The 121,850-nt window shown below is 44.7% G+C and overlaps 1 protein-coding gene and 2 pseudogenes across 3 annotated transcripts; 1 reads left to right on the plus strand and 2 right to left on the minus strand.

Annotated features, from left to right (window-relative positions):
• The first annotated feature begins 1,348 nt into the window (after positions 1 to 1,348).
• On the plus strand, positions 1,349 to 113,806 carry LOC142599188 (secretory carrier-associated membrane protein 1-like). 3 transcript variants are annotated; one of them, XM_075739074.1, is made up of 9 exons: positions 1,349 to 1,575; positions 44,630 to 44,707; positions 60,580 to 60,678; positions 60,950 to 61,061; positions 66,172 to 66,300; positions 90,662 to 90,821; positions 95,148 to 95,249; positions 105,194 to 105,311; positions 110,860 to 113,806. In XM_075739074.1, exons 1-9 carry the CDS (start codon positions 1,519 to 1,521, stop codon positions 111,022 to 111,024), a joined length of 1,020 nt encoding a protein of 339 aa, XP_075595189.1. In that variant the 5' UTR covers positions 1,349 to 1,518; the 3' UTR covers positions 111,025 to 113,806. The 3 variants fall into 3 exon arrangements, with proteins under 3 accessions (XP_075595189.1, XP_075595190.1, XP_075595191.1); XM_075739075.1 differs by lacking the exon at positions 95,148 to 95,249 and having other exon boundaries at positions 1,356 to 1,575; XM_075739076.1 differs by lacking the exon at positions 66,172 to 66,300 and having other exon boundaries at positions 1,356 to 1,575.
• A 1,796-nt stretch (positions 113,807 to 115,602) lies between these two features.
• On the minus strand, positions 115,603 to 116,924 carry LOC142599299 (uncharacterized; annotated as a pseudogene).
• A 258-nt stretch (positions 116,925 to 117,182) lies between these two features.
• LOC142599300 (uncharacterized) lies at positions 117,183 to 119,701 on the minus strand (annotated as a pseudogene).
• Between the last annotated feature and the right edge of the window lie 2,149 nt (positions 119,702 to 121,850).

A 121,850-nucleotide genomic window follows, 5' to 3' on the forward strand; every position in this document is an offset into this window, starting at 1 on the left:
TCAACACACCAGAAGGCTGTGCTGCCATTCAGCGAGACCTGGACAGGCTAGAGAGTTGGGCAGAGAGGAACCTAATGAAATTCAACAAAGGCAAGTGTAGGGTCCTCCACCTCGGGAGGAATAACCCCATGCACCGGTACAGGTTAGGGGTTGACCTGCTGGGAAGGTTATCCTCCCCGTCTACTCTGCCCTGGTGAGGCCAGAACTAGAGTACTGTGTCCAGTTCTGGGCTCCCCAGTTCAAGACAGACAGGGAACTACTGGAGAGAGTCCAGCAGAGGGCTACCAAGATGAATAGGGGACTGGAGCATCTCTCCTATGAGGAAAGGCTGAGAGAGCTGGGTTTGTTTAGCCTGGAGAAGACAAGACTGAGAGGGGATCTAATTAATGCTTATAAATATCTAAAGGGTGGATGTCTAGAAGAAGGGGCTAGACTCTTCTCAATGGTGCCCAGTGACAGGACAAGGGGCAACAGGCACAAACTGGGGAAGTTCCACCTGAATATGAGGAAAAACTTCTTTACTCTGAGGGTGACAGAGCACTGGAACAGGTTGCCCAGAGAGGTTGTGGAGTCCCCTTCTCTGGAGATATTAAAAACCTGCCTGGACGTGATCTTGTGCAACCTGCTCTAGGTGATCCTGCTTTAGCATGGGAGTTGGACTCAATTTCCTGAGGTCCCTTCCCATCCCTACTATTCTGTGATTCTGTGAGTGAATTAGTGTTTTACCAAATAAGCCTCAAGTATGAAGGCTTTCTCATTACCTTCGCATGTGCATTTCACTTTCCAGACAAGACAGGTTTTCCCGACCCATTCTGAGGGGTATGCATGGAGGAAAAGAGAGGCCACACACCTCCTCCCTTTGGGTACCATCCGCACAGTACCAAGTAGCCCACAGAGAGGGCTACGAAATGGGGCTACCCTGGCCAAGCCAGTGGCTAGGAGCCATCTGGCCAGGTGCCACTCTCTGAGGGGAGGCACCCCGCTCCCACCATGGCCCTTGGCATGATGCACACACTTCCCCAGCTGCTGTGCTGGGCCTGCCATAGGCAGGATGCCCCGTGTTTCCTTTCCCCCCAGCTTCGGGCTGGTGCTGACAAGCAAAGGTGGTGGGACAGAATCCCCCATTGCCCCCCATCCACTCAGGCGGTGCGATGAAGGCGACGGGAGCTCAACAGCCCTCACTACAACAGGTCTCCAACCGTTACGGCCCACTCCCCCGGGAATGAGCTCTTCCAGCTCTCCTCTCTCCCCGCCCCGGGAATAGGCTCTTCCAAGCCCTGCGTGCGTACGCTCGCCTTGAGAGTGGGTGTTTTCTCTTCCTTCCAGAGCTGTTCTGCCCCGCAACTTCACTTCCGGGGCAACCATTTTGGGAGATCGGTGCTCCGTGGCTGGTCGGGTTTGAGCTGCAGTGGCTGGTGATAACGACGGGGGGGGGGGGGGTGGGTAGCCTGCGAGTGTGTGGGGTGCTACAGGGGAAGAGTCGCCGCCCAGTGATCGTACTGTTTACCTGTCTTTGTCATGTCGGACTTCGACAGCAACCCCTTTGCCGACCCGGACCTCAACAACCCTTTCAAGGTGAAGGCTGCGGCTGGCAGGGGGCCGCGCGCGTTCCTCGGTGCTGCGGCAAGGGCAGAGCGGGCTGCGCGGAGCCGCGCGCGTCCCGGGGGAGGGAGGGGTACTGGTCCGGCTGCGTGTCGGGGGGCCGCCCCTAGCTGCAGGGTAGTGCTCGCCTCGGGGGAAGCTGAGGGGCGTCGATTGGCAGCGATAGAAGTGTCTGCCTTCCGCGGAGCTTGGAGCACGACGGCTCTAGCTTGTAAGATAAGCAGCGCTTTTGGAAGCTCTAAAAACGGACCCAGCCGTTTCACAAGTTAAGGTTTCTGTGTTTTGTCTTGCCTTTTATTGCTAAAATAACACAAATTGCGTTTCAAGTGTATTATTTTGAAGGAAAGAAAAAAAATTTCTTGATTTTGGCGGTAACTTAGTGTGTGTGTGTGTGCATAATGCTACCACATTTTTTCTTCCATTTGACCTAAATAATTAGGTTAATTTACCCCCTTTTTCCTCTCTTGCCTCCTCCCAGCTCCCATCAGGCTTGCCTGTTTCTTCACCTTATTTCTGAAACGTGCAGAGTACTGATGGCTAGGCTTAAGTTCTGCCCTGCATCTCAAAATGCTGTTTTGTAATGTATTTTAAAGCGTTTAGTTTTTGCGCTACTGACCTGTCCTACAGCTGAGAGTCGTTTCTTTACCCCTGGTGGTGGGTTGACCTTGGCTGGATACCACCAGGTGGTGCCCACCAAGCTGCTCTATCACTCCCCTCCTCAGCAGGATAGGGAGGGGAGAAAAATAAGATGGAAAAAAACCTTGTGGGCTAAGATAAAGATAGTTTAATAAATCAAGTCACACATGGAAGCAAAGGAAAAACCAGAAGATTTATTCTCTACTTCCCAGCAGGCAATATCTGGCCACTTCCTGGGAAGCAGGGCTTCAGTATGTATAGTGGTTGCTCTGGAAGGCAAACATCATAAATAATTAATGCTCCCACTTCCTCCTCCTTTTTCTCAGCTTTTGATTGCTGAGTAGAAGTCATATGGTATGGAATATCCCTTTGGTCAATTTGGGTCAGCTGTCCTGGCTGTGTCCCCTCCCAAGATCTTGTGCACCCCCAGCCTACTGGTGAGGGGGGGAAATGATGGAGACACAGCCTTGATGCTGTGCCAGCACTTTTCAGTCAGTAGCAGCCAAAACACTGGTGCGTTATCAACACCTTGCTAGCTACCAATACAAAGCATAGCACTATGAGGGCTACTATGGGGAAAATTAACTCCATCCCAGCCAGACTCAATACAATCTCAAACCCCTTATTCTATACCATTTGTGTCATGCTCAGGTCCCACATAATTTAATATATATTATCCTCTAGCCATCCCGTTGTATTTAATTCTCATTACTGAAATCCCTTCTTACTAGCACATAGCACTTAAACTACATACTTAGACAATCTTTATACCTAACTTCGAGATTTATATATTCTCATGAATTACTGTCTCCTGTCTGTTAACAGGTAGATATTGCTCTCCCATTCCATGGGCTTCCTCTGCTCTTCCAGATGTTTGTAAGAACAGGCTTTGATGTGGGCCCCATCTGTCAAGATGAGTGCTCAGGACAGGAACAGTATGAACAGTATGTTTAATTGTTGGGCACCGATACCTGCTTGGTTTGGGTCGTCATTGCACTCATCTGGTTCTTAGTGAAACTCACTCTTCGTTGGTTCAGGTCATTCCTGCTAAATTACTTCCTACAACATACAACTCTCATCACAGATAATTTTTCCCCCAAGGATAAATCTCCTTGAGGCACACACTGGTATAGTGGTTTAGCCCCAGCTGTCAGCTAGAGCACCACACAGCTGCTGGCTTACCCCTTCCCCCACCCCAGGTGGGATGGGGAAGAGAATCATGGGGAGGAAAAAAAAACAAAACAGAACTTGTGGGTTGGAATAAGCACAGTTAACTAAGCAAAGGAAGAGGAAAATAATAACAACAATACTTATTAAAGAATATACAAAGGAAGTGATGCATGATGCAATTTGCTCACCACTGGAGCCAGATGCCCAGCCCATCCTCGAGCAGCAACTCCTCCTCCTGGCTAGCCCCCTTTACATATTGAACACTATGTCATATGATAGCCCCTTTGGCTAGTTTGGGTCAGCTGTTCTGGCTGTGTCCCCTCACAGCTTCTTGTGAAAATTAACTCTTTCCTAGTTGAAAACCAAGACAATTGGGTCTCCCTTTTGTTCCGCGTTACCCACCAAGAGCACTCAGGTTCTTGAGCAAAGACAGTCCCACCAATGGGTTTGCCTTTTCCCAATCCATACCGCCTTCCCCAGCTACTTTGTCATGTGTACTACAGGGACCTTATCTCCTCCCACAGTATGTAGAGATTTTGTTTGGGCAGGACCAGGATGGTTAGCAGATCCTCTGGTGTTAACTAGCCAAGTGGCTTCTGCTAAATTCATATCCCAGTGCTTCCATGCCCTAATGCCCTCAACATAGTCTTTAAGAGTCTATTATATCTCTCACGCTTTCCAGAGGCTTGTGGGTGATAGGGGATGTGAGACACCCACTCAATGCCATGTTTCTTTGCCCAGGAGCTTATGAGGTTATTTCAGAAATGAGTCCTGTTTGATTCAATTCTTTCTGGGGTACCATATCACCATAAAATTTGCCTTTCAAGGCCTAGGATGGTGTTTCAGGCAGTGGCATGGTGTACAGGGTATGTTTCTAGCCAACCAGTAGTTGCTTCCACCATGGTGAGCATGTAGTGTTTGCCTTGGCATGTTCATGGCAGTGGTCCAATATAGTCAATTTGCCAGGCCTCGCCATATTGAAAACCCAGCCACCGCCCTCTGTTCCAGGGAGATTTTACTTGTGTCGCTCGCTTGATTGCAGCACATATTTCACATTCATGAGTGACTTGTGTGATGGCCTCCATGGTCAGGTCCACCCCTCGATCGTGAGCCCATCTGTATGTTGCATCTCTCCCTAGATGTCCTGATGTTTCATGGGCCCATCGAGCTACAAGTAGCTCACCCTTACGCTCCCAGTCCAGGTCCACTTGAGCTACTTCAATTTTGGCAACCTTGTCTACCTGTTCCTTGTTTTGATGTTCTTCAGTGGCGTGGCATTTGGGCATGTGAGCATCTACATGATTGTGGTGGGTTGACCCTGGCTGAGGGCCAGGTGCCCACCAGAGCCGCTCTATCACTCCCCTACTTCATTAGACAGGGGAGAAAAAGTACAACAAAAAAACCCTTATGGGTCGAGATAAGGACAGGGAGAGATCATTCACTAATTATCGTCACGAGCAAAGCAGACCGAACTTAGAGAGGGAATTCATCTAATTTATTACTAAGCAAAACAGAGTAGAGCAATGAGAAATAAAACCAAATCTTAAAACACCTCCCCCCACCCCTCCCATCTTCCCGGACTCAACTTCACTCCCGGCTTCAACCTCCACCCCCCTCAGTGGCACAGGGGGATGGGGAATGGGGGTTACGGTCAGCTCATCATGCGGTGTTTCTGCTGCTTCTTCATCCTCAGGGGGAGGACTCCTCTCATGGTTCCCCTGCTCCAGCATGGAGTCCCTCTCACGGGAGACAGTCCTTCACGAACTTCTCCAACGTGAGTCCTTCCCACGGGGCTACAGTCCTTCATGAACTGCTCCAGCGTGGGTCTCTCCCATGGGGTGCAGACCTTCAGGAGCAAACTGCTCCAGCATGGGTCCCCCACAGGGTCACAAGTCCTGCCAGCAAACCTGCTCCAGCGTGGGCTTCTCTCTCCATGGGTCCACAGGTCCTGCCAGGAGCTTGCTCCAGCGCGGGCTTCCCACAGGCCCACAGCCTCCTTCAGGTGTCTCCACCTGCTCCAGAGTGGGGTCCTCCACAGGCTGCAGGTGGAATCGCTACACCCCCTCATCCTCCCTCCATGGGCTGCAGGGGGACAGCCTGCTTCACCATGGTCTTCACCACAGGCTGCAGGGGGGTCTTGCTCCGGCGCCTGGAGCATCTCCTCCCCCTCCTTCTGCACTGACCTTGGTGTCTGCCGATGTTCTTACATCTTCTCACTCCTCTCTCTGGCTGCAAAAGTGCTCTCTAACTGTTTTTCTCATTCTTAAATATGTTATCACAGAGGCGCTGATTGGCTCGGCCTTGGCCAGCGGCGGGTCCGTCTTGGAGCCGGCTGGCATTGGCTCTATCAGACACAGGGGTAGCTTCTAGCAGCTTCTCACAGAAGCCACCCCTGTAGCCTCCCCGCTACCAAAACCTTGCCACGCAAAACCAACACAATGATGTACATTCAAAGCCATGTTTTCTACCCGGGCAGCAATTTCCTGCCACAATGCAGCAGCCCAGATGGGTTTACCCCTGCGCTGCCAATTGGTCTTCTTCCACTGCTGTAGCCACCCCCATAGGGCATTAGCCACCATCCAGGACTCAGTACAGAGATAGAGTACTGGCCACTTTTCTCATTCAGCAATCTTTAGGGCTAGCTGAATGGCTTTCACTTCTGCGAACTGACTTGACTCACCTTCTCCTTCAGTGGCCTCAACGACTTGTTGTGTGGGACTCCACACAGCAGCTTTCCACTTCCGATGGTTTCCTACAACACGACAGGATCCATCAGTAAAGAAAGCATAATGCCTTTCATCTTCTGGTAACTCATTATATGGTGGTGCCTCTTGGGCACAAACCACCTCCTTCAGGCAGTGCGCCAAAATCTCTGCCTTCTGGCCAGTCCGTGATCTCTTCCAGGATTCCTGGGTGGTTAGGTTTCCCTAATCGTGCTTGTTGCATGATCAACCCTACCTACTTACTCCATGTAGTGCTGGTTGCGTGATGTGTAGAGGGGATGTTTCCTTTGAACATCCAGTGTAGCACAGGCAATCGCGGTGCCAAGAGGAGAGATGCTTCTGTACCACCAACTTCTGAAGTGGCTCGAATCCCCTCATTGTCTGCTAGGATCTCTTTTTCTGTTGGGGTGTAGTGGGCTTCTGATCCTCGATACCCCCGGCTCCAAAACCCTAATGGTCGACATGGGGTTTCTCCTGCTGTTTTCTGCCAGAGGCTCCAGGTGAGACCATGCTCCCCAGCTGCAGTGTAGAGTACATTTTGCATAGCTGGTCCTGTCTGGACAGGCCCAAGAGCTACTGCATGAGCTATTTCCTGTTTGATATGCTCAAAGGCTTGTTGTTGCTCAAGGCCGTACTCAAAATAGTTCTTTTTCTGGGTTACTCGATAGAGAGGGCTCACAAGCTGACTATAACCTGGAATATGCATTCTCCAGAACCCCACAAGGCCCAGGAAGGCTTGTGTCTCCTTCTTGTTAGCTGGTGGAGACATAGCTGCTGTCTTGTTGACCACATCCATAGGCACATGACGGCGTCCATCCTGCCATTTTATTCCCAAAAACTGGATCTCCTGTGCAGGTCCCTTGACCTTGCTTTTCTTTATGGCGAAACCAGCTTTCAGAAGAATCTGAATTACTCTTTTTCCCTTCTCGAATACTTCTTCTGCCTTATTGCCCCACACAATGATGTCATCGATGTATTGCAGGTGTTCAAGGGCATCATCCTTTTCCAGTGCAGTTTGGATTAGTCCATGACAAATGGTGGGGCTGTGCTTCCACCCCTGGGGCAGTCAATTCCAAGTGTATTGGACACCCCTCCAAGTGAAAGCAAACTGTGGCCTGCATTCTGCTGCCAAAGGAATTGAGAAGAACGCATTAGTGATGTCCATTGTAGCATACCACTTGTCTGCTTTTGACTCCAATTCATATTGGAGCTCTAACATGTCTGGTACAGCGGCACTCAGTGGTGGTGTCACTTCATTCAGGCCACAATAGTCCACCGTTAACCTCCACCCTCCATCAGACTTTTGTACTGGCCATATGGGACTATGAAAAGGTGAATGAGTCTTGCTGATGACTCCCTGGTTCTCCAGTTGATGAATCAGCTCATGGATGGGGGCCAGGGAGTCTCGATTTGTGTGATATTGCTGCCGGTGCACTGTCCTGGTAGCAATTGGCACCTGTTGTTCTTCAACTCACAGCAATCCCACAACAAAGGGATCTTCTGAGAGACCAGGCAGGGTAGATAACTGTTTGATCTTCTCTGTGTTCACAGTGGCTACACCAAAAGCCTGTCGGTATCCCTTTGGGTCCTTGAAGTATCCTCTCCTGAGGTAATCTATGCCAAGGATACAAGGGGCCTCTGGGCTGGTCACAATGGGGTGCTTTCCACAGTTGGTGTGTCATATCCAGGCAATACATCGCTGCCAAGCTGTTAGAATATGATGCTGGGGCACTTTGAATCACCTTCCTCCACGTGGCCCGTGTGCAGAGGACATCCTCTGGATCTTTGGAAACCTCATCATCTTCTGGATCACTATAGATGACTTCCAACACCGCTAGTTCTCTCAGGTACTGGATGCCTTCATCTGCCGTGGTCCACTTCCCTCTGGGGAGTTAACAAGATCTTCCTTGAATGGATATCTTGCCCTCACACTTGAGAGGAGCCATCTCCAGAGACTGCAAATTGCTGCCTCTTTTCCAATTCCTCTCTCAATTCCTCGGTTACTAGTAAGGGATCCCAGCTGTTGGGCTTCCCTTCCTTCATATTGCTGACTGTTGGCCCATCATCCCAGCATCAGAGCAGCCAGGCAGCAATCTGCTCACCAGGCTGGCGGCTGTAATCTTTCCGCATATCTCGAAGTTCGGATAAGGTCAGAGACCGGGTAGTTTCTGCTTCTTGTCTGATTTCTCTCACTCCTTCCTCCCACTTCTTTGCTGAAGGACCGGCTTCCTGATCAAACCTCTCCTCCTCTTCTTCCTCTTCCCTTACTAATCAATGATATGGACCCATTTTTCTCCTTGTCCACTGATTCTTTTTCGCTACTGGGGCAATTACTGTAGTTGTTGTTGTTTGGGTCCCTATCTCAACCATGGTGTCCTCAGATGTAGTTTGGGTCCCTTCCTCAACCACAGTCCTCAGAGTTCTGCACTGTGGCTCGATAGGCACATGCCAGGCCCCAGTACAGTGCTAGAAGCTGTTGGTTTTCACTGTGGTAGGTGAGGCACCCTTCTATCAGGTGGTATTTCAGTTTCCCAGGGTTGCTTGCCTGTTCAGGTATAAAGTCTCAGGCTAGAGGAGGTGATAATCGCCCTAGGAACCTGCCCAAATCCTTCCACACACCCTGCCACCCGGGGACTGGCTGCCTCAGGACACATTTCAGTATCGTCTCACCCAAAAGTTGTCTTCTCTTACACCAGGACGAGAACAGATTCCACAGAACCCATAATATGCCCACAGTATTAATTAGTAGTATTAAACAGTTCACATAAGGGTGAACAAGGACCTTGGAAGCCTGCATAATAAAACCATCCACATCAATCCCAGGTAGGCAGAGGGACATGTATTCCCTCATCATCTCCACAAAATAGTTCCCTCAGCAAATTAAGGCCATCAATGTCAGGGCAAAGCACATAGCCGTTATTTATACTAGCATGTTCCCAAGCTCAGCAAAAAAAAGAGATAAGCATTGCAGCTAACAAACTCCATGACACGCACAGGACCCTTGCCCCTTAATAACTACTACTATAGCTATAGCATGTTTAATACAAAACTGCTGTTGTTTTGTGCCCCATGTTGGGTGCCAAAAAAGACTGTGGTGGGTTGACCTTGGCTGGATGCCAGGTGCCCATCAAGCCACTCTATCACTCCCTTCCTCAGCAGGAGAGCAGGGGGAGAAAATAAGATGGAAAAAACCCTTGTGGGTCAAGACAACCTACCAGGAGCAATTGCAGCCAGAGAGAGGAGTGAGAATATGTGAAGGGAACAACTCTGCAGACACCAAAGTCAGTGAAGAAGGAGGGGGAGGAGGTGCTCCAGGTGCCAGAGAAGAGATTCCCCTGCAGCCCATGGAGAAGATCATGGTGAGGCAGGCTGTCCCTCTGCAGCCCATGGAGGTTGATGGTGGAGCAGATATTCACCTGCAGCCCATGGAGGACCCCATGCTGGAGCAGGTGGAGGCACCTGAAGGAGGCTGTAACCCTGTGGGAAGCCCATGCTGGAGCAGGATCCTGGCAGGACCTGTGGACCCATGGAGAGAGGAGCCCATGCCAGAGCAGGTTTGCTGGCAGGACTTGTCACCCCATGGGGGACCCACTCGGGAGCACTCTGTTCCTGAAGGTCTGCACCTCGTGGAGGAGACCAATGTTGGAACAGTTTATTAAGAACTGCAGCCCATGGGAAGGACTCACGTTGGAGAAGTTTGTGGAGGACTGTCTCCCGTGAGAAGGACCCCATGCTGGAGCAGGGGAAGAGTGTGAGGAGTCCTCCTCTTGAGGAGGAAGGAGCAGCAGAGACAATGTGTGGTCAACTGACCACAACCCACATTCCCCATCACCCTGTGCTCCTGGGGGGTACTAGGTAGAGAATTTGGGAGTGAAGTTAAGCCTGGGAAGAAAGGAGGGGTGAGGGGGAGGTATTTTAAGATTTGATTTTATTTCTCATTCCTCTACTGTGTTTTGCTTGGTAATAACTTAGATGAATTTTTTTTTCTAAGTTCAGTCTGTTTTGCCTGTGACGGTAATTGGTGAATGATCTCTCCCTGTCCTTATGTCAACGCACGAGCCTTTCATCATATTTTCTCTCCCCTGTCCAGCTGAGGAGGGGGAGTGATAGAGCAGCTTTGGTGGGCACCTGGGTTCCAGCCAGGATCAATCCACCACAGTAAAATCACAAACTAGTATGGCAGAGAGAGGTTGTCATCACATGGAAGAGTTATTGCCAATGTCTAAAGATAGATCCTGCTTTTTCTTTAATATTTTGGTTTTACTAATTGTAAAGCACCACTTCCTCTGAGCTCAAGATCAGTGCATCCCTATGAGTAGGAAATCAAGCAAAGGAGGCAGGAGACCTGCATGGATGAGCAAGGAGCTCCTGGAAAAACTCAAAGGGAAGAAGGAAGTTCATAGAATGTGGAAAAAGGGACTGGCCACTTGGGAGGAATATAGGAATGTAGTCAGAGGATGCAGGGACGCAACAAGGAAGGCTAAGGCCCACTTGCATATAAATCTGGCAAGGGATGTCAAGGACAACAAGGAGGGCTTTTTCAAATACATCAGCAGCAAAAGGATGACTAGGGAAAATGTGGGCCCACTGCTGAATGAGATGGGTGCCCTGGTGATGGAGGATACAGAGAAGGCGGAGTTACTGAATGCCGCCTTTGTTTCAGTCTTGACTGCTAAGGCTGACCCTCAGGAAACCCAAATCCTGGAGGTAGGAGAGAAAGGAAGACCTTCCCTTGGTTGAGGAGGATCAGGTTAGAGAACATCTAGGCAAACTCGACATCCACAAATCCATGGGCCCTGATGGGATATACCCATGAGTGCTGAGGGAGCTGGCAGATGTTATTGCGAGGCCACTTTCCATCATCTTTGAAAGGTCATGGAGAACAGGAGAGGTGCCTGAGGACTGGAGGAAAGCCAATGTCACTCTGGTCTTCAAAAAGGTCAAGAAGGAGGACCCGGGAAACTACAGGCCAGTCAGCCTCAGCTCCATCCCTGGAAAGGTGATCAGTCAACTTATTCTGGGGGTCATCAATAAGCATGTGGAGGAGAAGAAGGTTATTGGTATTGGTCAGCATGGATTCACCAAGGGGAAATGATGCCTGACCAATCTGATAGCCTTCTATGATGGCATGATTGGCTGGGTGGATGAAGGGAGAGCAGTGGATGTTGTCTACCTTGACTTCAGCAAGGCTTTTGACACTAGCTCCCATAACATCCTTGTTAGCAAGCTTAGGAAGTGTGGGTTGGATGAGTGGACAGTGAGGTGGGTTGAGAACTGGCTGAATGGCAGGGCCCAGAGGGTTTTGATAAGTGGTGCGGAGCCTAGTTAGAGGCCTGTAGCTAGTGGTGTGCCCCAGGGGTCAGTACTGGGTCCAGTCTTCTTCAACACATTCATCAATGACCTGGACGAGGGGACAGAGTGTATCCTCAGCAAGTTTGCTGATGATACAAAACTGGGAGGAGTGGTCAACACACCAGAAGGCTGTGCTGCCATTCAGCGAGACCTGGACAGGCTAGAGAGTTGGGCAGAGAGGAACCTAATGAAATTCAACAAAGGCAAGTGTAGGGTCCTCCACCTCGGGAGGAATAACCCCATGCACTGGTACAGGTTAGGGGTTGACCTGCTGGGAAGCAGCTCTGCAGAGAAGGACCTGGGAGTCCTGATCAACAACAAGTTAACTGTGAGCCAGCAGTGTGCCCTTGTGGCCAAGGCGGCCAATGTTATCCTGGGGTGCATTGAGTGTGGCCAGCAGGTTGAGGGAGGTTATCCTCCCCGTCTACTCTGCCCTGGTGAGGCCAGAACTAGAGTACTGTGTCCAGTTCTGGGCTCCCCAGTTCAAGACAGACAGGGAACTACTGGAGAGAGTCCAGCAGAGGGCTACCAAGATGAATAGGGGACTGGAGCATCTCTCCTATGAGGAAAGGCTGAGAGAGCTGGGTTTGTTTAGCCTGGAGAAGACAAGACTGAGAGGGGATCTAATTAATGCTTATAAATATCTAAAGGGTGGATGTCTAGAAGAAGGGGCTAGACTCTTCTCAATGGTGCCCAGTGACAGGACAAGGGGCAACAGGCACAAACTGGGGAAGTTCCACCTGAATATGAGGAAAAACTTCTTTACTCTGAGGGTGACAGAGCACTGGAACAGGTTGCCCAGAGAGGTTGTGGAGTCCCCTTCTCTGGAGATATTAAAAACCTGCCTGGACGTGATCTTGTGCAACCTGCTCTAGGTGAACCTGCTCTAGCAGGGATGTTGGACTAGATGATCTCCAGAGGTCCCTTTCAACCCCTACCAATCTGTGAATTTGTAATCTTGCGAGGTTTTCTGTGACTCTTCTCATGCCTTTTAATAAAAAGATTACAGCAGAGATTCTTGATGTTGAATCAAAAAAAAAAGTTCTGTGGGAACATAAAGGTAAAGCAGAAACATCCAGTTTGCTCAGTATTTTGTGTAGTATGATTTTGAGACAGTGGCTACTTAACCTCTGCTTCTTTTAATGTGATAGTCTTTTTAAAACAAAAACAACAACGACACCCCCTCCCAAAAAAACCCCACCCAACCATGAACTGAACCCAAAGGCTTATATGCTTTTTAAGTCATAGTATTCCTCTCTAAATAGTTGTCCTCTGGATGGTGTACCAACCAAACCAAGATGTGTTTTGGTTTTAAAGACAAGAGGTAATGAAACAAATGGAGAAGTAACAGTCTAAAGTTAAAAAGCTTTTGATCACATTAAATTTGTGCATAAGTGTGGTGGGTTGACCCTGGCTGAGGGCCAGGTGCCCACCAGAGCCCCTCTGTCACTCCCCTCCTTCATTAGACAGGGGAGAAAAGGTACAATGAAAGAAAACTTACGGGTCGAGATAAGGACAGGGAGAGATCATTCTCTAATTATCATCACGAGCAAAACAGACCGAACTTAGAGAGGGAATTCATCTTATTTATTACTAAGCAAAACAGAGTAGAGGAATGAGAAATAAAACCAAATCTTAAAAACACCTCCCCCCACCCCTCCCATCTTCCCGGGCTCAACTTCACTCCCGGCTTCAACCTCCGCCCCCTCCTCAGCGGCACAGGGGGATGGGGAATGGGGGTTACGGTCAGTTCATCATGCGGTGTTTCTGCCGCTTCTTCATCCTCAGGGGGAGGACTCATCGTTCCCCCACTCCAGCGTGGGGTCCCTCTCACGGGAGACAGTCCTTCACGACCTTCTCCAACGTGAGTCTCCTCCACGGGGTGCAGACCTTCAGGAGCAGACTGCTCCAGCGTGGGTCCCCCACAGGGTCACAAGTCCTGCCAGCAAACCTGCTCTGGCCTGGGCTCCTCTCTCCACGGATCCACAGGTCCTGCCAGGAGCTTGCTCCAGCGCGGGCTTCCCACGGGGCCACAGCCTCCTTCAGGTGCCTCCACCTGCTCTGGCATGGGGTCCTCCACGGGCTGCAGGTGGAATCTCTACACCCCCTCATCCTCCCTCCATGGGCTGCAGGGTGCAGCCTGTTTCTCCATGGTCTTCACCACGGGCTGCAGGGGAATCTTGCTCCGGCGCCTGGAGCACCTCCTCCCCCTCCTTCTGCACTGACCTTGGTGTCTGCAGATGTTCTTACATCTTCTCACTCCTCTCTCTGGCTGCAAAAGCGCTCTCTAACTGTTTTTTCTCTTTCTTAAATATGTTATCACAGAGGCGCTGATTGGCTTGGCCTTGGCCAGCGGCGGGTCCATCTTGGAGCCGGCTGGCATTGGCTCTGTCAGACACAGGGGAAGCTTCTAGCAGCTTCTCGCAGAAGCCACCCCTGTAGCTCCCCCCGCTACCAAAACCTTGCCATGCAAAACCAACACAATAAGAAAATGCATCCATGTACTATTCAAATGAAGATGTGATAATCCTGCTATAATTTGATGTAGTAGCATTATGAAGAAATACACATTTGGTGTAACCTCAAGTATCATAGATGGAAGCAGATTAATAATGAAAGCCTTTTTTTTTTATTCCTTTCCCTGAGAAACACTTGTCATAGCTTGTGAGCATGAATTCACATTTGGTAAAGTTCTCACTGACAAATGGTGCAGTCCCGCAGCACCCAAGCATGGTTAGCAGAGCAGGTCCAGTGATGGTAACTGCATTTATCCAATAGTCCAGAGTGTTAGACAAGTCCGTAGTGAGGAGGCAGATCCAAGCCCAAGTTAGAAAGTCAAGCCAGGGTCAGGATCAGGTCCAGCAAAAGTAACCAGGGTCAGCCAATAGTCCCATGATTACCAGGCAAGTCCTTAGTGAAGAGGCAGGTCTGACCACCTAGGAGGGGTTTGAGTGTCCTTAAGGCCCTGAAAGTTTCTTCTTGAATAGACTAAAGCGGTATGAAATACATTTACAAAGCTGAATTTCTAAAATCAACTTAAACCTTTTCCTATGTAGCTGTCTCCTTGGCGTACTGTGGGGGTTTTTTTGGGGGGGAAATGTTTGGGTTTTTTTTAAAGTCATAGGACAGGGGATATTTGTAGTCTTCCATCTTGGGAGATGATACAAAGGTTCTGAAACTGCAGTCTCTTGAAATCCAATGTAAGTTTCACTTACTCTGAAACAATTCAGCAATTCATCTACTCTAAAAATGTGTTGTGTTTTTTTTCTAAGTGAATGATACTACTACTAAAAGGAGAAATTATTCTTCAATTACTTCTGAGTGACTGTGGAATCAGGACTTTAAGAAGTGGGTTCTGTGATGAATTCTGTTGGGTTGGTTCCTCTGATGTGATTGGAGCTCTGAGCAGATGCAGATATTTTTGATACTTCAGAAATTATGGTATGACTGAAAATTAAATAGATTTGTGTTTAAATATGAATGGTGACCTTCAGCTAAACAACCAAACTGCTAAGTGATATAGGTGAAGATTTGAACGGAATGCCCTATGCCTGCCTTGTTCAGTTGCAAGTGTAGAAGGACACCATCATGGAAACCCTCAAATATATGTAATGTTAATTATATGAGTAGTTTCTTTGGGTGGGATTAGGTATCCAAACAGTGGTTAGCTTTGAGTTGTTGCTCAAAAAAAGGCATGGGTCTTTTGTAGGTCTGTCAAGACTTCCATTCTTGTGTGGATGTCTGAGATGCTCTAAGATATCTAAAAATGGCATTAGGCACCTGAATTGCTCCCACTGAGGTCACAGAATTACTTGAGTCACGAGAGCTAAGTATATGTTAGAGCTTAAATTTACTGCAGATGTAGTTCCAGTTATAATTTGGATATTACACTTAATCTGACTCACATGAGCACAAATTAATCTTCTATCTGGTTTGGCAGGAAGTACAAGCTGGAGATCTGATGCTGAAGCAAACAGTGCATTGACAACTCTGCTACCTTGTGTGGCAGCAAAATCTATACAGTTTACACCTTGACTGCTATTATTCAAGTGAAGCTAAAGTGATCGAAACTTATAGCAATGAAGAGAAGTCTTAAGTATTTTTGAAGGATCAGGACCCTAATTACATGACGTGTTTCTGCAGTATTTGTGCTTTAGAATTAAAGAGTTTTGTTTTGTGCCTGTATGCATAACTTAGTTTTAAATTTTATAAAAATACCCAATTAAGTTGTCTGTCTTTAAATTAGTAAAGGACAAAAAATACAAATATTTTTCTGACTTGATTATCTGTTTTCCCTTAATGACTTAAAAATTTAAAAATTCCCCAAATCTTGCATAATTTAATGCTGAACATAACGATTGTGACCAGCAGGTTGAGGGAGGTGATCCTGCCCCTCTACTCCGCTCTTGTGAGACCCCACCTGGAGTACTGCATCCAGCTCTGGGGGCCCCAGTATACGAAAGACAAGGAGCTGTTGGAGCGAGTCCAGAGAAGGGCCACAAAGCTGATCAGAGGGCTGGAGCACCTCTCCCATGAGGACAGGCTGAGAGAGTTGGGCTTGTTCAGCCTGGAGAAAAGAAGGCTCCGGGGAGATCTAGTTGCAGCCTTCCAGTACCTGAAGGGGGCCTCCAGGAAAGATGGTGAGGGACTGTTTATCAGGGAGTGTAGTGACAGGACAAGGGGTAATGGGTTTAAGCTGAAGGAGGGTCGATTTAGATTAGATGTGAGGAAGAAATTCTTCACTGTGAGGGTGGTGAGGCACTGGAACAGGTTGCCCAGAGAGGTTGTGCAGGCCCCATCCCTGGAAGTGTTTAAGGCCAGGTTGGATGAGGCTTTGGGCAACGTGGTCTAATGGAGGGTGTCCCTGCCTGCAGCAGGGGGGTTGGAACTGGATGATCTTTGAGGTCCCTTCTAACCCAAACCATTCTATGATTCTGTGATATTGGAAATGTCCTTTAGCCATCCTACGTGGTAGTTAGCTTTTGAGGGTACACTTCATCAGTGCTGTAACGACACTATAATCTATTAAAACTGTGAAGTGTTGTCGTGGTTGAACCCAGCAGGCAGCTAAAACAACCACAAATCCGTTTGTTCACTCCCCGCACTCAGTGGGATGGGGGAAAGAATTGAAAATGGAAAAGAAAAAAACACCAAACTTGTGGGTTGAGATAAAGACAGTTTAATAGGACAGAAAAGGAAGATAATAATAATAATAGAATACACAAAACAAGTGATGAACAGCACAATTTCTCACTACCTGAAGTCGATGTTCCACAAAACCCCGAGGTGGCCCGTCTCCCAGCCTACCCCCAGTTATATATGGAACATGATGTCATATGGTATGGAATATCCCTTTGGTCAGTTTGGGTCAGCTGTCATGGCTATGTATGTCCCCTCCCAGCTTCTTGGGTGCCCCCTACCTTCTTGTTGGCAGGACAGTATGAGAAGCTGAAAAGTCCTTTACTACTGGGCAACAACTAAAAACACCAGTGTGTTATCAACATTATTCTCATCCTAAATCCAAAACACAGCACTACACCATCTGCCAGAAAGAAAATTAACTCTGTCCCTGCTGAAACAAGGACAGTATCCACCCCTTATTCTATATCATCTACATCATGTCCAGGTCCCACATTTTCCTAGACATTGGAATTAATCACCACTGTTTTTTCTGTCTTTTGATATATACACAGAGGTATCATTCTCTTACTCAATGGACCACTACTGTGAAATGTCTGTAAAATATTCTTAAATGTCCACTGAGTTTCTTTATTCCATGACTTCGGGCTCCATCTGTCATAACAGTTTTTCAGGGTAGGAGAGATAGTGTGTGATGGTAGATTGTTGCATGCTGCATCCAGAGCTCGTACCTGATGCATCTGGCGCAGTCCATGCTCCCAGTCTGCGGATTGAAAACATCAATCTCAAGGAAGTTGCTGGGTGCTCGTTGCTGAAGCTGGTTCTGCTTTCATCACCTCTGTACCTTATTCAGTTTCATCAAAGTTCATTCTTCATTAGTCTGGGTGATTCTTACTGGAATACTGTTGTTATGGTATATAGCAATCATCATAGTGATGACATGCATTACCATATAGCAGTTAACATCATACAATTTAAATTATTGCCTATTCTCACCCAAAATCAAATCCCCTTGAGGTACACATTGGACTGTCCCATCCTTCTGTATTAACCACCAAGTGCACCTAGGTCCTTGAGCAAAAGCAGTCCCACAGATGGGCTTGCTTTTGCCCAAGGCAGGAGTAACTCAGACTGTCTTCCTCAACATATTCTTCATATACACTATGGGGACTTTATCTCCTTCTACAGTATGTAAAACTTTTGATTGGGCAGGGCCAGCTTGATTGGTAGATCCCCTCATGTTAACTAACCAGGTGTCGATTTTGTTAAATGTGTATCCCAATGCTTGAAGGTCCCAACACCCATTGCTCTCAGTGTAGTCTTTAGCAGTCCATTGTACCTTTCGATTTTCCCAGAGGCTGGTGCATGATAGGGGATGTGATACACCCACTCAATGCCATGCTCTTTGGCCCAGGTGTCTATGAGGTTGTTCCAAAAATGAGTCCTGTTGTCTGACTCCTTTCTGGGGTGCCATGTCACCACAGGACTTGCTTTTCAAGGCCCAGAATAGTGTTCTGGGCAGTGGCATGGGGCACAGGATATGTTTCCAGCCATCCGGTGGTTGCTTTGACCATTCTGAGTACATAGCGCTTACCTTTCCAGGTTTGTGGGAGTGTGATGTAATGAATCTGCCAGGCCTCCCCATATTTATATTTCAACCATCGTCCTCCATACCACAGAGGCTTTAACCGTGTGGCTTGATTGATTGAAGTGCATGTTTCACATGCATGGATGACCTGTGAGATAGCATCCATGCTCAAGTCCACCTCTCGATCACGGGCCCATCTATATGTCGCATCTCTTCCTTGATGGCCTGAGGTGTCATGGGCCCAATGAGCTATAAATAATTCACCCTTATGTTGCCAGTCCAGATCCACCTGAGCCACTTCAATCTTAGCAGCCTGATCCACCTTCTGGTTGTTTTGATGTTCCTCAGTGGCCCGACTCTTGCTACGTGGGCATCAGGGCATTTGTCACCATCCATGAGTCAGTATAGAGATAGAGCATTGGCCACTTTTCTCATTCAGCAATATCTAAAGCTAGTTGCTTAGCTTTCACCTCTGCAAACTGGCTTGATTCATCTTCTCCTTCAGTAGCTTCTACAACTTGTCATGCAGGACTCTATACAGCAGTCTTTCACCTTTGATGTTTTCCCACGGTGTGACAGGACCCATCAGTGAACAGGGCATACTGCTTCTCATTTTCCAGTAGTTTTTTATACGGTGGGACCTCTTCAGCACACATCACCTCCTCTTCTGGCGATATTCTGAATTCCTTGCCTTCTGGCTAATCCACGATCGCTTCCAAGATTCCTGGGTGACTGGTGTTTCCTATTTGAGCCCACTGTGTGATCAGTCTGAGCAACTTAGTCCATGTACCATCAATTGCACGATGAGTAGAGGAGGCCCGCTCTTTGAACGTCCAGCCCAGCACCAGCAGTCAGGGTGCTAGGAGGACCTGTGCTTCAGTATCAATCACTTCTGAAGCAGATCGAACTCCTTCATATACTGCAATATCTCTTTTTCAGTTGGAGTGTAGCGGGCCTCGTATCCTCTGTATCCCTGACTCCAAAACCCCAGGGGTCGACCTCGAGTCTCCCCTGGTGCTTTCTGCCAGAGATTCCAGGTAGGGCTGCGGTGTAGAGCACATTCTTTACATCTGGTCCTGCCTGGACTGGCTCAACGGCCACCACATCAACTATTTCTTGTTTCATTTGTTCAAAGGCTTGTCGTTTCTCAGGGCCTCATTTGAAATCGTTCTTCTTCTGGGTCATCTGATAGAGAGGACTTACAATCAGACTGTAATTTGGAATATACATTCTTCAGAAACCCAGAAGGCCTAACACGATTGTGTTTCCTTCTTGTTGGTTGGTGGAGACATGGCTGCTATTTTCTTGATCACATCCATTGGGATCTGATGATGCCCATCATGCCATCTTATTCCTAAAAACTGGATCTCCTGTTCAGGTCCCTTGACCTTACTTTGTTTTATGGCAAAACCAGCTTTCAGAAGGATTTAGACTATTTTCTTCCCTTTCTCAGAAACTTCCTCTGCTGAGTTGCCCCATACAATGATGTCATCAATGTATTGCAGGTGCTCTGGGGCTTCACCCTTTTCCAGTGCAGTCTGGATCAGTCCATGGCAAATGGTGGGGCTGTGTTTCCACCCCAGGGCAGTCGATTCCAGGTGTACTGGATGCCCCTCCAAGTGAAAGCAAACTGTGGCCTGCACTCTGCCTGCAAAAGGATTGAGAAAAACGCATTTGTGATATCATTTGTGGCATATGGCTTGCCTGCCTTCGACTCCAGTTCATATTGAAGTTCTAGCATGTCCAATACATCAGCAGCAGTGTGATTTCATTCAGGCCACGGTAGCGTGCTGTCAGCCTCAACTCTCCATTGGACTTCCACACTGGCCATATGGGACTGTTAAAGGGTGAGCGGGTTCTGCTGATCACTCCTTGACTCTCCAGTTCACGAATCAGCTTATGAATGGGAATCAGGGAGGCTCAGTTGGTGTGGTGTTGCCGCCGGTGCACCGTTGTGGTAGCGATTTGCACCTGTTATTCGACCCTCAGCAACCCTAGAATAGAAGGGTTCTCAGAGAGACCAGGCAAGGTAAACAGCTATTCAGTTTCCTCCGTCTCCAAGGCAGCTATGCTAAAAGCTCATCGGCACTATTGTGGGTCCTTGAAATTCCCTCTCCTGAGGTAGTCTATGCCAAGGATGAACAGAGCCTCTGGACCAGTCACAATGGGGTACTTCTGCTACTCATTCCCAGTTAGACTCATTTCAGCCTCCAGTACAGTCAATTCTTGGGATCTCCCTGTCACTCCAGAAATACAGATGGGTTCTGCCCCTTTATAGCTTGATGGCATTAGGGTACACTGTGCACTAGTGTTGACTAGAGACTTATACTCTTTTGGATGTGACGTGCCAGGCCATCAGATCCACACAGTCCAATATACCTGGTTTTCCCTCTCCTCCACCTGGCTGGAGCAAGGCCCCTCTAATCCTGCTCATCATATGCGCTACTCACTTCTTGCAAAAAGGACTTTGAGGTCCCTTCAAGAGGATCATACCTACGATCAGGCCTTCCACTCAGTCTGGGAGACTGCTTATTGGAAACTGGAGCAGCATTTTTCCTGGAAGAATCCCCTTTTGTGATTGTTTTGCCTTTCAACTCATGCACTCGTGCCCGTAGGATCGAAGTAGGTTTTCCATCCCACTTCCTCATGTCCTCTCAGTGATCACACGGGAAAAACCACAGGGTGCCTCGTGGTGTATACCCACTATATCCTCTCTCTTGAGCGGAGGAACGCTTACTCCTAACAGCTGAGATACTGGTCCGTACAGGTGGGGAATAGGACATATCCTCTCTGAATTGCTGGAACACAGCCAAGACGAGGGAGGAAGAGAGACTTTCTTTGTATTGCCAGAGTCATCTAGCCATTTTATCCACTGTTGGCGGATCATCTTTCCAGTCCATTACTGCCCATGAGTTGGCGTATGACCATGGTGCGTTCCATACAAACTTCTGCCACATGGGTTGGGTACATTGGACTTCATCAGGATCTGTGGGTAACTGTGCGTTGTCCCAGTCATAATAAACCATCTCCTGCACAGCTAATTCCCTCAGGTACTCGATACTCCTCTCCATGGTGGTCCACTTGCCTGGCTGACATACAACATCTTCACTGGATACCTTTCCCTCACACTTGAAAGAATTCACCTCCAGAGGCTGAGGGCTTGTGTTTTTTTCCCAATCGCCTTGTCAATGCCCCCTTCCCTAGACAGGGATCCCAGCTGCTTGGCTTCTCTTTCCTGTGGTTCCACGCTATTGGCCCCGTTATCCCAGCATCGGAACAGCCAGGTGACAATGTGCTCGCCAGGATTACGGCTGAAATCTTTTCTCATATCTCGCAGCTCACTGAGGGACAGGGATCAGGTGATTACCTCTGGTTCTGCCTCTTCCTCTTGTTCTCTTGATGGTACTGGTTCTTCATCATCCCTTACTAAGCAAACTGATTTTTTGGTGTCTGTCTTCTTGTGTATAGGGGCGACTGATAGCAGCACAGATTGGCTTTTTGGCTCAGCTACAGTGCCTACTGCTGGGATTGGAGTGGCTGCAGTGCCTGCCACCAGGGTTGGAGTGACCCCAGTCCCTGTCGCAGGGGGTGGAGTTGTTGTGGTGCCTTTTGACGGGGGTGGAGTTGCTGCGACAACTATCGCTGTGGTTAGAGTAGCCACAGTGCTTGTCCTGGGCGTTGGAGTAGCCACAGTGCCTGTTGTTTGGTCGTCAGATCCAGAGATCTTCTCTTCCCTTTGAGGGTACTGAATAGTGTTTAACAGAGCTTGGTAGGCATGGGCCAGGCCCCAGCACATTGAAGTGATTTGTGTGTCTCTGTAATTGCCAGGGTGACAACATACTTTTTCCAAATATTCTACTAGCTTTTCACGATTCTGCATTTGTTCAGGGGTGAAAACACCGCCCACTGCCTTAGGCATTTGCCCATGCTACCCCACACACCCTGCTACTCATAACTATCCAACCTCAGGGCAGATCTCTGGGTGATATTTTTAAATAGTTTTTTAACCCTGAACAAGACCTGTAACACATTCAGGAGATCTAGCAATAGGAACATGCTGGTTCCCATAGATTGGTTCTCCACGGAAAAAAAGTAGAATGTGTGATTTCTAATAATTCCTGGGAGATAGTGCCTGACGTACAGAAGTGGCAGCAATGCTGAATACATAGACCAAATCATTCTCATGGCCAATAATGCTATCTTATCAGAAGGGAGTAGTACCCAGTGCGACAACAGGAACATTCTCATCCAGCTCCCAGACCTGATAAACAGCACTGTAGGGAATACATAACATAAGCAAGGTCTTACATGACACAGCCATGCTAACAAATAATGCAAAGTTGTGTCCAGCAACTATTAAACTAATATAATGAATGCTTACAACTAATTTGTTTTAACAAGCTGTTGTGGTTTAGCCCCAGCCGGCAGCTGTGCACCATGCTCACCCCTCCCCCTGCAGTGGGATGGGGAGGAGAATGGGAAGACAAAGGCAATAGCCTCGTGGGTTGGTATAAGAACAGTTTGCTGGGACAGCAAAGGGAGAGGGAAATAACAACAACAGTACTTAACAGAATATACACAACTGGTGATACACAATGCAGTTTCTCACCCAACAACTGTACAACTCAGATCGCATGCTCAGACCCATCCCGAAGCCGGACCGTTCCCGACCCATTCTATACCATCTGTGTTATGCCCTGATCCTACAGTTCACAATTAATCATGACCATTTTCCCTGTCTTTGATATATATATATACACACACACACACACAGAGAGATATCATTCCCTTACTCTATAGGCCATCCTTCTATGATGTCAAATGAGTTCATTTAGTCTGTGACTTTGGGCTCCATCTGTCATAACAGTTTCTCAGGGCAAGAGTGATGATGTGTGCTGTTGGATTGCTGCATGCTGCATCTGGAACTTGTGGCTGGTGTATCTGGCGTGGTACATGCTCATGGTCTGCAGGCTGAAGATGCTGATTTTCAAGGAAGTTGCTGGGTGCTGGTTGCTAAGGACAGTTCTAGTTCCATCATTATGGCATTCATCCTTCATTAATTTGGGTGTTTCTTACTGTAATACTGTTGATACAGCTGTGGTGGGTTGACCCTGGCTGGAGGCCAGGTGCCCACCAGAGCTACTCTATCACTCCCCTCCTTCTCTAGACAGGGGAGAAAAAGTATAACGAAACGCTTGTGGGTTGAGATAAGGACAGGGAGAGATCACTCACTAATTATCGTCACGAGCAAAACAGACTGAACTGAGAGAGGAAATTAATATTTATTACGAAGCAAAACAGAGTAGAGGAATGAGAAATAAAATCAAATCTTAAAACACCTCCCCCCACCCCTCCCATCTTCCCGGGCTCAACTTCACTCCCGGCTTCAACCTCCACCCCCCTCAGTGGCACAGGGGGATGGGGAGTGGGGGTTGCGGTCAGTTCATCACAGGGTGTTTCTGCCGCTTCTTCTTCCTCAGGGGGAGGACTCCTCTTAATCGTTCCCCTGTTCCAGCATGGAGTCCCTCTCATGGGAGACAGTCCTTCATGAACTTCTCCAACGTGAGTCTCTCCCATGGGGTGCAGACCTTCAGGAGCAGACTGCTCCAGTGTGGGTCCCCCATGGGGTCACAAGTCCTGCCAGCAAACCTGCTCTGGTGTGGGCTCCTCTCTCCACGGGTCCACAGGTCCTGCCAGGATCCTGCTCCATCGTGGGCTTCCCACAGGGTCACAGCCTCCTTCAGGTGTCTCCACCTGCTCCAGCGTGGGGTCCTCCACGGGCTGCAGGTGGAATCTCTACACCCCCTCATCCTTCCTCCATGGGCTGCAGGGAGACAGCCTGCCTCACCATGATCTTCACCACAGGCTGCAGGGGGATCTCTGCTCTGGCGCCTGGAGCCCCTCCTCCCCCTCCTTCTGCACTGACCTTGGTGTCTGCAGGGTTGTTTCTCTCACACATTCTCCCCCTGTCACTCCAGAAATACAGATGGGTTCTGCCCCTTCATGGCTCGATGGCATTAGGGTACACTGTGCACCGGTGTCCACTAGAGCCTTATACTGTTGTGGATCTGACATGCCAGGCCATCGGATCTGCACAGTCCAATAAACCTAGTTGTCCCTCTTCTCCACCTGGCTGGAGGCAGGGCCCCTCTAATCCTGCTCATCATATTCGCTACTCACTTCTTGCAAAAAGGACTTAGAGGTCCCTTCAAGAGGATCATACGTACGAGTAGGCCTTCCACTCGGTCTGGGAGACTGCCCACTGGAAACAGAAGCGGCATTTTTCCTGGAAGAATCCCCTTTTCTGACTGTTTTGCCTTGCAAATCATGTACTCGTCCCTGTAGAATCGAGGTAGGTTTTCCATCCCACTTCCTCATGTCCTCTCTGTGGTCATGCAGGTAAAACCACAGTGTGCCTCATCGTGTGTACTCTCTATATCCTCTGTCCTGAGCAGAGAAACGCTTACTCCTCATAGCCGAGATACTGGTCTGTACAGGTGGGTTGTAGGACAAGTTCTCCTCAAGTTGCTGGAGCTTCTGGGACAGTTTCTCCATAGCTGAGACGAGGGAGGAAGAGAAACTGTCCTCATATTGCCAGAGTTGGCCAGCCACTTCATCCACTGCTGGTGTCTCTTCGCTTTTCCAGTCCATCAATGCCAGTGAGTTGGCATATGATGATGGTGTGCTGCGTACAAACTTCCAACATGTGGGTCGTGTGCACTGGACTTCGTCAGGGTCTGTGGGTAACTGTGCGTTGTCCGGGTCATAATAAACCATCTCCTGCACGGCTAATTCCCTCAGATATTGGATACCTCATTCCATGGTGGTCCACCCTCCTGGCCGACATAAAACATCTTCACTGAAGGAATACCTTTCCTTCATGCTTGACAGGAGTCGCCTCCAGAGGCTGAGGGCTTGTGCCTTCTTCCCAATTGCCTTGTCAATGCCCCCTTCCCTAGACAGGGATCCCAGCTGCTTGGCCTCCCTGCCCTCCAGTTCCAGGCTACTGGCCCCGTTATCCCAGCATCGGAGCAGCCAGGTAATGATGTGCTCCCCTGGAAGGCAGCTGAAATCTTTCTGCATATCTCGCAGCTCACTCAGGGACAGGGATCAGGCAATCGCTTCTGGTTCTGGCTCTTCTTCCTGTTCTCATGATGGTCCTGGTTCATCATCATCCTTCACGAGGCGAACTGATTTCTTTGTGTATTTCTTCTTGTGTATAGGGGCAACTGATACCGGTACGGGTTGGTTTTTTGGTTCACCTGCAGTGTCTGTCACGGGGGTTTGAGTAGCCACGGTACCTGTTGCAGGGGTTTGAGTAACCATAGTACCTGTTGTGGGGTTGGGCTAACCATTGCAATTGGGGTAGCTGCTGTGCCTGTTGTGGGGGTTGGGGTGGCTGCAGTGCCAGTGTGTCTGTTTTCCCTCTCTTCCTCCTGATGGCGCTGCGTATTGTCAAACAGTGTAGATAGTGGCCAAGGCCCAGCACAGTGCAGTAAGTTGTGTCTCCTTGGAATAGCCACAGCATTTTCCTTTCAAATATTATATCACTTTATCAGGGTCCTGCAGTTGTTCGGGAGTGAAGCTCCAAACTATTGGGGGTTGTGTTGGTTTTGCGTGGCAAGGTTTTGGCAGCGGGGGGGCTACAGGGGTGGCTTCTGTGAGAAGCTGCTAGAAGCTTCCCCTGTGTCTGATAGAGCCAATGCCAGCCGGCTCCAAGACAGACCCGCCGCTGGCCAAGGCCAAGCCAATCAGCACCTCTGTGATAACATATTTAAGAAAGAGAAGAAAACAGTTAGAGAGCACTTTTGCAGCCAGAGAGAGGAGTGAGAAGATGTAAGAACATCTGCAGACACCAAGGTCAGTGAAGAAGGAGGGGGAGGAGGTGCTCCAGGCGCCGGAGCAAGATCCCCCTGCAGCCCGTGGTGAAGACCATGGTGAAGCAGGCTGTCCCCCTGCAGCCCATGGAGGAAGGATGAGGGGGTGTAGAGATTCCACCTGCAGCCCGTGGAGGACCCCACGCCGGAGCAGGTGGAGGCACCTGAAGGAGGCTGTGACCCCGTGGGAAGCCCGCGCTGGAGCAAGCTCCTGGCAGGACCTGTGGATCCGTGGAGAGAGGAGCCCACGCCAGAGCAGGTTTGCTGACAGGACTTGTGACCCCGTGGGGGACCCACGCTGGAGCAGTTTGCTCCTGAAGGTCTGCACCCCGTGGAGGAGACTCACGTTGGAGAAGGCCGTGAAGGACTGTCTCCCGTGAGAGGGACTCCATGCTGGAGCAGGGGAACGATTAAGAGGAGTCCTCCCCCTGAGGATGAAGAAGCGGCAGAAACACCGCGTGAGGAACTGACCGTAACCCCCACTCCCCGTCCCCCTGTGCCGCTGAGGAGGGGGCGGAGGTTGAAGCCGGGAGTGAAGTTGAGCCCGGGAAGATGGGAGGGGTGGGGGGAGGTGTTTTAAGATTTGGTTTTATTTCTCATTCCTCTACTCTGTTTTGCTTAGTAATAAATAAGATGAATTCCCTCTCTAAGTTCGGTCTGGTTTGCTCGTGATGATAATTAGAGAATGATCTCTCCCTGTCCTTATCTCGACCCGTAAGTTTTGTTTTTTTTTTTCATTGTACCTTTTCTCCCCTGTCTAATGAAAGAGGGGAGTGATAGAGCGGCTCTGGTGGGCACCTGGCCCTCAGCCAGGGTCAACCCACCACAGGGGTGAAAAGGTCTCTAGATACCTGCCCATACTCTCCCACATGCCATGCCAGCCCTGACTATTCAGCCTCAGGGAAGATCCCTGGGTGGTATTCTTAAAACACTATTTTCATAGAATCATAGAATCTTAAGGTTGGAAAAGACTTCTAAGATCATCAAGTCCAACTGTCAACCCAACACCAGCATGCCTACTAAATCATGTCCGAAAGTGCCACATCTGCACATTTTTTGAACTCCAGGGATGGTGACTCCACCACCTCTCTGTGCAAGCTGTTCCAATGCCTGACCACTCTTGCGGTGAAGACGTTTTTCCTAATATCTAATCTAAACCTTCCCTGACACAACTTGAGACCATTTCCTCTTCTCCTTTCGCTAGTTACTTGGGAGAAGAGACCAACACCCACCTCACTACAACCTCCTTTCAGATAGATGTAGAGAGCAATAAGGTCTCCCCTCAGCCTCCTCTTCTCCAGGCTAAACAACCCCAGTTCCCTCAGCTGCTCCTCATAAGACTTGTGCTCCAGTCCCTTGACCAGCTTCGTTGCCCTTCTCTTGACAGGCTCCAGCACCTCAATGTCCTTCTTGTAGTGAGGGGCCCAAACCTGAACACAGTACTCGAGGTGCGGCCTCACGAGTGTCGAGTACAGGGGCACAATTACTCCCCTACTCCTGCTGGCCACACTATTCCTGATAGAAGCCAGGATGCTGTTGGCCGCCTTGGCCACCTGGGCACACTGCTGGCTCATGTTCAGCCAGCTGTCAACCAGCACCCCCAGGTCCTTTTCCAGCAGGCAGCTTTCCAGCCACTCTTCCCCAAGCCTGTAGCGTTGCATGGTGGTGTTGTGACCCAAGTGCAGGACCCAGCACTGAGCCTTGTTGAATCTCATACAATTGGCCTCGGCCCATCAATCCAGCCTATCCAGATCCCTCTGTAGAGCCTTCCTACCCTCAAGCAGATTGACACTCCTGCCCAATTTGGTGTCATCTGCAAACTTACTGAGGGCACACTCGATCCCCTCATCCAGATCATTGATAAAGATATTAAAAAAGACTGGCCCCAAGACTGAGCCCTGGGGAACACCGCTTGTGACTGGCTGCCAACTGGATTTAAGTCTGTTCACCACTACTCTCTGGGCTCAGCCTTCCAGCCAGTTTTTTACCCAGCAAAGAGTGCACCTGTCTAAGCCATGAACTGCCAGCTTCTCCAGGAGAATGCTGTGGGAGACAGTATCGAAGGCTTTACTGAAGTCCAGGTACATAACATCCACAGCCTTTCCCTCATCCACTAGGTGGGTCACCTGGTCATGGAAGGAGATCAGGTTGGTCAAGCAGGACCTGCCTTTCATGAACCCATGCTGGCTGGGCCTGATCCCCTGGTTGTCCTGCACATGGCTAATGAGCGCACTCAAGATGAACCGCTCCATAATCTTCCCCGGTACCGAGGTCAGGCTGACAGACCTGTAGTTCCCCGGATCCTCCTTCTGGCCCTTCTTGTAGATGAGCATCATATTGGCAAGCCTCCAGTCATCTGGGACCTCCCCTGTTAACCAGGACTGTTGATAAATGATGGGGAGTGGCTTGGCAAGCTCCTCCAGCAGCTCCCTCAGTACTCTCGGGTGGATCCCATCCGGCCCCATAGACTTGTGAGTGTCCAGGTGGCATAGCAGGTCATTAACTGCTTCCTCCTGGATTATGGGAGGTTTATTCTGCTCTCAGGTTTTGTAACCCTGAACAAGATTTGAAACACATTCAGGAGACATAGCAATAGGAACATGCTGGCTTGAACATCTCTAGGGTATTCAAAATTCTCAAAAGCTGTTGTAACCAGACAAAAGGGAAAAGTGGAGGTGAAAGAGCAGGAGAAAGTATCTCCCCCTGTCTTCCCCATAGATTGAATGTGATTATTAATCAATTCAAAGAGATGTCGTCCAAGGTACGGGCATGACAGCAATGCCACATACAAATACCAACTTAAGCTCATGACCATTGATGTTATCATAACATAAGTTGATATCGCACAGTACAGCAAAATGAGAATCCTGACCCCTCTCCCAGAGTTGATAAACAGCATCGCAAGGAATACTTCCAGGAAGTAGGGGTTTACATACCACAGCCACGTGAGCAAACAAAACACCATTGTGACCAGTGGCTGTTTAAAATAATACAGTAAATACTCATAACAACTTTTTTTTTAACACACTTGGGGCTGATCTATTGTTATCTCAACCCTTCATGCCCCATGTTGGACATCAAAAAGGACTGTTGTGGTTTAGTCCCAGCTGGCAGCTGAGCACCACGCAGCCACTCGCTCACCTCCCCTCCCCTCCCCCAGCGGGATGGGGAGGAGAATGGAAAAAACCAAAGGCAAAGCCTCATGGGTTGGGATAAGGACAGCTTACTGGGACAGCAAAGGGAGAGGGAAATAACAACAACAGTGCTTAACAGAATATACACAACTGGTGATACACAATGCAGTTTCTCACCCAACAACTGTACAACTCAGACCGCACGCTCAGACCCATCCTGAAGCCAGACCGTCCCCAAGCCACATGCCCTGGAGCCACGCTGCCCCTCCCAAACTAGCCCTCCTTTTATACTGTGCATGATGTCATATGTTATGGAATACTCCCTTTGGCTAGTTTGGGTCACCTGTCCTGGCTGTGTCCCATCCCACCTTCTGGTGAAAATTAACTCTATCCTATCCGAACCCAGGACACATACTCTGCCCAGATCTGTCATCATCTCAACCCTTTGTGCCCCATGTTGGGCAGAAAAAGGACTGTTGTGGTTTAACCCAGCAGGCAGTTAAAACAACCACACAACTGTTTGCTCACTCCCCCCCCATTGGGATGGGGGAGAGAGTTGAAAATGGAAAAGAAAAAAACCCCAAACTTGTCGGTTGAGATAAAGACAGTTTAATAGGACAGAAAAAGAAAGATAATAATAATAATGATAATAATGATAATAGAATGCAATAATAATAATAATAGAATGCACAAGTGATGAACAGCACAATTTCTCACTCCCTGAAGTCGATGCTCTGCAAGACCCTGAGCTGCCCTGCCTCTCAGTCCACCCCCAAGTTATATACGGAGCATGATGTCATATGGCATGGAATATCCCTTTGGTCAGTTTGGGGTCAGCTGTCCTGGCTGTGTCCCCTCCTAGCTTCTTGGGCGCCTCCCCTCTTCTCATTGGCAGGCCAGTATGAGAAGCTGAAAAGTCCTTGACTGTTTGGCAATAACTAAAAGCATCAGTGTGTTATCAATATTATTCTCATCCTAAATAATGATTTTGAGAATACTGATGAGAGAGATGATGCTTTGTTAAGCATCCAATACTCTGCAAGATGGGACTGGTGTGGGCTTTAGGACAAATTTGGCCTTGTGAGCTTATGAAGTTTTTTTGGTTTTAAAGATGGGGAATTTGCCTTGCTCAGTAGCTCTGAACCCTTCGTAGCTCTGTGGCTGTCAGATAAAGTGGCCTATAATGGCCACTGCTTGAGACCCATGTATAAGAAACCCCAACTGGCTACTTTTGCACTATCCTATTTAATAATTGTGTCCTGGCAGTACTAGAGTCAAAATATTTTTAATATCATTTTGTGAGGGGGGTGGGAAATGGCTGATCAGTGAATATGTTACATTTGAAATTGTGAAAGAACCGTTCTAGTGGTTACTCATTAATTAAAGTACGAAAATAGTCTTTGTTTTGCCTTTAAGTCATTAATTCCTCTGGGTGTTACATGTGTAACCTTTGAGGACAGTTCTTTCTTGTAGTAAGGGTTTTTTAATCATAGGTTAAAATATACTATTGTAGGTGCAAGACATTAAGGCTTCCTTTATACTGTTAAATGTAAACTGTTTATACTGCTAATATGCTATTAGGACAGTGAAACATGAAATCTCAATTAAGTTGCTGTTTGTGAAGTTTCTGTAACTTTACTCCTTCTGGGCCTAGGATGATATAAATAAAGCATGAAGAACCAGCAGTGTTTGACACTGCATCAAAACATGAGTAGCTTCTTGAAACTTTTCATTTCCATGTGCAGCTTGTTGTGGCATGAACAGGGAGGAAGTCTTTGTGGAGTTTAGCTGTTTGATTTATATCACATGTTTACTGAACATGTGTAAATTGCAATCACAGACGCTTTATCTGACTGAATACAGACAGTGTTATGGGACTGAAAAACACATCCTTCATCTGCAGGCTATCTTCTAAGTGTCAGGTCCTAATTTAAAAGCTGAGACCAAACAGTTAAAACAGGATGAAAAAAAAGCTTTGATGTCCATTGCTGGCTAAATACATTTTTTCTTTTCCTTCTTCCAATTTTGTTCGCAAAAGCTAAATTTTGTCAGAAATCTCTCGCCAAAAATGCTCATGTGGACATATTGAAAGCAAAGTATATCATATGGAGAGTTTCAACTGAAACAGTAATAGCTTTGATTGGTCTCCAGAACTCATTCCTTTATGAAGAGTGGGATGAATAGTGTTCTCATTCAAGAAATCAAAAAACTCAGGCCAACAAACAGTTTCAGGCATTTTTTGTTGCATTTTTGCTTCATTTTCTGAGCAGTGTGATCTTAGGAAGTACTCAACAGAGAGTGGGAAGTACAACTGTTACTATCAAATAACACTCGGGATGAATTCTTACCAGAAAGTGTAAAATTAGTATTATTCACATTTAGAAAAGGGCAATATGAAGTGTGTATAGGGAATAATTTATGATAATCGGTGGGGAGCTTATCCTGAAATGAAAAGAGTTTATCCTTTTCATGCAGCAAAACAAAGGCTCTTGGATATTTGATTGGGAATGCATACCTGGGAGAGATAAATGAAGGCTTATGTTGTGCTTGAAGATGGGTATAATTGATCAGTAGTAAATTTAGACTAAAAACCAGAAGTGTCCTAATCTTTGAGATTGAAAAACTGAAACAGCCTTTCAGTAGGAGTGATAGGGATAAGAAATCCTAGTTGGTCAAGATTGATTTGACTAGATTTGTGAATCTAATCTCATGATTTCCCCAGGGTGGATTCACCAGTCTGGATTCAGTCCTGGCAGACCTCTGGCTTCTGCTTCTAATCTGTATACAGTTGGGTTTTTTGAAGGTGTAACATCTTTGCTGAGCATGTTGAGTAGTTTGGAGGATAAGATTGGGGATGTACCTATCTTGCTCTCTGAGAACTTCCAAGCACAGAAAGCAACAGGGAAAACACATAGCTAGGTGAAGGTGGTTATGGAATGGTAAATGCTGAAGAAGTTGACAGAGTCAAGGCTGGTTGGTGTCAGCAGCTGATAAGTAGTTAGATAGGAAAAAGTCATTTGTGGGGGTCTTGAATTAAAAGACAAAAATTGTATGGTGGTAGAGCTGAAGGGTAGTCAATGACTGATGACTAATATAATGAATTATTGGCAATAATTTTTTTATAAAGGGACTTCATCTTCTAAGAGTTTTTGTGATGAGGAGAACTGTTTTCTTGACTTGGACTGCAACTACTCCAGTCATTAAGAGATCATTATTATCCCTTGAACTTAACCTAAACTAAGGTAAAAAAATTAAGATTTCTACAATTGCCTAGAGTGGCATATTCTTCCCTCAGCTCTACTTAAGGAATTACATAACTGATAAGTTGTCTTCCATGTTTTCACTTTCTGACTTCATTCACTGAAAATAATTGATTATTTTGTTTTAAATCCATTTTTTTGTTTGTTTATAGTGTGTTGTTTCTCCTTAGTCTTTTTTTCCTAAGACTAACCAGGTGTACTTCTGTCAGTTTACTCAGATATTTAATTGGTGCTGTCCTATGATTCCCATGTAAATTAAAACAAAAAAAACCCACAAAAAACCACCATCACTTCTAAATGCAACATTCCATATGCTTTTGATGTACAATACTCCTGGTAACATGTTCCAAGTCTTTGAGGATATTTAGTTGTCTTGGTGCTTTTCCTTGCCATCCAGTGTTAAAAATGTACTTTATTGTCCAATTTTCTTATTACATTTGTTCCCCTGTTCTTTTCCTCATAAAAGTATCTTATGTGTTCTTTCCTGCAATTTTTTATCCTACTTAGATTATGCATTTTTTATTTCAAATTCTTGTTTTCAATTACTGATCTGTTGTAAAACCATTATAATTCCTATCCAAATCAGTGTTTAGAATGAGTATTTATAAACCCTGTTTCATGACCTCTGCAATAAGATGTTGCATTTACTTCCTTGCTAGTCCTTGGAAGCAGACCATACTGAACTAAATTAAACATTCTGTGCAGAGCACTGTTTCTTAACATCATTGATGTCAGTTATTTAGTTCCATTTAGGAAAAAAAGGCAACAAAAGTATATATTATCATTGTTATATTTTTAGCCTTTTTTTTTTCTCCTCTTTCATTCCATGTTAAATTATTTGTGTTTATATTCTTCAGGCTTTTTGGTAGAAGAATGTGTGTACCTCAAAAGTGAAAACTTTTTTTAACAACCTGAAGGACGGTTTGGAGGGGAGGATACATATTTTTGCATTATGTATGCTATCAAAGCATCTTACTCATGGTGGAACAATGCTGGAACCATAGTTTGAAGAGTAATACAACGAATCAGATGTATCTACTTCAGTCTTTAATTTGCTAGTCAGTTTTGTATTAATGAAACATGGTAGCTGATGACTAGTTTTCATCTCCTAGACAACAGAGGTCTCTGTGCCCTTTAATTTGACTTTTTAAAAGCTGTAAAAATTGCACAGAATGGATTATTCTACTCCATTTTAAACATTATCACTTGTAATTAGTTGAGTTTGTACACACTGTGTGTTAACTGGGTACTCAGTTAATTTTAAATGACTGATGTGAACATAATTTGTTAACCTAGCTGTGGTGGGTTGACCCTGGCTGGACGCCAGGTGCCCACCAAGTCGTTCTATCACTCCTCCTCCTCAGCAGGACAGGGGAGAGAAAATATAATGAAAGATTTGTGGGTTGAGATAAGGACAGACAGAGATCACTCACCAATTACTGTCGCAGGCAAAACAGACTCAATTCAGGGAAATTAGTTTAATTTATTACCAATCAAATCAGACTAGGATTATGAAAATTAAAACCAAATCTTAAACCAACTTCCCCTCGCCCCTCCTTTCTTCCCAGGCTCAACTTCACTCTCAATTTTCTCTACCTCCTCCCCCTTAGCGGCGCAGGGGGATGAGGAATGGGGGTTATGGTCAGTTCATCACACCTTGTTTCTGCTGCTCCTTCCTCCTCACGCTCTTCCCCTGCTCCAACATGGGGTCCCTCCCATGGAAGACAGTCCTCCATGAACTTCTCCAACATGAGTCCTTCCCACAGGCTACAGTTCTTCACGAACTGCTCCAGCGTGGGTCCTTTCCACAGGGTGTAGTCCTTCAGGACCAGACTGTTCCAGCATGGGTCCCCCAGAGTCAAAAGTCCTGCCAGCAAACTTGCTCCAGCAAGGGCTCCTCTCTCTCCATGGGGTCACAGCTCCTTCAGGGACATCTACCTGCTCCAGCCTGGGGTCCTCTATGGGCTGCAGATGGATATCTGCTCCACCATTAACCTCCAGGGGCTGCAGGGGGACAGCCTGCTTCAGCATGGTATTTGTGACAGTCTGCAGGGGAATCTCTGCTCTGGCGCCTGGAGCACCTCCTCCTCCTCCTTCTTCACTGACCTTGGTGTCTGCAGGGTTGTTCCTCTCACATATTCTCACTCCTCTCTCTGGCTGCAATTGCTCCTGGTGGCTTGTTTTCCCTTCTTAAATATGTTATCACAGAGCTATTACCATCGCTGATTGGGTTGGCCTTGGCCAGCAGCGTGTCCGTCTTGGAGCCAGCTGGCATTGGCTCTATTGGACATAGGGGAAGCTTCCAGCAACTTCTCACACAAGCCACCCCTGTAGCCCCCCTGCTACCAAAATCTTACCATGCAAACCCAATATTCTTTTAATATTCTACATATTCTATATTGCTATATATATATATGTTCTATATTGCTCTTGCCAATGTGAGATATAGATGTGTTGTGGTTTTGTTTTTACAGAATCACATAATGGTAGGGGTTGAAAGGGACCTCTAGAGATCATCTACTCCAGTTCCCCTGCTAAAGGAGGTTCACCTAGAGCAGGTTGCACAGGATGGCATCCAGGCGAGTTTTGAATATCTCCAGAGAAGGAGACTCCACAACCTCTCTGGGCAGCCTGTTCCAGTGCTCTGTCACCCTCAAAATGAAGAATTTTTTCCTCATATTCAGATGGAACTTCCTGTGTTCCAGTTTGTGCCTGTTGCCCCTTGTCCTGTCACTGGGCACCATTGAGAAGAGTCTAGCCCCTTCTTCTAGACATCCACCCTTTAGATATTTATAAGCATTGATGAGATCCCCTCTCAGTCTTCTCTTCTCCAGGCTAAACAGACCCAGCTCTCTCAGCCTTTCCTCATAGGAGAGATGCTCCAGTCCCCTATTCATCTTCGTAGCCCTCTGCTGGACTCTCTCCTGTAGTTCCCTATCTTTCTTGAACTGGGGAGCCCAGAGCTGGATGCAGTACTCCAGGTGGGGTCTCACCAGAGCAGAGTAGAGGGGCAGGATCACCTCCCTCAACTTGCTGGTCACACTTCTTCTGATGCAGCCCAGGACACGGTTGGCTTTCTGGGCTGCAAGCGCACACTGCCGGCTCATGTTGAGCTTCTCATCAATCAACACCCCCGAGTCCTTCTCCTCAGGGCTGCTTTCAATCCATTCCTCGCCCAGCCTGTAGTTGTGCTTAGGATTGCCCCAACCCACGTGCAGGACCTTGCACTTGGCCTTGCTGAACTTCATGCAGCTCGCAGGGGCCCACCTCTCCAGCCTGTCAAGGTCCCTCTGGATGACATCCCTTCCCTCCAGGGTGTCGACCACACCACACAGCTTGGTGTTGTTGGCAAACCTGCTGAGGGTGCACTCGATCCCACTGTCCATGTTGCCAACAAAGATGTTGAACAGTGCCAGTCCCAGTACCGACCCCTGAGGAATGCCACTCATCACTGGTCTCCACTTGGACATTGAGCTGTTGACCACAACTCTTTGAGTGTGACCATCCAGCCAATTCCTTATCCACTGAGTGGTCCATCCATCAAATCCATGTCTCTCCAGTTTAGAGACAAGGACGTCATGCGGGACAGTGTCAAATGCCTTCCCCTTGGTTAATTCATGTTGACCAGTCCTGATAACCTTCTTCTCCTCCACATGCTTATTGATAACCCCCAGAATAAGTTGATTGATCACCTTTCCAGGGATGGAGCTGAGGCTAACTAGCCTGTAGTTTCCTGGGTCCTCCTTCTTGACCTTTTTGAAGACCAGAGTGACATTGGCTTTCCTCCAGTCCTCAGGCACCTCTCCTGTTCTCCATGACCTTTCAAAGATGATGGAGAGTGGCCTCGCAATAACATCTGCCAGCTCCCTCAGCACTCGTGTGTGCATCCCATCAGGGCCCATGGATTTGTGGATGTCGAGTTTGCCTAGATGTTCTCTAACCTGATCCTCCTCAACCAAGGGAAGGTCTTCCTTTCGCAAGACTTTCTCTCCTACCTCCAGGGTCTGGGATTCCTGAGGGCCAGCATTAGCAGTCAAGACTGAAACAAAGAAGGCATTCAGTAACTCCACCTTCTCTGTATCCTCCATCACCAGGGCACCCATCTCATTCAGCAGTGGGCCCACATTTTCCCTAGTCATCCTTTTGCTGCTGATGTATTTGAAAAAGACCTTCTTGTTGTCCCTGACATCCCTTGCCAGATTTATATGCAAGTGGGCCTTAGCCTTCCTTGTTGCGTCCCTGCATCCTCTGACTACATTCCTATATTCCTCCCAAGTGGCCAGTCCCTTTTTCCACATTCTATAAACTTCCTTCTTCCCTTTGAGTTTTTCCAGGAGCTCCTTGCTCATCCATGCAGGTCTCCTGCCTCCTTTGCTTGATTTCCTACTCATAGGGATGCACTGATCTTGAGCTCAGAGGAAGTGGTGCTTGAATATTGACCAGCTCTCTTGGGTCCCCCTACCTTCTGGAGCCCTAACCCATGGGATTCTCCCAAGCAGGTCTCTGAAGAGGCCAAAGTTAGCTCTCCTGAAGTCCAGGGTTGTAATCCTACTTATTGCCCTGCTCCTTCCACGCAGGATCCTGAACTCCACCATCTCATGGTCACTGCAGCCAAGGCTGCCCCCAACCTTCACATCCCCAACCAGTCCTTCTTTGTTTGTGAGTACAAGGTCCAGCAGCATCCCTCTCCTCGTGGGCTCCTCCACCACCTGTGTCAAAAAGTTTTCATCAGTGGTCTGCAGGAACCTCCTGGACTGTGCATGCTTGGCCCTGTTGCCTTTCCAGCAAATATCAGGGTGGTTGAAGTCCCCCATGAGAACCAGGGCCTGCGATTGTGAGGCTACTTCCAGCTGTCTGTAGAAGGCCTCATTGACTTCCTCATCCTGATCAGGTGGCCTGTAGTAAACATCCACAACAGTGTCACCCATATTAGCCTGCCCCTTAATCCTTACCCATAAGCTCTCAACTCATTCTTCATCCATCCCTAGGCAGAGCTTGATACATTCCAATTGCTCTCTTACATAAAGAGCAACTCCACCACCTCACCTTGCTGGCCTGTCTTTCCTGTTTTGTTTGGTTTTTTGTTTTTTTCTGACCGACTTTTCCTTTCTTGATGTAAATACTGGGGTGCTTCTTGTACCTGACTCCTAGTGATTCTGCCATTTTGGACAGAAGTACTGGTTCACCAGGACATAGCCATCTCACTCTGAGATTGGACCAGACATTTTACAGTTGCTGCATTCAACAGCTGACATCAGTTATTTATAATCTGTCCCAGAAATTCCCTATCTTCTGTATTTGCAGAGTGTAACCCAATTTTTAATCACTTAAATCATGCAGCAGGTTGAGGTCTCTGGATATTTGGTTGTTCCAGCCATGCTGCTGCTTTGTGCTGGTGTCTGCATATTATCACCTATTGGAACTCGTCTTTGTGGCTTTTTTCTGTTTCTTAATAATAACAAACAAAAATAACTCTAAAATAATGCATTTTAAGTTTATTATCTAGGTGGAATATCAAATATGGAAAAATAAGTTATGCCAGCCTAGATTTACTTATTCCTATAGAATATTATATTTTTCACTTTTTTAACCACTAGGATACATGTGTCATGCAACATACAAATTTGATAGCATTCATTTAAATGTCACTTTTTCTTTGAGTATATGGTCCTCCACAACATTTGTTGTTCATGTTCATTACTCACACCCTGATTAACTTCTAAATTCAATGTTTTATTATTCTGCAGCAATAAGTATGAGTGCTTTGCAGTTATTCTCACTGCATCTAGATGAGTTGGCATTTGCTCCATTTTTCAAGTGAGATGCTATGAGTGTAAGGTAAATGAGTCCCAGTAATTCTGTGTGTTCCTTGCGATGTTAGGTCTAATCTTTTCATAAATATTTTAAGTACCATTTTGAAATATGAAGTGCAGCTCCTGTTGGCATCAGTTGTTCACTGCACTGTATGTGTTCAGAACAATTCAAAGTCCAGCAGCCTATACCTGAACATCCAGACTATGAAGATCTTGTTTCTTTCCATGCTGAGGCTAGTTCTAGCATTACAGATCTCAGTGAATGAGTATAGGAGAGATGCAGATATCCAGGCTAGTATTTGCTGCCTTCAACTATGAAGTTACTCTTCTTTTCCTGTGATCTCTGGTTTACTTCTCCTTGAGTCTTCCACCTTCTGGAAGAAATCAGGTCATGAACTTCTACTGAAGTCCAGACTGTATAATTGAGGTTTTCTGAGAGCAGAATTTGAATTCTACTTGGCATGGTGAGGTTCAATTTGTGTATTTCAATATAACTATACTTTTTTACTAGGTAATGAAACTTTTCTTATATAGAGCTGATGTTGAATGTCCTCTGAGTCATTCAGTTTGCTTTTTTTTTTTTTTTGGTTGGTTTGGTTTAGTTTTTTTTTCAGAACTGCTGCTACTTTTGCAAACAATAGCAATATTTGGCATAAGTATAGCAATTATTAATTCAAAAGGAGAATAGACTTCTGATCAAAGGCTTCTTCCTGTACTCACTGTGTGTGTTTAAGCATACAGCTTATTTCTAGAAGTAAGACTTTTGATGTAGTAAGCTTGTTTAGCTCAGCATACGTTTTCTGTCATTCTTATTAGTCAGTGTTAGAATGTCACAATAGCTGTCTGAAGAGATCTAAGAAACCTTTTTCCCTGGTCTTCTCTAAAACATTCAGTAAAAAGGCTTTCTTTCATCAGATATTTATCATTGTTTGCATATCTTATTTCTAAATATAGACTGGTCTTCTGAATTTGACCACTCTTTCCTGATATGCAATTACTTGAATAACTAGAGTTTGTTGTCCTTCACTGACACAGTCGAGCTGAGTAGTTAGTAGCGCACTCTTCAAACAGAAGTTTAGTATTGAAATGTGCTTTTTAAGTAAGTAACTTAAAGTACTAAGTGTTATTTGAGTTTTAATAATGTAGGCATACTGTTTCACTGTATGCCTGATGGTTAACTATCAATAGTTTGATATGTGTCTACACTTGAACATTTTTATGTGTAGAAGAAGCAATGATATGAGAGCATTTGTAGAAGGGGTACCATACTGAAAGCATGAGCAAAGAACAGAGTATCTTATGCTCTGCTAATTCACACTAATGTGTAAAGGCTAGAATAAGTGTACTGGGTCTGGTTAGGACGGAGTTAATCTTTTTCATAGCAGCCCTTATGGTGCTATGTTTTAGATTTGTGACCAAAACAGTGCTGGTAAAGCACCAATGTTTCAGCTGTTACTGAACAGTGCTTGTACAGCATCAAGGCCTTCTCTGTTTTGCACTCTGCTTCCCCCACCCCTCCCCCAGGAGTAGAGGTTGGGAGGGAACACAGCCAGGACATCTGACCACAACTGATCAAAGAGATATTCCATGCCATATAGTGTTATGTTCAGCAATAACATTGGTGGTGGTGTTTCAAAGTAATCATTGCTCAGAGGCTGGCTGGGATCTGTCTGCTGATAGGAGGTGGTGAGTGATTGCCTTTGTATCACTTTGTTTGGTTGGGGTTTTTTTCTTTTCTTTTTTCTGCCCCCCTCAACTGTCTTTTTCTCAACACCCACAAGTTTCACTTGCTTTTGCCCTTCCAATTCTCTCCCCCATCCCACTGAGGAGAGGAGCAAGTGAGCAACTGGGTGGGGGCTTAGCTGCTGGCTGGGATGGGCTTACCACAGTTAAGTTAAAAGTTTCCAGCTGTATACAGCTTTCTACCATCCTGTATATTGAATTATGAAATTGTCTTGTTTGTATTAACTTTTGTTTTAAGAAGTTCTTCTTTTTTGATCTTGTACTAACAAGTCTAGTAAACTAATGCCTAATTCAGATATCAGATTTCATTCTTCCCTTAGTTTTATGATCTTTTTATTCAGTGTTTCAAATGATTTGTAGCTGAATTTTACAACAAATATTCTCTCCCCATACACACTTTCCCTTATTTTTGTTGTTCATCTGCACAATATTTTGTGCCAGTCATTTAATGAAAGGACATGTTATAAGAAGTTAGTCCATCAGTTTATGCAAGACTTGATGAGATTTTAGTTGGAACAGTGCATTCAAGTCTAGGGTGGTAACTAAAAATATGGCAAACTTGTGGGGGAGACTGTCACCCGGATGGCTTTATTGAAATCACTAATTATGGTATAAGTAAGTCAAATGCAGGAAAGCTGATTTTTAAATTTCATGTAACATTTTGTATTCATTTAGAAAAAGGTTGTTTCTTGTTCAGTCACTGTTAAAATACTGCTTTTGCAGTGCTTTAGCCACAAGTGGTAGTGTCACCGAAATTCGGGAATAAAAGAAAACTCCTTAACACCAATTTAGCATGAAGAAGCAGGCATTTCCTTTATTGCAGCGCTGGGTGTCAGGAGGATAGTTCCTCAAATCAGGCACACCTAATGCTGGTTCTCTTGTCATATTTATACACAAATATTACAAAGATTACAAAGTGGTACACTCCCCATTACAGTAATTGGTTCATATTTCTTCGCCTAGTATGCAAACTAGAACGCATGCTCAGTTCCTTTCTCCGCCTCTATCTTTTGAGTAGGTGGTATAATTTGGGTAGGGGGCTTATGGGTCGGTGGTCGTGGGGACCCTGGCCCAAATTACCTTTCCCCTAGTTTCTCAATATTTCGGTGTTGGTAATTGTTTGCTATACGCCTCAGAAAGATAAGGATGTTGCTGGAGGGAATTAATGTCCTCCCTTTCTGCAAAGTATGTACATAAGGACCTTGAAGTGTCTTGTAGCCCCTCCTTTTTCTCATGATGTGTAGCAAGTGCTCATTCTAAGAATTGTTAGCCTTCTACCTAAAGTAACAACGAATAGTTTCTTATTACATATAATACAAGTAGGCCTTCCTTACAGGCCTTTTTGGCTACAATAGCATGTTATGTGAACAGAAGAGTAGTTTTTATGTACATGTATGCACATGAATTTGATTAAAATATGCAACATATAATTTTTGAAGCAATGCTTTTCTTGTCTTAAACTTTTTTTTTATAGTCAAAATTTTTTTTAATTGCCTCTTTTTAATACATTTGTGATTGTAGCTAGTGAAAGAACACTTGTTCTCATTTGCTGTATCTGTCCTGGTTTTGGCTAGGATAGAGTTAATTTTCACAAGAAGCTGGGATGGGACACAGCCAGGACAGGTGACCCAAACTAGCCAAAGGGATATTCCATACCATATGATGTCATGCCCAGCATAAAAGGGGGCTGGTCGGGGAGGGGCGGCACAGCTTTGGGATGGTCTGAATGTGTGGTCGTGTAGGGTTGTCAGGTGAGAAATTGCATTGTGTATCACCTGATTTGTATATTCTAAATACTATTGTTGTTATTTTCTTTTTTTATTTTTGCTGTCTTAGTAAACTGTCCTTATCCCAACCCACAAGGTTTACCTTTGTCTTCCCATTCTCCTCCCCATCCCACCGAGGGGGGGGAGGGGGGGGTGAGCTAGCAGCCATGTGGTGCTTAGCTGCCAGCTGGGGCTAAACCACTACAGTATCATTCAGGATTTTAGAGCTGATAGACATTCTTCCCTATTTTTTTTTCTCTAGCTATAAATAAGTTGACTGTAGTCATTAAGAAAATACTATTCCTGCACCTGTAGATTAACCTATTGCTGTCAAGACTAAGATAATGCTGTAATAGATGCTGATTCTCAGAATCTAGGTTTTATTTTTCAGTAGCTTAATAGATTTTGTACTTATTTAAGTGTAGATTAAGTAATTTACTGTATATTTTTTTAAAAATTAGACAAATATTTCATAATGAGGCTTTATATTTAGCAGTCTTAAGAGGAAATGTAAATATATATAAATGTAAATACTTATCTTTATCCCTGTCTTTATCAGCTCTAGTTTGTTTTCTAATGCTGAAGTAGATTGTTGAAATTAATAAAATATGTGTGTGTATATATACATAACAGTTATATATAAATAGTATATTTATAGCTATTTTGTTTATCTGATATACATATGAAATATTTTGTGTATTTATGTAAATATAAATGTAACTAACTATATCAAATAAGTAGATTTCTTGATTTTCAAGAAAACCCTCGTTTCATCCATTCTTATGTTCTGAACATGTAAAAAACTTGAATTAAGCCACAGAAACAATGTAGTGGAACCAGGCATCACATGAAATATGTGCAATTTTTCTTCATATGAAGTTATTGTGTTCTGTGATAGTGGGCACTTCTGCTCTTCTGCAGAATCAAGCTTGCCTGTCTCTAGCACAGAGAAATGTTTCATTCCTGAAACTGCTCTCACAAGTATCCTGGTTTCAGCTGAGATAGATAGGGTTAATTTTCTTCATAGTAGCTAGTATGGGGCTATGTTTGCTGGAAACAGTGTTGATAATATACAGATGTTTTTGTTATACAGAGATATTTTTGCTGTTGAGCAGTGCTTACACGGGGCCAAGGCCTTTTCTGCTTCTCACACTGCCCTGCCAGCGGGATGGCTGGGGGTGGACAAGAAGTTGGGAGGAGACACAGACAGGACAGGTGACCCAAACTGACCAAAGGGATATTCCATACCATATGATGTCATGCTCAGTTTATAAGGGGCTTGGGGAAGAGAAAGGACAGGGGGGTGGCAGTGTTCAGAGTGATGGCGTTTGTCTTCCCAAGTAACCGTTATGTGTGACAGAGCCCTGCTTTCCTGGAGATGCCTGCCAAAGTGGTGAATGAATTCCTTGTCTTGCTTTGCTTGTGCGCGCAGCTTTTGCTTTACCTATTAAACTGTCTTTATCTCAACCCATGAGTTTTCTCACTTTTACTCCTCTGATTCTCTCCCCCATCCTGCCAGGGGGGAGAATGAATGAGTGGATACATGGTGCTTAGCTGTCAGCCGGGGTAAAACCATGACATCAAGCTAAACCTTAAGCAGTCTTTTTTACTGTAGAGTTCACTGGAGGAAAAAATTAGACCTTTTTCTTAATTTTACCAATTCAGGTAGAAGCTGAACCAGAGGTGCTTTTGGCATTCTGGGACACTGTTCCTCAGCTTCATGGGGTATTTATTGGGGATATTGATTGATGAGAAGCTCAACATGAGCCAGCAGTGTGCGCTTGCAGCCCAGAAAGCCAACTGTGTCCTGGGCTGCATCAAAAGAGGCGTGACCAGCAGGTCGAGGGAGGGGATCCTGCCCCTCTACTCCACTCTTGTGAGACCCCACCTGGAGTACTGCATCCAGCTCTGGTGTGCCCAGTACAAGAGGGGACATGGAGCTGTTGGAGTGAGTCCAGAGGAGGGCCACAAAGATGTTCAGAGAGCTGGAGCACCTCTCCCATGAGGACAGGCTGAGAGAGTTGGGATTGTTCAGCCTGGAGAAAAGGCAGCTCCAGGGAGGTCTAATTGCAGCCTTCCAGTATCTGAAGGGGGCCTCCAGGAAAGATGGGGAGGAACTGTTTATCAGGGAGTGTAGTGACAGGACAAGGGGTAATGGGTTTAAGCTGAAGGAGGGTCGATTTAGACTAGATGTTAGGAAGAAATTCTTTACTGTGAGAGTGGTGAGGCACTGGAACAGGTTGCCCAGAGAGGTTGTGGAGGCCCCATCCCTGGAAGTGTTTAAGACCAGGTTGGATGAGGCTTTGGGCAATGTGGTCTAATGGAGGGTGTCCCTGCCTGTGGCAGGGGGGTTGGAACTAGATGATCTTTGAGGTCCCTTCCAACCCAAAACATTCTATGATTCTATGATTCATTTTTCTGAAATGTTTTTCCTATTCCTGAAGGTGTTGGAGGTACTTCTGGGTAGGGAAAACTAAAGTTTATAGAAAGCTCTTTTCTTCTGTCGTGCTCTTTGGGTGTATAGTTGTGGAGTTCAGTGGTCAACATAGCAGAATACAGTTCTCTTCTCTACTGAGAGCTTTTTCCCTTATAAATCAAATGTATGACAGATGGAGTTTCTTTTAGACTGTGTTAATCTAGTTTTGTAAGAAGCTCAGGATGAAATGATGTCATGCTGGGGACAGAGAAAGAGTTGGATATTTACAGGATTTCTTAGTGAAAACAAACTTCTTTAGTTTCATATGGTACTATGAGTTTTATATGATATAATGATATGTGTTGCTTGTATACATATGCATGCATTTACAGAACTGTTTTCTCTTCTAGGATCCTTCTGTTACACAAGTGACAAGAAACGTTCCTCCAGGGCTAGATGAGTACAATCCTTTCTATGATTCAAGAACAGTAAGCACATTTATTTATTAATAATGCTGTCAATCTTTTTTGGTGAGATTTTTTGGGTATTGTTTTCAGAGTTTGGGACTGATGTAAAACATACAAATTGGGGGATGAGAGGCTGAAGAGCAGCCCTGCAGAAAGAGATCTGGGGGTTTGGGTTGATGGCAAGTTGAATATGAGTCAACAGCGTGCCCTGGCAGCCAGAAGGGCCAACCGGGTCCTGGGGTACATCAAGCACAACACAGCTAGCTGATCGAGGGAGGTGATTGGGAAGGGAGCTGCTCTGGCGCCAGCCCGACCCGCAGCGGAGTGGCAGATCTAGGCGCGCAGAGGGTTTTCATGACTTTCCAGAGGCAGGGAAACACCAGGGGAGCAGAAGAGACCTGCCATGAGCACGGGAACTGCGGATTAGGCCTGGGTGTTGCCAGAGCAATGGCAGGAGATTTAAACACGCTGTAAACAGAAGCCAGCAGTCAGTCGCCAAAGGGAGCTGCTCCAGTGCCGGCCTGACCTGCAGCAGAGCAGCAGATCTAGGTGCACAGGGGGTTTTCCTGACTTTCCAGAGTCTAGTGGAAGGTGTCCCTGCCCGTGGCAGGGGGGTTGGAACTAGATGATCTTTGAGGTCCCTTCCAACCCAAACCATTCTATGATTCTATGATTTTCCTCTACACTGCACTGGTGTGGCCCCACCTTGAGTACTGTGTGCAGTTTTGGGCACCTCAATATAAGGACATCAAACTGTTAGAGTGTTTCCAAAGGAGAGTGACCAAGATGGGGAAAAGTCTCGAGGGCAAGATTTGTGAGAAGCAGCTGAGGTCACTTGGCTTCTTCAGCTTGGAGAAGAGAAGGCTGAGGGGTGACCTCATTGTGGTGTACAACTTCCTCAAGGGGGGCAGCAGAGGGGGAGGTGCTGATCTCTCTCTGGTGACCAGTGATAGGACACATGGAAATAGTATGAAACTGCATCAGGGGAAGTTCAGATTGGACATTAGTAAAAGGTTCTTCACTGAGAAGGTGATCAGTCACTGGAATAGGCTCCCCAGGGAAGTGGTCATGGCACCAAACCCGTCAGAGTTCAAGGAGTGTCTGGATGATGCTCTTACTCACATGGTTTATTTTTAGGTAGTCTTGCCGAGGAGCAGGGAGTTGGACTCAATGATCCTTATGGGTCTCTTCCAACTCGAGATATTCTGTCAAGGGCTAGCTAGAGGTAATGAAAGATGTGTAAGGATAGATAGTCCCATAAAGTATTTGGAGGATTCAGTGGGTAGGTTGACTTAAGTGAGTTTTGACCCCTTAAGGAAAGGTGGCTCCCCTGAATGGAGGCCAAAACAGAACTGAGTCTTTCCTCTGTTCAGTAAGACTTTTGGTAGTCTGTCTTTATGCTTTTCTAAATTTTATTTGCTTTAAAGTGTGTAAATGTAGCACGCTTCCTCAGTGTCTTGCATTTGATTTCCATTGCAGTTAAGAAAGTGCTGTTTAGAATAAGAAAAACATTGCATTTAAGTAACAGTCCACAGACTATAAACAGTTGTGCTGTACTAAAAGGAATAATTTATGTCCGAGAAACACAGTTGTTTTTTGCCTCTAATTTGTGTAGGTTTAATTTACCTTGTGCTTATTTTCATCTGGGGGGGAATACAAGGAATGGGGTAGTAAATTCATACTGTAACAGCATTTCTCAGTGGTTACTTTTGATAGTGAAGATCTTCTGCAACATCTACAAAATGTATGGGTGATTACTGTCTGCCAGTATAATTTATAAACATTCAAATACTATATTTTTCAAACATAGGCTTATATTTCCTATGGCAAATCTGGTAGTGCTGATAGGCAATGTTGGTATTTGAGTCTGCAATGCAACAGTAAGGTTTCACACAGTGTTAAAATGCTAGACTGGAAGAAGCTGCTTTCTTTTTTTCTTTTGAGCTAGCAGCAATATTAAATAATTCTCCAAAATTTTTTCTCCTAACTCACAATACACAAATTGTATTTGATTTATTTTTCTGAAGCTTGAAGAGTTTCAAAATTGCTTTGTACAGGCAATAAGTTATAAATGTCAGGTAGATCTGTTTAAAAACAGTAGGTCTTGTTTAAAAAAAAATCTAGAGTTACTCTGACTTTTTTATTACTTATTTACTTATTTTAACATGCAGCTCTGTGGGAAAAAGGAAAAGTGAAGTATATGGCTAAGGTTATCTGACTTCTAACAGTCAGCTGTGCATATATAAAAAATTCTAATCGCTCATTACAGATGTCACATACAAAAATTGGGAGGATGGTGGAAATCTTGAAGTCAGTGTTCAGATCTACTAAATATGTGCTATGTTCATGCACTGTGACTCAATTAATAATCTATGGGATGTTACCAAATTCATAAAAACTGTCTATTGAATGAGTAGTTCTTTCTGCAGAGGAAAAAAAGGAACTTGTGTAGGCTTTCTTTTCAGTAAAGTATATATTCATCGAAGAGTGCAGTAACAATCAACCTTTAGATTATATTCCCCTTCCTCTTTCTGTATCTTGTGGATGCTGAATATATAAAGAAGTATTCCATAATTATATGCATTTACAGGAATGTGCTTAGATACCTGAGGATATGCTTACAATTCCATGTATTCACCTCTTTTCCTACCAGCTTTGTGTGCAAGAGAAGGGCATACTATGCACGTACAAGTGTATGCAATGGGAGTAAGGGAAGATAAAGTGGAATTGAATACCTTTAAGAATTGGATGAACAGAGGTAGAAAGCAGGATCTGTGAATATTAGACTTGGAGGATTACAATGCCTATCAGGGTAGGGATAGAAATTACTCTATATTTTGTGTGCTGCCTAGAGCAAAAACATCCAGATAGTTTCCAGGGTCTTGGATTTGCTGCTGTTCTTTGTTCTACCTTTGTTGGGAATCTGAGCCATCTGGAACAGTTTTGTGCAGGTAATCAATCCCACTTCTAACATTTGAAAACCATAATGGCACCAGTGAGCAGAAAGGATATATGCAGGTGGTAGCAAAATATGTCCTGGAGATTTTTGTTCTTCAATTTGGGAATCACTGGCCTGTAAGACTTTAAATGATGTTTGTGTTTTACTACAAGTAACTGTGTAGTTGTAGTTTTTAAGGAAGCTGAGAATGGTATGCTTCAATTATAAATCAAAATTTTTCCTGTTTATACGTCTTAGCTAATGCTAAGATGTATCTTAGTCTATAGCATTAGCATTAACCTTCTTCCCTTCTTCCTTCCAAATTAAAGTTAATAAAACATTCTGGACTGCACAAATATTTCTCCATTGCAAATCCAGGCAGGGATATGTTTCTTCTGTGAGAAAGTGACTTCAAATTCTGATTACTGACATTGATTAACTTAGCTCAGTTGTGTTCTCCCTTTGCCAAGGGAGATGCTGCCTATCAATTATTTCTTGGTTATCAGGATAGAAAAAAAAAAAGTAATTTTTTCCCCCCTCAGTATTTCTAATTTTGGGGTTGGTTTTTTTAGTATTTCAGTGCATTCACCTTTTCTCTGTCAACTTACATCCTTCACATCTGCAGTGGGAAATTTAGTTGGAAAATAACATGTAAGACATAATGAGGAAAATGAATGAGCATAGACTTTCAGTCTCAAGTGTCACCACCTTGATATCTAACATGAAAAATCAGGAGTCTGTCTTTTTTTTTGCTTCTTATTAAATTTTAAAACTTGTCTTATTTTTGATTGTTAAACCAGTAAATTTCAGTAAATGGTATAAATGTCAGACTAAATATCATTGCCTGCATCTTCAGTGGTTCTGTCTCCATCTCTAACAGTTGCCATGGAGAGGACTTTGTCTTTTTTCATTTTTCTGAAAACAAGAAGGAACAGATGAGATGAGACAATTAATATTTCTGCTTCATCATTTAATGAAACTACTGTTAAAGAAGGCTTTTAAACTCTTCCAGCTTCTACAAGTATTGATAATGCAGGTTGAACAACTGAGCACTGTGTGTATATATGTATAATGCATATAGACACAATAATGCATATAGCATGCACTTTCAAACTGATACATTAAAATTTTGAAAAAAATCATTACTAGAGGTGGAGGGGTTTTTTGTTGTTGGTTGTAAGAGGCATATTTAAATGGATATTTTTTTTTCAGTAAATTCCTGGACAGCTCCTCTCCTGTCTTGTATCCACATACAGTGAAGTGTTTATAGGAAATCAGATTGATCAGCTATACCTGGCTTCTTTTGGAAGTCTTCTCCCCACACTCCTGGTGAATAAACTACTTAACCCACATGGGAAAATCGATTCAAGAGAGAACTTCTTTTGAGCATTTATCTCCAGCCAACCTCTTCTTTTCAGGAGAGGTGATACTAATTTGCTTTTTCTCCTAGTACATCTAAATCTAAATCTACCCTCCTTTAGCTTAAACCCATTACCCCTTGTCCTGTCACTACACTCCCTGATAAACAGTCCCTCTCCATCTTTCCTGTAGGCCCCCTTCAGGTACTGGAAGGCTGCTATAAGGTCTCCCCGGAGCCTTCTCTTCTCCAGTCTGAACCATCCCAACTCTCTCAGCCTGTCCTCATAGGAGAGGTGCTCCAGCCCTCTGATCAGCTTCGTGGCCCTCCTCTGGACTCACTCCAACAGCTCAATGTCTTTCTTGGACTGGGGCCCCCAGAGCTGGATGCAGTACTCCAGGTGGGGTCTCACCAGAGCGGAGTAGAGGGGCAGGATCCCCTCCCTCGACCTGCTGGTCCCGCCTCTTGTGATGCAGCCCAGGACACGGTTGGCTTTCTGGGCTGCAAGCGCACACTGCCGGCTCATGTTCAGCTTCTCATCAATCAATACCCCCGAGTCCTTCTCCTCAGGGCTGCTTTCAATCCATTCCCCACCCAGCCTGTAGTTGTGTATTTATTTCGAGTGATTGCTGAATACTGTGAAATATATTTATATGACAAAATAAATTATTTGTGGCTTTATGAAGAAATGTTTTCTGACAAAATGTTATCACAAATAATATTTTTTTCCTTCTTTTTTCCTGTACCCTTTCCTTACTACCTATGTGTCCTGGATTCAGCTAGGACAGAGTTAATTTTTACCAGAAGCTGGGATGGGACACAGCCAGGAGAGGTGTCCCAAACTAGCCAAAGGGGTATTGCATATGCATTGCATTTGCGTGGCAAGGTTTTGGTAGTCGGGGGGGAGCTACAGGAGTGGCTTCTGCGAGAAGCTGCTAGAAGCTTCCCCTGTGTCCAATACAGCCAATGCTAGCCGAGTTCAAGACAGACACAGCGCTGGCCAAGGCCAAGCCAATCAATCAGCGATGGTGGTAGTGCCTCTGTGATAACATATTTAAGAAAGGGGAAAAAAACCCCCTAGCAGCAGTTTTTGCACCCAGAGAATGGAGTGAGAATATGTAAGGGGAGCAACTTTGCAGATACCAAGGTCAGTGCAGAAGGAGGGGGAGGAGGTGCTCCAGGTACTGGAGCAGAGATTTCCCTGCAGCCCATGGAGGAGATCATGGTGAGGCAGACTGTCCTCCTGCGGCCCATGGAGGACCCAGCGCCGGAGCAGGTGGAGACACCTGAAGGAGGCTCTGAACCTGTGGGAAGCCTGTGCTGGAGCAAGTTCCTGGCAGGGCCTGTGGATCTGTGGAGAGAGGAGCCCACGCCAGAGCAGGTTTGCTGGCAGGACTTGTGACCCCGTGGGGGACCCATGCTGGAGCAGTTTGCTCCTGAAGGTCTGCACCCCATGGAAGAGACCCACACTGGAGCAGTTTGTGAAGGACTGTAGCCTGTGGGAGAGACTCACGTTGGAGAAGGTCGTGAAGGACTGTCTCCTGTGAGAGGGACCCCACGCTGGAGCAGGGGAAGAGTACAAGGCTCTAGTGGATACTGGTGCACCATCAAGATATAAAGGAGTAGAACCCATCTGTATTTCTGGAGTGATGGGGGGATCCCAACAGTTGACTCTGTTGGAGGCTGAAGTGAGTCTAATTGGGAATGAGTGGGAAAAGCACCCCATTGTGACTGGCCCAGAGGCTCCATGCATCCTGGGCATAGACTACCTCCAGAGAGGGTATTTCAAGGACCCAAAAGGGTACCGGTGGGCTTTTGGTATAGCTGCCTTGGAGATGGAAGAAAATGAACCATTGTCTAGTTTGCCCGGTCTCTCAGAGGACCCTTGTGTTGTAGGGTTGCTGAGGGTTGAAGAGCAACAGGTGACAATCACTACCACAGTGGTGCACTGGCGGCAATATCACATTAACCGAGACTCCCTAATTCCTTGTCATAAGGTGATTTGTCAACTGGAGGGTCAGGGAGTGATCAGCAGAACCCACTCACCCTTTAACAGTCCCATATGGCCAGTGCGGAAGTCCAATGGAGAGTGGAGGCTGACAGTAGACTATCGTGGCCTGAATGAAGTCACACCACCGATGAGCGCTGCCATGCCAGATATGCTGGAACTTCAGTATGAACTGGAGTCAAAGGCAGCCAAGTGGTACGGCACAATTGATACAGCTAATGCATATTTCTCGATCCCTTTGGCGGCAGAGTGCAGGCCACAGTTTGCCTTCACTTGGGGGGGCATCCAGCACACCTGGAACTGACTGCCCCAGGGGTGGAAACACAGCCCCACCGTTTGCCATGGACTGATCCAGACTGCACTGGAAAAGGGTGAAGCTCCAGACCACCTGCACTACATCAGTGACATCATCGTAAGCCTTCTCTATCATGAAACCCAGAAGAAGAATGATTTCAAATGGGGCCCTGAGCAATGACAAGCCTCTGAACAAATTAAACAAGAAATAGTTCATGCAGTAGCCCTTGGGCCAGTCCAGGCAGGACTAGATGTCAAAAATGTGCTGTACACTGCAGCTGGGGAGAATGGCCCTACCTGGAGTCTCTGGCAGAAAGCACCAGGGGAGACTCAAGGTCGACCCCTGGGGTTTTGGAGTCGGGGATACAGAGGATCTGAGGCTCGCTACACTCCAACGGAAAAAGAGATATTGGAAGCATACGAAGGGGTTCTATCTGCTTCAGAAGGGATTGGTACTGAAGCACAGCTCCTCCTGGATGTTCAAAGAGAGGGCCTCCTCTACATATCGTACAACTGATGCTACGTGGAGTAAGTGGGTTGCACTGATCACACAGCAGGCTTGAATAGGAAGCCCTAATCGTCCAGGAATTCTGGAAGTGATCATGGACTGGCCAGAATGGAAAGATTTCGGAATGTCACCAGAGGAGGAGGTGACATGTGCTGAATAAGCCACACCATATAATAAACCACCAAAAAAAAGAGAAACCATATGCCCTGTTCACTGATGGGTCCTGTCGCATCGTGGGAAAGCATCGAAGGTGGAAGGCCGCTGTATGGAGTCCTACACGATGAGTTGCAGAAGCTGCTGAAGGAGAAGGTGAATGGAGCCAGTTTGCAGAGGTGAAAGCATTCCATCTGGCTTTAGATATTGCTGAAAGAGAAAAGTGGCCGATGCTCTACCTCTATACTGAGTCATGGATGGTGGCCAATGCCCTGTGGGGGTGGTTACAGCAGTGGAAGCAGAGCAACTGGCAACGCAGAGGCAAACCCATCTGGGCTGCCCCATTGTGGCAAGATATTGCTGCCCAGCTGGAGAATCTGGTTGTAAAAGTACGTCATGTAGATGCCCACGTACCCAAGAGTCAGGCCACTGAGGAACATCACAACAACCAACAGGTGGATCGGGCTGCCAAGATTGAAGTGGCTCAGGTGGATCTGGACTGGCAGCCTAAGGGTGAATTATTTATAGCTCGGTGGGCCCATGCCACCTCAGGCCATCAAGGAAGAGATGCAACATATAGATGGGCTCATGATCGAGGGGTGGACTTGACCATGGATGCTATTGCACAGATCATCCATGAATGTGAAACATGCACTGCAATCAAGCAAGCCAAGCGGGTAAAGACTCTGTGGTATGGAGGACGATGGTTGAAATATAAATATGGGGAGGCCTGGCAGATTCATTACATCACACTCCCAGAAACCCACCAAGGCAAGCGCTATGTACTCAGAATGGTCAAAGCAACTACTGGATGGCTGGAAACATATCCTGTGCCCCATGCCACTGCCCGGAACACTATTCTGGGCCTTGAAAAGCAAGTCCTGTGGCGACATGGCACCCCAGAAACAAATGAGTCAGACAACGGGACTCATTTTCGGAACAACCTCATAGACACCTGAGCCAAGGAACATGGCATCGAGTGGATATATCACATCCCCTACCATGCACCAGCTTCTGGGAAAATTGAAAGGTGCAATCGACTGCTAAAGACTGCCCTGAGAGCAATGGGTGTTGAGACCCTCAAACATTGGGGCACACATTTACAAAGGCCACCTGGTTAGTTAACTCTAGGGGTCTACCAATTGAGCTGGCCCTGTCCAATCAAAACTTCCACGTACTGTAGAAGGGGATAAAGTCCCCATAGTGCACATGAAGAATATGTTTGGTAGGAGAGTCTGCGTTAGCCCTTTTTCAGGCAAAGGTAAACCCATCCACGGGGGTGCTTTTGCTCAAGGTACTGGCTGTACTTGGTGGGTGATGCAGAAGGATGGGGAAGTCTGATGTGTACCTCAAGGGGATTTGATTTTGGGTGAGAATAGCCAATAAATTAAATTGTATGATGTTTCTTTCTAAATAATCCTGTCATTATGCGTTATCATTGCTACAATTGCTACATGCTATATCAATGGTATTACTGTAAGAAGCACCTAAATTAATGAACTATGAATTTTGATCAAACCAAGCAAAGTGCCACAGTGATGGAAATAGAACTGGCCTTAGCAACTGGCACCCAGCAACTTCCTTGAAAATCAACATCTTCAACCCGCAGATCACAAGCACGGACCACACCAGATACACCAGCCGCAAGCTCTGGATGCAGCATGCAACAATCCAACAGCACACGCCATCACTCCTGCCCTGAGATACTGTTATGACAGATTGAGCCCAAAGTCATGGACTAAATGATCTCAATGGACATTTTAGAGGGATGGCCCATAGACTAAGGGAATGATATCTATGTATGTGTGTATATATATATTAAAGGGAGGGAAAGTGGTAGTGATTAATTGGAAAGTGTAGGATCTGGCCATGACATAGATAGTATAGAATAAGGGGTGGATAATGTCCTGGGTTTGACTAGGATAGTGTTAATTTTCACCAGAAGCTGGGCCAGGACACAGCCAGGACAGGTGACCCAAACTAGCCAAACGGAGTATTCCATACCATATGACATCATGCTCAGCATAAAAGGGGGGCTAGTTAGGGAGGGGCGGTACATCTCCAGGATGCACAGCTCGGGGACGGTCCGGTTTCAGGACAGGTCTGAGTGTGCAGTCTGATTTGTATGGTCATTGAGTGAAAAACCATTGTGTATCACCCATTTTGTATATTCTAAGTACCATTGTTGTTATTTCCATCTCCCTTTGCTGTCCCAGTAAACTGTCCTTATCCCAACCCATGAGGTTTACCTTTGTCTTCCCATTCTCCTCCCCATCCCACCAGTGCGGGGAGGAGTGAGTGAGTGGCCGCATGGTGCTAAGCTTCCAGCTGGGGCTAAACCACAACACTGTGTCAATTCAATAATATTCTATCTATCATCTTGTGTGTTTGCTGAACTGTCTTTAAGTCCATGCAGTTCTCCAGATCTGCTGTACAATGCTAGAGCTTGAAGATGTAACTTCTTTGATTTCTCTTCAGTACTTCTTGCTTCTAGGAAAATCCCAAACTGTACTGCTGTGTCTTTTGGTTTTTTTGTAATGATTTTTTCAAGGCAGCTGGATACTTCTATTTTTTTCATGTTAAGCAACTGTGGGGTATTTCTTCACTGCTGCTCAGCTTTGATTAGGGTTATAAAAATGAGTACTTCAGTTTGTTAGGAAGACTTAGGGCAACCTGTGTTTAAAATGGTTGCATACTACAATGTTTTCTTCATAAGCTTCTTGATTTGTAGAATCATAGAATAGTTTGGGTTGGAAGGGACCTTTAAAGGTCATCTAGTCTAACCCCCCTGCCATGGGCAAGGACACCTTCCACTGGACCGCATTGCTCAAAGCCCCATCCAACGTGGCCTTGAACACTTCCAGGGAGGGGGTGTGCAGAACTTCTCTGGGCTACCTGTTCCAGTGTCTTACCACCCTCATAGTAAAGAATTTTTTCCTAATATCTCATCAAAATCTACTCTCTTTCAGTTTAAAACCATTACCCCTTGTCCTATCACTACTTGCCCATGTAAAAAGTCCCTCTCCAGATTTCTTGTAGGCCCCCTTCAGGTACTGGAATGCTGCTATAAGGTCTCCCCGGAGCCGCCTTTTCTCCAGGCTGAACAAGCTCAACTCTCTCAGCCTGTCTTTATATGAGAGGTGCTCCAGCCCTTTGATCATCTTCGTGGCCCTCTTTTGGACTTGCTCCAACAGGTCCATGTCCTTCTTATATTGGTCGTGGTAGCCTTTCAGTTGCAAACCTCCATGATGGTCATGACTGTCCAAATACTCAAGTCATTCATACTGATTACTGTAAGGATATGTGGAATGTGAGAGCGTCTGTTTTATTAAGGTTATAGACATTTTCAGTTTAAAGGGAGTAATAAGTAACAGGGAAAGTGATAAACAAAACCAGACAGAAACACAAATCAGATAGATTACTGATAAGAGAGACATAAATTAAAACTCTTCAGCCACTTATTGATGGGCCATTAAAAACCAGCAGGTGTAGCTTTGAAGAGATTCAGCCTGGACTTTGTAACTGATAAGAAGGGCAGAAGGAGATAAACATGAATATTATGGATAGTTGAGGGGAGCCTGTGGGACTATGCAAAATTTATTATGGAATATTTAGGGGAATAGTCAAAGGTGTAGAACAGTTGGGGACTGGGGAGGAACAAGGAGGAGACTAGCAAAGAGGATGGATAAAAGGGGCTGGTTCCATGTAAGTTGCTACCAGTCAGTACACTTGTCTGATAGAGCTATGCGTCTAATCACTGCAGTTATTGTTAAATCCTTTCTTAACTATCTTTCTGTGAAATTTCACTCTACACCATCTGTGAGTGCTGCAAGGTCTAGGTGACAGCAACTGGAGAGACTAGAGGGAGTGAATTAGGTGCCAGCAATCCAGTCAGACCCCAGGTAGTAGTGGTCTGTATGTCTGTGGTGTCAACAACTGAGCTTCTCAGTGTCAGCAGCTGGAGGGACCATGGGTTGTAGGGCCTATGTGTTTGGGGTGCCAGCAACTGGAGGAGCTAGTGTGCTTTCCTCTGTGTGTATACGTGCAATTTACATATATATCTATATGTATGTGTTTCCCTCTGTGTGTATATATGTAATTCACTAGCAAACTTCAAGCTGGACTAGCTGCCAAATAGGAGGAAAACCTGTCTCTGGGAAGACTCAAAGTCTGAGCCAAGAGTGAGTAAGGGAACCCAGAGTCTGGGCCTAGATATATGGCAAGCTGAGAGCCTGTGCTGGTGTTTGAGGGAACTGCAAGGGTGACGGATGCTTGTGAGACTAGTGTTTGAGTGCATGAATCTGCTAGTGAACGTCAAGCTGGGCTAAGTGGCAAATGGGAGGAAACCCATATACCAGGTAAGAGGGCCCCAGATCCAGATAGGTATTTTAGACAGGCTGAGGGCACATGCTCATATTTGAGGGATCTGCAGTTGTTGGTGTGCTTGTAAATCTGGAGACTGAGGCATGTGTTTTTCAATAAACTCCATTGCTGATCAGCTGGAGAGGAGGAATGGGACATGACTCTGTGTACCTATATTTTATGTAGTTCTGATAGTGTTATGTGAGGGTGTTGTTAAAGGCAGTGCCCTGCCTGTGGCAGCTTGTGTAGCTGGCTGTGCTAGTGTCCTTGGTACGTGCAGTTGTGTGTGTATTTGTGTGCATCTCTGGGATACGCACTCAACCTTGCTACTAGCCGAACCTGGAAACAGGAAAGTAGCAACTGTATCCATCAGTCTGGGATGGAGAGCCCTCAGAGGGTCTGAAGGTGTGCTGGACTAGACTCCAGCAGTTGTAAAGGAGGAGTATCTAGGTCTCAGAGTCTGCTGGAAGAGGTAGCTTTTATAACATCTCTTAATGGCTTTTGTCCCCCAGTCCCTCTTGACTTTGTTAGGATTCCGGGATGCACAGCCCCTGCTACAAATCACTGTTTTAGTCTCTCTTCTTCCAGGGAGCACAGGCTCTTGCCTAGGCATGTTTGTAGTGGACAACAATTCTAACACTATAGGTGCCAGCTAGCATATAGTGAAACCTAAACAATGCAGAAATCTGTATCCAAAGAATCCTGTAAATTATTAGTTCCTACCATATATGCTGTTGGCTAGCATCTTTGATTATGTATTTCTAATGAGCTTTCTGATCGGTTCCTTTATTCATAAGCATATATGCATGTTCCAGTCATTAGCAGCACTGCAGGCTGTTTGGACAAAGTGTCTTTCAAGGATAAGTATCTTTGAATTCATTGTTCAAATATTTTCTAGTTTGTCAATCCACCTTTAAACACTATTACAGATGTCTGTGAAGGGCTACTGGAATCCTTACTGGAGATTGTGGGCAGTCTTGCTCATTAGTCTAGCAGGCAGCTGCTTAGCACTTATGCTTTCAAAGCTATTGTTACTTTAGCCAGAGATGCAATAATCAGAGTTTTTCCAGGCTTTTGTAGCATTGCTCTGGCCTACAACACATAATGCATAGAGTTTTTGTTCAGTAGCTATTTGTTACTCTGGCACAGGGTTTATATCTTCTGTTTGAAGCAGATGATAAGACTCTTGATGGTTGTCTAGTTTTTGTAGGAGTTCTCATACAAGAGACCTTTGTCCTTATCACAGAATGCTCCAACATAAGGAATAGCAGTATTAACCATCTTTAACCAACTCTGACTGTCTTCATCCTAGAACGCTGAGTAATCTTATGATGAAAAGCTTAAATCACTGAGTATTTGTGAGAAATGAGACCTCTCTGATATCTCAGTATTCTATTAGGAGCTGATGTATAAGGTGGAAAGATAATTTTGAAATGCTGGAATCAGCTGATGTTGCTGAGATATGCTGCAACATTACACACAGAGGTAGAGTTTACTCATGCATGAGGTTTTCTCACTGTATTGCATTTGTGCATTTTAAAAGATGGTTGGTGTATTGGGTTTCTGTGGCAAGGTTTTGGTAGCGGAGGGGCTATAGGGGTGGCTTCTGTGAGAAGCTGCTAAAAGCTTCTCCTATGTCCAATAGAGCCAATGCCAGCCGGCTCCAAGATGGACCTGCCACTGGCCAAGGCTGAGTCAATCAGTGATGATGGTAGTGCCTCTGTGATAACATATGTAAGAAAGGGGAAGGGAACTGCTGTGGAGAGAGGAGTGAGAATATGTGAGAGAAACAACTCTGCAGACACCAAAGTCAGTGAAGAAGGAGGGTGTCCTGGTTTTGGCTGAGATAGAGTTAATTCTCTTTCTAGAAGAAGTATAGTACTGTGTTTTGGATTTAGTATGAGAATAATATTGATAACACACTGATGTTTTTAGTTGTTGCTAGGTAGTTGTAGTGTCTACACTAAGTCAAGGACTTTTCGGCTTCTCATGCTCTGCCAGGTGCACAAGAAGCTGGGAGAGCATAGCCAGGACAGCTGACCCAGATTTGCCAAAGGGATATATATTCCCTACCATATAATGAATGTCATGCTCTGTATTCCACTGGGGAAGCTAGCTGGGAGGCAGATTTGCTGCTAAGAAACAGATTGGACATCAGGTTTTTGGGTTTTTTTCTTTTTGTATGTGGTGAGCAATTGCATTTGTGCATCACTTCTTGTTGTTGTTATTATTATTTTTTTTATTATTCTCTTCCTTTGTTATTCTATTAAACTGTCTTTATCTCAGCCCATGAGTTGTTTTTTTTTTTCCATTCTCCTCCCCATCCCCTTGAGGGGAGAGAGGTGAGCGAGCAGCTGCATGGTGCTTAGTTACAGGCTGGGGTTAAACCATGACAGAGGGGGAGCACAAGGTGCTCCAGGCACCAGAGCAGAGATTAGCCTGAAGCTGTGGAGAAGACCATGGTGAGGCAGGCTGTCCCCCTGCAGCCCATGGAGGTTAATGGTGGAGCAGATATCCACCTGCAGCCCATGAAGGACCCCATGCCGGAGCAGGTGGATGTGCCTGGCAGGACCTGTCACCCCATGGAGACAGGAGCCCACGCTGGAGCAGGCTTGCTGGCAGGACTTGTGACTCTGTGAGGGAAGCACGCTGGAGCAGTCTGTTCCTGAATGACTGCACCCTATGGAAAGGACCCATGCTGGAGCAGATCGTGAAGAACTGTAGCCCGTGGGAAGGACCCACATTGGAGAAATTCATGAAGGACTGTCTCCCATGGGAGGGACCCCACGCTGGAACAGGGGAAGAGTGTGAGGAGTCCTCCCCCTGAGGATGAAGGAGCGGCAGAAACAATGTCTGATGAATAACACCCATTCCCCATCCCCCTGTGCTGCTCGGGGGGAGGAGGTAGAGAATATTGGGAGTGAAGTTGAGCCTGGGAAGAAGGGAGGGGTGGGGGGGAGGTGTTTTAAGATTTATTTATTTATTTATTTATTTTTCTCATTCCTCTACTCTGTTTTGATTGGTAATAAATTAACTTCCCTGAGTTGAGTCTGTTTTGCCTGTGCTGGTAATTGGTGAGTGATCTGTCCTTATCTTGACCCATGAGCTTTTCATTATATTTTCTCTCCCCCATCCAGCTGAGGAGGGGGAGTGATAGAGTGGCTTGGTGGGCACCTGGCATTCAGCCTCGGTCAACCCACCACAGTTCGAAAAGGTACAGAGAAGCTCAGCCAAGTCATAATTTGCCAAGTTAGTGGTATTCAGTTGATTCCTGCTTTGTTTTATGGTGCTTTTGTATTTAAAACATCATACTTCTCACCATATTTTTGTTCTTGATTTCAATCTTATTAGGAACAAGTGGTTCTCTGTCTTAAAAGATCACAGAACAGGGAAGTCTTTCATGTTGCAAACTCTACACAAAGATGTGAATTGTAGTTTTCTCCCAAGCATATTTAAAATCAAATAACATCATAGTAGGGCTATACTTGTTTGCTTTGGTAAACTTCAGTTGATAACTTTAATCTAGGCAGTAGTAATTTCCTTGGTTTGATAGGTACTGGTTAACATTGTGTATGATACAGAGATGTGGAGAAATTCAGAGATGACAATCAGGAATAAGCAGGACAGAATTTTAAAAACAAACAAACATACAAACCCCAAAACACAACATTGAAAAAACCTGAGCTACTAAAAGCTTCTTGTAAGATGTGTTCTTATAGGTAATGACCAAGTGACTGAATTGCTAGTGGTACTTGAAACTAGATACTACAGTACATACTGGTGGAATCGTTAAGCAATAGATTGTGGATCCTGAATTGGAAAATTTAATACGGTACATTGCTCCTCTAGTTAACCAGGTGATATAAGCCTTTGTTAAGTAGAAAGCTCTGGAAGACATTACTAATAAATGTCATCATATTTTAGAATATGAATAGATCACTCTTAAATCCTGCAATTCTCTTAATAACTGTCCTTTTTCATATTCATGTCTGAACAAAATTAAAATTCTATTTACTTTCTACTGATCCATAAAATTCCATGTGTGTTTATCGCAAGTAGCGCAGTGTAAAAACAAACAAGCAGAATGCTGCACCACAGAATATAGTTATCTTCTTTTTCCTAAAGGTTATAAATATTTCAGGCAGCATATCATATTTTCAGTTTATCAGTAACACTTCCTTTAAAACAACTGGATTAGTTCTTACAGAGTTAATGAAAAGATGTTTATTAGAATAGAAGACTGTTTCCCTAAAATTTTCTCTCTTTTTCTTAGCCTCCTCCAGGAAATGTGAAAATGCCTAATGTACCCAGTACCCAGCCAGCAATAATGAAACCAACAGAAGAACCACCTGCTTACACACAAATTGCAAAGGTTTGTCTATAACTTTCAGGCACTAGGTTCCTTTCAATTATAATCATATAAATACACTTTTGGAAGTGTCTTTTATAAATAAACATTGCTTTCCTGATGATTTATGAAAATTAATACTGCCTTTAAGTAATCAGTTACTGCATGAATTTGTGTAATATTAGGTCAGTCTTCATCCATAGCTGGAGATGCTTAATTATGGAAAACAGACTTGGAATATTTATTTTGTGTTTGCATTTTGTTATCGATATCTAATGATGCTTGTTTTGTTCAGGAACATGCTTTGGCCCAGGCAGAACTGCTAAAGCGTCAAGAAGAACTGGAAAGAAAAGCAGCTGAACTAGATCGCAGAGAAAGGGAAATGCAGAGTCTCAATCAGCAGGGAGGTATGCATGGAAAAAATACTTTTTTAAATTGCAGAAATTTCACTTTTTCTTAGAAGCTGTTTTAGTTTTACAGTGACATTGTGAAACCGATGGGTTTTTATAATCTCTTCAGGAAAAGAAAATTTATCTCCTTTGGGACAATGCATACAGTGAATAAAAACTGGCCTTGCCTGTGCAAATTTTCACAGCAAAAATTTAAAATGATGTGGCCTATGTTACATGTTACCCTCTGCTATCAGCTATTTTTATTCTAGGTTAATATCAAAGTAATACTATTGAATAGAAATGGAGCAGTTTGAGAAGTAAAAGTAACTTCATAAGTAACATCTCTTTGATGTCAGTATTTATAGCTGTAGGAGAATTTTCCTATTTTGAAACATTTTCATATCTTTTGCTACGTTACAGACAGAATATTGTATGCAAATAGCAGAAAGATTTATTCAATTATTAATTTTTTATTAATTTTTCATATGACACTTTGGAACCCATAGTCAAGATCCATATCTCATTTTGCCACAAACTGTAAGTGTGCTGTATGAAATCATCAGTTTTCATACTGCAATTTCACAAATTAGAAGATTTACATCCTCTTAACTGAAAATACTTTGCTAGAAGTAGATCTATGGGAATATTCCTTTTCAAAAGGAAGAACTTCAGAATGAAGTTAGTAAAAAATAAACCAAACCAAAACCCCCCCCACTGTGTGCAAGGTTGACTTATATCTAGAATTCAGATTGTTGTATTTCTACATGTGCTGGTTTTTTTGCTTCTGTGGAAACTGGAATATACAGCAGCGTCCTGGTTTTGGCTGAGATAGAGTTAATTCTCTTTCTAGAAGAAGTATAGTACTGTGTTTTGGATTTAGTATGAGAATAATATTGATAACAGACTGATGTTTTTAGCTGTTGCTAGGTAGTTGTTGTGTCTACACTAAGTCAAGGACTTTTCAGCTTCTCATGCTCTGCCAGGTGCACAAGAAGCTGGGAGAGCATAGCCAGGACAGCTGACCCAGACTTGCCAAAGGGATATTCCCTACCACATAATGTCATGCTCCGTATATAACTGGGAAAGCTAGCTGGGAGGCAGATTCACTTCTCAGAAACAGACTGGGTGTCAGATTGTTTTATTTTCCTTTCTCATGTGGTGAGAAATTGCATTTGTGCATCACTTGTATTATTGTTATTATTGGTATTACTATTATTATTCTTATTTTTATTTTTATTCTCTTCCTTTGTTATTCTATTAAACTCTCTTTATCTCAACCCACGAGGTTTGGTTTTTTCCATTCTCCTCCCCATCCCCTTGGGATGAAAGGGTTAGCGAGTGGCTGAGTGGTGCTTCATCTTGTCTGAGTGGGGAAAGAAATAAGAAATAATGCAAGTGTGTAAGCTTTGCAAGTTTTCTGTTCTTACCAGATGAACTGCTAGTAAAGATATGGCTGAAGATAGAAATTGCAAGCAAAACCTTGTCAGAATTTCAAATAAAGGTGCCTTTAGGTTAGTTTCTAGTTCAGCTCCACTTTTGGAATATGGTGATGAATGAATCTCTTGCATCCAGAATATTAAATGCTATGGTAAAAGTTTGTTGTAGTTCTCTCAGTTGAATCTGAGTCTATGCTTTGTATGACTTGTGTTCGACAGAATGTTTCATAGAAACATAGAACAGTTTGGGTTGGAAGGAACCTCAAAGATCATCTAGTTCCAACCCCCCTGCTGCGGGCAGGGACACCCTCGATTAGACCACGTTCCCCAAAGCCTCATCCAACCTGGCCTTAAACACTTCCAGGGAGGGGGCCTCCACAACCACTCTGAGCAACCTGTTCCAGTGCCTCACCACTCTCACAGTAAAGAATTTCTTTCTAACATCTCATCTAAATCGACCCTCCTTCAGCTTAAACCCATTACCCCTTGTCCTGTCACTACACTCCCTGATAAACAGTCCCTCTCCATCTTTCCTGGAGGCCCCCTTCAGGTACTGGTAAGCCACAATTAGATCTCCCCGGAGCCTTCTTTTCTCCAGGCTGAACAATCCCAACTCTCTCAGCCTGTCCTCATAGGAGAGGTGCTCCAGCCCTCTGATCAGCTTTGTGGCCCTCCTCTGGACTCGCTCCAACAGCTCCATGTCTTTCGTATACTGGGGCCCCCAGAGCTGGATGCAGTACTCCAGGTGGGGTCTCACCAGAGCAGAGTAGAGGGGCAGGATCACGTCCCTCGACCTGCTGGTCACGCCTCTTGTGATGCAGCCCAGGACACGGTTGGCTTTCTGGGCTGCAAGTGCACACTGCCGGCTCATGTTCAGCTTCTCATCAATCAATACCCCCAAGTCCTCCTCCTCAGGGCTGCTTTCAATCCATTCCTCACCCAGCCTATAGTTGTGCTTGGGATTGTGCCGACCCACGTGCAGGACCTTGCACTTGGCCTTGTTGAACTTCATGCAGTTCGCACGGACCCACCTCTCCAGCCTGTCAAGGTCCCTCTGGATGGCATCCCTTCCCTCCAGGGTGTCGACCACACCACACAGCTTGGTGTCATGGGCAAAGTTGCTGAGGGTGCACTCGATCCCACTGTCCATGTTGCTGACAAAGATGTTGAACAGTGCCAGTCCCAGTACCGACCCCAGAGGAACGCCACTCATCACTGATCTCCACTTGGACATTGAGCCGTTGACTGCAATGCTTTGAGTGTGACCATCCAGCCAATTCCTTATCCACTGAGTGGTCCATCCATCGAATCCATGTCTCTCCAATTTAGAGACAAGGATGTCATGCGGGACAGTGTCAAATGCCTTGCACAAGTCCAGGGAGATGATGTCAGTTGCTCTTCCCTTGTGCACCAACGCTGTAACCCCATCATGGAAGGCCACCAAATTTGTCAGGCACGATTTGCCCTTAGTGAAGCCGTGTTGGCTGTCACCAATCACCACCTTGTTTTCCATGTGCCTGAGCATAGTTTCCAGGAGGGTCTGCTCCATGATCTTACCAGGCACGGAGGTGAGACTGACCGGCCTGTAGTTCCCTGGGTCTTCCTTTTTACCCTTCTGAAAAATGGGGGTTATGTTTCCCCTTTTCCAGTCAGCGGGAACTTCGTCAGACTGCCAGGACTTCTCAAATATGATGGAGGTTGGCCTGGCCTCTTCATCCGCCAGTTCCCTCAAGACCCTCGGATGCATCTCATCAGGTCCCATGGACTTGTGCACCTTCAGGTTCCTTAGATATTCTCGAACCTGATCTTCTCCTACAGTGGGCGGTTCTGCATTCTCCCAGTCCCTGTCTTCTGTGACCTGGGCAGTGTGGCTCAAGCACTTGCCAGTGAAGACTGAGGCAAAGAAGTCATTGAGTACCTCAGCCTTCTCCGTATCCTGGGTAACCAGGTCACCCGTTTCATTCTGGAGGGGACACCCACATTTTCCCTCATCCTCCTTTTATCACTGACATACCTATAGAAGCTTTTCTTGTTGTCCTTGACATCCCTGGCCAGATTTAATTCTATCAGGGCTTTGGCTTTCCTAATCTGATCCCTGGCTGCGCAGACAGTTTCTCTGTATTCCTCCCAGGCTACCTGCCCTTGCTTCCACCCTCTGTAGGCTTCCTTTTTATGTTTGACTTTGCCCAGGAACTCCTTGTTCATCCATGGCAGCCTCTTGGTGGATTTGCTTGACTTCCTCTTTGTTGGGATGCATTGCTCCTGAGCTTGGAGGAGGTGACCCTTGAATACTAACCAAGTACTAACCAAGTAGAGCTGTCTTGGGCCCCTCTTCCCTCCAGGGCTCTGTCCCATGGTATTCTACCAAGCAGGTCCCTGAAGAGGCCAAAGTCTGCTCTCCTGAAGTCCAGGGTAGTGAGCTTGCTGTGCACCCTCCTCGCTGCCCTGAGGATCTTGAACTCCACCATTTCGTGGTCACTGCAGCCGAGGCTGCCCTTGAGCTTGACATCCCCTACCAGGCCCTCCTTATTGGTGAGAATAAGGTCCAGCATGGCACCTCTCCTCGTGGGCTCCTCTATCACTTGGAGGAGCAAGTTGTCATCAACACATTCCAGGAACTTCCTGGATTGCTTGTGCTCTGCTGTGTTGCCCCTCCAACAGATATCAGGGTGGTTGAAGTCCCCCATAAGGACCAGGGCTTGTGAATGTGAGGCTGCTCCTATCTGCCTATAGAGGGCCTCATCTGCTCAGTCTCCCTGGTCAGGTGGCCTGTAGCAGTGACCCCCGCTATGATGTCCCCTGCCCCAGTGCTCCCTTTAATCCTGACCCATAGGCTCTGGGTCAGCTCCTCATCCATCCCCAGGTGGAGTTCCATGCCCTCCAGTTGGTCATTGACATAGAGTGCGACACCCCCTCCTTGTCTGCCCTGCCTGTCCTTCCTAAAGAGCCTATGTGCATTTGCATAGAGGCATTTCAGTTGTGCCCCTGATGAGGGGGAGACTAGTCTGTGAGCAGATCAGCATACAGGAAATCCAAGTGTCTGATACTTTGTTGTCCTTTGTGGTGTCCTCTGTCACACAACTGTATCAAAATATAGTGATGCTGTAGGGCATCTTCTAAGAAAAAAATAGTTTAGACTTTAAATAGTTGCCTTTCTTCAGGCTTACGGGCTTTTAGCTAAAACTTTGACTGTAAACTGTATTGGGAAGTAGTTCAAAGTGTTAGAGATATCCAGGTGTTACAAATACCATGATTCTGAGAATGGAGAATGCTTTTCAGTCCCAAGTCTTTCTGTTCCACAAAGTATGAGAGTATAGTGGGACTTAAGGAAATGTGCATTTAAAAGTCAAGGAACTCTGAGAAATTGTTTTGTGAAAAATTCTCTTTTCTCATTACTTTATAGGAACTGTCAGATACCTGCTTAGTCTTTTACATAGATAAAATATTGTACTTTCCTTGATCTGTCTGCACTTCATTGTATTTTATTTCTGAAGTTTATTTTCAGTATTGTGTGAGGATTGCTAATAAAACTCTTGGATTTTGGTAGCCCAAGTTATACATACACTTGTGAAACTTGTGCATAAAACAATTTGAACAAGTCCAAATTCATATCTCTTTCTAGTATACAGAGATTAAAACTGTATTATAATGCGCTTTTTTTTGCTTTTTTTTTTTTTTCTGATTTGTAGGTAGAAAAAATAATTGGCCACCTCTTCCTGAGAATTTTCCAGTGGGTCCATGTTTCTACCAGGACTTTTCTGTAGACATTCCTGTAGAATTCCAGAAGACAGTAAAGATTATGTACTATTTGTGGATGTGTAAGTATTTTTTTAAAAAGAAAAAACAAAATATCTATTAGAACTTGATGATATATACCTGCTACTTTGGCTTTTGCAACATCTGTAATGAGAAATTGTTTTAAATCCAGAAATCAAATGTTGAAGTGAAATCTTTTTGTTAGGTTCAGTTTTAAAAGTATTGGATTATTTCATAGAAACTTCTGTAGAAAAAAAGGGGGAGGATTACCCTAAGGCAATTTGGTTATAGTATATTGCAATTTTCTGTTTTAAATATCCCTGTTGTTGTAAAATGAGCTTTGACCATTTATTAGCTTAGAAATAATTTTACTGTTTTTAAAATCAGCTTATGTATTAAAAAATATACTTCACAATCAGTGTTAATAGACTTGTGAGTTTAAGAAGTGTAAGATCCATTTGCTTTATAACAGACATAGTTTTATATAGTTTAACATAATTTTAGTCTATAGTGGGGACTTAATATCATTTTAGTCTATTTTAAAAAATAGTGTAAATTAGCTGAAGAATCACTCCATGTTACAACTATCCTTTGTACACCAAGAATACTCTACACCATCTTTGTGTGGTTAATTTTGCCCTCATTCAGGTGCTGTGTTTTTACTGGAGAACTGCTGGATGAACCAAATGTACAAATGCCACAACATTTGTTTCTTCTGCCTTGTCCAGTGTGATGAGAGCCTAATATACTCTGAGACTGATGAAATTCCAAAGATTTAGGTGCTCTGATGCTATTAATATTTTCAGCATACTAAGGGGATGTGAATTTCAGAACTCTTCTGTATTTTATTCAGGGCTTCAGATTTAGTTAGCAAATCTGCATAATTTTACCTGTTAATCTGGTAATCTTATTACTGTGATTGAACCTTGTAATTGAAAAACATAAAATGAGCAGTCAGCATCGAATTAAGTGAATTCCACTTCATCGTAATCCACAGCTTTCTATATTCATTGTTGGGTCATTAATCTATAAATAAACAACTAAATCCACTGTAGAAGGTGGGACTAATCACTCACATAAATCTGACAGACATTTAAATTTTATATGAAATCTAAGATCTAGTACTCCAAAGTATTAGGATAGTTACTAATTCTGGCCATTTGCAGGACTGAGTTCTCAAAGTGCTGTATGTTTCAAACACAAGGTGAAGTTGAGCAGTGAGAATTGGAATATTAATACTGTTTTTCTTTTTCCTTTTTATGGCAATAAATAAAGGAAGCAGCGACATTATAGTATTTCAAAATGTATACAAGTTGTGGTCTTATATTAACATGACGGATTTTCTTCTAGGTAGACTGAGATTTTAACTGAGTCCTCTTGCTCTTTTCCTTCTTTAGCTCTCGTACTCTCTGATTTAGGGATTACTCGGGAAGGAAGGAAAAGGGCATAATAAAGGAAAAGAAAGACAAAAATGTATTTCAAGCTAAAAAAATAAAAATAATTGAGTACAAAACTTTGTGCCTTAGAGCTGGCCATTGAATCAGTCCTTGTGACTCTTATTTCCCAGGAACCTATCTATGTGGTTTGATACTTCATTACTCATACACTCATTACCATAGCAAACCAACATGCTTCTGCTTACTGCTCTACCCTACATTTTATTTCCTCTTCCAGAACTTCCTAGGTCTTGTAAGGCCTAGGGGTCTGTGAACATAATCACATTTGGATAAATCTAGTACTGCCTGCTCAGCACTTTGTAAAGTAGGTTAGTTTTCCTTTTTCTTTTTAGCAGCCCTAAGAACATACCTTTTTGTTTCATTTTTCTGGGTGTTGCCTTGGTTGGTAGCAATTTTTATATCTTTATTCATGATCTTTATGTATCTGAGGAAACTTTTTTACCTGCTTCAGATCTATATGTTCTTTATCTCATAAGCATATAAGTCTGTTTATATCCCTATTCTGTGAATTCATCGATCTTTTCTCTATTTGCATCTGAAGTCAGAGTTTTCTGATTCCTTAATGCAGTTTTATCTTTGCACAGATTTTTTTTTCCCCTGGGGAGAGCTTTTTTTTTAATTGACAGACTGCTCCCATGTTTTTGTGAACTACAGCAATCAATTAGCAATGGCTTCTGTCAGGTGCCAGTGGAGCTTTTCTGTACTATCTTATTTTTGCGACCATTGCTGTTCTAGTGGCTTGCAGATAGAATGGCAGTTTTCCTGGCTTTGTATGCTGTTCCTAGTGAAATGCCCCATGTCTCTTGACTGTTATCTGACACCAAATATTTTTTGGCTCAAAAGCCTATGTTTTCCAGCTACTTTCCCCACAGGCTGATAGCATGTATAAAATGAGCACTAGTGATTTTCAAAGAATATTTCTTATTTGAAGTTACAAACTGAAGAGCTGCTTAATCTCATAGAAAGCTTTTGTAGCATTTGGGTTTATATAGGCTGTGAATGTTTCCTTTTTCTATGAACAAGACTTTTAAAGGTTTTTCAAAGAAAAATGACTTAAACTATAGATTCTGGTGGAAATATACCCTGAGGTGCCAACTTTCATGGTATTTTTTTCCATTTAGGAGAGTTTCGTCTTGTCCATTCTTCCTTCTGTCTGAGGATACAACCAATAGTACATATAACAATCTGTGCTGCTGTTTGTTTTGCCTGTTCCCGAGAACCTCCAAGGATGGACACTTCATAAACTCCCCCCAAGCCTGTTCTTTATCCTTAGAAGGTGTTTCCAAGTATATAATTTAATTCTCCCTTCCTGTGATTTGTCTTCCCTGTTCTGTCCACTGTTGTTATGGAGAACACATTTATCCCCCTTAGTCATCTTCTTTGGCTAAATTAGCATAGTTCACTCAGCCTTTCTTGTAGGTCATGTTTCTAGACATCTGATTCTTTTGTTGCTCTTACAGATTTGCCACTTGGTCTACACCATATTATTATGGGATTTTTAGTGTGTAGCATCAAGAATTGGACAGTGTGGACTGTATCCAATATATTAGCTGAAGTCCTAATGTACCATGTAGAGGAAAAAAAAACACCTTCACATTGCTGGTAGCATGTGCTTGTGTTCTGTGCTGATCTGAGCCTGTTTTAGAATATATATTTTCCTATGAAAAATACTTCTGTCACTTGTAAGGTGTGTTTGCAAATGTCTCACTCTCCCCACAAAGAGCAGAACAGGCAAGTAACAAAAGCCTAAACTGCATTTGAAACCACTCTGATGTGCTCCAAAGTTGTGTGCAATCAGACTTCACCAGCTTTGTCCTCACTTGTCAGTTGCCTTGTAGCTTCAAAGCCCTCCATTTTGCAGGTATCCCATTCCCCTTGAGGCACTCCATGACAGAGTGACAGTCCAGCTGGTTCCTGGGAAGAAGCACATTCTTTTCTCATGTATCCTAGTGAGGACTTTGGTTTCCCAAGAATACCATCAGTAAAACATTACTGAAATGAAACTTATTACAAAAAAATATATTTTCATACAGTCCCAAATGGGACTGCAAAATAATTATCTCAATAATCATAGAATCATAGAATCATAGAACAGTTTGGGTTGGAAGGGACCTCAAAGATTCCAACCCCCCTGCTGCAGGCAGGGATACCCTCCACTAGACCATGTTGCCCAAAGCCTCATCCAACCTGGCCTTAAACACTTCCAGGGAGGGGGCCTCCACAATCACTCTGAGCAACCTGTTCCAGTGCCTCACCACTCTAACAGTAAAGAATTTCTTTCTAACATCTAATCTAAATCGACCCTCCTTCAGCTTAAACCCATTACCCGTTGTCCTGTCACTACACTCCCTGATAAACAGTCCCTCTCCATCTTTCCTGGAGGCCCCCTTCAGGTACTGGTAAGCCGCAATTAGATCTCCCCGGAGCCTTCTTTTCTCCAGGCTGAACAATCCCAACTCTCTCAGCCTGTCCTCATAGGAGAGGTGCTCCAGCCCTCTGATCATCTTTGTGGCCCTCCTCTGGACTCGCTCCAACAGCTCCATGTCTTTCGTATACTGGGGCCCCCAGAGCTAGATGCAGTACTCCAGGTGGGGTCTCACCAGAGAAGAGTAGAGGGGCAGGATCACGTCCCTCGACCTGCTGGTCACGCCTCTTGTGATGCAGCCCAGGACACGGTTGGCTTTCTGGGCTGCAAGTGCACGTTGCTGGCTCATGTTGAGCTTCTCATCAATCAATACCCCCAAGTCCTTCTCCTCAGGGCTGCTTTCAATCCATTCCTCGCCCAGCCTATAGTCGTGCTTGGGATTGCCCCAACCCACGTGCAGGACCTTGCACTTGGCCTTGTTGAACTTCATGCGGTTTGCACGGACCCACCTCTCCAGCCTGTCAAGGTCCCTCTGGATGGCATCTGTCGCATGAAAGTGTACAAGTCCGATATGTGGCTGAGGGAGGCCCTCCCGTTGAGTCACGAGGTTCAGAAAGGACCCCCTTGCTTTCTAAACTCCTTCTCAGAGAGGAGCCTAGGTGCGGCTAGGTCCAGTCTTAGTCCCAGACTTGGTCAACGGTTTATGTCTAAAGGGTTATGTGTGTAGCCACTTATCAGAGTCAACGTTTGCCTGTCAGAGCCCCACTAAGGACTTTCACTGAAACAGTTTCGCAAAGTTGAAAAGAAAAATAGGTAATTTATTGAGGCGACAGATATAAAAGTTCGGAATTGCTGTTGATAAATGCACTAACTGCAACAATTTTGAGCTCAAGTTAATAGTTCAGCGCTTTTGTTAATGATAGTTTTCCCGGGGTAACATCCGACATAATCGGAGGCGCAAGTCTTACCAAAGAGGCGTCCCTGCTTGGGGAGGAGAGAGGTCCAGGCCCGTCGACCCGTCCGGATAGTTGGAGTTCTCGTCCTCAGAAAAGAGGATTCTAAATGCCAGATTTATACTTTTGGCGAGGTGGGACTAAGTCAGGTATTGTGTGTCGATTGGCCCTTAACAAGGCTTGTTGTGCAGTTGATTGGGGCTGGGGAGGGAAGTGGCAGAGAACAAAGGCATTCAGTACAGAGGGGCGGTGGTCTGTTTAGTTTTACCAAAGTAACGTCAAGCTGTGAAGGCTCCCCCTCACCCCAGGCGTCACTTAGTTGATTAAGGAGCAGACCCATCAGGCGCTGCATCTTGTTAAGATGAACAAATTGCTCATCTCCTGTCCCTGTTCAGGTCCAGTGCTTGTCAGTGCAAGATAAGCAAGTTGCTCAATCCCTGCTCTCGCCCAAGCTGGACTCCCCCAGGGCCCCTTCTGCTGGGTCATAACGGCCCTGTATTCGGCACCAACAAGCCTGGATAAGTCTGGCATCCCACATTATCCACCCCGTGACTTTAGTCACAACTCGCCAAGAGGAACATCATATAATTTGGATTTAGGCGGGTTGAGGGATCCATCTCTCTCTCCCGTGTTTTCATTCTCATAATTTTCAATAGGGGATGGTATTAAAGGGACATATTCAGTATCACAGACTTGAAGCATCCTGACTTGTGCAGTTACAGCTCTAGTTATCATAGTTTTCACACATGACAATCCAATTCCAACAATAACAATCATTATGATAAACATTAATGCATACTGGATTAGATTCTGAATCCATCCACTCACTTTTAATCCAAACCAACTGAAAACTTTTGAAATCCCCCCAGTCCACTGCCAGTCTCCTGGTTTCATTTTCTCACGGAGTTCGCGGGTCTGGTCTGCAATTTTTCTCATCTCATCCATCGCTTCGTGCAAGGTATCAGACACATTTGGGATTGAAACACAACAAGTTTCATCGGGATAGGTGTTATTTAGCCACCCACAAACGCCATTCTCCTTCAATAGTAGTATATCCAAGGCCAATCGATTTTGTAAGGTCATCTGTGAGGTTGCTTGTAGCTGGGTGTTGCTAGCCTCGATGGCAGTTCGTGTCCAATTAGTAAGAGTCTCTACTTGCCACGTCAGATTTTTCTATATAAAGTCGATTGTTAACTATTACTGTCCAGTGACCCCAGAATGCTTTCATGGCTAAATTTATCCTCATTCCCGGTCTATGATAACTTGGCCATGACGTTGGGGGTAATACGTTTCTCTTTGTTTTGTACCCTCTTACTTTCGTCAATGATTGAGTGTAATTAAAAGCTATTGTAGGACATAAACTTGGAAGTCCTAAAGTGCATTCCAACCCATCCCAATAGGGTTGAATGTAATCCGATATCAGTCCATCAGAACATACCCATATGGTCTCAGGTGGTGCAGGTAACATTAGAGTGGTACACGTACTGTTTTCTACTACGCTACGCGTGGAGTGTCCATTCCTATAATGTCTCGTAGGGATTCTACATTTACCAGAACTGTACACTGACCAGACAGTGATGTTTCCAGGCGTCACCTCCTTTTTACAGTCTGGTGCTGGCCCAGGGATTGGAGCACTATAATTATGACACAGACATATACTTCTTAAAGCATGATAGAGGTCTGAGGCAAACCGTACCCATAGATAATCATCAATATTGGAGCAATTTATTTTGTTGGTACAATTCCATAGCCTGTCTGGTCCCAATGGCGTGGTATATTGGGGTCTCCTCACCCATTGTTCAAAACGTTTTTTGTGATCAGTGGTGGTCCATATGCAAGATAAGTTAGTAGATTGTGGGCCACAGTCAGATCCATACTTAGAAGGAAACTCAATACACCATTCAGCTTCTACTGGGACATTATATTGGAATGTAATAGGCAAACCCCAGAACGGCCGAGGAGGCTGATTAAGCCAAGGTACCTCAGTGCAACTGATATTTGCAGGTACATTGTTATTGTCAGCTGCTCTGCGCGGGTTTATCCAAGGATTCTGTGGCCAATATTGCATAGTGCAATTGGTATCCCATATATTGCTAAGGTTAAGGCCCAAGGGATATGTATAGTTTAAAGAAGTAGTATTTTCTACATTCATCCATGTTAAGTCTTGTATTAGAGTGTCATTTCTTTTCCACAGATCAGACAGTGCTCCACTTAGGTCAAGAGGAATCACCATAAAAGGGAGTCCCTCCGCAGGGGTTGTTGGCATCATTAAGCAAGTAGTACCCTGAGTCCACTCCATCATCCTAAAAAATCCTTGCATTAGCTTAAAAGCAGTGTTGTCCTGTAACATCTCTAAGGTTCTTTTACTTCTTCGATCATAGTCTCTATGGATCACACACACAATTACTATACCTAACACGTATATATATATTAAACTTATCCTAAAACTACTTACACATAATAGGCTCATAATCAAAACTTTGGTTACTACTTAACAGTAAATAGTACAAACAGAACAGCAGTAATGATGAACACAGTTAAGCCTGGAATATATTCCAAACCAGCATTTTACTAAACACACAAATTATTTCAACTATGGCCTCAAACAATATCACAGTTTTGTTAACCATGGCCAAAGTTAAAACTTTGGTTTCCAGATAAGTATGAGAATTAGAAATAGAAATACGCAACAAATAAAAATCAGTAGCCCTTGGGGGCACTCTAGATTGGTGTAGGGGAGTCCGTGATCCCAGGTGCAATTTCCTGTCATTCGGAGTACCTGTGAACACAAAAGAAGTGCTCGGTCTTGATTTGACCGGCCGATATTAGGTTAGAAGCTGGGTACTATCCACCTAGTGCTGATTCGATGGAGTTTTCCAGAACTGTCTTTCGCTTCCCAAGCATAAAGATTCTTTGGAGTTGTTAGTACCATTGCCACTGGCCCAATGTGAGGCATTTTAACCAGCACAGGCTGGCCTGCATAAAAGCCAGTAGGGTATTCCCCAGGTTTTACATCTGCCTTTGGCACTAAAGTTGTGGCAGAAGCACAAAAAGCTTTCATCTTTGGGCAACCGTCTCCGCTCCATCTATTGTTTAATTGATAGATGGCACTGGACAGTCGTAGATGCCATCCAGATTCATGAGTTTTAGCAAATCGCTTGACCAAGCCATTTGTTCGCTCCACAATACCATTGGCTTGGGGGTAGTAAGGAGTATGGAATACCCACCGGATGCCTTCTTCCTTTGCCCAGTCTTGTACTACTGTAGCTGAAAAATGTGACCCGTTATCACTTTGAATCTCTTCAGGAAGGGGAAGTGTACTAAACCATTCCTTCAGACTATGGAGTGTGTTTTCACCAGTGGCAGCTGCGACAGCTGTAGCCATGGTAACTCCTGAAATGACTTCCACTCCCACCAGTATGTATTTTTTACCCCCTGAGGGTCGTAGTGGGCCAATGTAGTCGGTCTGCCAGGTGTGCCACAGTGTTTTCTTGTCCCGGATATGCAGGGGAGGTGCTTTACTTGGATGATCTTTGTTAAGTCGCAGACAACATTGTGAACAGGCAGTTACTACTTGCTCACACAGCTTTACTGATACGGGCCATCCTCGGGCTATACCTTCTCGATACAAATCGGCTCGCCCAGTGTGGCCTCGTTTTATGTGCAACCATTCAAGCAAGCGTTCCCATTCATGCTCATTACTCACGACATCAATTTTCTGTAGTCGTGTGAGGCTATCGACTTGTTGATTGAACTGGGCAGCGATAGAAGCTGATCGATCATGTCCTTTCACCCATCTGATATGCAGCAGCCTTTGTTCTCCTATTTCTAGCAATTGTTTCCAGCTGTCAGTTTGCCAGACTGGGACTCTGTTTACCTGCCAGTCATTGACTGCCCAGTGGCCTACCCACTCTGTGGCTCCTTTAAAAACAGCATATGAGTCGGTGTAGATATGGCTGGCACCATGTCGGGCGGCTAGTAGGACTGCCCTAAGCTCCCCTACTTGTGCACTTCCTTTACCTGTTTCACTTAACTTTTCCCCTGTGGCCACTTCCAGTGCCACAGCCTTATAATTCCACTCATTGTTTTGCCTGTAAGATGATGCATCAGTGAACCATACCCCTTTAAGGTCACTGCTTTCCTTCAGAGGAGGTGCCTCCTGAATTGGAGATTGTTTGCTTGGTGGAGTTTGGAATAACAATGTGCTGTCTATATCTTTCTGCAATTTAGATACTTTAATGCTGCCTTCCGTAATAGGCATGATGTCATTGATACTTTCCAGGTAGGCGTACCATTTACGGACTGTAGGCTTCTGGGCAATGCCTGCAGGTGGTGCCGTACCCTTCCGAACTATATCCAGAAGACGGAAAGGTCCCCGAATGATCACACTCTGTTCTTTTCTTATCTGTTCCACTTTTTTCACTGCTCGCACTAAGGATAGCAAGCCTTTTTCAAGGTCTGAATATCTCATTTCGGTGTCATTGAAAGAATGGGAGCTAAACTCTAGCGGTCTCTCTGGCCCTTCTGGTCCCTTTTGCCATAGGTTACAATGGGAACCATGTTCACTGAACCGCCACTCTACGTGGATAGGGTCTGTCGGGTGTAAGGGGCCTAGCTGTTGAAATAGCCGCAGTTCTCTTATTAACAATTCTAACGCAGTCTCGTGCTGTTTAGTCCATTCCCATGATTTACCTTTCCTGAGCAGATTGTATAAGGGACGGGCGATAATAGAAAAACCAGGGATATGTTTGCGCCAATAGCCTAAGGTTCTCAGAACTTGCTGTAACTCCTTTATGCTAGATGGATTCTGCCCATGCTCTATTTTTTCCAGGGTGTCGGGGGGAATAGAGGCGGCTCCTTTAATCCACCAAACTCCCAGGAACTTAACTTCCTGGGCAGGTCCCTGACACTTGGATGGGGGAATGTCTAGTCCCAAAGTCACCAATTTTTCTTGTATACCTTCCATGGTATGCCCGACTTCCTCTGAGTTTTCTCCTCCTATCAGTATGTCATCAATATATTGATATATCGTGACACCCTGTGGGCTGGGAATTTCTGATAAAACCTTTGCCAAAGCATTGTGAGCAATGGTGGGGGAGTGTTTATATCCCTGAGGCAGCCTGTTAAAGGTGTACTGTACCCCTTTCCAGGTAAAAGCCAATTGGGCGTTATCGTGTTCCTGGAGTGGGATCATAAAGAACATATCTTTGACATCTAAAGTTGCCATCCATGGGTGCGATGCTCCCTGAATTTGGGTTACTAATTCTGCAATGTTTGGTACGGCTGCTGTTAAAGGTGCAGTATTGGCATTCAATTGTCTATAATCAATTGTAAGCCACCACTGTCCATTTGGCTTTTTTACTGGCCAGACAGGAGAATTATGGGGGGAGTGTGTGCGAGTGATAATACCTCTTTTTTCTAAATCTGTTACCACCCCGTCAATGCCCGAATGTGCGGCTGCTGGCAGGGGGTACTGCTTTACATTAGTAATTCTTGATGGGGGTAGAGGTATAGACATCTCTAATAAGTTTATAGCTTTAGTTTCATCCTCTTCAAGCCATGCTATTTCTCCATCACCTCGTCCAGCGAAACTCCAGACTGACCCATCGGGGAGTTTCCACACTCTGCCATACAACACATCAAATCCCAATATGTTGGTGTTTGCAGCACCGACCAGTACTTCAGTGCGGGTCAATTTGGTCTCGCCTGGGAGCCACAAGGCAATTTTTGCTGTGGGGCATTCCTTTACGATCCCATCAATCCCTGTAAATTTTACCTTACGGCGACCGGGTTTCACATTTAGGCATTCCGCGGTCTCCTTGGTGATTACTGACATTTGAGCACCCGTATCAATGAGGAAATATGTAAAAATTATCCTTGGTCCTACTGGAATAGCAATGACAGGTTCATGGTGTTTATCAAAGAGCCATTGTATAGTTAGCACTTGCCGGGCAGGGTGGCTCACTGTCCTCCCCGGGGATGCAAGTTTTTTGTTTGAGTATCTACTAAATCAATCAGCTCCTGCTGTGGGGCTGAGGGCAAGGATCTAACAGGAATCAATTTATTTCTAGCCGTCTGACTTCCCCCCACTGAATCAATTCTTTGGCTTAGTGATTGTACCAGAGCTCGGAGATCAGCAGTGGATGTGCCGTATAGTAACTGTCGTGGCACTCCCATCGCCAAGGCTCTGCGCCACAGATCATTACGTTCCTTATCAAACTTTAGTTTGAACTCTGATTTAGGCTTAGTGGTGTGGACCTGACGAACTCGTCGAGGGGGTGGTTCTGGCGGTTTCCCAGTGGTCGGTCCAATCCAACCCATGCGGCGCCCATAATTCACTACCTCTTGTACAAACTCGCTCCAGGTGGGAATTGACTGATCCCTGTGTCTCCCAACTCGGGGTGCACGGTAAGGTACAGCATTAGCCTCCCCGGTGGCTCTGATCCTATCCTGGACATTAGCTACATATGTCTTTAAGCTGTCCGGGAGGCCACGGATGAGGGGAGTTAACCTTGCTGGGTCAATAGGGGCTAGCATTGGGGATTTCCTTAACACATCCCTCTCATACATTGCTTGTATGCAGGCTGCCTTTTGTACAGACACAGCCAAGTCAGAGAATCCTGATGTTTTGATAACAAGGGGATCTCCTCTTTCTTGCGGGTCTATGCCGCCAGCCCAATAGGCAGCCCGTGTCGTTAATGAATAATTATGATTGCCTGGTGTAGTGGTTAAAAACACTCCAGGGCCCCAATAGCCTCCTGCTTCTTCCTCGCTTAGTAAAATTTGGTCCCCCCCCGTAAGGGAGACTCGCCACACGTATTCCGTCTCAGACTCCTCTGGGTTCCTGGAGTACTTTTCCTGCAACTTTGCTAATTCAGCAGGAGACCAGGGAATGGTGCGTACAGTAGTACGAACATCATCATCCCCCTCATTTGTAGTTTCAGTTTTAATCAGTGGTCGTATAGGCACAAGTTCTGGGGTAAGATCAAAATCTTCCACCGGTTCATCATTATCGTTATCATACCAGATGTCTCCATCCCATGTCTCGGGATCTGCACAGTGTATTAATTTGCGGATCTGTTTAGCCGAGACCGAGGATGGCATTTGATTCAGTAAAAGATTTAACTTTTCCTGCAGTTGTTTTTCTCGCCTTTCCGCTGAGGCTAATAGCATTTTAAGTTCCCTATTTTCTGTTTTTAAGCTTTGGTTTTCAATCAATCACGAGGGCATCTACTCGTGTTCCCAATTTCTCACCTTTTTCCTTTTCAAAGGTTAATGAAGTTTTCAATACTTCATTTTCTGATTTCAGAGAGGCATATTCTACATCTGCAATTCGTTCGGGGGGAGGGGACTCTTTAATTTCCCTTTGTGCACAGGATAAACAAGCCCCCAACACTGCACAAACAATTCCTTTGCCTTTACCTTTTTTAATCTTTTGCTCACTTCTACACTGTTCTATCCTCTCTATCACTTTATCCTCATCTTTCCAAAATTTTTGGGCCCATTCTATTCCCGCTTGGGATGGTGCACACTTATATTTTTGCAGCAGTTTATCCATGGCAATCCTGTCCGTGACGCCAATTTTACTGTCGCGTGAAAGTGTACAAGTCCGATGTGTGGCTGAGGGAGGCCCTCCCGTTGAGTCACGAGGTTCAGAAAGGACCCCCTTGCTTTCTAAACTCCTTCTCAGAGAGGAGCCTAGGTGCGGCTAGGTCCAGTCTTAGTCCCAGACTTGGTCAACGGTTTATGTCTAAAGGGTTATGTGTGTAGCCACTTATCAGAGTCAACGTTTGCCTGTCAGAGCCCCACTAAGGACTTTCACTGAAACAGTTTCGCAAAGTTGAAAAGAAAAATAGGTAATTTATTGAAGCGACAGATATATAAGTTCGGAATTGCCGTTGATAAATGCACTAACTGCAACAATTTTGAGCTCAAGTTAATAGTTCAGCGCTTTTGTTAATGATAGTTTTCCCGGGGTAACATCCGACATAATCGGAGGCGCAAGTCTTACCAAAGAGGCGTCCCTGCTTGGGGAGGAGAGAGGTCCAGGCCCGTCGACCCGTCCGGATAGTTGGAGTTCTCGTCCTCAGAAAAGAGGATTCTAAATGCCAGATTTATACTTTTGGCGAGGTGGGACTAAGTCAGGTATTGTGTGTCGATTGGCCCTTAACAAGGCTTGTTGTGCAGTTGATCGGGGCTGGGGGGGGAAGTGGCAGAGAACAAAGGCATTCAGTACAGAGGAGCGGTGGTCTGTTTAGTTTTACCAAAGTAACGTCAAGCTGTGAAGGCTCCCCCTCACCCCAGGCGTCACTTAGTTGATTAAGGAGCAGACCCGTCAGGCGCTGCATCTTGTTAAGATGAACAAATTGCTCATCTCCTGCCCCTGTTCAGGTCCAGTGCTTATCAGCGCAAGATAAGCAAGTTGCTCAATCCCTGCTCTCGCCCAAGCTGGACTCCCCCAGGGCCCCTTCTGCTGGGTCATAACGGCCCTGTATTCGGCACCAACAAGCCTGGATAAGTCCGGCATCCCACAGGCATCCCTTCCCTCCAGCGTGTCAAACGCACCACACAGCTTGGTGTCGTGGGCAAAGTTGCTGAGGGTGCACTCGATCCCATTGTCCATGTCGCCGACAAAGATGTTGAACAGTTACGGTCCCAGTACCGACCCCAGAGGAACGCCACTCGTCGCTGATCTCCACTTGGACATTGAGCCGTTGACTGCAATGCTTTGAGTGCGACCATCCAGCCAATTCCTTATCCACCAAGTGGTCCATCCATCGAATCCATGTCTCTCCAATTTAGAGACAAGGATGTCATGCGGGACAGTGTCAAATGCCTTGCACAAGTCCAGGGAGATGATGTCAGTTGCTCTTCCCTTGTGCACCAACGCTGTAACCCCATCATGGAAGGCCACCAAATTTGTCAGGCACGATTTGCCCTTAGTGAAGCCGTGTTGGCTGTCACCAATCACCACCTTGTTTTCCATGTGCCTGAGCATAGTTTCCAGGAGGGTCTGCTCCATGATCTTGCCAGGCACGGAGGTGAGACTGACCGGCCTGTAGTTCCCTGGGTCTTCCTTTTTACCCTTCTGAAAAATGGGGGTTATGTTTCCCCTTTTCCAGTCAGCGGGAACTTCGTCAGACTGCCAGGACTTCTCAAATATGATGGAGGTTGGCCTGGCCACTTCATCCGCCAGTTCCCACAAGACCCGCGGATGCATCTCATCAGGTCCCATGGACTTGTGCACCTTCAGGTTCCTTAGATATTCTCGAACCTGATCTTCTCCTACAGTGGGCGGTTCTGCATTCTCCCAGTCCCTGCCTTCTGTGACCTGGGCGGTGTGGCTCGAGCACTTGCCAGTGAAGACTGAGGCAAAGAAGTCATTGAGTACCTCAGCCTTCTCCGTATCCTGGGTACCCAGGTCACCTGTTTCATTCTGGAGGGGACACCCACATTTTCCCTCATCCTCCTTTTATCACTGACATACCTATAGAAGCTTTTCTTGTTGTCCTTGACATCCCTGGCCAGATTTAATTCTATCAGGGCTTTGGCTTTCCTAACCTGATCCCTGGCTGCTCGGACAGTTTCTCTGTATTCCTCCCAGGCTACCTGCCCTTGCTTCCACCCTCTGTAGGCTTCCTTTTTATGTTTGACTTTGCCCAGGAACTCCTTGTTCATCCATGGCAGCCTCTTGGTGGATTTGCTTGACTTCCTCTTTGTTGGGATGCATTGCTCCTGAGCTTGGAGGAGGTGACCCTTGAATACTAACCAAGTACTAACCAAGTAGAGCTGTCTTGGGCCCCTCTTCCCTCCAGGGCTCTGTCCCATGGTATTCTACCAAGCAGGTCCCTGAAGAGGCCAAAGTCTGCTCTCCTGAAGTCCAGGGTAGTGAGCTTGCTGTGCACCCTCCTCGCTGCCCTGAGGATCTTGAACTCCACCATTTCGTGGTCACTGCAGCCGAGGCTGCCCTTGAGCTTGACATCCCCTACCAGGCCCTCCTTATTGGTGAGAATAAGGTCCAGCATGGCACCTCTCCTCGTGGGCTCCTCTATCACTTGGAGGAGCAAGTTGTCATCAACACATTCCAGGAACTTCCTGGATTGCTTGTGCTCTGCTGTGTTGCCCCTCCAACAGATATCAGGGTGGTTGAAGTCCCCCATAAGGACCAGGGCTTGTGAATGTGAGGCTGCTCCTATCTGCCTATAGAGGGCCTCATCTGCTCAGTCTCCCTGGTCAGGTGGCCTGTAGCAGTGACCCCCGCTATGATGTCCCCTGCCCCAGTGCTCCCTTTAATCCTGACCCATAGGCTCTGGGTCAGCTCCTCATCCATCCCCAGGTGGAGTTCCATGCCCTCCAGTTGGTCATTGACATAGAGTGCGACACCCCCTCCTTGTCTGCCCTGCCTGTCCTTCCTAAAGAGCCTGTACCCTTCCATCCCAACACTCCAGTCATAGGAGCTATCCCACCAGGTCTCTGTAATGCCAATAAGGTCATAGCCTTGCAGGCGCACACACGTCTCCAGGTCCTCTTGTTTATTCCCCATGGTCCGTGCGTTCGTGTAGAGGCATTTCAGTTGTGCCCCTGTTGAGGCTGACTGGCTGGCGTGGCTGGGATTCTTTTGATGTATCTTCCCAGTGTTACCCTCTTGGTTCCTGTTCCATCTGGAGCCCCCGGCTCCTCTCCTCTAGGCTTCGAGTGTGCTGCAGTGCATCCAGCACATCTCTGAGCAGTAGGCTGAGGGCCCTCGCCAGCACCCCGTCCCTCCAACCTGGGCACATCATCCCACAACATGTCGCTGGCAAGCCTGATGATATTATCCCCCTCCCCCTTCAAGCCTAGTTTAAAGCTCTGTCCATGAGCCCCACTAGTTCCTGGGCAAAGATCCTCTTCCCCCTTTGAGGGAGATGAATCCCATCAGGGTTCATCAGGCCCGGTGCCTTGTAGGCCGCCCCATTGTCAAAGAACCCAAAGTTGTGGCGTTGACACCAGCCATGGAGCCATGCATTTATGGACTGTGTCTGCCTGTTCCTCCCACCATTGCTGCCCTCAACTGGAAGGAGGGAGGAGAATATTACCTGCGCTCCCAAATCCTTCAGTGACTGTCCTAAGAGCCTGAAGTCCCTTTTGATCGCTTTTGTGGTGCGTGTCTCTGCTTCATCCCCACCCACATGGAGGAGCAGCAGTGGGTAATAGTCAGAAGGCTGTACCAGGCTGGGGAGTTTCCTAGCGATGTCCTTGACATGGGCCCCAGGGAGGCAGCAGACTTCTCTGAGAGGAGGGCCTGCCCTGCATATCGGGCCCTCTGTACCCTTCAGAAGGGAGTCCCCTACCACTATAACTCTCCTCTTCTTCTTTGGGGGGGGTGGTCACGACCTGAGGCGTGGGCCTTTCTGGCCTAGGTGCTACCTCTGGAGTAGCTTGACTGTCATCCATATCCTCCTTTGAGTGGCCTTCCACAGCCAGAGCCTGGTACCTGTTGCACAGGGTTACATGGGAAGGCGAGGTGGGTGAGGAGAAGGTTCGCCTGCCACGCCGAGCGTGGACTTGTTTCCATTCACTCCCTTCTTTGAGGCTGCTGCCTTCTGCCTGGCAAGGAGAGGATACAGGGTCCCCTTCGCTTTGGCTTTGGTCTGTTAGCTGTCCCTGTTTCTGTCTCAGGGAGGGCAGAGCTTGGCTCCACCAGTCTACCTCTCAGCCTCTCTGATGCTCCTTAACCTCTCCACTTCTTCATGGAGTTCTGCCACCAGGCTGAGCAGGTCGTCCACCTGGTCACACCTCAGGCAGCCAATCTCACTAGTGCCTTCCCGTGCCAGTGCCAAGCTCAGACACTCCCTGCAGCCTGAGAGCTGGGTGGCTGCATGCTTCTGTGGCAGCTCTGTCTGTGTTGCCACATGCCTTCTGTCAAGCACAGAGCTTAGGGCTTTCTGCCTGGTGGGTGCCATGGCTGAACTCCTTCTATGAGAGAGTGATGACCACCTGTGGACTCCCCCCTTGAGCAGGTAGACTGACTAGGCCCTACCCGCGTGCACTGCCGCGCCACACCCTGGCTGATGCGCCGTGCTCCGGGTCACTAGCACTCCCTAGGCTGCTTTTTATAGGCGTCCGGGGGGGTGGGGGTGAGTGCCGTTGCTTTGGCAACGTCCAGGTCTCATCAGCGGTTCCCGTGAGAGCAGCCGGCTTGTGGCGGGTGTCTTCTGTGTCCCTGGTGTTTCCCTGCCTCTGGAAAGTCAGGAAAAACCCTCTGTGTGCCTAGATCTGCCGCTCTGCTATGGGTTGGGCTGGCACCAGAGGTCCACTCTTCAGCGACTGACTAATGTAGATGCTAAATAGCATCAGTTCAACTTGTGGTCTTTATCTACAATTCACTTTTAAACATTAATGGACAATAAAGTGTAGTTAATTAAGCCAGGGAATGTATATCTAAGTAGGGTTCTTCTGTACAAGGAAGTTTACACTAATAAAAATGAAGTTGAGTCTGAATATTTATTAAACTAATATAATTTCCCATTGTTCACTCTTGTTCTGGCATATTTTTTTTAACCTCATCTGCTTCCACAGCTAAACTAGGAGAAGGGTTTCTTAGATCACTTCACACTGAATACTGTATTGGTATAGCTGTGAAGTTATTGTCATATAGACACTGCATGATGCAGACTTCTGCCAAAGCCTTAGGTCATTTCAGCTCTCAGGTGGTCCTTATCTTCTAATAATTTGTATCAAGGTTGAATTTGAAGAGGTAAGTAGGTAGAAGTTGCTTAAAACCATTACCCTGCACATGAAAACACCTGTCTATTCATACAAAGTAAAGCTTATCTACGTCACTTAGTGGAGGTGTTGGTTCCTAGAACAAATGTCTTTCTGTAGCTTGCAGCAGCAGAGAATGATACTCATTTTTTATGGCTGAGATTCTGTGTGACAGTAGTGAAGTAGACCCCTGTGTTGTCAGTTTTATTGTGCTAGTAAGTATCAGTATTGGGTGTGATGTTGTTTCAACCCTCTTCTGCAGTTATGGTATTCTTTTAAAACTTGTCCTGTTATTGTAGCTGCAATTACAAAAAATGTAATAATTTTTGAAAGTTCAAACTCCACCAGAATGTGGACTTTTCTAGTAATCTAGGGGGTCTCCCTGTTTTCCAGTATTGACTAGAAAAAGAAAGAATACCCCTTAGGTTTCTCATATTCATCAAGGTGAAGTTAGGAATTGGGATTTGTATCCTTTGTTGTGCTTTGAGGCACACACAAATTCTGAATTGAGTTGCTTTGCTAACCTCTTGGAACAGCCCTAAGATATGTAGATGCATTAAATGCTCTTTATTTAGAAGTACAAAGCTTTCTGTTTCTGGTGAGTCTTGGAGAAAAATATTTGTCTGAGGGAAATGTGTTTTGAGTTCCTTCACCCCTTTATGCATTGATGTGGGTATTTTGCTTTAAGACTTTTTTTCCCCACTATGTTGATTTAGGGCTTATTTAAGTACTAGTTAAAGGGGAAAGCAAAAATCTTTGAAGAGTTTTTTTTCAGCCTCTTTATTATCTTGCCAGTTCTTTACAGTAAAGCCAAGGTGAGCTGCTCCAGAGGTGAAACAGCTCTTGGTGTACAGGGGGGTTTCCTGAGGCAGGGAAATGCCAGGGCAGCAGAGACACCCACCAGGAGCTGACAGTTCTTATGAAAGATGCTGATGATGCCTGGGTGCTGCCAGAGCAACCACAACCACCCCCACACCTATAAAAAGCAGCCTAGGCAGCACTAGCAACCAGGGTGTGGCACAGCAGTTTGCACAGGAAGGGTGTCATCACTCTACCACCTCAAAAGGTCAGTTCAATTGGTGGTTGTCACCTTCCTACAAGGAGCTTAGCTATGCTATCCACCCAGCAGAAAGTCCTCTGCACTCACCAGAACTGATGTGGCTACCCACACAGAGCTCCTATGAAAACATGCAGCTACCTAGGTCTCAGGCTGCAGGGACTGCCAGAGTTTTTCACTAGGAACAGATGGCAGTAGTGAGAACAGCTGTGTGAGGTGTGACCAAATAGATGATCTACTCAGCCTGGTGGCAGAGCTATGAGAGGAAGTGGAAAGGTTAAGGAGCATCAGGGAGGCTGAGCGAGCGATAGATTGGTGGAACCATGCTCTGCCTTCCCTGAGACAGAAACAGGGACATCCACCAGACAAAACCCAAGATCAAGGGGATCCTGTATCCTCCCCCTGCCAGGCAGAAGGCAGTAACATAATGTAAAGGAAAGGAGTGAATGGAGGCAAGTCTATGCTCAGGGCAGCAGGTGAACCCCCTCCTTGCCTACCTTGCCTTCCCAGGTGCTTCTGTACAACAGGTATGAGGCTCTGGATGTGGAAGGTCAGTCAATGGAAAATGTGGATGATGGTTCATCTACACCAGAGATGTTGCTAAGGTCAGAAAGGCCTACCCCCTGTATCGTGACCACAAAGAAAAGATGGATTATAGTTGTAGGTGACTCCCTTCTGAGGGGAACAGAGGGTCCAATATGCTGGACAGACCTTCCTCTTAGGGAAGTCTGCTGCCTCCCTGGGGCCTGGGTTAAGGACATCACTAGGAAACTTCCTAGCCTGGTACAGCCCTCAGACTATTACTCATTACTGCTCCTCCATGTGAGTGGCGATGAAGCTGCAACACATAGTCCAAGGGCAATCAAAAGAGACTTCAGGGCCTTGGGATGGTTGGTAAGAGAATCTGGAGCCCAGGTTATTTTTTCCTCTATCCTTCCAGTTGCAGACAGCAATATTGGAAGAAACAGATGTATCCAGTCTAATGATAGATGGCTTCGTGGCTGGTGTCACTGCGAGAATTTGGGGGTTTTCGATAATGAGATGGTCTACACAGCACTAGGCCTGCTGGCATCAGATGGAATTCATCTTTCTCAAAGGGGGAAGAGAGTCTTTGCTCATGAGCTAGCAGATTGGATTGACAGAGCTTTAAACTAGACTTGAAGAGGGAGGGGGATAATGTCAGGCTCACCTGTGACAAGCCATAGTGTCACAGAACCTCACAAACCAGGCCAGGCCAGTTAACAAACTAAAAATGAGATTGATTTTACAAGGTGGAAGGAAAAAAAAATCAAACTAAGTTTTATTCTAACTGAAACTGCTCTGAGGCTCCAACAGACATTAACAATCCACAGGTTCAGGATGTCAGTCAGGATGTTAGTAGTACACCACTGACTTAAGAGCTCCTAAGATTTATGACTGATGACCCAAAATGTGCAAAATCACTCACTCATGTAAGATGAGGTCTCTCAGTCTGTACAGAAGATGAACCATAGGTAGCATCCCAACCCACAGGGAGAGCCTCAGACCACAGACCTGCTGCTCTGAGGGAGACCAACTCAAAATAGCGCTCTCACAAATTCAAATCTGACCTGTGGTCATATATGGTTACATAGGCCTCCCATTGGCCGAAGACCTCAGCTTTGTCACCTGCCGACTGAAATGACTGCTGCTGTGTGGGCATAATTCAAACTGTGGCGGGAAGGTTTTTTCTGTGGGCTTTGTCAGGGCAGGTGCATCTGCCACACATGGGACTACATGCCAAGATTAGAGGGACGGGGTGCTAGCAAGGGCCCTCAGCCTGTTGCTCTGAGACATACTGGGTACACTGGAGCACACTTGAAGTCTTACAGAGAGGAGCCAAGGGCTTCTGAGGTAATAGGAGCCAACAGGGAAACACGGGTGAAGTATTTCAAAGGAATTAAGGAGTGTTCCTCTAAAAAGATGACACAGCTGACAGCCCATCTGAAGTGCCTCTACACTAATGCACACAGCATGGGCAATAGGAGGAGTTGGAAGCCACCGTGCTGCTAGAAATCTACGACCTAGTTGCCATTACTTAAACTTGGTGGGATGAATCCCATGACTGGAGTGTAGCTATCGATGGCTACAAGCTATTCAGAAGGGACAGGCGAGGAAGGAGAGGAGGAGGGGTTGCCCTCTTTGTCAAGAAATGGATAGATGGTGAAGAGCTGTCGCTGAAGAATAGCCTTGAGCAGGTTGAAAGCTTATGGGTAAGAAATAGAGACCGAGCCAACAAATGGAACCTTGTGGTTGGTGTCTACTACAGGCTGCCTGATCAAGGGGAGCCTATTGATGAAGTCTTCTTACTCCAGCTACAGGAGGCATTGTGCTTGCAGGCTCTCATCCTGCTGGGGGACTTCAACCACCCTGACATCTGCTGGAAAAGGAGCACAGCAAGCTGCAGGCAATCCAGGAGACTCCTGGAGTTAGTCAATGGGACCCCCTGGGAAACTGCCCTCAGGGACAAGGGAGCAGAACAGAGCTGGCAGATCTTTAGGGATTCTTTCCATAGAACACAAGAGCTCTTGATCCCCGTATGTAAGAAATAAGGAAAGGCAGGCAAAGAGACCAGCATGGCTGAGTCAAGACCTGCTGTTCAAAGGAAAGGGCAAGAAGGAAATGCACAGACAGTGGAAGCAGGGACAGGTATCCTGGGAAGAGTATAGGGATATTGCCCGGTAGTGTAGGGATGGGATCAGGAAGGCCAAAATGCAACTGGAGCTGAACTTGGCAAGGGATGCAAAGAATAATAATAAAGGTTTCTATAAATATGTCAGCCAGAAAAGGAAGGTCAAAGAAAGTGTACCCCTCCTCCCCGATGAACACGACTGGCAAACTTGTAACAATGGATGAGGAGAAGGCTGAGGTATTCAACAACTTTTTTGCCTTAGTCTTCACTGGTGATCTCTCTTCCCACACCTCTTGAGTGGATGGACCTCAAGGCAGGGACTGGGGGAGCAAAGTCCCTCCCACTGTAAGAGAAGATCAGGTTCAAGATCACCTGATGAACCTGAGCATACATAAGTCTATGGGACCCGATGAGATGCATCCCAGAGTCCTGAGGGAATTGGCTGATGTAGTTGCTGAGCCATTCTCCATGATATTTGAAAAGTCATGGCAGTCAGGTGAAGTCCTCAGTGACTGGAAAAAGGGAAACATTGCACCCATTTTTTAAAAGGGTGGAAAGGAGGACCCTGGAAACTACCGACCTGTCAGCCTCACCTCTGTGCCTGGGAAGATCATGGAACAGATCCTCCTAGAAGCTATGCTAAGGCACATGGAGGACAGGGAGGTGATTCAAGACAGCCAGCATGGCTTCACCAAGGGCAAGTCTTGCCTGACCCACCTAGTGGCCTTCTGTGATGGAGTGACTACATCAGTGGACAAGGGAAGAGCTATGGATGTCATCTATCTGGACTTCTGTAAGGCCTTTGACATGGTCCCCCACAACATCCTTCTCTCTAAATTGGAGAGATATGGATTTGATGGGTGGACTGTTCAGTGGATGAGGAATTGACTGGATGGTTACATCCAGGGAGTAGTGGTCAACAGCTCAATGTCCGGATGGAGATCAGTGACGAGTGGTGTCCCTCAGGGGATTTGTATTGGGACCAGTACTGTTTAATATCTTCATCAATGACATAGTGGGATCAAGTGCACCCTCAGCAAATTTGCAGATCATAGAATCATAGAATCGTTTTGGTTGGAAAAGACCTTTAAGATGATCAAGTCCAACCGTTAACCTAGCACTGCCAAGTCCACCACTAAACCATGTCCCTAAGCACCACATTGACGTGTGTTTTAAATACCTCCAGGGACGGTGACTCAATCACTTCCCTGGGCAGCCTTTTCCAATGATTGACAACCCTTTCGGTGAATTTTTCCTAATATCCAATCTAAACCTCCCCTGGTGCAACTTGAGGCCATTTCCTCTTGTTCTATTGCTTCATACTTGGGTGTCGCGGAAAAGGGTATGAGTCAGATGCGTGGATGAGGGAGGCCCTCCCATTGAGTCACGAGGTTCAGAAAGGACCCCCTTGCTTTCTAAACTCCTTCTCAGAGAGGAGCCTAGGTGTGGCTAGGTCCAGTCTTATTCCCAGACTTGGTCAACCGTTTATGTCTAAAGGATTATGTGTGTAGCCACCTATCAGAGTCAACATTTGCCTGTCAGAGCCCCCTAAAGGACTTTCACTGAAACAGTTTCGCAAAGTTGGAAAAGATAGGTAATTTATTAAGGCAACAGATATAAAAAGTTCAGAATTGCCGATATAAGTGATAAATACACTTACCGCAAAAATCGAACTCAAGTTAATAGTTCAGTGCTTTTGTTAATGATCCTTTCCTGGGGTAACATCCAACGTAGTCGGAGGTGCAAATCTTACCAAAGAGGCGTCCCTGCTTAGGGAGGAGAGAGAGGTCCAGGCCCATCAACCCATCTGGATAATTGGAGTTCTCATCCTCAAAATGGAGGACTGTAAGTGCCAGATTTATACTCTTGGCGAGGTGGGACTAAGTCAATTATTATGTTATATGACGATTGGCTCTTCTTGTTGGCTTGTTGATCAAGGAGGGGAGTAGCATTGAGAACAAAGCCATTCTGTACTGAGGTGCAGGGGTCTTATCTTGTTTTACTGAACCAACATTGGACTATGAGGCCTCTGTCTCACCCCAGGCATGACTCAGTTGATTCGAGCGAGCTTTAGACTGCAAGCCATCATGCCTGTCTGGTTCTTTGCAAGACAAGCAATTTGCTCGACTCTTGCTTTTGCTCTGGTCTGGTGCTTGTCTGTGCAAGGCAAGTACGTTGCTCAATCTGTGCTCTCGCTCAAGTGAGACCCTGTTACTTTCTGCTGACTCACAGTGGCTCTGTATTTGGCACCAACAAGCCTGGTTCTCCACATTGGGAGAAAATACCAACATTCACCTTGCTACAACCTCCTTTCAGATAGCTGTAGAGAGCAATAAGGTCTCCCCCCAGCCTCCATTTCTCTAGACTAAACAACCCCAGTTCCCTCAGCCACTCCTCATAAGACTTGTGCAGTTGACACCAAGCCAAGTGGTGCAATTGACATGCCTGAGGGACTGGATGCCATTGAGAGGGAACTGAGCACCAAAAAGGCAGATGTTTAAGACCGATGTTATAAGAAATATTTGAATATGCAATATGTATTAAAGAATCTAGAACAGCCTCTTGCAGATTGTGTTTTACTGAGAAACATTTTTACTAAGTATATTTTTTGCTTTATTACATGTAAGACAAAGAGCTTTTCATTAAAAGATTTTTTAAAAAATTTTCTTTGCAAATTAGAATGTGCACAGTGCTAAATTTATGATGTATTTTATATAATTTATAAGCTTTTCTCTAAAAAAAAGTCCAGTAGTTTTATATTGTAATATTAAGGCTGAGTCTCCTGTACTCTTTTACTTGCCTGATTGTAAGAGAAAATAAATAACCAGCATGTTAAAAAAAGTCCAAATATCTGTATGCAGTAATTACTGTAGAAGAAGTATCAGTTATTGCAGCTATAGAAACCTCTTTTTTTCATCATTTTAGGTTTGAAAATATTTTATTTTTAAGATGGATTTTTTTTCTTCACTATACACCTGATACTACGTGAATTTTCATGGTCAGTACTTTCACTTGTGAATACTGGCTTAAACCTGAAAAACTATAAAAAACAGCTTCTTGCTGAGAGAGGATATTGATATATTGTCAGCATGCTTATGTTTTGTTTAAAAAGACACATTTGGGGTATTACTTTAACAGTCATTATATTATTATACAAACATAATTTAATTAAGACTTTTTTGCTTTTGTTTCTACAGTCCATACAGTGACACTGTTTCTTAATATCTTCGGATGTTTGGCCTGGTTTTACATTGATGCTACACGAGGGGTTGATTTTGGACTGAGTATCCTGTGGTTCTTACTTTTTACCCCTTGTTCTTTTGTCTGCTGGTACAGACCACTTTATGGAGCTTTCAGGTAAGAACTTCAGCTTGACTTAAGATATTTTAAAAAAATACTACACTTTTTGAAATGCATTAACATTTCAGAATTTGCTTGTTTATCATTATGATAATCCTTTAATATGATTTCATTAGAAACAAGTAGAATGTTCGCCATTAATTCAGTGACTATATCTGAAATGTCAATGGCAACAGTTAGAAATATAGAATATCCTTTAAAATATTTTTAAAATATTTGCTCCTGGGAGCATGGAAGGTTCAGGAGCACATCTGAAATGCTTGTACACCAATGCACACAGTATGAGAAACAAGCAGGATTAACTGGAAGCGTTGATCAGTTCCCAGAGCTATGACATCATCAGTATTAGTGAGACTTGATGGAATGACTCCCATGACTGGAGTGCTGGGATGGAGAGCTACAGGCTGTTCAGGAGGGATAGGCAGAGCAGGTGAGGTGGAGGAGTTGCACTGTATGTAAGGGAGCGTTTTGATTGTACAGCTCTTACAGTTAGTGATGATGTGATTGAGAGCCTCTGTCTGAGGAGTAGGGGGATGGAAAACAAGGGAGATGTCGTAGTCAGTGTCTACTACCGATCGCCCAACCAGGATGATAGCACTGATGAGTTATTCTATAGGCAATTAGGAGAAATCTCTGGATCGGTGGCCCTTGTCCTTATGGGAGATTTCAACTTCCCAGACAGCAACTGGGAATACCATACTGCTGTGACGAGCAGGTCTTGGAAATTCTTGAAGTTTGTGGAAGATATAACTTCTTGACACAAGTACTCAGGGACCCAACTAGGAAAGGTGCCCTCCTAGACTTGCTGTTTGTGAATAGGGAAGAACTCGTGGGAGATGTGATGGTAGGCGGCTGTCTTGGCTGCAGTGATCATGAGAGGACTGAGTTGAAAATTTTCAGTGTAATGAGAAAAAGGGTCAGCAGAGTTGCTACCCTGGACTTCAGGAAAGCAAACTTTAAGCTATTATGGGAGTCGCTTAGCAGAGTACCCTGGGAATCTGCTTTTGAGGGCTTAGGAGTCCATGAGTACCAGTCAGTTTTTAAGAACCACCTTTTAAAAGCGCAGGAGCAGGCAATCTTATTGTGTCAAAAGTCAAGCAAGTGGGGCAGAAGACCAGCTTGGCTGAACAGGGAACTCCTCTTGGAACTCAGGAGGAAAAAGAAATTGTATGCTCTTTGGAAGCAAGGTCAGGCTTCACAGGAAGATTACAGAGCCATGGTTCATATATGCAGGGAGAAGACACGAAAGGCCAAAGCTCAATTAGAGTTGAAACTGGCCAGTGTTGTGTCAGACAACAAGAAGGACTTTTTAAAGTATGTTAATAGCAAAAGGAGTTCTAAAGAAAACATGGGACTGATACTTGTTGAAGATGGTCACCTGACTAATAAGGATGAAGATAAAGTGGAGGTATTTAATTCTTTTTTTTGCCTCAGTCTTTAATAATACTGATAGACCTTGAACTGCCCGGTCCCCTGAGTTGGAGGACCCTGACTGCGGGAACAGTGACTTTCCCTTCGTGGACACTGAAATTGTAAAGGACCAGTTGTATCACCTGAACGTTCACAAGTCCACGGGGACTGATGGGATTCATCCCAGAGTACTGAAGGAGACAGTGGATGTTACAACAGGACCCATCTTGATCATCTACCAAAGGTCTTGGGAGTCTGGGGAGGGCCCTGCTTACTTGAAGCTAGACAATGTTATTCTGATTTACAAGAAGGGTGTGAGGGAAGACCCAGGAAAATATAGACCTGGGACAGTGTAATGCTGGGCACAAGTATAAATTGGGAGAGAGTGGCTGGAGAGAAGCCCTTCAGAAAGGGACCTGGGGATGCTGGTTGACAGCAGGATCACTATGAGTCAGCAACATGTCCTGGCAGCCAAGTGAGCAAACTGCATCCTGGGGTGCATCAAACACAGTATAAACAGCTGGTCAAGAGAGGTGATTATCCCGCTGTATTTAGCATTAGTGCAGCCTCACCTTGAGTACTCTTTGCAGTTCTGGGCCCCACAATTTAAGAAGGATGTGAAGGTCCTTGAATGTGTCCAGAGGAGGGCAACAAAGCTGGTGAAAGGGCTGGAAGGAATGCCCTATGAGGAGGAGCGGCTAAGGACTGTTGGTTTGTCTAGTTTGGAGAAAAGGAGGCTCAGAGGTGATCTCATTGCTGTCTACAGCTTCCTGAGGAGGGGAAGTAGAAAGGGAGGCGCTGATCTCTTCTCCCTGATATCCAGTGACAGGACGCATGGGAATGGTTCAAAGCTGCGCCAGGGGAGGTTCAGACTGGACATTAGGAAGCATTTCTTTACCAAGTGGGTGGTCAAACACTGGAACAGGCTTCCTAGAGAGGTGGTCGATACCCCAAGCCTGTCAGTGTTTAAGAGGCATTTGGACAATGCCCTTAATAACATGCTTTAACTTTTGGTCAGCCATGAAGTGATCAGGCAGTTGGACTACATGATAGTTGTACATCCCTTCCAACTGAAAATATAATATTCTATTCTATTCTGTTCTGTTCTATTTATAGCTTCTACCATTGGCATAATAGTTGTAGGTAATATTTAACAGTATTGAGCTGATAACAATTTTAAAGAAAATTCTCATTGAATCTCTGTCCCTTCACAAACAGGTGAATAGTTTCACATAGTAATACATAGCAGGTGAAGGGTTTCTTCAATTTTTGTCTTCCTGAATGAATTTCGTAAAACTCTACGCTTAAAAAATCTTATATTGTTAAGTGACCTGCAGTATCAGTAATTGAAGTAGACTGAGATTCTTAAGTATGAGTAGACCAGGTATATACTAATCAAACTCCAGTATTTTTCCTAGCTTTTAGCAATCTGGGTTTTGCAGACTTCACAAGCTTGAGGTGTGCTATCTTATTCTTTAAAAATCAAAGGATTGGTTTGCATTCAAAATTGAACTTTTTTTGTGAAATTCAGCGTGTAGAGATTCTAAATTCCTGTACTCTTACAGTATTTCTTGGGAATTATTTTTTACATTGAAATTAATCAGGATGGTCTCAATTTAAATGCACTAATTTTTGTAGAGAAAGATTGATAGCCATAAATTGCAATTGAGCATAATCTTTAGATATAATGAGATGTTTCTTTTTTTGCTAACCAAGGAGATATTGCTGTACCCACACATCTTTGAGGAATCATATAGTTTAACTTGCATTTGCTCATACACTAAATTCTTACATCCTCTAGCTAAAAAATGAGTGTTTTTCATTTACTAGTCTAACTGTTGTTCACGACTTAGGTTACAATGTGGGTACAAATTGAGACAAATTAAAAATGCAGAAAATTGCCAGTATTTTAAAATGGTAGCTTTCATTAACTAATTATAAATCTTATATACTCTCTCTTAGTAGTGTTGTTTTATATGAAATTATTATTCCTGATTTGGTGGAGTTCAGTGTCATGTTATCTTTCAGGGTTTTAGAGCTAGTAAATCCTTTAGCATTTCTTAGTGAATATTTATTGTTTGGAAAAGGAAAACTACTGCTTGCATATTAAACTTTAAATTATTTGTTCAGCTGAAAATGAAATAGTTATTGAACTGAACTGGTTGAATAAATAGAAATGAAAAGATTCCCTTCTGCAGAAAGTGCTATTACTGGCAAAATCTGTTTCTGTGACTGAAGTGATTTTTACTTCCTTTAGAAATTTGGTAGGAAGTATATAATGTGATCATTAGTTTTGATAGTAATATGTTGAGGTTTTTGTTGAGATTTTGCCTGTATCTTTATATTTGGGGGTTTTGACAGGTTTTTAATACTTTTGGTCTTTGTCAGGCTGACATTTTAGTAATTTAGAAAGCAAACATATTTTGTATGTTTTGTTTTTAAACAACAGCTGCTTCAATATTCTGATCTGCATTATGTTTCACTAATTCCATATTAGATTTTATGTCCTCTTACAAGTAAAATATTTTCTTCCCATCCTGCCAGAGCTGTGAACTTCATTCTGAAAGTGGAGCAGACTTCTGTTCTTCATGCACTGTAGCAAAAGTTGTATGTTTAGTCTAAGAGGCCCAGCTGTGTGCTCAACAGAACACTAAGAAATAATATCTTGCTGCTATTCTCACCTCTGTTAGAGGTGCAAATGGCAAAAATACTATATTAAAGAAACAGCAGCAGCTCTTGTAAATAAACACTGTACAAAAACACGGGATTACTGGTATTTCAAGTCACCATCAAGAAATCAAAGCACTTTTCCTCTAATTAATGCAGAAAAAAATTTTTAGATTGGTACTGCAGTATTTGTAAAAAGTCATAAGTTTCCTGGCTGCTTTAATTTTTCCCCTCCCCCTCTTTCAGGAGTGACAGTTCATTCAGGTTCTTTGTGTTCTTCTTTGTATATATCTGTCAGTTTGCTGTACATGTACTTCAAGCTGCAGGATTTCAAAGATGGGGAAACTGGTGAGTATTCTGTTTTCCGTAGCATTGTACTGTCTGTAAGACAAACACTCATTTGATATAGCAACTGCAATACAGTCTATGTGTTTTTTCAAAATAAAATCCTGTGTTCACTGGAATTGTTACATTTAGCACTCAAAAAAGACATTTTTGGAGTGCTCTTAACTAGGAAAAGTATGTGAAATGTATTCCAAGCGTGTGAGGTACTTCTGTTATTAGGTTGGTCAAAATTTTATTTTTCACTGTAAGCCACGTTGAACTACTCTTTTATACATTACCTTCCCTATTTTAGTGGTATGTGGAGATGCTATATGCTCTATATTTAGGATAAAGAAATAAGCAAAACTTTGAGAAAATGAGAATAATTTAGGTTGTAATCTCTCCTGGTTCTGGCTAGGATAGAGTTAATTTCACAAGGAGCCAGGACAGGTGAGACAAGCTGGCCAGGGGGGCTATTCCATACCATGTGATGTCATGCTCACCATAAAAGGGGGCCAGTCGGGGAGGGGTGGGCTCAGTGTGGCTCTGGGACAGGCTGAGGGTCCTGTTGGTCCTGGAATCGGTAAATTGCTTTCTGTTATCACCCATTGTGAATATCTGTTATCAGTACTGTTGTTGATTGTTTCCCTCTCCCTTGCTGTCCCAGTAAACTGCCCTTATCCCAACCCATGAGGCTTTGCCTTTGTTTTTTCCCATTCTCCTCCCCATCCCGCCAGGGTAGGGGTAAGCGAGTGGCGACATGGTGCTCAGCTGCCGGCTGGGCCTAAACTGCCACAGTCCTTTTTTGGCGCCCAACGTGGGGCCAGAGGGGCTGTGATAACGACAAGTCTGACCCAAGTGTGTTGAAACAAAGTTGTTATAAGCATTTATAATGTTATTGAAACAGTCGCTGGTCATAATGATGTTCTGTTTGGTCACATGGCTCTGGTTTGTAGACCCATGTTTACTCTATGCAATCCCTGCGGCGCTGTTTATCACTTCTGGGAGAGGGGTTCGTGTTCTCATGTTGTTGTATTGTGTGATAATGACTTATGATAAGATATCATTGACAGTCATGAGTCTGAGCTGGTACTTGTATACAGTATTTCTGTCATACCCGTACCTCAGTCAATATCTTTCAGAATTGATTAATAATTGGACCCAATCTATGGGGAAGACGGGGGGGATACCTTCTCCCACACTTTCACCTCCCCTTTTCCCTTTTGGTTGGTTACAACAATTTTTGAGAATGTTGAATACCCTTGGAATGTTCAGGCCAGTATATTCCTATTACTAGGTCTCCTGCATGCTTTCCAAGTCCTGTTCAGGGTTAGCAAAAATCTTTTCAAGAGTACCACCCAGGGATCTTCCCCAAGGCTGAATGGTCAGGGCTGGCATGGCATGTGGGAGAGTATGGGTGGGTATCTAGAGACCTTTTCACCCCCAATGGTTTGGAGCTTCACTCCCGAACAACTGCAGGACCCTGATAAAGTGGTAGAATATTTGAAAAGGAAATGTTGTGGCTATTCCAAGAAGACAACTTACTGCACTATGCTGGGCCCTGGCCATGATCTATCAAACACTGCTTGATAGTAGACAGCACCATCAGGGAGGAGAGAAAGAGAACAGACCCACAGGCACTACAGCTACCCAACCCCCCGCAACAGGCACTACAGCTACCCAAACCCCCGCAACAGACACTTTAGCCGAGCCAATAGATCAACCCATACCAGTATCAGTCGCCCCTATACACAAAAAGAAAAACACAGGGAAATCAGTTCGCTTAGTGAAAGATGATGATGAACCGGGGCCATCATGAGAACAGGAAGAGCCAGAACCAGAAGTGATCACCTGATCCCTGTCCCTGAGTGAGCTGCGAGATATGCGGAAAGATTTCAGCTGCCTTCCAGGGGAGCACACCTGGCTGCTCCGCTGCTGGGATAACGGGGCCAGTAGCCTGGAACTGGAGGGCAGGGAGGCCAAGCAGCTAGGATCCTTGTCTAGGGAAGGGGGCATTGACAAGGCAATTGGGAAGAAGGCACAGGCCCTCAGCCTCTGGAGGCGCCTCCTGTCAAGTGTGAGGGAAAGGTATCCTTTCAGCGAAGATGTCGTATGTCGGCCAGGCAAGTGGACCACCATGGAGAGCGGTATCCAATACCTGAGGGAATTAGCCGTGCGGGAGATGGTTTATTATGATCCGGACAACGCACAGTTGCCCACAGACCCCGATGAAGTCCAGTGTACCCGACCCATGTGGCGAAAATTTGTACAGAGTACTCCATCATCGTACGCCAACTCACTGGCAGTAATCGACTGGAAGAGTGAAGAGGCACCCACGGTGGACCAAGTGGCTGGCCGACTCCGGCAGTATGAAGAGAGCCTTTCTTCCTCCCTCGTCTCGGTTGTGGAGAAACTGTCCCAGGAGGTCCAGCAACTCTTACTCCCCACCTGTACAGACCAGTATTTCAGCTGTTAGGAGTAAGCGTTTTTCTGCTCCGGAGAGGGGATATAGAGCATACACACCACGAGGTATCCTGTGGTTTTATCTGTGTGACCACGGAGAAGACATGAGGAAATGGGATGGGAAGCCTACCTCAACCTTACGGGCATGAATACGTGAGCTGCAAGGCAAGACAGTCATAAAAAGGGACTCTTCCAGAAAGAATGCTGCTCCAGTTTCCACCGGGCAGCCCCCCAGACCAAGTGAAAGGCCAGATCGCACTTCTGATCCTCTTGAAGGGACTTCTAAGTCCTTTCTGCAAGAGGTGAGTAGTGAATATGATGAGCAGGATTAGAGGGGCCCTGTCTCCAGCCAGGTGGAGGAAAGGGACAACAGAGTGTATTGGACTGTGTGGATCCGATGGCCTGGCACATCGGACCCACAGGAGTACAAGGCCCTAGCGGACACTGGTGCAGTGTACTTTAATGCCATCCAGCTATGAAGGGGTGGAACCCATGTCTATTTCTGGAGTGACAAGGAGATCCCAACAGTTGACTCTGTTGGAGGCTAAAGTAAGTCGAACTGGGAATCAGTGGCAAAAGCACCCCATTGTGACTGGCCCAGAGGCTCTGTGCATCCTGGGCATAGACTACCTCAGGAGAGGGTATTTCAAAGACCCAAAAGGCTACTGGTGGGCTTTTGGAATAGCTGCTTTGGAGATGGAGGAAACTGAACCATTGTCTAGTTTGCCTGGTCTCTCAGAGGACCCTTCTGTTGTAGGGTTGCTGAGGGTTGAAGAGCAACAGGTGCCAGTCGCTACCACAACTGTGCACTGGCTTCAGTACCGCACCAACAGAGACTCCCTGGTTCCCATCCACAAGCTAATTCGTCAACTGGAGGGTCAGGGAGTGATCAGCAGAACCCACTCACCCTTTAACTGTCCCATATGGCCAGTGCAGAAGTCCAATGGAGAGTGGAGGCTGACGGTAGACTATCGTGGCCTGAAGGAAGTCATGTCACCCATGAGTGCTGCCGTGCCAGACATGCTGGAACTTCAATATGAACTGGAGTCAAGGGCAGCCAAGTGGTATGCCACAAGTGATATAGCTAATGCATTTTTCTCGATCCCTTTGGCAGCAGAGTGCAGGCCACAGTTTGCCTTCACTTGGAGGGGCGTCCAGTACACCTGGAACCGACTGCCCCAGGGGTGGAAACACAGCCCCACCATCTGCCATGGACTGATCCAGACTGCACTGGAAAAGGGTGAAGCCCCAGAGCACCTGCAATACATTGATGACATCATCGTATGGGGCAACTCAGCAGAGGAAGTTTCTGAGAAAGGGAAGAAAATAATCCAAATCCTGCTGCAGGCTGGCTTTGCCATAAAACGAGGTAAGGTGAAGGGGCCTGCGCAGGAAATCCAATTTTTAGGAATAAGGTGGCATGATGGGCGGCGTCAGATCCCTATGGATATTATCAACAAAATAGCAGCCATGTCCCCACCAACCAACAAAAAGGAGACACAAGCTTTCTTAGGCATTGTGGGTTTCTGGCGAATGCACATTCCGAATTACAGTCTGATAGTAAGCTCTCTCTACCATGTAACCCGGAAGAAGAATGATTTCAAATGGGGCCCTGAGCAACGACAAGCTTTTGAACAAATTAAGAAATAGTTCATGCCGTACCTCTTGGGCCAGTCCGGGCAGGACCAGATGTAAAAAATGTGCTGTACACCGCAGCCGGGGAGAATGGCCCTACCTGGAGTCTCTGGCAGAAAGCACCAGGGGAGACTCGAGGTCGACCCCTGGGGTTTTGGAGTCGGGGATACAGAGGATCCGAGGCCCGCTACACTCCAATGGAAAAGGAGATATTGGCAGCCTATGAAGGGGTTCGAGCTGCTTCACAAGTGATTGGCACTGAAGCACAGCTCTTCCTGGCACCCCGACTGCCAGTGCTGGGCTGGATGTTCAAAGAGAGGGCCCCCTCTACACATCATGCAACCGATGCTACGTGGAGTAAGTGGGTTGCACTGATCGCACAGCAGGCTTGAATAGGAAGCCCTAATTGTCCAGGAATTCTGGAAGTGATCACAGACTGGCCAGAATGGAAAGATTTCGGAATGTCACCAGAGGAGGAGGTGACATGTGCTGAATAAGCCACACCATATAATAAACCACCAAAAAAAAGAGAAACCATATGCCCTGTTCACTGATGGGTCCTGTCACATCGTGGGAAAGCATCGGAGGTGGAAGGCCGCTGTATGGAGTCCTACACGGCGAGTTGCAGAAGCTGCTGAAGGAGAAGGTGAATGGAGCCAGTTTGCAGAGGTGAAAGCATTCCAGCTGGCTTTAGATATTGCTGAAAGAGAAAAGTGGCCAACACTCTACCTCTATACTGAGTCATGGATGGTGGCCAATGCCCTGTGGGGGTGGTTACAGCAGTGGAAGTGGAGCAACTGGCAACGCAGAGGCAAACCCATCTGGGCTGCCCCACTGTGGCAAGATATTGCTGCCCAGCTGGAGAAGCTGGTTGTAAAGGTACATCATGTAGATGCCCACGTACCCAAGAGTGAGGCCACTGAGGAACATCAGAACAACCAGCAGGTGGATCGGGCTGCCAAGATTCAAGTGGCTCACGTGGATTTGGACTGGCAGTGTAAGGGTGAATTATTTATAGCCCGATGGGCCCATGACACCTCAGGCCATCAAGGAAGAGATGCGACATATAGATGGGCCCGTGATTGAGGGGTGGACTTGAGCATGGACGCCATCTCACAGGTCATCCATCAATGTGAAACATGCGCTGCAATCAAGCAAGCCAAGCGGGTAAAGACTCTGTGGTATGGAGGACGATGGCTGAAATATAAATATGGGGAAGCATGGCAAATTGACTACATCACGCTCCCACAAAGCCGCCAAGGCAAGCGTTATGTTCTTACAATGGTGGAAGCAACCACTGGATGGCTGGAAACGTATCCCGTGCTCCATGCCACTGCCCGGAACACTATTCTGTGCCTTGAAAAGCAAGTCCTGTGATAACATGGCACCCCAGAAAGAAATGAGTCAGACAATGGGACTCATTTTCGGAACAACCTCATAGACACCTGGGTCAAAGAGCATGGCATCGAGTGGGTGTATCACATCCCCTATCATGCACCAGCCTCTGGGAAAATTGAAAGGTACAATGGACTGCTAAAGACTACCCTGAGGGCAATGGGTGGTGGGACCCTCAGACACTGGGACACATGTTTAGCAAAGGCCACCTGGATAATTAACACGAGGGGATCTGCCAATCGAGCTGGCCCTGCCCAGTCAAAATTTCCACACCCAGTAGAAGGGGATAAAGTTCCTGTAGTGCGCATGAAGAATATGTTGGGTAAAACAGTTTGGGTTATCCTTGCTTCAGGCAAAGGCAAGCCCATCTGCAGGATTGCTTTTGCTCAGGGACCAGGGTGCACTTGGTGGGTGATGAGAAAAGATGGGGAAGTCCGGTGTGTACCCCAAGGGGATTTGATTCTGGGTGAAAATAGCCAATAAATTAAAGTGCATGATGTTAATAGCGATATACTGTATTGTCACTGAAATCCGGGAATAAACCTCGTAACACCAATGTAGTGTTAAAAGGCAGGCATTCTTTATTGCAGCGCTGGATGCACGGGGGATAGTTCCACCTAACATGCATACCTAGCCTACGAACATGCACATATTTATATTCTCAATGCACACATGGTTACAATTACATCACATAGTTACATAGTTACTTCATTATGATTGGTGTAAAACTTTCTCGCTTTGCTTTTAAAGCTATATACTTAAAGAAATTCAGAGAGCATGCCCAGTGAGGGGTGGTCGTACCTTGGAGGTGGGTAACTTTTAGCATGGAGGTGTGTTTTGGTATTATAATGAGATTATAATGAACAAAGTTCACTCAAAGGACATGATTTTGACAAAAAATGAAATATTACTTGTCTCATGTACCAACCACGCAGTTTATCAGCTCCATGGTACATACCAACCTCTCAGGTCCTCATTCCTAAAATATTTTTCTCATTCCCTACTACTGCTAATGATCTCATCTTGATCCCATCACCATGGTTAAAAAGTTAAACACATCGGTTACAGTATCAATGGTATGACCATAAGAATCACCCAAAACTAATGAAGGATGGACTTTGATGAAACTGAACAAAGTGCCACGATAATGGAACTAGAACTGACTTCAACTGGTGCCCAGAAACTTTATCGAAAATCACATCTTTGACATCTAGACTGTGAGCATGGACCATACCAGATACACCGGCTGTGAAGACTCCGGATGCAGCGTGCAACAATCCAGCAGCACGCACCATTGCTCCTGCTCTGAGAGACTGTAATGGCAGATGGAACCCAAAGCCATGGACTAAATGAACTCGACAGACATTTTAGAGCGATAGCCCATAGAGTAAGGCAATGAGATCTGTAAAATAATCTGGGCATGATGTAGATGGTATGGAATAAGGGGTGGATAATGTCCTGGTTCTGGCAAGGATAGAGTTAATTTCCCAAGGAGCCAGGACAGGTGAGCCAGGCTGGCTGGGCGCTATTCCATACCGTGTGACGTCATGCTCACAAGGGGGCTAGTGGGGGGGGGGTGGTGGTGCTCAGTGTGGCTTAGCATCTGTCGATAAGTAAATTGCTTTCTGTTATCACCCATTGTGAATATCTGTTATCACTCATTGTGAATATTCCATTATCAGTACTGTTGTTGATTGTTTCCCTCTCCCTTGCCTTCCCAGTATACTGTCCTTATCCTAACCCATGAGGCTTTGCCTTTGTTTTTTCCCATTCTCCTCCCCATCCTGCTGGGGGAGGGGTGAGCGAGTGGCGGCGTGGTGCTCAGCTGCCAGCTGGGGCTAAACCACATCATAATAATATATTAATATTAATAATATATTAATTTATATATTAATATTTCAATATTAATTTTTATCAGTAGTTATTTCTAATTATATTAATATACTTACTAATGAAATGTATAGCTAAAATTTGAAGAACGATTCAACATTGTATTCAGGTGAATATAGTTGTATATCTTTGATATTATTTGAAAAGCTCATTTGTATGAGTCAGCTCCTTATTCTGTAATAGTTGATTTTTCATTTTGATGCTTATAATTATATAAGCTTTTACTTGAAGCTTTCGTGTATATATTGCTTTTATTTGAAGATTCAAGGTCTAATATTTAGATTTTACAAGAAAAAGCTATTGGGAATCAGTCACCCTTCTTGGAAAAAAACCCCAACAAACTTGGATTAACAAAAAGCATGGTTTAGTAGCCAACTGATAGCATGGAGAGCTATGACTGGCAGTAATGTACCCGGGTAATGACACTTCTGTGTATCAGTGGTTTTCTGCTAACCTCCAAATGTATGTAAGGCAGACAAAATGTCATTGCTTTAGAACTGGACTATAAGGAAAAATCCTGGTTTGTTATTTTTGCTCTCAAATCCAATATTTTGCTTTTTCATAGATACCTTGATTGACACGAACAAAGTAAAAAAGTAATTTTAGAGGGCCAGTTCTCTAAGTATGTGGAGTGTGCTTTTAAGGATACTTGGGGAAGGGGTATGAAAAGTAGCTAGATCATCAGAAGATGCAAATTACAGTTTGGATTTTGGAGTTCTGTGGTAGAGTCCAGTTGGACATAGGGGATATCAAAGCCATTTGAAACAAGTAGAGGTAAGTTTTAAGATTTTTTGGTTTTACAGAAATTTTTTGCTCTTGTCAGTGGAAGAATCTTTTCCATCTTAATGTTTTATTTTTCTTAGGGCAACCTGCTTTTTGTGGCTTCAAGTTTGATATTGAACTTCTATGTTGGTGTTTCAGTTTTGAAGAATGGGGAAATATTTGAAGTAGATACTGATATAGCAATCTTTTCTCTTAATTACTCTGACACTATCTACTTAAAAAATTAATTATATTCACCCCAATTGAGAAAGCCTCACTGTGTGGATACAACTAAATGAGTTTTCCCACATAGAAGCTCTGTGTCTGTGGCATGTTTCTGGTTTATTTTTGAAGAAGTTAAAAGCTATCTTTTTAGGGACATTTTCTCTTCCATGAAGTCATATAGTCATAAATTATTCTGAAATGACAGTATGACTAAAAAAACCCCCAAAGTTGATGAGCAACTGTAGTGGGTTAACCCTGGCTGGAGGCCAGGTGCCCACCAGAGCCACTCTATCACTCCCCCTCATTCACTAGACAGGGGAGAAAAAGTATAATGAAAAGCTTGTGGGTCGAGATAAGGACAGGGAGAGATCATTCACTAATTATCATCACGAGCAAAACAGACTGAACTTAGAGAAAAATTCATCTAATTTATTACCAAGCAAAACAGAGTAGAGGAATGAGAAATAAAATCAAATCTTAAAACACCTCCCCCCACCCCTCCCTTCTTCCCGGGCTCAACTTCACTCCCGGCTTCAACCTCCGCCCCCCTCAGCAGCACAGGGGCACGGGGAATGGGGGTTATGGTCAGTTGATCACACGTTGTTTTCTGCTGCCCCTTCCTCCTCAGGGGGAGGACTCCCCTGCTCCAGCGTGGGGTCTCTTCCCATGGGAGACAGTCCTCCATGAACTTCTCCAAAGTGAGTCCTTCCCACAGGCTACAGTTTTTCATGAACTGCTCCAGCATGGAGCACCTTTCCATAGGGTGCAGTCATTCAGGAACAGACTCCTCCAGCGTGCGTCCCTCACAGAGTCACAAGTCCTGCCAGCAAGCCTGCTCCAGTGTGGGCTCCTGTCTCCATGGGGTGACAAGTCCTGCCAGGCACATCCACCTGCTCCGGCATGGGGTCCTCCATGGGCTGCAGGTGGATATCTGCTCCACCATTACCCTCCATGGGCTGCAGGGGGACAGCCTGCCTCACCATGGTCTTCACCACAGGCTGCAGGGGGATCTCTGCTCTGGCACCTGGAGCACCTCCTCCCCCTCCTTCTTCACTGACCTTGGTGTCTGCAGAGTTTCTTACATCTTCTCACTCCTCTCTCCGGCTGCAAAAGCTCCCCTAAGTTGGTTTTTTCCCCTTAAATATGTTATCATAGAGGCGCTGACTGGCTTGGCCTTGGCCAGCGGCAGGTCCGTCTTGGAGCCGGCTGGCATTGGCTCTATCAGACACAGGGTAAGCTTCTAGCAGCTTCTCGCAGAAGCCACCCCTGTAGCTCCCCCCGCTACCAAAACCTTGCCATGCAAACCCAATATAGCAAGTCTCTAATGTCTCAGTTTCTTCAAAACTCTCCTCAAGGATAATAATCTTTACTAAAATTTCCCTTATAATTTCACCGCATGCATTGGGAAAATGGCAGCTAAGCTGTAAAAGGTTATTATACAACAGAAATATGCTCATATATAATTTCCATCACTTTTTCTTCAAAAATATTCAGTTTATCAGAACAAAGAGGTTATAAAACTTCCCTTGATGCGGATACCTGTGGTTGAATGGTTCATGTGCTGTGCTAATAAAGTTTGTCTTTTCTTTTTCCTTCAGTGGGTGGATCTCATCTCTTACTGGTCTTAATAAGAGTATCCCTGTTGGCATTATGATGATAATCATAGCTGCACTTTTCACAATATCTGCTGTTATTTCATTAGTTATGTTTAAAAAGGTAAGTTACTTATTCTTACCCTCCTCTGTTTCCTATGTTTGATCTGGATTTTGCTTTCCTGCTTCAGGGAGGTACTCTCTCACAAAGTAATGGGGATTAAAAAATATTCTTGGGGATGTGCCTTAACTTTTAATCATGGAATCATAAAATGGTTTTGGTTGGAAGGAACCTTAAAGATCATCCAGTTCCAACCCCCCTGCCATGGGCACAGATACCTTCCACTAGCCTTGAACACTTTCAGGGATGGGGCATCCACAACTTCTCTGGGCAACCTGTTCCAGTGCCTCACCACCCTCGCAGTGGAGAATTTCTTCCTAACATCTAATCTAAATCCACCCTCTTTTACTTTAAACCCATTACCCCTTGTCCTGTCATACACTCCCTGACAAACAGTCCCTCTCCATATTTCCTGTAGGCCCCCTTTAGGTACTGGAAGGCTGCAATTAGGTCTCCCTGGAGCCTTCTCTTCTCCAGGCTGAACAATCCCAACTCTCTCAGCCTGTCTTCATTAGGAGATGTGCTCCAGCCCTCCAATCAACTTTATGCCCCTCCTCTGGACTCATTCCAACAGCCCCATATCCTTCTTATGTTGGGGACCCCAGAGCTGAACACAGTACTCCAGGTGGGGTCTCACAAGAGTGGAGTAGAGGGGGAGAATCACCTCCTTTGACCTGCTGGTCACACTCGATGCAGCCCAGGACACGGTTGGCTTTCTGGGCTGCAAGCGCACACTGCCGGCTCATGTTCAGCTTCTCATCAATCAATACCCCCAAGTCCTTCTGCTCAGGGCTGCTTTCAATCCATTCCTCTCCCAGCCTATAGTTGTGCTTGGGATTGCCCCAACCCACTTGCAGGACCTTGCACTTGGCCTTGTTGAACTTCATGCGGTTCGCAGGGGCCCACCTCTCCAGCCTGTCAAGGTCCCTTTGGATGGCATCCCTTCCCTCCAGGGTGTCGACCACACCACACAGCTTGGTGTCGTGGGCAAAGTTGCTGAGGGTGCACTCGATCCCACTGTCCATGTCGCCGACAAAGATGTTGAACAGTGCCGGTCCCAGTACCGACCCCAGAGGAATACCACTTGTCGCTGATCTCCACTTGGACATGGAGCCATTGACCACAACTCTTTGAGTGTGACCATCCAGCCAATTCCTTATCCACCGCGTGGTCCATCCATCGAATCCATGTCTCTCCAATTTAGAGACAAGGATGTCATGCGGGACAGTGTCACATGCCTTGCACAAGTCCAGGTAGATGATGTCAGTTGCTCTTCCCTTATCCACCAGTGCTGTAACCCCATCATAGAAGGCCACCAAGTTTGTCAGGCACGATTTGTCCTTAGTGAAGCCATGGTGGCTGTCACCACTCACCTTCTTATTTTCCATGTGCCTGAGCATAGTTTCCAGGAGGGTCTGCTCCATGATCTTGCCAGGCACGGAGGTGAGACTGACCGGCCTGTAGTTCCCTGGGTCTTCCTTTTTAACCTTCTTAAAATTGGAGGTTATGTTTCCCCTTTTCCAGTCAATGGGAACTTCACCAGACTGCCAGGACTTCTCAAATATGATGGAGATTGGCCTGGCCACTTCGTCCGCCAGTTCCCACAAGACCCACGGATGCATCTCATCAAGTCCCATGGACTTGCGCACCTTCAGGTTCCTTAGATGGTCTCGAACCTGATCTTCTCCTACAGGGGGCGGTTCTTCATTCTCCCAGTCCCTGCCTTTGCCTTCTGTGACCTGGGCAGTGTGGCTCAAGCACTTGTCGGTGAACACTGAGGCAAAAAATCTCATTGAGTATCTCAGCCTTCTCCATATCCCAGGTAACTAGGTCTCCTGTTCACAACTGTACTTCTATAGTACTTTTTTGCTAATACTGTCATAGAGGTATGAAATGCTGTTTTTACAATGCACTTCTTTCTGCAAACTAAAAAGGGGAAAGATAGCTTTGAATACGATAAGGTGGGCAATAAGCCCACAAAGAAAGGGTAGGTGAATGCACTGGACACTAAAGTAGGACTTGTAGATGCCAGGTTGCAATTTTCAAATCTGTGATGATTCATCAGGCTGAATGAAATGTGATTCAAATGACTGATAATTTTCAGATTTTTTCAAAATCATTCCCATTAAAATCAATAGAAGAAGGAGATGCCTGGCACCTCAGAAAAGGATTTTTATTTCTCTGCTTATATTATTTTAACATTTTGCTGTCAATTAATGATTGCATAGCATAAAACCTCAAAGATTCTTTTCTCCCTGTGTTCCTTTTTGTGAATTTCCTTCCAGAAGGCCTAAGTTTAGATACTGATGTGCTAGTAAGTTTTTTATGTTGTTTTGATTAAGTGTAACTGAGAATTCTGCTGATGATATGCTGGCAATTCTAGTAATTCATCCTCATTTACAGTTATGCTTAAAGGTTTTCACATACCCAAACTCTTCTGGCCTATTTACAGTAAGCTAGAAATTTTAAGCATAGCCTGGAGATGTCCCTTCTCCTTATTTGTTCTCTGTATAAATACTCAGGTACAGGAGAAAGAAACTGTGGTGGGTTGACCCTGGCTGGGGGCCAGGTGCCCACCAGAGCCACTCTATCACTTCCCTCATTCACTAGACAGGGGAGAAAAAGTACAACGAAAAGCTTATGGGTCGAGATAAGGACAGGGAGAGATCACTCACCAATTATCGTCACGAGCAAAAAAGACTGAACTGAGAGAGGAAATTCATCTAATTTATTACCAAGCAAAAGAGAGTAGAGGAATGAGAAATAAAATCAAATCTTAAAACACCTCCCCCACACCCCTCCCATCTTCCCGGGCTCAACTTCACTCCCGGCTTCAACCTCCGCCCCCTCCTCAGCGGCACAGGGGGACGGGGAATGGGGGTCATGGTCAGTTCATCACACGTTGTTTCTGCTGCTTCTTCATCCTCAGGGGGAGGACTCCTCTTAATCATTCCCCTGCTCCAGCATGGAGTCCCTCTCATGGGAGACAGTCCTTCACGAACTTCTCCAACATGACTCTCCCACGGGGTGCAGACCTTCAGGAGCAGACTGCTCCAGCATGGGTCCCCCACTCGGTCACAAGTCCTGCCAGCAAACCTGCTCCGGCGTGGGCTTCCCATGGGGCCACAGCCTCCTTCAGGTGCCTCCACCTGCTCTGGCATGGGGTCCTCCACGGGCTGCAGGTGGAATCTCTACACCCCCTCATCCTCCCTCCATGGGCTGCAGGGGGACAGCCTGCTTCACCATGGTCTTCACCATGGGCTGCAGGGGGATCTCTGCTCCAGTGCCTAGAGCACCTCCTCCCCCTCCTTCTTCACTGACCTTGGTGTCTGCAGGGTTTCTTATATCTTCTCACTCCTCTCTCTGGCTGTAAAAGCTCTCTCTAACTGGTTTTTTTTTCTCCTTCTTAAATATGTTATCACAGAGGCGCTGATTGGCTTGGCCTTGGCCAGCGGCAGGTCCGTCTTGGAGCCTGCTGGCATTGGCTCTGTCAGACACAGGGGAAGTTTCTAGCAGCTTCTCATAAAAGCCACCCCTGTAGACCCCCCCGCTACCAAAACCTTGCCATGCAAAGCCAACACAGAAACAAACAATAAAAATGTATGGTGAGCATTTTTTACACTCTATCACATGCATCTGGATTCTTTTCAAAAAGCATGTGTACTCAGATATGAAATGGTATATCTTTATGGATGAGAAATAGTTACATTTATAACAAATAAAAAAGTTACAACATGAATTTTCCTGATACACTTGAATGAAAATATCTTTGTAATTTTATTTGACAACTTTATCGTTACTTGATTGAATATGAATCAGAATTAGCATTTAATTTTAATGCTCAGGTAATTAGAAGTTACTCAGGATTTGTTTTTTTGTTGTACTAGAGATTATAAGCCATATTGTTTAATACCTTTGCTTATTATGCAGAGCAATTGGTCATCACTAGTTTAGTGGATATTTCTCTGCATTATTGGGATATTTTATACTTTTTAATGTTCAGTCATAGCTTAGCTTAATAGGTTCTTGTAACCATGTCAGTCAGAGAAATTAAGATGTTTCTAAAAAACTGATGTAGAAAAAAGTTCACTAGAATGTTATTGACACAATGGATTCAAAAATACTTTTTTGGTTTTGTTTCCTGCTTGTCATGGTTTTGCTCCAGCCGGCAGCTAAGCACCATGCAGCCACTCGCTCACTCCTCCCCCCCACAAGTGAATAGGGAGGAGAATGGAAAAAAAACCCAAATTTGTGGGTTGAGATAAAGACCATTTAATAGGATAACAAAGGAAGACAATAATAATAATAATAACTACAACAATAACAATAATAATAATAGAAGTGATGCACAAATGCAATTGCTCACCACATGCAAAACTAAAATAAAACAATCTGACACCCAGTCTGTTTCCGAGAAGCTTGCGGCTAGCCTCCCCACTTTACATATATAGGGAGCATGACATTATATGGTAGGGAATATCCCTTTGGCAAGTCTGGGTCAGGTGTCGTGGCTATGCTCTCCCAGCTGCTTGTGTACCTGGCAGGGCGTGAGAAGCTGAAAAGTCCTTGACTTAGTGCAGACACAACAACTACCTAGCAACAGCTAAAAACATCAGTGTGCTATCAATATTATTCTCATACTAAATCCAAAACACAGCGCTATACCAATTACTAGGAAGAAAAACTAACTCTATCTATCTCAGCTGAAACCACTGCTGTTTCTTTTAACATGCACACTTACAAACTCTTTTAATGAGTACACCAAGTTATATACAAATTGAGACAGAAGATGCTTTTACAAGTGTCCTGGTTCTGGCAAGGATAGAGTTAATTTCACAAGGAGCCAGGACAGGTGAGCCAAGCTGGCCAGGGGGCTATTCCATACCATGTGACATCATGCTCACCATAAAAGGGGGCTAGTCGGGCAGGGGTGGGCTCGGCGTGGCTCCGGGATGGGTTGAGGGTCTGGTCGGTTGGTCGTGGGATCGGTAAATCGTTCTCTGTTATCACCCATTGTTACTGTCTGTTATCAGTACTGTTGTTGATCGTTTTCCCTCTCCCTTGCTGTCCCAGTAAACTGCCCTTATCCCAACCCTCGAGGCTTTGTCGTTGTTTTTCCATTCTCCTCCCCATCCTGCCGGGGGAGGGGTGAGTGAGCAGCGCGTGGCACTTAGCTACCGGCTGGGGCTAAACCACGTCAACAAGCTATGGATCCTGCGTTATGCTAAGGATGCAACCTGTTTGTGTATTTAAATATGTTATTTCAGACACTAGATACCACACACATTTCAGTGAAGACCTACAAGATCCCTGTGAACTTGCAAAAATTTATGGGTATCCCTACAGTCAGTGCGCGCGCAGCGAGGCAATCAAAAGTTGTAGGATTTGTGGAAAAAAAAGTCTGTTTGCTCATTTTCAGATCCTCACAAACATATGAACAAACCGGATTTCTCCACCACATAGTTCTGCTTCATGTTTGAGACTTTGCTATTACTCTACCAAGAAATGGAAGGCTCAGCACACTTTTTTCACTGCTTTTCCACCTCCCTAGGTGCATGGTCTCTACCGCACAACTGGTGCTAGTTTTGAGAAAGCGCAGCAGGAGTTTGCAGCAGGAGTGATGTCCAACAAAACTGTACAAACTGCTGCAGCCAACGCCGCATCAACAGCAGCAACCAGTGCAGCTCAGAATGCATTCAAAGGTAACCCAATGTAGAGAAATATAAAAAGTCATGATGGTTCTCTTTGTATTTTATTTTCCAATCACTTATTATATTCCCTAAAAACATAGTTCAAAATACACACAGCATGTTTGTCTCTTCTGCAGCTGTGCATGGGTTAAATGGGAAATGTTAGATTTATTTTATAATAAATTTATTTTAAAAAGATAACCATTCTCTGCCCTTCTTTAAAATGTTGCATTCTAGAATATTAAGCCTTCCATATTTTATGGAGGATAAATAATTTCAACAATTGTCCTGAGAATGAATTGTGGTATATAATGATCAAATAAATATATTAAGAATTTGGAGGGGGTTTTGGTGGTTCACTCTGGGGTTTTTTTAACTTCAGGAAAGCACTTTGGATCAATTTTTTTTTTTTCTTTGCGAGAACCCTATTTCTGCTATAAGAAGTGGGGTAGACTGAGAGATGTAGAAAGTTAGGTTTGGCTACTGCTTTTGCAATTTCAGCAGCCGCTGGAGGACAAATACAAGTAGGATAGATATTATAAATTCTTTTCCTGGGTTTTGGGGTTTTTTTTAGGATAAGTCTTTTGATATAAACCTGTAAGTTTGCATGAATACTGTTATCTGATCTTGTTTAAATAGTGTTTTGGTCCAGAATTTACCTGCATCACTTTATAATTATAGCTTTTGTTTATACCTATTTTCATGGCGTATTCTCTACCTGTGAGAAATTACTACGGTGCAGAAACATTCTCTGTAATACAATGTGTAATGCAGTGTACAGTTTAAGGAAGTTAACTGATGGTTTCAATCACAGATCTCAATGATTATATATTTGCTATTTTTAATTTCAGTATTCATGTCTTGGGGTAATCATTTTGCTGGAAAAGAAACAAATATTGACCTTTAGAACACTAGTTTTATGCTTCTCCTTCCTTCTTACATGCAGTGGTCTTTTTGCTGTGTTTGTGATTTTTAAATTTTTTTTTTAGTGTAGATTTGTGTTGAACAGTGGTACTAAATCTCTAGCCTTGTCAGTCACTCTGTTTACTGCTTGTCCAAAAATCTAAATATACAATATTTAATTTTCTACCAGGAATATTGTCTAAAATCAAGCTTTTTAAGCAATGGCATTTAACAGATACATGATTTCATTTAAAAAAAAAAAAAGCTTTTAAACTATTTTGAGTTGGAAAAGTGAGAAATCTTCATCTTTCACAAAGTTAAATTTTAACTCATTGAACTGGAGTCCTAAGAGGTTAAATTGGTGCTGTGGAACTGAACAATCCATAATGGTATGTACCATCAAAATATTCTAGAATTTAATCAGGTCTTACTATAAAGTGATGTTTCTCTCATTTGAGGGCTATTTGATATTCTTGGATTGCCTCATGAGTCTTATGCACAATATTTGGGCTTTTTTTTTAAACTCTGTTTTAGAAAATTAAAACAGAATGGGACCACATCCCACAACCTGTATAAGTACACACTGTAGCTGAAATTAATTCAGCTCTCAAGGTGAATTACCTTTAGTAAGATTGAGCATAAAATTCTGAGGCTCCTCCATGTTCTGAATGTGGACAGACTTTCATAGATTAATTCTTTTTCACTACAGTGTATTCTTAATACCATAAGAGCATTACAAAAAATAAAACCCTTATCTTAATCCCTGGATCAGTATTGTACTGTTAGCATGAAGTCCCTATTAGTCTCCTTTCTTTTACCAGTTTCTTTAAATCCAACTTGAATTTGGATAAATGTAGTAGTTTCACCTATGCTGAAGTTCATATTAATGAATATAATTGCTTATGAATATTCTCTGCATCATGAAGTTAAAAGTAATTCAAATATTCTGTGTAATAAGGGCTCTAAAATTCTATATGAGTGGACATGCTAGCATTGAACTTAAATTTGTGTGGAATGTTATTAAAAGCTTTCCAGACAAAAGCCACAATTTTCTGTTGAAATCAGGCTTCACACTTCTAGCAGCTGTATGTCAAGATTGTTCTTTTCATAATCTTTTTAACTTGAGGGTTGTATCTAGGAACTCTACTATGGATTACTTTTAAATTTAAATTTAAGCAATTCTCTTGGATATAAATCCTAGGGACATCATCCTTGCATTTTAATTTGTTTTAAGATTGCATAATAACATACATTACCAGAATATATTATAGAAAAAACATTAGGAATAAAACCTGAATTTGGCAGGTAGATTTTTTTTTCCCCAAAATGTTTAACTGCTCTTTGAGAAAACATATTTAATGTTCTATGAATAAGGATCGTTGATTTGTAATGTTGTGGGTTGAATGTACAGATTTAAACCTCCTAACTGAAATTCAAGGTTCAGTTACACATGAATTCTTTAAACCAGAAATCTCTGACACTTTGCAGCCCAAAAGGGAGGGAGAAGTTTGATTTTAGCTTTGACAACAGAAGGCTGATATTTGTTAAAATATTTTGTACCTAACTCAAACTAGATTTTATAGTCTCATTAATTAATCAGAGTATGGTGCCCACTTAAGTTGTCATTTTGTAGTATTGTGGCAAATTGAGTACAAAGTATGAAGTTTAAACACTGGAATGTCTGTAGTCATTGATCTGTAATTTAGGAGTTGGTTTTATTTATCTGGGTGATGTTTGTATATTTTGTAAATTACTAATAATGCCCTGTCATCCTGGTGAATGTCATGGTTCTCTACAAATGCACTTCTTCTGTCCCTCTGTTGCATGTCTGAGTGGTTCAGAAGTTTTGTATATTTATTGTATTAACACAGTGTCATAGAATAAAAAAATACTTTTTTTCCTGGATGTTTGCTCTGTATAGTTTTGAACAATATAGGGATTTTTCCTTTAAAGGTCAGAATAACATGCAGGGCAGCTGATCTATGTAAAAGTCTCACTTTTTTATAATTCTGTATATAAATGTAATTCTGCTGAAATGAGGAAACAAAATGTCCACTATCAAAATAATACATTAGGGTAATGAGAATTAGTCTACTCGACTGTTTTGAAGAAAATTCTTAAATACTTGCAGCCTACTTTCTTGTGCTGTAAACTTAAGAGAGTTAAAATCTAAACGTGTTCTGTCATTACTGAATGAAATTCTACAGGTATTAAATGAATCTTAAAACATTATTGAAAGTAAAATGAAGTTGCTGAAAACAGCATTGCTTTGGTACTGTTTATTTTCCTAATTTCTGTCTATGAATTGACACTTCTGTATCACTGCTGTGTCTTGCTTTTTTTTTTTAGACACTATCAGTCTGTTTTTTTTTTTTCATATCATATCATATCAACTGTAACACCTGCTCTCTAGTACCGAATTTATTACCAGGTTTTCTTTGAAGGGCAAAATGAGTTCATCTAGACCACTGTGACATATTTACATTTGCAAATACACAATACAGAGAACAGTGCTCTGAGGTACAGTCAGGAGATAGCAGATGTGAGACACGTGCACATACATGCATCATTTAGTAGTGAAATTCTTCATCAACTGGATCTGTTTCTTTGTAATTTACAGATCTAGGGTGGCAGTGGCAGCAGACTAAACAGTATTTAAACTTTCTTGTAAATGGTAAGCACAGTTGTGCAGCATAATACAGTCATGTTTTATGATTAGAACTATTGCACAATTTAAGTGCTGTTGTGGGGAGATAATTCCCCCGATTTGCATAGGCTAGTTGTAAGCACTAAGTTGGGAAAGCAAGCACACACACAGAATACAGCACAGGGAAAAGAACTGTGATGATTAAAAATACTCACATTTTAATTGAAATTTAGATTAAAAATAACACATTAGGTGCATCATTCATGCTAACAAATGTACATAGTGGTGATTTAAGAACAGAATAACAGTACCACAAATGAATCATGGCTTAAAATCTACTCTAACTGGATTGCCACAGCCTCTCTTCCTGTGCAAGGCAGCTGTGGTGTATACGTTGCTGCCATGCTCTGCTTTTGTTGGGCTCTGTCCATTCCTTGTGGTAGGCACCAGTGCTCACTGCTTTCAAGGAAGACTTGAATTCTTCTCCATTTACCACTAGGAGGTGAGATACTCTGATGTGGGATAACAATGCAAAATGGAAATCATTTGGCTGGAAAAAAAACATCTCAGAATCCAGAGATCTTTACTTGAGTAAAATAGATACAAAGGTGATATAGGCAACCCAGAAATAGCTCATTAGGAATGTTTTTTGCAGTGCCACATTATAAATAAAGCACATTAAGAAAACTTGCTGAGTCTTTTCAGCTTTTAGACTGTATATTGCCAGAGATGGATACAGCTTCACATTTTAATTGTCTATATTATATAGATCTGAGTATTTCAAATCAATCTAGAAGAGGTTTTTGTTAAATCTTTAAGCTACTGTTACTACTGTTGTATTCATCTTCAAAATCAGAGATTTTTGTTGCATTACTGTATGTTTAGTTTATCTACACTATCAAAACTCCAGCAAGGTCTTCCTTGGGAATTCACTTTTCAAATATCTTGTTTAAAACCAAAACCATAAAAAATAAACAACACCCCCCCCAAACCCATTCCTGTTATTGCACATCTCACACAAGTTTTTATATATATATAAATGCTATAATTTTTAAAAAACATCTATGGCACTTTGCAGAATATAAGTTTACAAAGTCAATCAAACCACACATGTTTGAAGAATTCTTCAATACCACAAAACAAAGTTAAACTGAACTAATTGGCACACAGGTTTTAAAGAATCCACAGTAAGCTCGTCTAGATCTTATGCAGTACATGTACATTAAGAAGTAGTTACACTCTGCAGCCCTGTCATGAAATTAATTAAATTAGCTTTAAGCTAATTTTTCTCTTTTTTTTTCCTTTTTTTTTTCTTCAAAACATCTTTGAAAGCTACTGCTGAGGTGAAATTCAGGAACAACTTTAAACAGCTGTCAAATTTAATGAGTGCACCCTACACCTGAATCTGCAATATATACCATCTTATCACTTGCTAGAAAACTAGAACCCTGAGAAAAAGAAATTTTGATTTTTTTTCTGTATTTTTCTCAGCCTGTCTTCTATCTGTGCTATGTGATGAACATGGATATTCTTGCAAGTTAGTTGATTACGCCATTGCAGAGCAAGTTTTTAGTATACCAGCAACAAGCAGAAAAGCTGGTTCTTGGTTACAAATGCAAAAAAAAAAAAAAAAGCAAAACATGCCACTGAAAATACTTCCTTTGTACTTAAACCCCTCACTATTAAATTTTTCTAAGCGTTATGTAGATCACAGCAGAGGTCGGCTAGTAATGTATATGAAGGTTGGTCATTGGTTACTTCTAAACCAAAGCACAGCTGAGCTAGTGCGCCAACCTCTGTAGCACACACAGTCCAGTAGGGGGCTCAGGAGGAACATCAGAAGGACGGTTTGAATCACCTTGCAGCTGTGCTGGACGAGCCAAGTGCATGCTCTTCAGACGGTATGTTTGTGTGTTATAGGAAAAAAACAAGAAGAAAAACACAGGTGTGGACAGGACATGCGGGCTGTGATTTTTGTCCTCAGACACTGCTTTGTGCTAGTAATTTTGATTTGTTAAAATCTTGCTTTGTGCAGGCAGTTGGCATAAATGGTTCCAGTCCATAACTTTGTTTTTTTAAATTAAATATTTAAAAGTTAATTACCCATTTTAAACTAGAATACGGCGGAAGTGGGCTGTAGAAGCAAGTGAATGTAAGAAGAGGCTAGATTAAAACAATCTCTTTTTAATATCTGCAGAAATTGACCTTGGGTTTTGCACAGTGGCTCAGAGATCACCTCCATATCCATCCAGCATGTGGCTTGAATGCACACTGGGCACAGATGTGTGCAAGCTGGGAGCTGGGCCTGGTTTGCTCCATGCTGGGCCGAGGCCGTGTCTGTGCTGCACAGCAGACACTGAAGGGGTGGTCAAACATCGTAACTGCTAGTGTTCGCCCATGCTCAAGGCTAGCCCTGGGCTTGCAGTCGTGACTGCTGAACGAGTCTTGTATTGTGAATTAGCCATCTACCTGTACAATAACAACATTTTTTAAATATCTATAAATAACTAATGGCACACTTTAATGAACTGACCAGGAATAAATGAGAATCTCTGCTCTGTATTATACAGTGAAGTGATGGAGAACAATGCTGGCATTGGATGATGTTAAACATTACAAAGAAGTAAGAGGAGTCTAAAATTCACTTAATATTTCATTATAATTACTTCTCAGATTAATTCTTCCCAATGCTCCTAAGCTACAGTTGCATAATTCCTTTTTTTTAAAATACCTTTTAAATTTGTTTTCAGAAATAGTTCTAGTAAGTGATGCAACACCACAAGTAATATAGCCAACTGCCTTTGAGAAAGGAATGTCATTTGTGGCAAGGTCTGTTTTATTTCTGCTGATTTAGTTGGAAAAGGGCCCATACTACATGTGGTTAAAAAAATGGGAAAAGATCTTCCCAGCCATTTAGAATTTGGCATGACCCTGAAAAAAAGTAAATTTCTTAAGGACTTGGCTGGCTCTGGGACATGAGACATACTGATCTGTAGACTAGGAATGAGGTTTCACTGGCAAGAGAAAGAATAATACTGTTAAAGTCCAATGTGTAATCTACATTTGTAGGAGAGGCTGAAGCCCAGTCCAGGCTGTTGGCATTCATAACATAATGCCCAGCTGTGCTGTGGGGAGTGGGCATCTGCTTGGGATTTCAGGAGTTTCTAATAAAGGCTGTAGAAATATTTCTAATAATGTAACAGTGTAACAACAGCTGCTTTGCCCAGTCAATGAAACCAGAATCATTTACCTGCTAAGTAACAAGTGGCACACACCTTGCACTATAAGTTTCAAGACAAAGAAACCTGGCAGGGACTCAACTTTAATTGCTTAAAGATTGGTGTAAATGGTGTTGTCACTGAAATCCAGGAATAAACCTCGTAACACCAATGTAGTGTTAAAAGGCAGGCATTCTTTATTGCAGCGCTGGATGCACGGGGGATAGCTCCACCCAACGTGCATGCCAGGTGATCACCAACACACAGGTTATGTAGGATCAAAACATACATATTCATCATCTTCCTCAGAAAAGGCAGTCCTATGATAATCATTTCTTAGAATCCATTTCCACATTCTCCCCATCACGCATGCTCAGTGATTTGAGTCGGTGGTCCTCAAGGGTCTCTGGTGGTCGTCAGTGGTCTTGCACCCGTGTCCGCTGGGTGACCCTCTTCTTGTGGGCATGCGCAGTACTGTTGCTGTGGATGCACCTGTCCATAACGATTTCATAAGATTAATATCTCCAAACCTATTGTTCAGTTTGGTAGGGACTGTACATGGAACATAGCAGCATTGTACCTTGCCATGGTCAGTTAGCTTCATTACGTATTACCTTGGTTACAAACTAATTATCTCAACCTGATTCTATAGTTTCTGTTTCACAGCCCCTATCCTACAGTTACATTTCCCCCCTTTGGAAGTTTTGAAATAATCGCTTTTCAATACTTCCACTCATATTTTCCTATCCTAGACACATTACAGATGTTCTTAAGCTTGTAACCATAGCATCTACGCCCCAGTGTCTGCTCATGTTTCTCTTTTGCAAGTTCTAACATAACTTGTGGGGTCACTATTACCTGATTTTCTGGTGTTACCCACCGTACTTCCGTATTCTGAGATGCTTTTAAGTGCTCTGCCAATTGTTCATCTAGTTTGCTGCATCTTGCTTTTAAATTTGGGATTTTCATCTGTTTTACTGGTACTAGTGCAAGGATACCTTGTTCTGCAGCCTCCTTTGCAGTTTTATCCGCCAACCGATTACCTATATTTACAGCCGTCTGACCAAATTGATGAGCTTTGCAATGCATTATGGCCACTTCCTTCGGTTTCTGCACATCTTGTAGGAGTTGAACTTCCTCCTTATGCCTTATCGGTGATCCTTGGGCTGATAACAGTCCTCTTTCTTTCCAGATAGCTCCATGAGCATGGATCACACCAAATGCATATTTGGAATCCATCCATATGTTTACTCTTTTCCCTTCTGCCATCCGTAAGGCCTGCTTCAGCGCCACCAATTCTGCTTTCTGCGCTGATGTATTTGCAGGTACTGTCCCTGACTCCAATATCTTGTCGGTGGTGACAACAGCATACCCGGCCATTCGCCTTCCTTCTTGCATGAAACTGCTTCCATCCGTAAACAGCTCCAGATCAGGATCCTTCAAAGGTTCGTCCTTCAGGTCCGGTCTGCTGGAATAAACTTGTTCAATGGTTAGCAGGCAATCATGTTCCAATTTCTCGGTAGGATTTTCTGTTGACAGGAACATTGCTGGATTTACAATTGCTGTGGTTTTTAATTCCACATCATCTTGTTCCAATAGGACAACCTGGTATTTCAACATTCTGCTAGGGGATAACCAGTGACCCCCCTTTTGTTCTCAGACAGTTATTACCATATGCGGTACATATACCACTATCTTTTGGCCCATAGTCAATTTTCAAGCTTCCTGAATCAGCAGCACCGTTGCTGCCACGGCACGCAAACATCCCGGCCATCCTTTACTCACGGTGTCAAGTTGTTTGGAGAAGTACCCCACCGGTCGCTTCCAAGATCCCAGCTGTTGCGCCAGCACTCCAAGGGCCAGATGTTGCCTTTCATGCACAAACAGCTCAAAAGGTTTGGTTAGATCAGGTAGACCTAATGCAGGGGCCGTCATCAATGCCTTTTTGAGTTCTTTAAATGATTTGTGGCATTCAGGTGTCCAAATCAAGTATTGGTCTTTAGATTCCTTCAGGGCTTCATATAGGGGTTTCACATACAGTCCATAATTTAGAATCCAGAGTCAACACCACCCAATCATTCCCAGAAAGGCTCTCAGTTCCTTTGGACTGTTAGGCTAGGGGATCTGACAAATGGCTTCTTTTCTTTCTTTTCCCAATTGTCTCTGTCCTTGAGATATCTCAAATCCCAAATAAATCACTGCTGCTTTTCCTATCTGGGCCTTGTTTCTGGAGACTCTGTATCCTCCTTGGCCCAGGAAATTCAATAAACTGATGGTCATTTCAAAACATGTGTCTTTACTTTCTGCTGCTATCAGGATGTCATCCACATACTGTAAGAGCATACCTTCTCCTTGATTCTGTTTCTTCCACATTTCTAACTCTTTTGCCAATTGATTTCCAAATATTGTAGGGCTATTCTTAAATCCTTGTGGAAGCACAGTCCACGTTAGTTGCGTTTTTCGTCCTGTAGCAGGACTTTCCCATTCAAAAGCAAATATGCTTTGACTTTCTGTATCCAGAGGTACGCAGAAGAAGGCATCCTTTAAATCCAGTACAGTAAACCATTTATGTTCCTCCTTCAAAGATGTCAGTAAAGTGTATGGATTGGCCACTACTGGGTGTATATCTTGAACTATCATCTGATTTATGGCCCTTAGATCCTGAACTAATCGGTATTCCTTACCTCCTGATTTCCTTACTGGCAATATAGGGGTATTGTATTCTGATTCACATTCTGCTAACAGCCCATATTCTAAAAATTTTGTAATTATTTCCTCTAATCCCTTTTGAGCCTCCCACTTAATAGGATACTGTTTTTGTCTTACCGGCTTGGCTCCAGGTTTTAAAGTCACCTTTACCGGTTCTGCCAGTTTGGATCGTCCTGGAACTTCACTTGCCCATACCAAAGGGGTTACTGCATTGTCCACCACTTCTGAAATCTGTTCCTCCTTGGAGGAATCCTGTAACATAAACACTCTCGCCTCTATGGCCTTTGATTCTGGTATTAGTAATCTGATTTCTCCATCTTTAAAAATTATTTGTGCATCTAATTCGCTTAATAAATCTCGTCCCAATAAAGGCAACGGACATTCAGGCATGTACAAAAATTGATGTGTTACCCACTGTTTTCCCAGCTTAAATTGTAACAGTTTCAAGAAAGGCCAGTTCTCTTTTTTTTTTTTTTTTTGCCCTGTCACACCAACAAGCTCTGCTGATTTATAGCTGAGTTTTGCTTTACATGTTTATTATTCTCAGTCAAGATTGCCAGAATTTTTCCATCCCTTTGCATTTGTCTGACTTCTTTTTCTTTTTCTCTGTTGTTATACACAGTCCAGGCTACTTCAAGCATTTTACCTAAGTCTCTGGACTCAGCCCCTTCCAGTTTCTGGAGTTTTTTTCTAGGGCTGATTGTCCCATAAATACAGAGGCCAATTGTATATCTTCTTCCGTGGTGGTTTTTGTTTGTTTGCTTGTGGTTTTGTTTGTGTGTTGTTTTTTTTCTCCTCTGGGTCCAAATTAGTATATTTTCTCACAGTCACCTTCAGTCTTTCCATAAAGGCTGAAGGGGACTCATTTAATTCTTGTCTCACTTCATAAAGTTTAGACCGATTACTTGCTTTTGGCATTGCATGTCTAACACCAAATAAAATCCACTTCTGATATCTAGTCAGCATCCCTCTGGGCCCCGGCTGATTAGGGTCCCACTCAGGATCTGTGGATGGAAAATTCTCATCCACTGTCCCTTGTATAATCCCATTAGCATGGGCTCCTTCCACTTGTTTTCTGGCCGTATTTAATAACATTTTCTTTTCAGTATCTTCCAACAAAGTATCCAATATTACTTGCAAATCCTCCCAATCGGGGTTTTGGGTTCTGATTATTGTTTCCACTACTTTGGCAACCCTTTCGGGATCATCCTGATAAGTGCCGTTGTTTTTCCGTTCTCCTCCCCACATTGGGCACCAAAAAGGACCAGCAGCTGAGCTGACTGTCACGCGCTGCTCACTCACCCCTCCCCCGGCGGGATGGGGAGGAGAACGGAAAAACAACGGCAAAGCCTGGAGGGTTGGGATAAGGGCAGTT

The sequence above is a fragment of the Balearica regulorum genome, chromosome W (assembly GCF_011004875.1).
Source record: "Balearica regulorum gibbericeps isolate bBalReg1 chromosome W, bBalReg1.pri, whole genome shotgun sequence".
NCBI lineage: Eukaryota > Metazoa > Chordata > Aves > Gruiformes > Gruidae > Balearica > Balearica regulorum.

Excerpts from the sequence above, each read along its gene's own strand:
- LOC142599188 (XM_075739074.1), top strand. The coding sequence starts at position 1,519 with ATGTCGGACTTCGACAGCAACCCCTTTGCCGACCCGGACCTCAACAAC. Across the intron at positions 44,708-60,579 it reads CTTTCTATGATTCAAGAACA|CCTCCTCCAGGAAATGTGAA; the intron begins GTAAGCACATTT and ends TCTTTTTCTTAG. Across the intron at positions 95,250-105,193 it reads TTTCAAAGATGGGGAAACTG|TGGGTGGATCTCATCTCTTA; the intron begins GTGAGTATTCTG and ends TTTTTCCTTCAG.